Source organism: Orcinus orca, chromosome 1 (genome assembly GCF_937001465.1).
Source record: "Orcinus orca chromosome 1, mOrcOrc1.1, whole genome shotgun sequence".
Taxonomy (NCBI): domain Eukaryota; kingdom Metazoa; phylum Chordata; class Mammalia; order Artiodactyla; family Delphinidae; genus Orcinus; species Orcinus orca.
The window spans coordinates 96,354,416-96,468,845 of NC_064559.1; the positions used below are offsets into that span (position 1 = coordinate 96,354,416).

General features: G+C 43.8%; 4 protein-coding genes across 7 annotated transcripts; 2 read left to right on the plus strand and 2 right to left on the minus strand.

Annotated features, from left to right (window-relative positions):
* Positions 1-20,870: 20,870 nt before the first annotated feature.
* On the minus strand, positions 20,871-26,487 carry NHLH1 (nescient helix-loop-helix 1). The gene is made up of 2 exons (XM_004284428.3): positions 26,206-26,487; positions 20,871-23,157 (listed from the first exon to the last, which is right to left on the minus strand). Exon 2 carries the CDS (start codon positions 22,982-22,984, stop codon positions 22,583-22,585), a length of 402 nt encoding a protein of 133 aa, XP_004284476.1. The 5' UTR covers positions 22,985-23,157; positions 26,206-26,487; the 3' UTR covers positions 20,871-22,582.
* Positions 26,488-33,998: 7,511 nt separating this feature from the next.
* Positions 33,999-46,928, minus strand: NCSTN (nicastrin). Of its 2 annotated transcripts, none has more exons than XM_004284429.2 (17): positions 46,771-46,903; positions 45,430-45,534; positions 43,384-43,507; positions 42,831-42,952; positions 42,259-42,404; positions 41,356-41,506; positions 40,952-41,061; positions 40,540-40,692; positions 39,763-39,867; positions 39,502-39,579; positions 38,480-38,652; positions 36,905-37,007; positions 36,695-36,790; positions 36,301-36,388; positions 35,882-36,036; positions 35,430-35,642; positions 33,999-34,801 (listed from the first exon to the last, which is right to left on the minus strand). In XM_004284429.2, the coding sequence occupies exons 1-17, from the start codon at positions 46,853-46,855 to the stop codon at positions 34,679-34,681; spliced, it is 2,130 nt and encodes a 709-aa protein (XP_004284477.1). In that variant the 5' UTR covers positions 46,856-46,903; the 3' UTR covers positions 33,999-34,678. The 2 variants fall into 2 exon arrangements, with proteins under 2 accessions (XP_004284477.1, XP_012393961.1); XM_012538507.3 differs by lacking the exon at positions 33,999-34,801 and adding an exon at positions 34,987-35,319 and having other exon boundaries at positions 46,771-46,928.
* Positions 46,929-46,962: 34 nt separating this feature from the next.
* Positions 46,963-97,268, plus strand: COPA (COPI coat complex subunit alpha). Of its 2 annotated transcripts, none has more exons than XM_033414316.2 (33): positions 46,963-47,120; positions 49,872-49,985; positions 50,174-50,247; positions 53,974-54,054; positions 55,853-55,929; positions 56,658-56,767; positions 61,970-62,079; positions 63,429-63,528; positions 64,129-64,264; positions 64,945-65,027; positions 76,889-77,039; positions 77,978-78,044; positions 78,987-79,062; positions 80,948-81,030; positions 81,853-81,992; positions 82,557-82,642; positions 82,731-82,896; positions 88,554-88,716; positions 88,819-88,965; positions 89,735-89,924; positions 90,047-90,142; positions 91,296-91,384; positions 91,578-91,701; positions 92,572-92,661; positions 92,842-92,951; positions 93,355-93,432; positions 93,596-93,664; positions 94,226-94,362; positions 94,624-94,810; positions 94,909-95,019; positions 95,338-95,499; positions 96,161-96,355; positions 96,619-97,268. In XM_033414316.2, exons 1-33 carry the CDS (start codon positions 47,081-47,083, stop codon positions 96,676-96,678), a joined length of 3,702 nt encoding a protein of 1,233 aa, XP_033270207.1. In that variant the 5' UTR covers positions 46,963-47,080; the 3' UTR covers positions 96,679-97,268. The 2 variants fall into 2 exon arrangements, with proteins under 2 accessions (XP_033270207.1, XP_004284479.1); XM_004284431.4 differs by having other exon boundaries at positions 82,758-82,896.
* A 3,101-nt stretch (positions 97,269-100,369) lies between these two features.
* On the plus strand, positions 100,370-105,986 carry PEX19 (peroxisomal biogenesis factor 19). Of its 2 annotated transcripts, none has more exons than XM_049701846.1 (8): positions 100,370-100,519; positions 101,938-102,047; positions 102,480-102,645; positions 103,083-103,168; positions 103,382-103,543; positions 104,274-104,450; positions 104,617-104,661; positions 104,795-105,986. In XM_049701846.1, exons 1-8 carry the CDS (start codon positions 100,450-100,452, stop codon positions 104,903-104,905), a joined length of 927 nt encoding a protein of 308 aa, XP_049557803.1. In that variant the 5' UTR covers positions 100,370-100,449; the 3' UTR covers positions 104,906-105,986. The 2 variants fall into 2 exon arrangements, with proteins under 2 accessions (XP_049557803.1, XP_004284480.1); XM_004284432.3 differs by having other exon boundaries at positions 104,830-105,986.
* Positions 105,987-114,430: the final 8,444 nt, after the last annotated feature.

Genomic DNA, 114,430 nt, shown 5'->3' on the forward strand with positions numbered 1-114,430 from the left:
CTGTGACCCCGGCCCCGAAAGGTGGTCTGGGGGAAGCCTCGATTCCTGTCCTGGGCCCACCCCGCAGCCACTCCTGGGGCTGTTTTTCTCCACCCGCCTGTCGGAGACAGAGCCCCCCGACCCCGAGGGGTGGCCGTGTTCAATTCTTTAGGGCCCAGACCCGGCTACACGAAATCCAGTGCAATCTGGGACGTGGAGAGATTGAGTTTTTCCTCCCTCTAGGGCTGCGAGAAGAGAAAGTCATCCCTGATTTTAATTAGTGGCGAGAAATGCTCCCTTCTTCCCATGCATACGGGGATTTCCCTGACACAGTCGCCACCATATCCCCCGGCTTCCAAAAATAATTTAATTACTTGGTGTTCTAGCTGCGAGCGGCGACCGCTCAGTCAGTCTGGGACGCTTTCTTCATTAACACTTTTTTCCTCCCCTCTGGTTTGAGCGTTGGGATTAATTACAAAGGAAACCCTGCCCTGGGGGAGTGGGGGAAGGGAGACGACGAGGGCGCCGGGAAGTTTGGATGGCAGGGGAGAGAGGCCCTTCTCCCAGGAAACCTCCAAGTGTAAAAATGCGTTGGCCTATCGGGTCCCTAACCCCAAGCAGGCAGAGCTCTTGGCCCCAGGGTTTCACGTACACTGGAGTTGATGGCGCTACACAGGGATTGTAGGGTATCACAAGTATCCGACATAATCGGGCATTTCTGCTTTAGAGTATGCCAAGAAACCAGTTGAGTTTCATGAAGTGGGGCAATAGCTTTGAACCCACCAAGATTGACCCCCCACTATAAAAGTCTAGGCTTGTGAAAAGTACATGTACTCCTTGGAGTGAGTGAAAGCAAAAGTATTATTATAATGTCATTAGTATTGTGTGCAATGCGCACTTACCTAGAATAATAATACTTCAAAAGCACCTTTGCACACTTCACCTCTGGCAGGGCAAGGCTGTCTCAACATCTCAGCGTCTTAGGGCTTCCAGTCCTGATACCTTCTCACCCAACCCTGTGATTAAAAAGTCTCAGGGTAGGAGACTCCCAGCCTCTCTGTTCCTGACTTGTTGGGGATTTTTCTCCTCTCTGATGAAAATATTTTTTCTGAGACATAGTCTCAGACTTTTTGGTCATCCATTCTAACCTGACCAAAGATGAGAACAGAGTCATCTTCACCTGCACTGTGACCATTCCAATATGTCATTCTTTAGGTCTTAATAGAGCCTTAAGACAGACTTCCCTTCTTCACCCAAACCCTTGCCTTTCCTCATACAGTACTCTCTTCCCACATCATGGGTCAGCAAGTGACTCAGCACCAAGGCTGCATGAAATATGCAGAATCATCATTTCAGGTACCCAAGTCTCTGCATGCATTCAGGTGTTCATTTGCTTGGTGCCTATCATGTGCCGGGCGCTGGGCTGCAATGGAGGTCCTGCTTGTGTGGGGGACGTTGGCAGGAGAGCTGGGGAAGGGTAAAGGGTGGTAGAGAGGCCTTAGGGTGCTCCCAGCCCCGCCCAGAGCACACCCCCGGTGCTGGGCAGCAAGTGTGTAATTTGACACAGTGTGGGGAATGTCCTAGCTGCCACAGCCCCAGCTGACTATCCAGCAGGTTTACTGTGAACTGTGTTCACATGGTGGTAGCCTGTTTCACAGACCTCAAAAGGGCCCAAAGAATAGGAAACACTGCTTCTGATGCCAGAATTACAGATAGCTCTGTAACCTCTCCCCACCTAAAGCTTGAAACCTAAGTCAGGATGTCAACAAATGAAGCGTCAGGATTAGCAGAAATCAGGCATCAAACTGCAGTAAGCTCTGACCCTCTTTTCTCTCTCTGAGGGTGAGATTGGGGGCTTTCTGTTATATCTCTATAACAAAAACACTGGATTTCAGAGGAGAGGTCCAACATTAAATCTAATTGGTGTGGTGTGTCCCATGCAGCTATTCTCTGAACTGTCCTCCACCCTCACCCCTAGGATGGAAACCAATCTGGACTTCACACATCCTTAATTCACAGAATGAAGAAATGAATACACAAAGATGAGGCCCATGTGCCCTGGGGCCCAAGGGAACTAGCCTAATTCTTTAGGAGGGAGGAGAATGCTGAGGTGACATCCAACCAGGATTTTCCCAAAGACGCCAACCTACAGTGACAGAGGGAGGACAGGAGCCTGAAAGACAGCAGAGTGGAACAGGTTGAACTTCAAATGCACAGCCCTTGGCTTGGAGCACATGGGCAAGTTTCTTAATTTCTTCAAGCCTCGATTCCTGCATATAATATGGAACTAATAAGGTAACAGAAGGAACCCCCTCTGCATACCCATAGTGCCCCAGTCAATTCCCAATCAAACTTCCCCTCTCTGTTATATGACTTGGGGATTCCTAGTGCTTTGGGGAATCCTGATCAAGGAGGGGGGCTCCCAGCCAAAAGCCAGGGTCCTCAGTAAAATCTCTTTCAAATCCTCACCAGCTCATGGGCCCGGGGCAGCAGTGATGGAACAGGCCGACCACAGGCCTCTCAGGAGCCCTGGGAGGTTGAGTCTCCCGGGGAGATGCAAAGGGCTCAAGACATGGCAGTGGACACTCTCCAAGGGAAGGTCCCAGCTCTGAAGAATTGCCTGCTTCCCGTGCACAAGAAGCTGTTCCTTGAAGTAAGTCCCATACCAGAGTGGCAAAGGTTAGGTCTTCTAGTCTGGTGAAAAGTAGGGCCCTTTTCCAGCTCCACTGCTGAGAAAGAGGAATCCTTAGTATCTTGCTCAGACATAGAAACTTCACAGCCTACGGGATGGCCATGAAAGGTTTCCAATGTGAGTGATTAGCAATTTCACCCACCTCCCAGGTACAGGGACCCCAGTAATGAACCCCCCATGTGGGACAAGAACCACCATCTTCTTGTAACCCTGTTGATAAAACTGGGGAGAGTTCAACCTCTCAGGATAACTTGAGCTCTCTCCCCAGCACCCGCTTTCCTAGAAAGGCTGTCTCAATGCTTACAAAAGTATTCCCAGACCCAGTTTGTACTGTGAAATAACTGGATTTTTTTTCACTTTTAGTGAAAAAGGAAACAAAATAGAAAAAACAAACAAACAAAAAACCCTTAGCTGGTTAAGAACTGTAGGATGGGGCTTCCCTGGTGGCGCAGTGGTTAAGAACCCACCTGCCAATGCAGGGGATGTGGATTCAAGCCCTGGTCCGGGAAGATCCCACATGCCGCGGAGCAACTAAGCCCTTGTGCCACAACTACTGAGCCTGTGCTCTAGGGCCTGTGAGCCACAACTACTGAGCCTGACTGCCACAACTACTGAAGCCCGCGTGCCTAGAGCCCATGCTCTGCAACAAGAGAAGCCACCGCAATGAAAAGCCCGTGCACTGCAACAAAGAGCAGCCCCTGCTCAACACAACTAAAGAAAGCTTGCGTGCAGCAACAAAGACCCAATGCAGCCATAAATAAATAAATAAATAGATAAATAAATAATTTTTTAAAAATAAAAAACTTAGGGCTTCCCTGGTGGCGCAGTGGTTGAGAATCTGCCTGCTAATGCAGGGGACACGGGTTCGAGCCCTGGTCTGGGAAGATCCCACATGCCGCGGAGCAACTAGGCCCGTGAGCCACAACTACTGAGCCTGCGCGTCTGGAGCCTGTGCTCCGCAACAAGAGAGGCCGCGATAGTGAGAGGCCCGCGCACCGCGACGAAGAGTGGCCCCCGCTTGCCACAACTAGAGAAAGCCCTCGTACAGAAATGAAGACCCAACACAACCAAAAATTAAAAAAAAAAACCAAATAAATAAAATTAAAAACTTAAAAAAAATTTAAAGAAAAGAACTATAGGATGTAATAGGTTTGTTTTGAGGTGTCTCTCTCAGATAAGCTGCTGATCTCTTTGAGAACAAGGACCAAGCCTCACTCATTTCTATATGAATGGCACATAAAAGTCACTAAGTTAGGATTAGTCCCCTTCCCTTCTAACTTCCTTCACTTTCTCTATTCCTAACCTATCCCCAAACTTTACTACTCCCTATTCATCCGATCTTTATCAAGCGTGAACTTCCTCAGATCCCATCCTATTATCACCAATCTGAAAAGTCACCTACAATTAAACCAGTGGTTCTCAACCTTGACTGCAGATTTTAATCACCTGGGAAGCTCTGAAAACATACCAACACCCAGGACCCATGCCAGACTAATTAAACCAGAAACGTCCGAGTTGTGGCCCAGCTATCAGCATTTATTTTTTAAGTTACTTCAGTGATTCTAATGTGAGAACCACTAAATCAAACTCTTCTTTGATAGGCTTCCTCCTTTCTTGACACAAGGAATGCCCCCACCTCCCTTGCCTAGGACTAATCCCCCCAGGTTTCATTAGATCCTATCCTTTCCCAGCTCCATTCGTTATCCCCAGTCTCTACTGTATCTAACTTCAAACTCTTGTAGCAAAATAAAATAGCTCCCTCCACTCTGCACCCTCCTCTTGCTTCAACCCTCTCTTCTTTTCTTATCATCCAGTCTTCTCAAAAGAGTAGGTTCCTCACCACTATCCTTCATTCCTCAGCTCCTTGCAACCCAGCCATCCTCTCAATATCTTTCCTCTTCCTGACTTTGAATATCGATATTTCCCAGAATTCAGCATTTGGCCCCTTTACTTCTCACCCTACATCCTCCCCCAAAGTAATGTCATTCTCTCCCTTGCCTTCAGTCAGTGCTTACTTATTAATGCTCCTAAATCCAGATCTCTCTTCTGAACATCAGACTCAAATTTCCAGCTTCCTATTGGACATTTTATTGCCTATTCTTTTGGGTACTTTAAATATAATAGGTTTAAAGGGAACATATTATCTTCCCTCCCCCATCCCAAATCCCTTGGCTTATTCAGACCTTTCTCACTTCCAAACTTGTATCATGCCCTTCTAATCTATCTTTCTATCTGTTGCCAGTGTGATTTTTCTGAAAGAGAAATCAGACTGTCCCTCCATTGCCTAAAACAATGACTCCCCACTGTCTACAAGATGAAATCGAAACTTCTTGGCACTCTATGTAAGGACTTTGAGTCTCCCCCTCCAGCCTTATCTCCTGTTGCTCCCTGGGCATTCAAAGCCCAAACATGCAATGCGCATACGTTCTAACTAGACCCATCTACTGGTTGTTCTGCCAGCTTAGGGCTTTGTTACTGCCTCTTCCTTTCTGAGGTGTTTTCTTTGCCTGAAATCCCATCCCTGTCCTCTCTGCCTAGAAAATTTTGTACATCCTTCAAGACTCCACTGCGGTCTCCTCTCTGATTCCTCCCCAACTTTCCCAAGCAGAGTTAGATGCCCCTTTCCCCAGAGAGCCTCCTTTGTGCTCCCAGAGTTCTGCATTTTATGGCATTGTATGGTAATTTCTTATTTACATATCTGTCTGCCCAGCTGGTTCTGTGAGCTTCTGAAGTGGAAGAAACACAGTGCTTTAGGTATCTTTCTACCCTCAGAACTTGGCTCAGTGAGTGGGACACAACAGTAAATGTTTGTCTACTGAAACCTAACAGAGAAGAGACTGAGAGGAGATAAACTGGAATATTTGATGTCAAAGGAATCTTTCTGTATTTTACAGATAAGGAAACAAGGGTGGAGCAGGTAAAGCCACTGCCCCCAGATCATACAGCTGATTAGTTGGCAACACCAAAATTGGAACCTAAGTCTCCCGATTTCTTGTTCAGTAGTCTGTCAACTATATCACATTAACTGAGCATTAATTGTTTCACATGAAATAAAGATACAGGGCAGATGGAGCTTAGCTTTTTGTGGACCGGTGCTCTCTGAGACTTTGATGAAAACTATAGGCTCTCTCCAGAAAAATGCACATAGAATTTCCCATCCATTTTCAGGGGATTTAGGGAGTTAGTTGTTGAGTGAGGGATGATTGGAAGCAAGAAGGATCTAGAAATGGAGAGACCAGTGAGAAGGCTAATGCAGTAGTTGAGGAGAAAGACAGAGCAAGCAGGCTCTAAGAGTAGGGGGATAGAAAAGAAAGTTCAAATTTCAGAGGTGCCCTGCAGGTCGGATGGATAGAGTTGAGGAACAAGGAAGCATTTAAGATGACTCTTAAAAAAAAAAAAAAAGACTCAGGCTTCTGATATAGATATTAAGGAGGATAGTGATGTCACACATCAAATTAGGAGCTACTGAGGGAGAGTAGGTTTGAAGGGCAGATAATGTGTTTGATTTGACAGGCATCTTAGATGTCTGCAGGCCATCAGGGTAAGGATGTCCATAGGAAACTGGCAACAGCACAAGTACCTTCCACATCTCCTGCCACTCTTCCTCAGACCATCTGGATGATCTATTTTTCTCTGAATCAAATATATACTTTCCTGCCTCCATCCCCTTTGTCTATCCCATTCCCTCTAAATGGTGTACCTTACATTCACCATCACCCTTACCCAAATTATTTCAAGGTCCAATTCAGGTGACAGTTTCTCTGTTAAGTTATTCCTGACACCACCAATTTGACCAATTTAATCTCTCCCTTCTCTAAAATCCCAATTTTTTCTCTGAACCTCTCTTACCATATTTTATATTTTGAATTTCAGTTATTTGTGCTATTGAGAAAAAGACATTAAAAGAGAGAAAAATAAACCAAGGATAGACAGTAAAAATAAATGACAAATAGCAAGATGAAAAATGTAAACCCAGCTATATCAATAATCACATTAAATGTAAATGGTATAAACACACCAATTAAAAAGCAGCATTGATCAGATTGAATTATAAAAGTACTATCTCACTATACACTGCCTACAAGAAACCCATTTAAATATGCGAAAAGGATGGGAAAATATATGCCATGCTAACACTAATCAAAATAAAGTTGGAATGGCTATATTAATACTAGATAAAGTAGATTCCAAGGCAAAGGTATTACTAGGAATAAAGAAGGTCATTTCATAATAATAAAGAGGTCAATTCATCAGGAAGACACAACAATTCTAAACATTTATGTACCTAATAACAGAGATTCAAAGTACATGAAGCAAAAACTGAGCTCTATCAAATCCACAATTATAATCAAAAATGTCAATACCCGGGCTTCCCTGGTGGCGCAGTGGTTGAGAATCTGCCTGCTGATGCAGGGGACACGGGTTCGAGCCCTGGTCTGGGAAGACCCCACATGCCGCAGAGCAACTAGGCCCGTGAGCCACAACTACTGAGCCTGCGTGTCTGGAGCCTGTGCTCCGCAACAAGAGAGGCCGCGACAGTGAGAGGCCTGTGCACCGTGATGAAGAGTGGCCCCCTCTTGCCGCAAGTAGAGAAGGCCCTCTCACAGAAACGAAGACTCAACACAGCAAAAATAAATAAATGAATAAAATAAAAAAAAATAAATGTCAATACCCATCTCTCAACTGATAGGACAAGTAGACAGAAAATCTGTAAAGATATAAAGAACTTGACCATCACTATCAACTCACTTGACCTAATTGACATTTATAGAACATTCCACTCAACAGCAACTTAATACACATTCTTTTCAAGTGCACATGGAACATTTTCTAAGATAGAACATATTGGGCCATAAAAATAGTCTTGATAAATTTAAAAAGAATCAGATCATACAAAATATATTCCCTGGCCACAGTGGTATTAAATTATATATCAATAATAGAAAGATATACAGAATATCCCCAAATATTTAGAACGTAAATAATACAATTCTAAGTAATTCATGGATAAAAGAAGAAATGAAAGGGGAAATTAAAATTTTTGAACTGAATGAAGATAGGAACACAACATAATCAAATCTGTGGGATGTATCTAAAGCAGTATTGAAAGGGAAATTTACAGCTCTACCAGCCTATTAGTAGAAAAGAAAAAAGCCTCGAGTGAAAGATATAAGCTTCCACTTTACAAAATTAGGGGAAGAGTGCGAATTAAACCCCAAGTAAGTAAAAGAAAGGAAATAATAAAGATCAAGTAGAAATCGATGAAATAGAAAACAGAAAATTAATAGAGAAAAATCAATGAAATCAACAGCTAGTTCTCTGAGAAAGTAGGTAAAATAGATAAATCTGGCCAGACTGATCAGAAAAACAAGAAAAAAATACAAATGACTAATATCAGTAATGAGAGAGGTGACATCACTACAGATTCTAAAGATATTAAAAGGATAATAGAAAAATATTATGAACAGCTTTATGCCAATAAATTTGACAATTTAGATGAATGTAAAAATCCCATGAAAGTACCAAAATGTCAAACTCACTCAAGAAGAAATAGATAATCTGAATCACCCTATAGCTATTAAAGAAATTGAATTGAAGTATAAAAGATTCCCACAAGGAAAACACAAGGTGTAAATGGCTTTACTGGTTATTTCTACTAAATATTTTAAAAAGAAACAACACCAATTTTATACAAACTCTTCCAGAAAATTGAAGCACAGGGACTACTTCCCAAGTCATTATATAAAGCCAGTGTTTCTCTGACACCAGAATAAGACAAAGAAATTACAAGAAAACTACATATCAATATCCAGTATGAATAGTTGCAAAAAATCCTTAACAAAATTTTAGCAAATCAAATCCAACACTGTATAAAAAGGATAATACATCATGACCAAAAATGCAAGATGGACTTAACATATGAAACATTGAAAACATTTTAAAAGATTAAAAAAAGAAAAAACGAAAAGAAGGAAAACACATGGTCATCTCAATATCTATCAAAAAACATTTGACAAAAATTCAATATCAAATTCTGATTAAAAAAACTTTCAATAAATTTGGAACAGAAGGGAACTTCTTCAACCTGATAAAGGGCATCTACAAAAAACTATGGATAACATCATATGCAAAGATTGATTCTCCTAAGATGAGGAAAAAGGCAAGGATGTATGTTCTTACCACTTTTACTCAACATTATTCTGGAGGTTCAAGCAAGTGCAATAAGGAAAAAAAAAATGGTATGCAGATTAGAAAAGAAGAAGTAAAATTGTCTTTATTTAGAAACGACATAATCATCTTTCTAGAAAATTCAATGGAATATTTTTTTTAAGTTACTAGAACTAATAACTGAGTTTAGCAAGTTTTCAAGATACGAGATCAATACGCAAAAATCAATTATATTTCTACATATATTTATATTTCTACATGTATTTATATTTCTACATATATATTTCTAGCTGTATTAGTTTCCTAGAGCTGCCCATAACAAAGTATCACAAACTGGGATGGTTTAAAACAGCAGAAATGTATTCTCTCACGGTTCTGGAGGCTAGGGATCTGATATCAAGGTGTTGACAGGGCCATGTTCCCTCTGAAGGATCTAGGAGAGAATCCTTCCTTGCCTTTTTTAGCTTCTGTTGTTTTCTGGCAAGCCATGGGTTCCTTGGCTTGTAAATGCATCCCTTCAATCTCTACCTCTGCTGTCACACAGCCATCTGTTCCCTGTGGATTTTTACATCATCTTCCCTCTCTGCATGTCTGTGTCCAAATTTCCCTCTTCTTATAAAGACATCAATCATATTGGATTAAGGCCCCACCCTACTTAAGTATGACCTCATCTTAACTCTAATTACATCTGCTAAGACCCTATTTCCAAATCAGTTGACATTCATAGGTACTGGAGGTTAGAATTTTAACATATCTCTTGCAGTGGGGGGGGGGACACAATTTAACCCATAACATTAGCAATGAACACTCAAAACATTAAATTTAAAAATACCATTTATAGCATCAGAAATATAAAATATTTAAGGTAAGTGTGACAAACTATGTGCACTGAGGGACTTCCCTGGCAGTCCAGTGGTTAGGACTCTGTGCTTCCAATGCAGGGGGCGTGGGTTTGATCCCTGGTGCGGGGAACTAAGATCCCACATGCTGGGTGGAGCGGCCAGAAAAAAAAAATATGTGCACTGAAAACTACAAAACATTGCTCAGATGAATTAAAGATGACCTAAATAAATGGGAAGGTATACATTGTTCATGGATTGGAAGACTCAATATTGATAAGATTTCAATTCTACCAAAAGTGATCTAAAGATTCAATGCAATCCCAAACAAAATCTTTTCTTTTTTATAGAAATTGACAATCTGATTCTAAACATTAGATGGAAATGTAAAATACCTAGAACAGCCAAAACAACTTTGAAAAAGGAGAATAAAATTGAAAGATGTATATTATATAAATTCAAGATTTATTATAAAGCTACAGTAATCAAGACAATGTAACATATGCATAAAAAAAAGGTAAGTAAATCAATGGAACAGAATAGGGAGTTCATAAATAGATCCACATACATATGGCCAACTGATTGTTGACAAATGTGCAAAGGCAGTACAGTAGAGAAGAGATAGTCTTTTTAATATAGAACAGTTGGATATCTACATGCCCAGGAAAAGAATGTCAATCCACACCTTGCATCATACACAAAAATTAATTCAAAATTGATCACAAAACTAAATGTAAAACATAAAACTTCCAGAAGAAAACATAAGAGAAAGTCTTTGTGACCTTTGGTTAGAAAAAAATCTCTTAGATGTGACATTAAAAGCATGGTCCATAAAAGACATAAAATGATAAATTGGACTTTACCAAAATTAAGAACTTGTGCTTTCAAAAGACACTTCTAAGAGGTGAAAAGACAAGTCACAGACTGGGGGGAAGTATTTTCAAATCACGTATTTGATAAAGAACTTGTATCCAGATTATATAAAGAACTCTCAAAACTAAAAAAAAAAAAAAGTAATATATAAAAATATTGCAAAGGAAAAAATAAAATTGCTCTTTTAATTTAAAAAAAGATGGATTGTTCAATAAATGGTACTGGTATAATTAGGTAACCATTGGGAGAAAGCAAAGTTGGATTCCTACCTCATTTCTTATATCTAATGAAATGCAGATAGATCAAAGGGCCAAAGATAAACAACAACAACACCAAAACAATAATAATAATGTAACTACTAGAAGAAAGCAGCGGAGTTTCTTTTTTTATCTTCTGATCTTGGAGCAGGGAAGGCCAAGGCCCAAAATACAGAATCCAGAGAAGAAAAAAACTATAAATTTGACTAAATAAAAATGTTCTGCATGGCAAAAGAGTTAGTATCCATAATCCTATAGATTTTACAATCCTATAATCCTAGAGATACTGCAATCAATTAGAAAATTCCCAACAATCAAACAAAAAAATAAAAGAATACTTATGACTTTACCTCTACCTGAACAGCAAAATTTATAAGTTGGATAATATCAGGTGCTAGTGAGGTGGTAGGAAATAGAGATCATCACAAGCTGCCGTGTGCAAAGATGAGTTGATATGTTTTGTAGCACAATTTAGAAGTATCTCATAAAATTGAATATGTGTATAGTATCTAATCCAGTTCCATTCCTAGGCGTGTATGACAAAAATGACCCTGCAGGGACTTCCCTGGTGGTGCGATGGTTGAGAATCTGCCTGCCAATGCAGGTGACCTGGGTTCGAGCCCCGGTCCGGGAGGATCCCACATGCTGCGGAGCAACTAGGCCTGTGCGCCACAACTGCTGAGCCTGCGCTCTAGAGCCTGTGAGCCACAACTACTGAGCCCGCATGCCACAACTACTGTAGCCCGCGCCCCTGGAGCCCCTGCTCCACAACGGGGTGGGGGGCCACTGCAGTGAGAAGCCCGTGCACCGCAACAAAAAGGGTCCCCCTCTCGCCGCAACTGGAGAAAGTCAGTGCTCAGAAACAAAGACCAAACGCAGCCAAAAATAAAAAAATAAATTTATAAAAAATAATAATAATAAATGTTAAAAAAAAAATGACCCTGCAAAGGATAAATGAATTGACTTATTCAAGGATATCCATTGCAGAAAAAAACTGGGGGAGAAAAATCTTATATAATAAATACATGGTATTGATAGAATGCACATATGGTATATGCAGTTAAAAAAAGAACTAGTCAAAAAAAAAAAAAAAAAGAACTAGTTCACCATATATTGTGTTTTAAATTCCATCCATAAGAAAAGCAGAATAGAATTTTAAAACACAATGCTCAGTAGGAAGAAAAAAGAAAAGGAAAAGAAACAGACTGAGATGTACATCACAATATTGTCCTGAAATATAAAAACATGTAAAATAATGTAATGTACAGATCACGGATACATATGAGTCAATAAAGGGATGAAAGGGAGATTCAAACACATGCACTAAATAATTGAGTAGATTCCTATGGGAGGAGTGGCAAGGAAAATAGGGTCAAGGATGGGAAGAGGAAGCAACAAAAAGGGAGGCATGGACGAATTATTTACCGTGCAACAAACTGAGGAATTAACTTGATTATAGCAGTTGAACAAAAGAAGAACAAAAACATATTTGTTTTCCCTAAACTCAATTGTATTTTTTAAAAGAAAAAATATTGCATAAATTTTTTTTAAATAAACAGTTTTTTTCACTCGAGAACCAGAGAAGCTCATGAGGAGACCACCTGAGACTAGATTAAAGGAGTGCAGGTCCTGCGTGCACCCTGATCCTTATCAGCAACCCCACTCTTGAACTATTGCCATAAAACTCCTCACCAAATCCCCCCAGGTTGGGGCACACAGTTTTTCAGGGCACAAGCCTGCTGTGTCCCCCTTTGCCTGACAAAGCAATAAAGCTGTTCTTTTCTACTTCACCCAAAAATTTAAAAAAATAAAAAATAAATAAACAGTTTTTTTCAATAGGCCAATGATATGAACAGGCAATTCACAGAATAAATACAAATAAGCATATGAAATTATTATAAGCATATGAAATTATAAGCATATGAAATAATCATATGAAATTATCTAATAAACATATGAAATTATTATCATCAACCTCAAATAGGGAAAATTCAAATTAAAGAAAAATTTGATATTTCTTTTGCCCGTAAAGTTGGAAAAAATAAAAAAGAATGATAATATCCATTGCTATGAAGGGTGTGAAGAAATGTAGACTCTCATGTATGGTTGGAAATAGTGGAGGTCGATAAAGACTTTTTGGAGGGCACTTTGGAAGAATCTATCAAAATTTTAAGTGTTCATTCTCTTGAATCCAGCGGTTCCATTTCTAAGAATCTACCCTCCGAAAATGCTCACATTTGAGTGAGCAAATATATACATAAGTGCACAGATGTATGCATAGAATGATATACACTGCAGCATTATTAATAACAAAAGATTGGAATTAACCTAAATGTCCATCAGCAGGAGGATGTTATATGAATTATCATACATATGTCCTATGCAGAGGTTTAAAAAGTGAAGTTAGTCTGTATGTACAGATAAAGAAGATTTTTATAGTGTGTTGTTTAAAAAAAAGTAACAGTACATATTAAGTTAAAGTCTAATAGTAAATGTACAGATAAGATTTTTATAGTGTGTTGTTTAAAAAAAAGTAACAGTACATATTAAGTTAAAGTCTAATAATAAATGTACAATATAATTTTAAATGCATGCACCTATGTATTTATATACATTTGTAATGTAAAGTTTGGAAAGATGGTTCAGACCAAATGGTTAATACAGATTTCTTTGGGGGAAGGTTATGTAATTCATACCTACACAGTTGGTACATCTACTTTTAACTCTATGTACGTATGTTAGTATTATTTGAATTTGTTACAATAGGCATATATTACTTAGGTAATTTTTTTTAACTTGCCTTTTTAATTTTTTTAAATTTATTTTTGGCCGCGTTGGGTCTTCGTTGCTGCGCGCAGGCTTTCTCTAGTTGCAGCGAGTGGGAGCTACTCTTTGTTGAGGTGCACGGGCTTCTCATTGTGGTGGCTTCTCTTGTTGCGGAGCACAGGCTCTAGGCACTCAGACTTCAGTACTTGTGGCTCGCAGGCTCTAGAGCGCAGGCTCAGTAGTTGTGGTGCATGGGCTTAGTTGCTCTGCGGCAAGTAGGATCTTCCCAGACCAGGGACAGAACCCATGTCCCCTGCATTGGCAGGTGGATTCTTAACCACTGCGCCACCAGGGAAGTCCAGTAATTTTTTAAACGCTTTTTAAAAATGAGTAATCCTATGGCTTCCGGTGGAGTGAAAAGATAAGACACAGCTTCCAGAGGAAAATAACATATGAGAACCCCGTCTGAAATGTCAAATGGACTGGAATAGATGAATACGTATTCTCAAGGTGAATGGTAACAGGTAGATGTTGGGACAATACAGAAAACTGAAGTGGAAGATAATAAAAGCCATAATTTGTCTTAATATAACCACCATTTATTGAGCTTTGTTATGCACTGGCATGGGGCTAAGGGCTTAATATGTTATCTCTAATAAGGAAACAGATGTTTGGAGATTTCAAGTAACCCACCCAAGGCACACCAAAACCCATGTGATAGTAGGTAAATGATTTCAGTACCATTCAATGTGGGGAAGGCAATCATAGAGATGTGCATAGAAAGCTAAGGGGGAGCAGGAAGGCTATAGGAGGGTTTCCTGGAAGACGGGACATCTCTGTTGTCTTGAAGGATGAGTAGGACCTACATAGGTGAAGTAGAAGCAAAGGAACAGAAGTTAGGAACAATGTGGAACGTACCAGAGAGCTCGTTATAATGTTAGAGGACAAAGTGTGAAGGACGGAATAGCCGTCGGGGTGGAAAGACTTGCAGGAGCTGCACCATGAAGGGAATTTCGCGCCATGTTGAAGAATTTGGATTTTATTCAAGAAATAATGGGGAGCCATTAAAAGGATTTGAGTCTAGCACTGTCGTGATTAGATTTGCACTGGGGGTAGGTCACTCTGATGGCAATCTGGAGGGTGGATTTAAGGAGAGGGGGCCAAGAGGCAGGGAGACAGCTCAGCAACTGCGCTAGTCCAGGCAAAGGAAAGCAGGGGTGGCACTGGTGGAAATAAAGAAACGGTTCCAAGTCTCGTTTAGAAGGCAAAATGGATGGATGTTGATGACGGATTGGAGGTGGGAGCCAGGGCAATCGAATGCTGATGGTGCCATTTCGTCATCTGAGGAGCAACAAGGGAGAAGTCGGGATGAGGGGAGGAGAGAATAAAGAGGCCAGTTTGGGGATGTGGAGCTGGAGATTTCTGCGACACGTCCTAGCAAAGAGGTCCAACTCTTTAGTCACAAACCCAGAGAGCCAGCTTCCTTCTGGACACTCCATGGGAAGACTCCTCAACAGCTCTTGTTCAATGTGTCCTTAGTATGTCACCACTGCTGCCACCATCCCCACCACAATCCCTCACAGTTTCTCCTCCTATCTGGTCTATTTTGGAAGGCAGCGCCACTGTTCATCCAGGCTTCCCAGACAGAAACCTGGGAGTTCTCTTCTAGCCTCCCACATTTAATAAATCACCAAGTTCTGTTGAATCCACATTTAAACAGCTTTTCCTAAATCTGTCCTCTCCTCTCCATTCCCTCTGCCACTGCTTAAACAGACTGTCTTTTTCTCTCAGCTGACCTTGCAATAGCCTTCTAAAACTGTTCCCTGCACAGATCTTACCCTTGCTCATCTGTCTTCAGAACCGTCCTTAAAGTGACATTTCTAGAATGTAAACCTGACGGCATTTATCCACCCTACTCAACAATATTTATTGGTTTCCCATCATTATGTGGTGAAGGACAAGCTCCCTAGGATAACACATAAGGCCTCTCCTGCCTGGCCCCTGCTTACCTCTCCCGCCATCCTCCATCACTCTCCTGTCCCACCAGCCCCTTGTATTTTATGTCCTAACAATACCAAACTGGTTATGGTGTGCACTTGCTCACAAAGCCTCCTCAGGCCTCCATGCCTTCGTACCTACAGTGCGTTTCTACCTGGAATATTGCTGTCTCAGGTAGAGTTCCCTGGGAAAGAGATTCTTACACTCTGAGGTGTATGCCAGAGGATGCTTTCAGGAGACAATACCTGTGAGGTGTGAGAGAGGCTGTATTAAGCAGAAAGCTAAACTGAAATGCAATGGGATTGTAGAAGAGGCCTCTGGCAATCCCAGGGGGATCTCAAGCTGGGACAGCCCTTCATGGTTGTCCCTGGAATGGGGCTGTGTAGCCCCATGCACCAAGCAGCCCTTGCATGTACACTGCCCAGGGAGGGAGTGCAGCCTTAAGCAAGGCAGCTTTCCTCCTCCAAAGGCAATTCCTGGAGAGAGACTCCTTGGCTCTGAGTCAACACTCCTGCATCTGGGGAGGTGAACGCCCTGTCCAGTGAAGGAGGAAATTTGCAAAGGGGGTTCCTGACAGCACACCGCAGAATTTTCTGCAAGCACCTTCGCAGACCTGGCAAATCCCTTTCAGTCTTTGAAGCCCAGCTCAGGGTTTACCTGCTACCTCCTTCCCCAGCACTCCCTCTGAGTTCATACTGACTTCTGATCCTTGCATATGCTTTTCACCCTCAGGAAACGGATGTGTTTCCATGTCTGTCTCCCCAGTAGATACTGAGGAGAGCCTGGGCCTGTATTTCAGAACGTAGAACAGTGTCAGGCACACATTGGCTAGTTAATAAATGTATGGTGCACTGAATAAAATGGGAACGACTGGTGAAGGAGACAGCTACAAGGTTGTAAAAGGAGAAGTCTGGAGTTTAAATGCCAGTAAGGACAGCAGAGAGGTGGATGGCAAAGGGGTGCTGATCTCAGGGCTCTCCCTCTCCTCTCACTTCACTCGGGAAGCAGGTTAAACCCAAGAGTCCCAGGTTAAAGCGGAACAAGGCTCTGCTCTTGGAATGATCAAAGCAGGGCAGAAGCCAGCAAAAGTCTGTCACTTGTAAATAACCATGTGGCTGATGGAGCTGGAAGGCAGAGGTAGAACCTAGAAGGAAGGATGTCATGGTCTATATGGGAAGAGAATCTTAAGAAAGAGTAGATATATGTATATGTATAACTGGTTCACTTTGCTGCATACCTGAAACAAACACAACATTGTAAAAATCAACTATACTCCAATAAAAAGTAAAAAACAAAACAAAACAAAAAACCTAGAGGGAAGGAGAGGAAGTTAAACAGCTTCAGGTCTCTGTGCCATACCTGAAAGTTGTCACTTGGATTCCAACATGAAAAAGGGCACAAAAACAAGCACACTGATGTATGCGCGTACAGAGACCACAGAAGCAGGCAAGCACCCTCAGAGTAGAACACACACACACACACACACACACACACACACACCCTGAATGGAATGGACACAGGAAAAAATCAATCCGAAAATTATAAACCATTAATATATGTAAATGAAACACTATTTATCCCTAGACAGCAATCAACCCTCATCCACCTTCCGGAAACCTCTGACAAGAAGAGAACTTTGGATTGCAGGTCCCACCACATCTCCTTCACCCTTTGCCCCCAGTCTAGCACCATCTTCTCATTTCCCATTTCTTAGCAGCTCCCAGCCGGAGAGGGGGAAGAGTGAGAACATCTCTAATCGCGGACAGCAGGGGGCAGTGCTCCATAAGCAATAATCAGACCTGGCTTAGAGAAACTTGCTTAAGGGAGGGAACGGGGGAAGAGGAGGAGCAATAGGTCCGCCCAGCACAGCGTTCTGATCATATTCCCCCACCTAGGTCTCCCTCTTTTTCTGTTTCTTCAGCACCCACCGCGCTTTTCCTCAGCTGCTATGTCTCCATCCTCAGTTTAGCAGATTTCAGGGTTTGGCTCTACCCAACTCTCCAGAGAAGCCTGAGCTAAGGGACCCACAGCCTCTTGTCCCCTCCCACTCTATCTTGGTTTCCAAGGTGACCAGGACTCCTAAGTTTTTGGTTGGACTCTTGACTGGCACTCAGGAGCCCACGTGAGGGGCTTGATTCTAAGGCCACCTCTTGAAGGATGCATGCATCCTCACTGTGGCACAACTGGTGTGGTGGAACAAGGGCTGGATATCAGGCCCCTTCACTGCCCTGGCCTGGCACATTGTACAGTGCACAGACTGTGCAACAGTACAGGTTGGCCCTTGTACTTGCTGCCCCTGAGGTACCCTAAGCGAGAACTAATCATGCTAAGCACTGCCACAATGATCTCGTTTAACCTTCATAACACGCCTTTGAGGCAGGTCTTATTATCTTCCCCTTTTTGCAGATGAGGAAGTTGAGGCCCAGGGAGGCATGTGCTTTGCTCATTATGGCACAAAGCGCAAAAGGTAAGTATGGAGCTGGGACACATGTCCTCCAGCTTCCAGGTATGAGCTTTCTCTCTCCTCTAGCACAATGTTGCTGCTTCTGCTGCGGCCACCACACTGCCTCCCTTCTCCCCAACTCCCTCTCTGCTCTCTTCCTTCTTCTCTCTGGTGAACTAGCATTTGAGGACTAACCTTCCTGTTAGCTTCTTTCTTCTGTCCCCAATCCTTACCCAGCTGGATTTCAAGAGCTTAGGAAAGGACATAAGAAAGCAAGAAAGAGTCAGAAAGATGAAGGAAGGGGGTGGCCTAAGGGGCCTTCCAGAAAGAGGAAGAAGAGAAGGCAAAGAAGTCGGGCACTGCATTGGGAAGGAAGGAAGGTGGGTGAAATGAGGGAGAGGAGCCCTGTGCCCAGACTGGAAAGGGGCACAGGCAGGGCCTCCATTGTGTGGGCACAAAGGGGCCATATGCCTGGCAGCCTACACAGTGTGTGTGTGTGTGTGTGTGTGTGTGTGTGTGTGTGTAAGGGGAGGAGAGGGAGGAGTGGCTAAGAAGTCCCCCCCATTCCCTCAAACCCCTGGGGCCCTGCTGTCTGCTCTGTCACTGGGGGTGGGGTTTTCTGAGAAGAAGGTCAGAGGGAAGCAATTATGACAGACAGCATGGGAGGGTCAAGGCCAGCGGTAACTGGGGATGGAAGAGGGCATGGAAGGCTCGAAGGGGCATGATGGGGAGGGGCTAGAAGAGGAAGGGGTGAGGTGCCAGAGCCCCACTCGCCAGGTGCCCCCCAACCGCCCCTCCCCCACCCCACTGGCCCACTTGCTGGGGTTTGGTGGTTGTGAAATGAGGGCCCCCAGATGCATCCTCTTCTAACCTTCCGTTCCTCCCTCCTCCCTGAGTGCTAGACCCGGAGCGCTCTCTTTTACCCTCATCCAGGGACTTCTACCTCCCTGACAGTCTCCTCTCCCAGGGCCTGGTCCCCTGCTCCCTTCCCCCTCCACTCCCCACCTCCTTCTCCCATCCTGTGGAGCAGAACGGCAGCCGCAGCCGAGGCCAATTGATTATCTGAAGAAATTCGGAGCTAGCAGTAGAACAGCTGCAGCCGCCCCCTCTCACCATCCCCAGGCCCTAAGGGATCCCTGAGGGGAGGGGCCCAGTAACCCCTTCTGCTTTCCAGCGGGGCAAAGTGATGAGAGGGAGGCAGGGCGCTCAGCGGACTGAGGCTGCTGTGCGGTGGAAGGCGCAAAGCACTTGGGGCCAGGTAACCCCAGTCCGCCATCATGGGTGAGCCCCATCACCTTTGTGGACAGCATTTCACCTGCCTTTCAAACAAAAGTGTTGGATTCAGCAATTTCTGTGCTCCCCCTTTCCACCCTGGCCCCTTGTAGTCCTCAGATTCTCCGTGGTTTCTGTTCAGCCCTCCCTCTTGCCAGGTTCTGGGCAGAGTACATGTCATCTAAATCAGATGGGGAAGGGAAGATGTCAACCTCTTCCCGTATGGGAGTTCCTCCCTAAGTCTAACTCAAACCCCTCTTGCTGCTGATGTCATTCTTTGCCCATCAGAGGTGAAAACAGCACCCTTCAGAGACTGAAGGACATCTCAGCATCTTCCTCCCAGTGTTGGCATTCAGCCTTCTCAGAAGGCCTTCAGCCTTCTAAAGTTTGGATAGGATCTTCAAGTTCACCTAGCCAGGATTTCATCTAGCAGGAATGGCTCCCTGGCAGCTCTGCCTACAGTGTTTTCTTCAGCCTATTTGGACTCCTCCTCCTTGAGGCAGGCGCTTCCACTGCTGGACAGCTCCAGATGTTGCAACGCTTTTTGGAGTTAAAAATCTGTTTCCTATCACTTCCACCTACCGGTCTTTGTTCTGCCTCCTGGGACCATATAGAATGTCTGTTTTTGTTTTTTCTTTCAATATTTGAAGATGGGTATCATATTGTCCCTAAATCTATTCTTGTAAAGACACATATCCTCAGTGTTTCAACTATTCCTTCTGTGAAGTTGTTTCCAGACCTTTTGTCTTCTCGGCCGCACAACTCTGAATACTCTCTAGTTTATCAAAGTTCCTGTTAAAATAGGGAGTCCATAGAGTGTCACCTGTCAGGCTGGCTCATTTCAGAGAAGCAGAGGGGCATTGGCAGTATAGGACAAAAAGAACCTGGGTTTGAACCTTCTCTCTGTCCTTAACTAAATGTGTGACCTCGGGCAAGGTCCTTCTCCTCTCTGGGCTCTGGTTTCCTCATCTATAAATTGATTTTAGAGTCCCTTCCAGGATTCCTTTGATATTCCTTCAGCACTACTTTTTATCCCTTTCCCTATTCTTCTCTTAGTACCAGGTCCTCCACTGTGTTCTCTCGAGTATCTGAAAGTTGGGGAACACAAAATGGGCCAAGAACCGTGATTGCAAGGAATTTTGATCCAGCTCAGAGACAATAATGGGGAAGGCCATGTTTCACAGCCATGGCATGAAATGTTTCATAACCCAGCAACGTGGACCCACAGACACATGTTTAACTTGGGTTCCACTGGGACACTCAGCTCCTTCCCTGATCCATAGAGACCAGGAGCAGAAGCACAACATCAGAGGGGTCAGAAAGTTTCACTCAGTGGGTGCCAAGATGGAAGTACATGGTACTTTAGGTGGAGAGGCCTGGGACCTGTTACACCCTCCCCTGCACCTCTTTACTCTGTGACTCCTTCTCTCTTTTTTCATTTGCTCACCATAGTGAGCTCTCATGATCCCATCAGGAAAGCCTTCAAAGCTTGGGACCCTCAACGCCCACTCTATCATAACCTGCAGTCCAGCTTCCCAACCCAATTGAATAATCCACAGCTGTACCTGGTGCTAGAACGAGGTCACTTTAATTCTTCTTTTTGTATGAAATCAGAACTGCAACAGGAGGAAATCACACACAGGACACAGGACACAGACCTTTAGGGCCCACTGTTGGGGGTCTTAGGAAGAAGTGAGGGTCATGGGAGAGGGCTGGAGAGAGAAAAGGAGCAGGCAGGACTGGGGTGGGATTGTCTGGGGATGGAGGGAGCTGAAGAAGGATCCAGGAGCCCTGGAAGTGGGGGAGGGGCGCCATCCCAGAGGACTAGGGTGTCAGGACAGATGGATCCCAGGAAGGGATATGGGTGTGGTGAGCAAAAGGGATCACCACACACACCTGGAGTTACAGAAGGAGCAAGAAAGGGAAGGGAATAACTAGGGAGGAAGCAAGAGAGACCTGGCTAGGACAGCCAGGAGCTCCCTCACTCGACCCCAAAGTGCACGACTCGGCAATAAATAGTAATATTTATAAATAAATACGTAAATAAATAGATGAATAAATAAATAAATACGTAAATAAATAATATCCTTGTAGAGCTAGGAGTTTGGTGCGAGGGAGGTGGAAGCATGGGAAGTGCGGTGAGCTCATCTCTTCTACGCAGGTCCTCAGGCCCTTCATTCTGCCACGGACCCTGGGCTACTGAGCAGGGGGCGCTCAGCAACGTGGGGGTAGCGCAGAGAGCCACGAGGTGGGATGGGGTAGGGGGTTATCTTCCCTTGCTAATAAAGGCAGCTTAAGGAAGCAGAAAAAATATAATAAACAGGTCCTAGGGTCGGGAGAGCTGAGCTTTCCCAGAGGGCAACAATAGGGCATCATCCCCCCTGCATCCGAGGGAGAAATCAGTGTGGGTTTTGCACATCTTTGTGGTGGACTGGGATGGAGGAAGCAGACATGAGATTTGGCCCACTCACTGCCTGGGCCTTTTGCAGATACTCTGGGCTGATTTGGGGGACATCACCCCCTACCCCAAGATCTAGGTTCCCTTTCTCTAGCTGCACACAAAGAAGAAGAAAGTTGGGATGGTTGGGGTGGGAGGAGATAGGGAGGGGGCCAAATAGCTCAGAGAGGGCAAGGCACTCACTACCAAGTAAGATCCGAGGTCTGTATATGCTAAGCCTCAGGAACAAGATAGAAAACAGGAAGAGTTTGTCCATAATCCCCAGCTACTGAGATTCCCCTCACAGGAGTTACCTCACCATGCCCCTGCCTCCCAAGGACTAGACTGAGATGTCTAAGGAAAAGCCCACACCCTCTAACCCCAGCCTTCCCCTTTCCTGTTCCCATGCCCCCCCTCTACCATGGGCAGGAGAAGCTGCAACAGGGTGCAAACAGGATGGGAGACAGAGTCGGGGTCTGGGGAAGGGGATGTGTCTCTGAAAATTTGGATGTAGGAGTAGAAGAGGCAGCAGCCCATGAGCGAGCCAAGGGGAGATTCCAAGACTGTATACCCACCACCCAAGCAAAAACATTTCTAACCGGCTGTGTCCCAACCACAAACTGTAGAAGGTACCCACGAGAAGAGCCCTCCGGCTGCCTAGATGAGTAAAAGGAAGTCTCCTTCGACCAATCGACCAACCGGTGGGCACTCTGCCTGGGCCCAGGGCCTGTGGGTACATGCTATGCCAAGGTACAGGGACTCAGGGAGGAGAGGCCGTTCTAAGCAGTGAGCGGTGAGGAGGGACCCCAGCGAAGCCCCGGGGAGAGGAGTGAATCCAGGGCGGGAGGCAGGCAGTGTTCAGACGTCCAGCACGTGGTTCAGGTAGGAGATGTAGCAGATGGCCAGGCGCAGGATCTCAATCTTGGAAAGCTTCTTGTCGGGGGGCAGCGTGGGCAGCAGCTTGCGCAGCTCGGCGAAGGCCAGGTTGAAGGCTTCCACGCGAATTCGCTCCCGCGTGGCGTGGGCCGTGCGGTACTTGGCTGTGGCGCGCCGCCGGCGCCGCCGCTCCTCACGGCTCAGGTGCTGCAGGTCTTTCCGGCCCGGCTCTCCTGGCTCCAGGACGCGAGCCTGGCCCCCTCCCGGCCCCCCCGGCCCCGCCCCGTCAGGGCCCGCCCCGCCCCCACAGTCGCTGAAGCCTGACTCGGTCTCAGAGTGGGTGGGAGGCAGGTCCAGCTCCATGGTGTCTGAGTTGAGCATCATGATGGATGCCCCTCGCCCTGTGAGATCAGGATCCCCTCCCCACCCCTCCCTCTGGGAGCCTGAAAGCTGGTTGCGGGAGGGGCAGGAAGGGCCTGGGGTGGTGGGGTCTGCCACTGAGCTCAAGGAAGTGAGAGCCGCTTCAGGGTTCCATGGTCAGCGTTCTGGTCGGGAGCCTGGAAGAGAGAAGGGGAAATTGGTAAGGGCAGAGGGAGGAAGGAGGGGACAGCTCAGAGATGGGGAGGGGTGAGGAAGGTTTAAGATGGGCTGGGAGAGGGGGAGGTACTGTAAGCTTGGGGAAAGAACAGCAGAAACATGGGAAGGGGTGGAGGCAGTGAGGCAGGAGAGACAGGCAGGAGGCCATGGTGTCAAGGAGTAAGAGGAAAGATGGAGAGAAGGGAAGAGATCCAGAAAGTCGGCAACTCGAAAGGAGAAGAAGCAATGAGAAGGACAGGGTCAGGATAAAACTGAGCAAGAGGATTAAAGACCTAAGTGTAAGACTTAAAACTGCAGCTCCTAAAGAAAACACAGGGGGAAAACTTCATGACATTGGACTTGGCAATGATTTCTTAGATGTCACACCAGAAGCACAGGCAACAAAGGCAAACATAGACAAATGGGACTACATCAAACCTACAAACTTTTGTGCATCAAAGGACACAATTAACAGAGTGAAAAGGCAATGGGAGAAGTTATTTGCAATTCATATAGATGTAAGGGGTTAATATCCAGAATATTATAAAGGACTCCCACAGCTCAACTTCAAAAAACTAAATAACTAGATTAAAAACTGGACAAAAAGCTTGAAGACATTTCTCCAAAGATGATATATAAATGACCAGCAAACATATGAAAAGATGCTCAACATCACTAATCATCAGAGAAATGCAAATCGAAATCACAATGAGATATATATGACCTCATACCCATTCGGATGGTTACTATCAAAAAAAAAAAAAAACAAAAACCCAGAAAATAACAGGTGTTGGCAAGGGTGGAGAGAAATTGGAACCCTTTGCCCTGTTGGTGAGATTGTAAAATGGTGCAACTGCTATGGAAACAGTATGCAGCTTCCTTTAAAAATTAAAAGTAGAATTACCATATGATCTAGCAATCCCACTTCTGTGTTTATGTGTAAGGAAATTGAAATTGGGATCTTGAAGATATATCTGCACCCCCATGTTCTTTGCAGCATTATTCACAATAGCCAAGATATGGAAACAACCCAAATGTCCATCAATAGATACACAGATAAAGAAAATGTGGCATATACATACAATGGAATATTATTCAGCCTTAAAAAGGAAGAAAATCCTGTCACAATGCTACAACATAGATGAACCTTGAGGACATTATGCTAAGTGAAATAAGTCAGTCACAAAAGCATGAATATTGTATGATTCCACTAATATGATATATGTAAGTATTCATCTTCATAGAAGCAGTATGTAGAATGGTGCTTACCAGAGGCTGAGGGGAGGGTGGGGAAGGGGAGGTGTTGCTCAAAGGGTATAGAGTTTCAGATTTACAGGATGAAAAAGTTCTGGAGCTCTGTTTCACAACAATGTGAATATACTTAACACTACTGAACTGTACACTTAAAAGAGTAAATTTTATGTTATATGTTTTTATCACAATGATTTTTTTTTAATAATTAAAAAGGGGTGGGGGGGAACTGAGCGAGACTGGAGCCACAGCTGCAAGAGAGATTGGCTGTGGCTCTAAACCTTTCCCAGTCGTGAGGGGAGCATTGCAAGCCTTGGCCCTACCATCCCCTCCCTCCCAGGGCCTGTCTCCACCCTGGCTGCTTCTGTATGTGTGTGTGGAGGGGAGAGGATGATAAACACACAGATTGCCCTTTGTAGAGTGGACTGGGGCATATGGAACTCGGCACAGCTGCCCAGTTCAGTCCCTCCCAGCCCCCAAACCCCACAACAGGACCATTGCAGACACCAGATCCTACCACCCCGACCACTAGAATCAGGGGGAGGTATCTCCTCTGGTCACAATCCCCCTGCTCAGGACAGTCCCTTCCTCCAGCTCTGTCCTCAACACCCTCAACCCTTGCCATTCCCTGGCCGTTTTGGCAACTCTGCAAGGAAGATTGGGGAAAGGGAACATAATCAGCTTTCCACTCCACATCCTCCCCCAGCCCAAGGCCAGTTCAGATGTGGCGGGCAGAGATGGATAGGGGTAGCTTTTGGAGGCCACCATTTGGGGCTTGGCGAAGCTTGCTTGTCCCTGGGACCAGAGGAAATCAGGAAGAGGCAGCAGGAACATGGTCTGGGGGAAGGCTGGGGAAAGGGCTTTGCTGTGGGGGAATGTCAAGTGGGAACAGTGGGCCACTCACTGTGAGCTCAGCCGGACTAAAGTGGCAGAAACAGAAGCACAGAGGTTCCTTCGCAATCACCTTCCTCACCAGTCTGGGTTCTCCTGCCTGATGGACACCTTCACAGGGGTCAGGACTCCCCAGGCTTGCCCCGCCCCACCATGTAGAAAACAGGCTCAAATGAGTAGTCCACTAACAGTAAGCTCTGAGGTTGGGGGTGTGAGATCATCAACATCTGACAGCATGTACGCACACAGCCATAACACAAAACAGACGGGGGTGAGTGCTGAAATTTAGAACACACCGCATATTCCAGGGTCCAAAGGAACATGAGGGGATGGATGGCAATAGCGTGGGAGGCCCCAAAGTCAGCACCTCCCAGTATGTGTTTAGTGCACCAACTCCCCACCCCCATGACCCAGGAATTCAGCTATGGGGCTCTCGGCACATCTATCACAGCCCTGCCTGGTCCCCATGTTCCTTCATCCCTGATCACTTGGCCCTCCCTTCCCCTCTTCTGCTCCCAATCTGACCCCAGTCCCATTTCCACCTGGACCCACTGTCTTCCCCAGCTCCAGTCCTGGCAGCAGCTTCTATTCACCCATCAAGTCAGTCCTCACCCCAAAATCCACTTCTGGTTTCAAAGTTGCAGGTTCCGAGGATCAGAATTCCAAGCATCCAGGATAGGACTTCCTGCCCCACTTCTGCCATCCCCAACCCGACTGAGAATAGATAGGCACAAAGAGTCAAAGGGGAGAAGTGGGGAAGAGGGAGGTGCAGGGACAGAGAGAGACACAGCGTGAGAGAAAACTAGAGGCAGGCTCTGGGAGGGGACTTGAGCCAGAGAGTGGGAGGGACACGCCCACCCCTCCCCAGCCTTTGGTTCCCCCTTTACCTAGGAGGAGCCTGTGAGGGGATCCAAGCTGGCAGGACAGGGGGGCAGCGTTGACAGCCCCAGTCTCCTCTGGCTGCTCAGAGCTCATCCGTCTGCAAAGTTATTGACCAGCTTTCTAGACCTCTCCGGGGCAGCGTGGCGTGGCTGTACAGGCTCCGGGGCATAGGAGAGGGGTACACATGTTGGGGATATAGGGCCCAGGTGGAGGGGTTGAGCTTGGCTAGGTACTGGGGACACCCGCACTCACACGCACACACACACCACACGCTCACAGACACATACACACCTGAGCTGGCCCAGCCCTATGTATATATATGGAGATACACACACACACCCCCAGCTCTCCATTGGCTGGCCCAGCCCCCCCCCCTTATCAATATTAAACAGTAAGGCCAGGCAGCCATTGGCAGAGGGATCTGGGAACCCCCCTGGGAGCTGGGGGTGGGGCTGGCCCTGGGGGGGGCGAGGAGTGGGGGAGCAGGGACATCTGTTCTCCATGCATATTTCATAAGCAAGAAATGGAGAGCTGGGGAAGGGGTGGGGCTGGGGCGAGAGCCAGGGCAGGATCACAGATGAAACCCCTCAGTCTCCCACACCAGAGGCGGCAGGGACAGAGGCCCCCAGCAAGCCAGGTTTAAGTGCCATGGTCCCATTCTGAGTCCCAGCTGGGCTTTGACAGCCCCTTCCCACATCTCCTTTTCCCTGGGAAAAAGGCTCTCCAAGGTACTAACAGGGAGATCGAGAAAAGGGCAAGTGGACAGCACGAAAACGCAGAAGAGGTCCCTAGAGTCCTTGCCCTCACCAAGCTCTCATTCTTCGTAAAGCTGGTTCCCACCAGCCCCTTTGCCAGGCTGCCTGTGGCTACTGCTCAGGCCCCTGCCCTTGTCACCCTGGGACTCAATCACCCCACACCCTCTTATCCCAGCCTCCAGCCTCCCACCTACCCAATCACCAGGGGAGGAGTGGGGTCAGATTCCGGACACAGATCCTACAAGGAGTTTTTCTAGGCTGGCTGGCCCAACCTGACCCACTGGGAATTGGGGGCTCTCAGGAGGAAAGAGGTAAAGGCTAAAAGGAGCAGGATACAGGAGTGTGGGGAGAGGAGGAAGCAGGGTTGGATGGACACTGGGGGAGGAGGGCAGGGCACCCAGGCAGGCTTCAAGCATGCTGCGGCATCAAATGAGCAATAAGAAAACTAGCTGCAAAATCATATGCAAATGGACATTGATTAAGTTCACATCAATAGCTCAGCTGCGTCCAGCCTGTGTGTCCATGTGCATGCGTGTCTGAGTGTGTGTGTGTGTGTGTGTGTGTGTGTGTGTGTGTGTGTGTGTGTGTGGTGTGTGTGTGAGATACAGGCTGGCAGGAGCAGGGAGCAAGGGAAGCACAGAGGCAGTGGGCTACATTTCCGTATCTGAAGTTCTCTTCCCCACTCAGCTGTTGAATGTCTTCGTTGAACCTCTGTGAATATCGAGAAGGAACCATGGCTGGGAGGACTGCAGAGACGGCTACACTGCTACAGTGAAGAAAGCTTTGTCGGCTGTGTGACCTTGGATGAGTAACTCAACCTCTTGAGCCTCAACCTTCCTTCTCTGTAAAATGGGATTAAATATAGCTGCCGCTTAGGTTGCCACGGAGATTAAGCGAGATAATGCACGTAATGGGTCTGGACCTTAGTAGGAGCACAGTCCACCTGCAGGATTTTGGAAGCATTTGCCATTTCCCTGTTGCCGATCAACCTTTTCTGGGCTTTCTCCAGGGTAAGGCATTCCCTAAGGGGAGTCCTGTAATTCTTCCCCAAGCTCCCCCACCCCCAGGTCTGGGAGGTGCCAACTCCCACCTGGGCAGGCCCAGACAGGTGCCCAGGCGCCAGCAGATTGGCTGAGCTGGAGGGGAAAGGAGGCTTGAGGAGGGGGGCTGGGGGGCAGGGGATCAGGTGGCATCTCAGTTCTTGCATCATCATTGCCATGGTGCTGATTAAAAACCAATCTCTACCTAATGAGCCCCCAGCAACAACAATCCTACCTCCCCCACCCTCTTGCCCTCTACCTCATCCAAGAAAATTGGGAGACAGAGAGACTCAGGAGAGAGGGCCATGGAGGAGAGGAGAGATACGGAACAAATGGGAGATGGAGAAGAAGCAGAGGAAATGAAGGGGGAGACGTGGGGAGATGTCGAGACACACACAGAGAGGAACAAGATGAGAAAACAGAGTCATGAGGTTACAGACATGGGGAAGATACAGAGAAATGGGAAGACTCGTTACGGGGAGATGGAGACGTAGGGGAGACAGAGAGATAGAAGAGAGAAGATGGGAGCAGAATTGCCAGGTTGCCAAGGCTTTGTGGAAGATTCGGGGATGCAAGATACAGGGGGATAGAGACATGGGGAGAGACATGAAAAGAGGAGATGGTTAGGGAGACACAGACCTGGGTGAATTATGGATGTGGAGAAAACATGGATATTCAGGGATGGACAGGTACTGATACTGGGAGAGGGTCCTGAGGGAAGCCCCAACACAGGGTGGAGATATACAGACATGTGGGAAGCAGAGTGCAGACAGTTGTGAGGAAACAAAAAAATACTGGAGACAGGGAGACAAGGAGGGGAGACACGACAAACAGCTATAGAGATGAGGGACTGTTACTGAAATGGGGAGGCCTGGTTCCCCAAGGGTGAGACATTGAGAAAAACAGAAACAGAACCTGGAGAGACCGCAGAAGCAGAAGGGAACCTTGGTGGGGTGGAGATGGGAGAGAGAAACCAAATCCTTGCTCCCGGCCTCCCTCCTTTTAGGCAGTTCGGCTCAGATACTTCAACCCTGCAACCTCCATCCTTGAAGCACTCAGCCCAGGCTGCGCCCAGTGCAAGCTGAGGGTTGATGGTACATGGGGGTGGGAGAGTGCTCTGGGACCACCTCTGTCTGCTTCCTCTGCATCTGTCATTCCAGGGTCCTGGACTCTGGGGCCCCCAGCCCCAGTGTTCACTCAGGGATTCAGTTTTTGCACCTAGGGGGTGTAGCTAAAAAGGACATAGTGTATGATAAAGAGGAGGAGCTAAAAGCATGGCGTGCTGGGAAGAACTACTAATTCTACTGAACTTGGGGCCAGTAGACCTGCGTCCGAGTCCTGGTGACCTTGGACACATCATTAACCGTTTTCTTTCGGCTGCGCAGCCTTGTGGGATCTTAGTTCCCCAACCAGGGATCAAACCCAGCCCCTCGGCAGCAAAAGCATGAAGTCCCAACTACTGGACCACCAGGGGATCCCCTGGACCTATCATTAACCTTGACTGAACCTATTTTGTCATCTGTGAAATGGGAAAAATATTGCCTTCCTTGTAGGGCTTTTGTCCCACCGTGCATGGGAAAGTGCTAGGTACCCCAAACCCTTACATTTGTGCAGTGACTCAAAGGTGGCAAGAAATCGTCCATGCGTGTATATGAGGCATGGTGATTGAGGGAGGCTGGGGAGAGCTCTGAGGTCAACTCAGGTTGCCGGCAGCTCCAGGCCCCGCGGGGGGAGGAGAACCCTGGGAGTTGTGTTGGGGTCTTTGCTGTAAGCAGGGCAGGAAGATGCGGAGGGGGTGGGAGGATGAGTGGGGCTCTGTGGTTTATTGTTATTTTGCATTTGATAGGTGTTCAATTTTTCAGATTGTTACTCCCCATCTTTTTTCATCGCCACACTGCCTGCCTGTGAGTTAGATGGTGGGGGAGTGAGGTTGGGATGTAGGGAAGACATGGGGGCAGGGGGCCTGGTCCTTGAGGGTGGGGGCAGGGCCTGGAGGAGCTGGGAAGCCGTGGGTTTGGCAGGAGAGGGGGTGACATATGTGGGGAGCCCTGGGGACCCAACCAGGCAAGCGGCTGGCAGAAAGAGCAGACGGCATTAACCCTCACTGTGCCACACTGCGCGACCCGTCCTGGGAGTGGCCCGGGGCAGGGGTGTTATCATGTGTGTTCTGGGTCACAGGAGCTCCTGGGCAGGATCTGTTATGATCCTGGGAAGCGGTGGCTCGTCTTGGGTCTTCTTCCCTCTTTGAAGTTCCCTCCTTGTCTGCTTCCACGTGTTCTCCCTCAGTCTGTCTTTCCCTGTCTCCACCTCTCTGTGCCTCTAGGTGACAGCGGGTCTCCACAATCTGTCCCCTTCTCTGCCTCCAGCCCTGCTGGAAGCCCCTTTTCAGCGCCAGGCCCTGAGCCCTCTCTCACCCCCGGCCCCCTAGGCCTTGTCGCCTTTGTCTCCTAAGGCAGCCTCTCCTTTCTTCTCTCCTCTCTGCTCACCTCTCCCCAGCTCCAAGCCCATCCCAATCTCATTAGGCCTCCTCCGACCACTGCCCCCCCACCTCTCCTCCTCCCTCCCCCATCCATCTGTCTTCCCCGAAGCCCTCCTCTTTGTGTCCACCCATCTGTCACCACCAGCTCTGGGCCCACTCCCCCCACCCCCGCAGCACACCCGCCTGGCCTCTCTCCCCTCAGGCTCAGCTCCCTCAGAGCACTCCCAGCCTCCTTCCCTCCTTCAGCCCATCAAGGATTGCCTACTTCCACTTGCCCTTCACTCATTTATTCTTTTTCCAGATACCCTCTTTCATCTCTGTTGTTCCTTTTTCCCCTCCAGTTTCTCTAACTCTTCCTCAGTTGATGGGGGGAGAGACAAAGGACTCTAGGGTCCTGGCCCCCAGCCCCTGAGCAGCCAGCCAGCCGGAGCCAGAGGTTGGTAAGATTTACTCACAGTTGCATCATCTCCTCAAGCCTCCTGAGATGCCCCCTCCGCTCCTGTCCCATGTTCTTCTGGTTGGGAACAGGGGCTCCACCTGCCCTTCTCAACAACAGGAGTGTGCCAACCCCTCTACCTTCTGAGTGTGGGACTCAGAAAAGAATCAAAAGCTGACCTGAGGCCCACATGGACCCTGACCTTCCAAGGCTCTCTGCTTCCCAAACTCCCACCAACTCAACAACTCCCACCAAGCTTTTTTGAGGATGGGATGCTGAGTTTCAGGATGGCTTTTCTACCACATTATGCCACTACCCACAGTCTACTGTCCCCAGATTAGAGGGCAATCAGTGCCCCCAGGCCTCCCTCTCCAGTGGGAGAACTTTCTAACTACCTTCAAAAGCTCATGAATTGGCCAACCCTTCAAGCCATCCGCTGCCCTGAGGGGTTTAGGATGAAAGGGAGAAGGGAAGAGAGGCTGACTGTCAGAGCAGGGCGGGGCATCAGACAGCAGCCTCCTCTGACTCCACTTTGTGCAAATGAGAACACTGCGGCCCAGAGAGGGGAATGCCCTTTCCAAAGTCACACAGAGCATTAGAGACACTCCAGAAAATCTGGTCCTGAGCTCTTCCCACAACATGAAGCTTCTCCTTACTGGCCCCACCCAAAGCAAACCCTCCATCCTTTGAACTCGGGTAGAACCTTTTTATAGCACTGATTTTGCATGGAACATATGCTGCCTGGCCTGGTTATTTATCTCGTGTCATGTCCCATCCAGCCATCTAGACTCTGGATCCTAAGTCTCTAAGGGAAGGTGCCATATCTCATACCCTTTTACGATGCTGGGACAGAGTGCCCTGCCTGTAGTCAGGCTCCATAAATGTTTATTACCACTGTAGCTACCAGTGCAGATATAAGAGATGTTCCAGTCTCTGCTCTAATATGCTGTGTAACCTTGAGCAAGCCACGTCACTCCTCTGGGCTGTTTCCCCCATCTATCAAATGAGTTAGGCCATACACACAATTTCTCAGGGCTTATCATATGGTCCCTGGAAGAAACAAAGTCATCTTGAAAAAGGTGGAATCTTGGTACAGAACACCAGACTCTGGGTGAAAATCATCTCCTCCCAGGATGTGCCTCTGGGATGTGGGAGACAGAAAAGAGTAAACCCTTTACTCAGAGAAGCTGGGAAAGAGAAACCATCTAATAGAAAAGCCTTCGGTGCTAGTCTCGAGGGACCAGGTGTCAGAAGAGGTAGAGACAGGACAGACTGGGTCCTGGAGCAGGGTGGTCTGTTATTCAACAGTCCACGTGGGTTGGGTGGAAGAGAAGGTGCCGTGAGAACTAGCAGTGGGTAGGATTAGGGAGGGAGGGAAGCCCTGTGGGCAAAGGAGGAGCTGGAAAATGACAAATTTCAGGTGGCACAGAGGTAAGCAGGGCCTGGAGCAAGCAGGAAGAGGGAGGCTAACGAGTTAAGTCTGTGGCCCTAAGATGCTGCTAGCCAATCGCATGTGGTCTCCAGGACACAGGAGGTGGCTGGGGAGGAGTTAGACTGTGGTCTCAGAAAGAGGGCCCCAATGGGTTATCTGGGGGTCTATTGCCCCTTCCATGGAGCCTGGTCTCCTCAGGAGACATGTTTTTTGGTTTTGTAATTTCTTTTTGGGGGGGAGGGGGAGGTAGGGGTAGCATGGAAGGCAGAAGACAAGCTGGTGCTGAAGATTCCTCCCCAGGAGGAGACCGGAGGACAGAAAACCCTACATCCTGTACCCCTCTCTTGCCCACCCCATCCACTGATTTTGCCTAACTCTCTGCTTCCCTGTTCAGCCCTCTCACTGGTTCTCAGCCACTTCCTCGTTTCCAGAAGCTGCCAGCAGGATGAGGGAGCTTAGCGCTCTGTCCACTGGGAGACCTGTTGGCCGAGGGAGGCATGGAGTGGGCCCAGGCGATGGTGGCAGCTGTGCTCAACTCCCGCCAGCACAGTGCACAGCTTCTCCAGCTCAAACTGGGAGGGGTGTGGTGGAGGGGAAGCAGCGGGGTATAGTTCCACACCCCAGAATCCCAAACATGCCCCCTGAGGGAACTTGGCGGGAAACCTCGAGAAAAATCATCTCCTCTCAGCAGGATTTGAAAAGGTAGTCTAATCAGGAAACTAAGAGGAGTGCTTGGGACTCTGAAAATGGCCAGGTCTTTTCCACCTCTGCTGTCTTCGGGCACGTTGCAGACAGGCCCTTGGCCAGCAGCTAGCGGAGAAGGCTGGCTTCAGGCGCCACTCCCACCGGTTCGCGTCCCCCCTCAGTTGACTCAGCCCCTGCCCATCATCTAGCAGTTCTGCTATCCTCCAGAATTCTGCCTCTGTGAAGACCCAGGGAATGAGAGTATCTCCAAAGAGCAGAGATTCCCTTTCTAGAAGGGTCCAAAACTACCCGTTTTGGTCTACCAAACGCCCACTGACAGCACAAACCGCTTAGCGTGCCACCCAAGGGCCTTTGTGACCTGGCCCCAGCCTGCCTGCGGATCCTCACGGCTCGGGAACTCTGAACAACCTACCATTCTCAAGCGTGAGCCATGCCTTTTCTTGGCTCGATGCTTCCACACCTGGTGAGCTCTAAATCACCACCCAAGTGCCTCCTCCTCTCTGCAGCCTTTCTAAATGCCACCCCCACTGCCCTGAACCCCTCCATGTGCTACCAAAGCACTCTGGAGAGGCTGCAATTTCTCCATTTACTACACCTAGTTGTGAGTGTATGTTTCTCCCTTTAGCCCAAATGTGAGCTACTCAAGGGTCAAGGCTGCTGTGTTCCCTTCATCTCTGGACCCCAGCCCGGGCCTCAGATAAGGAGAGAAATGTCTGTCGAATACAAAGTGGGAAGAAACCGTGCTAATGTCGCTCTTGTAGAGGGAAACTGGGATTCCAGGGCTCCACAAGGAACCCTTCTGCCAGAACTTCCACTGTTGTTGACAGAGCCTTACTACTCGGGCTCTCTGGGGACTCAGAAGAGAGCATGTGAGGTTACGATTCCACGACTCCAATCTGGGATCACTGAACAAGGGGGCTCAGGAAGAATAACAGGTAATGGTACAGGACATGTGGGAGAGTCTGTTTTAATGAGACTCGTTATTTATATATTTGTATACATGTACACGTACACACACAAAAAGAAAAAAGAAAACAAAAATAGATATTACAGCTTAATAAAAATTACAACTGAGCACTGTGGGCTGGAGGTGGGATACCCACCCAGCAGCACACCCACCCTGACGTGCCATCTAAGGGCCTTGAGACGGGACAGCAGGAGGGAGACAGGAGGCTCAGCCCACAGATGGCTCCTGTCCTCCTCAGGGCTTCCTTGCACTTTGTTCCTGGCATTCACCCCTTCATGTCCTTCCTGGTCAGGAAGGGGGCGAGGGGCGGGGAGCAGAAGGAGGTATAAGGTGGGACGGAAAAACAAGAGGGATCCTGAAGAAGGGAAAGTTAGGGTAGGTAGCCAGGAGTCAAAACAGGAGCAAGAAGCTTCTATTTGTCATCCCAGGATTTGGCAGGGGTGAGGAAGAAGACACAGGGAAGGGGAGATGGGAAGGGGAAGATGGGGGCGGCAGGTAACTCGTTTCTCTCTCACTGTCTCTTTTGGGCAGTTCCACTTTATGTTAATGTCAGTCCGAGCCAGGCCCAGAGAGGTTCCAGTGACAAACTAGTGGTTTATGTCCCAGTGGGATAGATGATCTAGGAAGTGAACTGCAGAGCTGGCAGGAAAAGCTGGGGTCCTCTTCAGTAAGACACAGATCCTGGTTCCCGGGGAGCAATGAAAAGGACATCGGCTTTGGCATTGATGCAGTAGGTGACGACAAGAGAGAAGACGAGGACGCCGAAGCCCACCATCAGGGTGATAAACTGCAGGAGGGGGTGGGCAGGGAAGGAGAAAGGTGCTCTCAGAACTCAGTGTAGTTGTGGGTAACTGCTTGGGGCTGGGAGCCAGGGCACTGGAACTCCAGAGCTGGCTCCAAGCACCAAGTACTGAGCAACCATAGGCAACGTCTCCCCATTTGAAAAGAGGAGTAAAGTACCTCTGTCCTTGCTTCTGCCTTTTTTACTTAGATTTTAAGCATCCAGAAGGTAGGGCCCACGACTTTGATTCTCTTGTGGCCAATTACGTGACTGACTCACTTGTGACAGGTGCTCAGTAAGTTATTAGATTGACTCGTCCTAGCGATGGCTCGTGGACATACCGGATGGGAGTGGAGCTGCGGAAGGGCTACATAGGGTCCACAGGGGAAGGCATATCTCTTTGGGTCTCCATGGGAACATATGTCCAGAATGAACACATACGTAAACTATCAGTGAAGACAAGCTTCCTAATGGCGCATGCTGGCTGACCAGGGACAGATTTGCAGCAGGTTTTTGTGGCAAATCTGGGGCAAATGGGAGATGGAAGGGGGTAAGAGACAAGAGGCAATAAAAAGAGGTCAAATAGACCTCTGCCACCTCCCCCACGCCCCACCCTCCCCAACCCGTGTCTCACCTCCAGCTCTTTGCTGGCTATCAGAAATATCCGGGCGCGGATGTCTTTCCAGCGGCTCTCAGTCCATGTAGAGTATTCAGTAGAGCCCCACTGCTTCAATTCGAAGGCAGGGGACAAGGCCCTGGCGAGTCGTGCCGTGGAACGCACACACCGGGGACGCCGGTCTGTCTCATTGGAATTCAAAGGGCCCTGAACCCAAGCGTACTCGTACAGCTGCACAGAAGACAGGCCACAGCAAACGGGCTGACAGGATCCTCTCCCTCTCACTCCCTTTACCCTCTAGATGGTCCGTTTTTACCCAGGTTACTGCCTCTTCAATACTCAAGTTCAAAGGGCTGCAACCCTCCACCTCTCCTTCCCAATCTCTTGGGTCCAATTGGGCCTAGGAGATCCACCAACTTTCCCAAGGGACGGGGACCCTTGGGGCGCCTCCAATGTCCACTACCACTCACATCCTTGTTTTCAGTGGGGACTTTACTCGGATCCTGGCACTGCTCTCGGGTAAGGTCGATCACCTTGCCAGTCAAATTTGCCAAGGCATACTGTACAACGTAAGTGGTGTTGGTGGGGCTGGAGACGGCGATGTAATGCTGAAGAGGCCCGTCACCTGACCAGATACCACAAGGGAAGGGAGGATTTGGTGGGTGGAAGGTGGGGTGCAGATGGTCAGGGATAGGAAGAGCCCAGGGACAGGCAGGAGCCAGAGAGGAGAAAGTTAAGAGAAAAGGATCCAACAGATATCAGGAGGAAGAAAGGAAAACAGGGGGTAAAGAAAATAGGAAAAAGGAGAAAGGAAAGATTAAATCAAAATGATGACTTTTTCTCTATCCCTTCCCTTCGTTAAGGGTCCCATCGCACACCAGGTGCTTACCCAAGTAGGACCTTAGGTCCGGTCTGAGGATAGACTGGAACCACGAGTTGTTGGCTCTAACCAGGAACCCATAGAGCAGGCGGGTAACCTAGGATTGGGACAGGGAGAAGAGAGACCCCTGTGACTTGGAGCCCAAGGAAAGAATTATTAGTGGAGATCCAGTCATGGGGTAGGAACCAGACTGGCCAGACACTGGGGTTGGGGAGACGGTGGCTGGTCACAGGATGCAGATGAGGCTCACCCGAGAGCCCTCTGGGGCATCAGTGATCCTCACCTGCACATCCAGGGCCGCTGAATGCCAAGGTTTGGGAAACTAGGCAAGGGACCAGGATAAAGGATGGGGTAGCCTGCTGTGTAAACAGACAGAAAGGAGCCAGGGCCCACTTGCTCTTACCGTTTGGGGATCGGCCTGAATGGTGTCGCTGAAGTTGGTTCCTCCTGCGAGCTGGTACAGTGCACGTCCCAGCACCGTGGCCACACCTGCCAGAGCCTGTAGTAGGTGAGGAGGTGGCTGAATGGCCCAGGTTCTCTGACCTCCAACACGAACATGCTAGCCGTCTGCACTGTGTTCCCCACGCTCCCACCCAGCCTGGGTGGGTGCTACCTTGGCAGTATCTGTCACAAAGTTCAGGTCCTCTTCAGGGCTCTGCCCTTCAGGGTAGGTCACATTAATGTTCTCAGCAGTGTCGTAAATGCTCTGGTAATAGCTGCCAGGAAAGCCAGCATGAGCCTTGGCTGCACTCAGCCAGGGCCCTGCCCTTTCCTCCCTCAACTGTCCCTTCTGCAGGAACTTGGGATCTCAGTTTTCCTCATACAGGGAGGAGGGAAGAGAGAAAATCAGGATTCCACATTGAAAAGGCATAGAGAATGGCGAAGTAGGAGTGAGCGTGGGAGTGCTTAAATACAAAGACTCGCCTGACCGACAAGATAGAAAACGTAAATAAGATCACAATGCAGGAACCGTTCCTTCCTGGGAGATCTTTAAACGTAAGAGACACTTCCGTGTCATTTGGGTCGGAGATACAGGAGGGTGGCTAAGACGACTCTCAGAGAACCCTGCCATACGTTATCAGAGCAATCATATGATTGTTTCAATGTACATTCATACTGAAGGTGGCTGGGAGTAGAGGGGGACGAGCAGGTCTGTCCACAAATATGTAACACTACACTGGGTCAAGCCACCCTGATGCTCCTTGGGAAGCCCCAAGACAGATCTTAGAAGAGAAGCTAAGAGGAGAGCGCTCCCAGCCTCTACCATCACTGAATGCCTGCCCCCCACAGAATCAAGTCAGCCTCACGGCCAAGTCCAACATATGTTCAAATGATGAATCACCCCTCACCACAAAGTGATACAGAAGACAGGTTTGGAGAAGAGAGCTGACCCTATGTATCAGAACCGTCACCGCCCTAAATAAATGAGAAGGTGCTACTGGGTGGGGGCTGGAGAACCAGAGCTTATGCATTTTTACTCAGAAACTCACTTGGCCTGTTTTGAGAAGGGAAGGAAGGCTGGGGGCTTAGCAATCCAGCCTGAGTCAAGTCCCCTGTTACCCTAGGCCTCAAGTTAGGGGCAGTTTAGAGGTGCCTAGGACCAGGAGAGAGGTGATTACCAGGGCCTCATCCTTTATTGCTGGAGCCCCCTCAGCTGTAGGGACATTTTTACACCGACACTGAACCACGCGCACTTACCACATGGCAAGAACATGTTACATTTCACAGAGTATGAGTACTGTCTGCGGCACCCTTGGGCGGGCCATAGGCACCCTTGGGCGGGTCATAGAGAGCAGGGACAGCTCTCTGTGCTCCAGCCAAAGAACCTCCAACATCATTCCGCCGCGCGTTTGAGATGATGCCCTCTGCTGGCAGCCCTGGGGAACTCAGGCCCCTGGAGAGCTTTGGAGAGGTGGAACCACAAATGAGGAGGATTGTGCTAGGAAAGGGCTCAGGGTGAGGACTGTTTTCTAAGATGAAATGTCAAGTCAAACGCGGGGACCAGGTTAGATGTGAAAAAGACACTGAGCAAAGAACACAGATTGACCTGAGATTTTGGTGAGGGTCGTGTGGGGACAGGGGCGAGCAGTGATCTCTCTTGACACAGAGACATTTCTCTCTATGGACCTCTGGCTGCAGAACAGATTCTCTTTGGGAACAAAGAGGACGCAGGCTAGGTGACTCTTACTGGTTTTGGAAGACAGCAGAGTGGTCAGCAAGAACAACGCCAGAGATGTTTTGAGCTCGAAGAAATCGCTGCAGAGAAGATGGTGGGAGAGGCTGGGACCGATTCAGCCTCCTGAGGACTACAGTAGGGACGCCAGCACCGCTCTTCTCCAGGGTGGTCAGGAGCTCCTCCACCTGGGGGATGAGGGGCATTAGCTGATGGGATGCACTGGGGAGAGGAAGCAGGAAGGGTCTCTCTTAGACCTGAAACACTCTCTACTTCAAGTCCCCAATCAGTTGAGCAGCCCTAAATTCTCCTAGGTCTAAATCCTTCAAGCCTTTTGGGATCAAGGCTCTCTGAATTTTCCTGCAGCTCCCACCATCCTGTTTAACTTACGGCACAGAGAAGTAAGAGGCCTGTGGGTTCTTTTTTTTCATATTTACAGGTAAACCCCACTGTCCTCAGGACACTGTCTTATCCTCAGCTGATGTTTTACTTATTATTTGCTGTGTAGAACTGGAGGAGCAAAAACTAATACAAAACAATGCTGAATGCCACACCAGTAGCCCACTCTGTAAGGGCTGTAAGAAGCCAGAGCAGGGATGACACTGAAGCTGGCATGGCAGGAAGAGGACCTCAGGGAAAAAAACAGAGGGTCTTGAACAAGGAGTGAGGAAAGTGGAAGACAGTTTGGGTAGGGAGTCTTACACAGCCAGGATGAGGAAGGGCAGCCAGGACAGCTGGGTCCCTGGGGCAGCAGGAGAGAAAGGAGCCACTCACATCCTGTCCTTAATGGGCAGTGATAGTTCACTAGGCACCGAATGATCAGAGGACCATCCATCCCAGGGAACCAGTGACAGAAGCTGAACTCATGGTTTTTCCCGGAGAGCTGTAACAGCCGGGTGTTCACCCTTTGGCCAACACCCAACCTAAGGTCCTGTTTCACAGGCCCTGGAGGCTGGTGCGGATAGGGCCAGGGCGAGAGGGTGCCCATGTTCTGAGCTGTTGAAAGGGGAAGTGAGGGGAAGAGATGCTCAGATTACCTGGTTCTGTACAGTTTCATTTTTCTGAGACATGGGGTCTGTGTGCATCCAAAGCTCTAGTGAATTTCTTAAGGCCACCTGAGGGGAAGATGAAGAAGCAACATTTATAATTAGTCTCCCATTCTGGCCCATATCGGGGAGAAAAGAGTGGGATCAGAAGTCAAGGGAAGAGGTGGTGGCACCTGCAGTGGGTACAAGAGAACAGCAGAGGTGAAGCTTTAGGAGGTAGGAAGGAAGGGGTGGAGGATACATGCTGCACACCTGTCCCAGCTCCACGAATGAGTCAATGTTCTCTAACTGCACAGGAAACTTGCCATTTTTCATATCGTAGACCATTCTTGAGCTGCCAATGTAGTCAAAAGTTTCCTGAGGGATGGAGATGGGTGGGAAAGGGAACAGAGATTCCAAAGTGTTAGGGCAGTCTCAGTGCCTTGGGGCCAGATCATCAAAGCTGTAGTTACAAAGGTTACTGTCTGTGTCATCTCAACTGCTGTCCAGCTTAGTCATGTGACTCTGCCCTCCTCCTTACCCCAGCTCCCAGCTGTGGCTATGCCTCACATGTATGTGTCACAGGACTTCTCGAGCCCAGATGTGGGGAGAGCAGCCTAAGTGGAGGCCCAAGGCAAACATCAGCTGCTAACCGTCTGCTTTTTGCTTCTCCCCCACCTCGGCCGACTGAGCCACGGCTGCTGTTCCTTTACCCTAGGGCCAGTCTGTGGTGGCAGTGGGGAGAGGCAGGAGCCTCAGGGCTCCTGGGTGGAGGTGGCAGGGAAAGGGTCCAGAGAATGTAAAAGAATGTTTCAAATAGACCGTATCCGTAGGGGAGTGAGGGAGTTGGCAGTATACCAATTCCAGGTCAGGGTGCAAAGGCTTCCTACAGTGGGGGAATCTGAAAGGGAGACACACATAGACACATCTAGAAGCTCTCTGGTGAATAACAATTAAGTCAAGTGCTGAGATCGTCCCCAAACAATGGCCACTCCCATCTTTACCACCCGCTCCTTCCCAGCCATCCCACCCCAGCCAAAGAGCCCTCACCCCTTGGAAGAAGACAAACATGACATTGCGGGGCAGGGTGGTCACATCGGGCGCCTTCTGCAGAGCTTCAGCTGCAGCCAGCTGAGTGACGAAGGAGGCAACAGCACTTTCAGCCCCTGGGGCCACATTCCAGAAAAAGGAACGACTGTCCAGCTGGGCACGGCAGACAAGGCAGGGGAGGTACACTTTGAAAATGGAAATTCGGGACAGGCCCCAATCCCCCTCTCCTGTTCTGGCCAAGAAAATATTCATGTCCTGCGGCGATGGCTAGAACCCCAGAGTCCCACAGCCCAGATCCCTCTCTGTCTGAGGCTCCCCACTGTAGCAACTCAGACACCTCATATGCCCAAAACAGGCCTGCCTGCCCTTTCTGTGCCAGCCCCGCTCACCCTGATCAGGGGCCAACACTCACCCGGGTGGCAGCCACCACAACCTTGTCATCGGGCTCCAACGTCTCAGAGGTATTTACAGGCTTAAGCATGCTCCATACGTTGTAGTCGGACAGGGGGTCACAGACGATTTCTGAGCAGGACACAGACAGTGAGAGATCAACAGGTAAGGGAGAAGGTAGCTACAGAGAAGGCCCAGAAGACCTCTCTGTAAGTCATTTTCTGTCTCCACTCCTCCACGTTGGTTTCTCTGCCACCGTCCACTTCTGGGACAAGCTGCCTCGATTGTGTAGAACTGTTTCCACTTCTCCCACCCAGTGCTCCCTACCTGTGCCCACTCTATCTCGATAGTGGTCTCACCCACATTCCCTGGCCTGACCCCTCCTCCCCACCCCAGGGCACCCAGCTTGCCTCGGACCTGTCCTACCTGGGTTGATGCTGAAGGAGCTCTGGATGAAGCTGCGTCGCATGCAGGTGACGGTACTGATGACGGCGTGCATGTGTGAAAAGAGCTGCATGGCGCACAGTGGGAAGGCCGGTGCTGAGCCGTTCTGACTCAGGTTGTGATCGCGGTAGCACTACAAGGGGAGATGAACCCTGATGAGGCAGCTAGCTGTGGAGTCCATCCCATAACTCCCAGAAGGAGGAGGGCCCAGCTCCATTCCCACATCTGTCCCTGAGCTAAGTTGTCCTGGTACAACCACAGGAGCTATACGGTCAAAGAGAAAAACTCACCAAGAGGTGCCAAGGGGCACAGAGTCAATGACTTAGTTGGGGCAGATGAAATTACCCTATACCAACAGCCTGCCCCAATTCGGAGCTTCAGCCACTGTTCCTAATGTGATTTGCTGTAAAGAGCACCAAATTGAGAGATGAAAAATGAAATTCAAGATGTTTGCACATCAACTCACCATGTAACTTTGGACAAATCTCTTAACTGCTCTATGTATCAAAATTAGAGAACATTAGATTAGAATTAGAGAACATTAGAGCTAAAAAGAATTTCAGAAATTACTGAATTGAATCTCTCAATTTCTAGTCCAATGCTCTTTCTTACCACACTAAGGGTTCTTAACCAGGACTCTATACCTTATCTCATATTAAGTATTCTTTATGTTTTCTTCCAGTCTAAATGTTATATTTAATGCTATTAATTTCAGGCAGGAGAGAAGACAGGGGAATGTGAGAAAAATAAACCTCTTGGCTCTTCCTGGAGCAACTGTTTTTCAGAGGGTGTACTAGTAGAATAAGACTCTCTCTAAACAGGAGAAGAGCCTAAAAAATCATTCTCTTTCTAAGTGGGATTGCTAGGAGCTGGCAGAGTCATTACCTGCTTAATGACATTGGTTTCATTTTCATCTTCAAGAAGGAAGATGGGGAAACTGAAGTCTTCATAAGCCAAGCCATCGCCCAGGGGGTTCCATGCTATCTCTCTGCAGTGAGCAAACTCTGGCCCATAGGAGTTGGAGTAAACACCTGAAAGGGAGGACAGGGGATAGGATGTTGGGACACCAAGCACTCAGGGACCAGGTAAGGAAGGAGGGCTAGGATATCATAGGATTGGGACTAAGAGTTCTGAAGGAGGCGGTGACTCAAAGCAAGTATCAACCTATCACCACCTACAGTAAAACAGACACTGGTATCAGGGAGCCCTAAGCTGGGCAGTTAGGGATCTGAGCATGTGACAAAAAGGGAGGATGGAAGGTAAGCAGAAGAAAGGTGAGCAGGAGAGAGAAGGGATGAGTGGTAAAGACAAAGAAACAAATCTTCTGTTTGGGAGTCAGTTGCTCACACTATACACAGACAGACGCACACCTCTTCCCAAGCCCTCCAAGATGTGAGAGTGAAGCAACAATGAGCTTTGGGTGACAGCAGGCTCCCCTGATCCCTTGGGGCTCTTACCAAACCCATCATTGGGACACTGCACACTAGGAGAGAAGCCTGAGGCAGGACTGGGCTTGGCTAAAGACACTGCAAGACCAGCAATTCGGCTGGTTCTCCCCTTCAGCTTCTCCATCAGATTCCTGGAATAGGGTGACAATGCCATGAACAAAGGCAGGGAGGTTATCAGGCAGCCCGACATCCTGCCCCCTAGGATGGAAACAAATGGGGAGTTAGGGGAATCAACACTGTCGACTCATTTCTTGTCTTTTCGGTCTCTTAGCTTCTGAGTGAGAACCATGACCTGATCTGAACTCAGGGCTTAATCTCATCTACCCTGTCTCTGTGCACCCCTTCTTCCTCCCTGGGGTCCGTATTCAACTAGAGCTCTACTTACAAGGTCACCGAGACGATTCCTTTTAATGGCCCATCTTTTCTTCAGAGGATCACTCCACCCCCTGCCCTGATCGGACCAGGGCAGCCAAGGGAAGTTTTCACTCACAAGTGTGAGGACTGTTCACTGACACTTCCCCTCTCTGGATGCATTTCCTCAGCAGGAACACAGAGTTCTTACCTGGTAAAGAGCGTGCCCTCCAGCAGAACGACATAAGGGGGGTTAGGGCCATCGGTCAACACCCACTGTAGGTCTTCTTCCTTCTGTACTACGTGGATAACCCCTGTGTCCCCACTGACGGAAGCTGCCAGAACAGAATGGGTCAAATTAAAGCCCCCACAGCTGACCATTCTGACTTTGCTTCACTGACTCTGCAGATCATTTATCCCCCCCACAAAATGTCACAAGACATTGCGTAATGCAGCCAACTCTGGACTGTAACTGAAAGGCTGAACTACCCTGGCTCCATTTGAAGGCTACTAGGAGGGAATGGAGGACAAAAGAGGCCCGAAGTCTACTCATTAGAGACCTTGTTTGTTAAATGTCAGAAAGGCTCTACGATCTTCATTTTCTTGCCCTCTTCCCTCAACCTCATTTAGCCACATATACAAGATTCTGTAACAGCAGACACCAAAGTCTTTACACATGCATTTTCTCCATGAAATGGCAGGATCTAGATCTCAAGCTTAGAGTTCTAGCACTGAATCTTCCTTTGTGAAAACATATGTGTAGATTTCCTTGACCTCATAGCCTCCTTGGATCTCCATTCCTTTGCCCTATTTGGAAATGACTTTACTTGCTTTTGGCCAGTTTTGGGAAAGGTTAATCAAGAAGTTCAAGGAGTTCTGTAGAATAGTTTCCCAAATGATGGGCCTTGAATAGATTAGGTGTGCTGATATCGAGTCCTCTCATTGCTGGGGACCGAGGGTTTCCATAAACCCTACACTGGTCACCCCAGGCCGGGAGCAGACTCATCCATTACCCCAGGATGCTCTACAAATAACATTTTCTTTTATTTTAAACATTTGTTTATTTATTTGGTTGCACCTGGTCTCAGTTGTGGCAGGCAGGCTCGTTAGTTGCGGCATGCACGTGGGATCTAGTTCCCTGACCAGGAATCGAACCTGGGCCCCCTACATTGGGAGCTCAGAGTCTTAACCACTGCACCGCCAGGGAAGTCCCAAATAACATTTTCTATATGCTTCATGACAAAGACTGGAAGGCACCGCTCTAGAGGATGGACGATCCAGTCCAGAATGCCTTGAGTTCTATGTAGCAATACCCTCAAGTCCCTAGTGATACATGTAGAGACATCCTAGGGTCTCCCCACAAGTTTTCTCCCCACTCAAAACTGGATGTGTTACTCATAAATTGTTTTAGAGCAGTACTTCTCAACCCTGGCCACATATCAGAATCACTTTGGAGTTTTAAAAAATAGAGATGCTTGTGCTTTACCTCAGATCTACTCAATTTAAATCTCTAAAGGTGAGACCCAAGCATGTGTAATTTCAAAACACATCACATGGTCCTTTAGTAGGCATGAGAATTATGGCTCTAAACCAAGACACTGGAATACTTGTCATCAACCCGTACCACATTGACAGGGTAGCCTGTCTTGGAACACACTTACAAAACATACAGACAAATCTAAATCCTTTACTATTTCCTTTTGTAACTATTTGGTTTCTCGATGCCTTCTTCTTCAAAGAGTTCACTGCCTTAAGGAAGCCCATTTTGGTTCCAAAAAGAGCATTCAGAGTGCAGGTGATGAGTGGACTTCACAGAATAAGAGGCTTTTACTCCTTACAAAAGACTATAACTTTCTATCTAACCAACTGGGTGGTTAAGAGTCCTGGTTTAGAACTTAGACCACTGGGGCTCAAAGCCAAGCTTCATCACTTAATAGCAGAATGATCTTGGAAAAGCTATTCAACTTCACTAAGACTCAGTTTCATCATTTGTAAAATGGGGGTAATAACAGGACCTACTTATGGGGTTGCTGTGATGGTTAAATGAGATGTACATGTAAGAACCTTGTATGTAGCATTTCCTAAATGTTTGCTCTTATTAATTATCTCACCTGGTTTGACAAATGGTTCTCTATCACCTACTACCCACACCGCCTAATTTGTGTGCTACGACTCCCAAGCAGGACTTGGATTATTATACCTAGGGCACAGACTGAAATATCAATGGCCACGAACACAAATCCCAACCTCAACTCACACTGGCAGCCAATCTGATGAGTAGCGTTGAGCAGACGGACACAGGGAGCTGTTTTATTTAAGGGGATGTAGATCTTCTTCTCCACTGAGTTTCCTTCACACAAACCTGATCAGAAGATAAAAAGTATAAGAAGAAATTGAGAGACATTGGTACTAGCCTTCATCATGTCACAAATTTGTTGTATGGCTTGAGTATATCATACTTTCTAAAATGGGACTAATATCTATTCTTCTCACCTCCTGCGCACATTATTGGAACAAATAAATGCACCCAGCTATGCACCACAGAGAGTTACTACAAATCATAAAGCAACTGACATTGAAGCTAAAAGACAAAAAACTTGATTTGTCAAAGGAAAGGTATTTAACCTCAGGTGTACCTGCTTCTGGTTGCATGGACAACCACACTTCTGCTTTTCTCTTCTGTATGTACATGACTAATTAGTTAATAAATGGGTGCCAGTCTAAGAATATAGATCACAACAGCAAAAAAATCTTCTTGAGACATTTTTCCAGGGGTCTGAATGGAACTGGGAGAAAACTTATGCCAAACACACTGTCAGTTAATCTAACATCAGTAAGTCATTTGTGTGTGCCCACAGTGTGAGGCAGCTAGTTTCTCCTTTGGGGATTTTTAAAACAAACAATCTCAATTTGGGGGAAGATATCGTCGTGGTTATAAACAGGCATGTTTGTATTTTAGGGCTTGACCAACTAGAAAGCCATATACCAGAAAATAAATGGGTGTAAGCAAACACCTGTGCACATTATAAATGGCTAAAGTTTCTTGAGTCATTATTTCACGGCATAGACAGTTAAGAGAACTAATATCTTACCTTAGTTTCACTTTATTGATGGGACAAACTGAGGTGAAGTACAGGGACGCGGGTTTACAGTGGAATAACAGAGAAAGAAATAAGGCATTTACCTTCCTAAGCGCCGCAATGCACCCACAGAACCAAGCGCTTTTATCTTAAAAGTCTAAACGCACTGGGAAGAAAGCTGAACGCTAACTAACACCTGTCCTTTCTGATTGTGCGTGGGGTGGCTGGGGCCGTGGGGGAAACGAGATACCCGGACAAAGTAAGAGAAAGTGAGGCTGGAAGTCCAGGAAGAGGCCTGGAGGAGGAAATTGGTCTACACGACGTGCCGCGGGGGAGAAGGGACCTTCAGGTCCAGGCAAAGGGGGAACTTCTGTCGTGGGAACGAAAGAGAAAGAGGATTTACAGGGTGGGGGGACGGAGGGGCTGCGGGGACCAGAAGGGAGACGGCAGCGCTCGGGCCGGCCAGATCCGGAGGATTCTTCTTACAAACTGGAGCTCACGGGCGGGGTAGGTCTCACCTGCCAGTAGGACGCAGAAAGACACAAGGCGAAGGAGACTCCGACTTCCCAGGTCGGCCACATAGCCGCCGCCATCTGTGGCCATCTTGCGTCTCGGTTGAGCGGAAGCCTTGGTTCCCTCCTGGTCCGGCAGTGGCCTCTCTAGGCCAACAATGGCGTCGTCTCTGTGGCCCGGAGCTCCTGGGGCCGGAAGTTCGTGTCTGGGGAACTTCCGGGAGTCGCGGCTGGGGGACGCTGACGTGGAGGCAACCAAAGGACAGCAGGGAGTGTCAGGGCTCGGATTAACAGGTCGAAGCCGGAGATCTGAAGGATGCTAACCAAATTCGAGACCAAGAGTGCGCGGGTCAAAGGTAATGGAGATTAAAAGGGGAGAACGGAGGCTGGATGTCCGGGGCGGGCGCTGTCACCGGGGAAGAGAGAGAAGGTAGACTTAACGGGCTGAATTGGGCCCACCGTGCGAACCAGAGGAAGATGGGACCGAGGGAGGTTAGGCCTGGCGGGCGGTTCACCTGCAGTCCTGTCTTCTTTGGCGTGCCCTCGGGATTTGATTTTCCTGTAGTGGTTAACGAACCGCAGGAGGTTCCTTAGCTTCGCTTCTCTTCCCCTCCTCTCCTGGGGCCTGTGCCGCGACTTTTATTCTGCTCCCAAGGCCCTGTGACCTGTTGGTTTTTTGATGATTGTGTTGTAGAGAGTGGCCCTGGGGATCGAGTCTCGACCTCTGCTATTCGTGTCCGACTCTAGGTTTTTCAGAGACGAGCACTGGCTACCTCTCTTAAGGAGGCCTTGGGCTGCACCGTATCAACATCCAGTGCCTCCATTGGGCTCTATTGCCTACCTGGAAACAGGACATTGTTAAGTCTCAGTTTGCACAGGTTGCCGGATAAAATAGAGGATGCCTAATTGGATTTGAATTTCAGATAAAAAGCGAATAACTTTTTAGTATTGTTCACTTTTTATCTGAAATTCAAATTTAACTGGGCATCTTTATTTTTATTTCCTGAATATGACAACTCTAAAACTTGTGCATCAGTGGATGGAGGTGGAGGACAAACAACTGAAATTGCAATAGTAGTCTCTTAGAATGTTAGAATGAGAAAGGCAGAGACTTGGGGAAAAGATTTGTATCTTGAATATTTAGTAATATAAAATAAAAAAATTTTTAAATGTAGCATAGTAAAGTGGTTAGAAATTTGCTGTTTGGAGTCAGGTGGGCTTGTTTTGGAATCCTGAAACATTCGGTAACGAACTGCACGACCTTGGGCAACTTAACATTTCTAAATCTATTTCCTCATCTGTAATATGTGAATAATTAACATTCTTTTATAGAGAGAATTGAAATGAGAAACTATATGAAAGGTGACTGGCGTAGACTCAATAGCTCAGAAACTGGATGCCATTATTAATGTAAGAATAGATTCTGAGCAAATTCTAAGTCTCTTGGGAATCTTGGTTATGAAGAAGAGTACCATTAAGAATTCCTGGATGGTTGAAATGGGTCTTTATAATCCTCGAGTTTCTCTTCTGCTCCTAATTTCTTGTCGGGCAGTAGGGAAGGAAAGTCGGGGTGGGGGGGAGGATATCAAAATATTTGAGAGTAAATATCCATTAATGAGTGTTCCTGTATATAACGGGGGGGGGAATGAACAACCTAATGGAAAGTTTAGAAGAAGAAATTAAAATGTTCAATAAATAAATGAAAATACTCTTTATCTCACTAATAATGAAAGAAGTGGTCTTAGATTAGTAAAGCAAGCAAAACAACAAATAGGTGATAACATCCCATGTTGACCAATGTGTGCAAAATGGGTACCTTCAGAAACTTGGTGAGACTGTATGTTGATACAGTCTTTTTGCAATCAGATAGTATCTACCAAAATGTTAAATACACATACCCTATTCCTGAACAATCTCATTTCCAGTCTTTAGCCTAAATCAGTAATAATGCAAATAGGCTAGATTATGTGTGGAAGCATCTTCATTAGGTCCTATTTTCTGGTAGATAAAAGTTAGGAGAAAAAACTTAAATGCCCATGAGTAGAATAATTTTAAAATGTGGTGCATTTATACCTTGCAGTTATTAAAAAGAATGAGTCTACATTTATATGTACTTAAATGTAGTGAGATCCATTGTATATAGTTAAGTGAGGAAAGAAGTTTGCAGAACATTATAATGGTATCTCCATTTTCATAAAATGATATGGATTGCATTAAAAACCTGAAAGACTACAGTCCAAACTGTTAGCAGCTGTTACTTCTGTGGACTTCCATTTCCAGTCATGATGGAGTAAGACCAGGTTTATCTTCCCACCTTAAATACCTGCATAACTGAACAAAATGTGTGAAACAAAGGTTTTCAGACATTGGACAACAGGCAGTGCGAGAGTGATTCTTGAGAGAAGGGAAATAAACAAGATGAGTCCTATGATTGTTTTAGCTTACTACCTGGAAAGAGTTTCCAGGCTGCAGTACAGGGAGGGGGGAAGAGCCCCGTGGTCTCACTGAGGAGACAGAGTTTAGAGTTCAGGGAAGTCAAGACAGCTAGAAGTTGCTGGGCAAAATACTAGAGAAGAGGGAGCTGCACAGAGAACCGTAGAGTTCTGCAGGGGATCCTGTCAGGACTTTGAGTACTAATCTGCACATGCATGTGAAGAAATGACCCAAAGCCTGGGAAAGAACCACTAGAGAGGAGAAGGCAGAACAATCCCATATTGAGCTCACATACTGGCCAATACAGACCTCCTGATACTACAGGGCATGATATAGAGATTTCAAATGGGTATTGCTTTAATAGTGGTGCCAAGTTAGACCTAAGCTAAAGGCTGCTATGGACCCATCCTAACAAAACTTAAAAAGCAAGCCTCAGAAGGACCAACTAATTCCAAGTAACTGCATCCTAAACCAAAGCCCAACGGTATCTAAAGAAATATAACAAAAAATCCAGCATGTTAATACCATAAAATTCACAATGTGTGGCATCCAGTCAATGAATGTATGAACCCAGGGTCAACCTAGCTGTCCTGTTTTCTTATCAGAGTTGGCAGGAGGTGACATCGTGGGGCTTATTTAGCTCATTGGACCATTGTCTGTTTTTTTTCCCCCAGGACTCAGTTTTCACCCCAAAAGACCCTGGATCCTGACCAGTTTACACAATGGGGTCATTCAGTTATGGGACTATCGGATGTGTACCCTCATTGACAAGTTTGATGAACATGATGGTAAGATAACAGTTTCTAGGAGGAAGCTAAAAGAGATATAAATACTTATTGTCTTCTGGAGTAGTTTCAACTTTCTTTAGGATTATAGAGCATGGGAGGGATAGAACTGGAAAATTCTGAATAAGAATCACCTTAGAGACTAGGAAGCATAACTCTCTTTAACGTGTATTGCCTGCCTTCTTCCCCAGGTCCAGTACGAGGCATTGACTTCCATAAGCAGCAGCCACTGTTTGTCTCTGGAGGAGATGACTATAAGATTAAGGTATAGAGGGTCTGTCATGACTGGGAGTAAAAGACAGGCAATGTGAAGTTTGGGAATTATGGAAGGGACTAAAAACCCAGACATCTCATTCATACAGAGCTCAGGCTTTTGACATTATCCAGAGCACTTATCCAGCAGACATTTATTGAATGCTTACTGTGTAGCAGGCACTGTTTTATATTTTTGGAATTCAAAAATAAATAAGAAATGGTTTCTGCTCTGAAGAGCTTTTGTTCTAATGGAGGAGTTAAATATATAGCCAAATAATAGCGTGTACAGTTTAGTGAGTAATACAATAGAGAGATAACCAAAGTGAAATAGGGAAGGACAATGTCGGTACAAAGACAAAAAGATATGACATAGCTGGATACATTTGAGAAACTATAATTAGTTTTGTGTGGATAAAATCTGGACAAAAGGTGAGAGAAGGAGCAGAAGATGAGAAGGGCCAGATTATGGAGTATCTCTTTGTAGTGCTCAGAAGTTTAGATGTTATCATACAAAAAATAATGAGTCATTAAAGGCGTTTAAGTAGAGGAGTGACATCAGATTCACATTTTTTTGAAAAGGTTACTTGAGTGGCAGTATAGAGAAAAGAGGCAGATACCAGTTAGGAGACTCTTACAAAAGTCCATGTGGGAAATGAACAGAGCATGAGCTTAGGCAGTAACATTAAAAATGGAGAGGAGATGGGGGACTTCCCTGGTGGCACAGTGGTTAAAACTCCACGTTCCCGATGCAGGGGGCCTGGGTTCCATCTCTGGTCAGGGAAGTAGATCCCACATGCATGCCACAACTAAGGAGCCCGTGTGCTACAACTAAGGAGCTGGTTAGCCACAACTAAGGAGCCTGTGAGCTGCAACTAAGGAGCCCGTGAGCTGTAACTAAGAAGCCTGCCGGTCGCAACTAAGGAGCCCACGTGCCGCAACTAAGACATGACACAACCAAATAAATAAATAAATAGGACTTCCCTGGTGGTGCAGTGGTTAAGAATCCGCCTGCCAATGCAGGGGACACAGGTTCGAGCCCTGGTCTGGGAAGGTCCCACATGCCGCGGAGCAGCTAAACTCGTGTGCCACAACTACTGAGCCTGCGCTCTAGAGCCCACGAGCCACAATTACTGAGCCCGTGTGCCTAGAGCCTGTGCTCCACAACAAGAGAAGCCACTGCAATGAGAAGCCCATGCACCGCAACGAAGAGTAGCCCCCACTCACCACAACTAGAGGAAGCCCGCACGCAGCAGTGAAGACCCAACGCAACCATAAATAAATAAATGAATAAACAAACAAATAAATGGGAGAGGAGATGGTTGCATCTAACTGAACCAGAAAAATTTACTTCATGAAAAAAATAGTCTTCATAAGCTACCTCAGGGAGTTATAAATTATACAGAAGAACTTAGGTGACAGGCATGAAAAGTGACAGCTGCCTGTAGAGAAAAGAGGCATTAGAATTATAGGAAGGACAGTTCTTTCTGGTTTCTAGGTTTTAGGCACTGATCCCGGGGGCAGTTAGTGGAAGCTCAAATCACCTGGTAGGCCTCAAAAGCTCCTAAGGGTATCACTTACTTGTAATATTTCTAGTAGAGTGATGACCATTAAGTATTAATAATGGTTAACTTGGGTTCCTTATGATCTGTTTAAGAGAAAGACTGAGTGACATTGAAGAAAAAATTGTTTTTCCCCAAATCATTAAATTTTTGAAAAGGAGTTATCTTTCATTTGTACAAAATATCCAGATCAGTAGGGCAAATCATTAGAGACAGAAAGTTGATTAATGGTTGTCTGGAGTTTGGTGGGGGGTTGGGAGAAAATGAGGACTACTAATGGGTATAGTTTTCTTTTGGGGGTGATGAAATGTTCTAAAATTTATTGTGCTGATGGTTGAACAACTATGAATGTATTAAAAAAAACACTGAATTCTATACTTTAAATGGGTGAATTAGATGGGATTTGAGTTATATCTTAGAGCTGTTATTAAATAAAGAAATTAGCTAGCTGTTGGGTGTGTACTGCTATTATGCTGTGGTTTAAATTTATGTTTCTCTAATGAAAGTGGGATTGTCTCGAAAAGTTATGTTTATGGACCATAATATTGTTTGCTATACTCAGATAAATGTAATATTAGTGTAATCCTGATTTACAAAGAGAAAGACAGGAATTACAAATGGCCAAGGTCTAAAAACCCTATAGGTCTTTCAGAATTCACAGTGCTGGAATTTGATAGAGGACTATAAAGGAGTCAAGACAGTTTGAAGCTAGAAATATGAAAGTTTAAAATACTGAACTCTATAAGAGGAAAATAAGCTAGTTACAGGGCTTCCCTGGTGGCGCAGTGGTTGAGAGTCTGCCTGCCGATGCAGGGGACACAGGTTTGTGCCCCGGTCCAGGAAGATCCCACATGCTGCGGAGCGGCTGGGCCCGTGAGCCATGGCCGCTGAGCCTGCGCGTCCGGAGCCTGTGCTCCGCAACGGGAGAGGCCACAACAGTGAGAGGCCCACATACCGCAAAAAAAAAAAAAAAGCTAGTTACAGAATAGTATTTATGGTATGATCTAATTTTTGTGTGAAACTCAAACTCCACTGTGTACATGTATATTTATTTATAGATGACTCAACAGATGAAGGTGAAGGTACTGGAATATTTTCACTTTTCATGTTATTTACCTTTTCTCATTTCTGCTGCACATACCTTTTGAGCATGTACTAAGTGTTAGCTGCTATGTTAGGTGCTAGGGGTATAGTGTTGAGCATGATGGACAAGGACCCCACCTTTAGGGAGCTTACATTCTTTTTTGGACAATCAGACTTAAGGGTTATTCAAATTTGTTACAGGAAATGGGATTACCTTTTGTGATTTATGAAAGAAAATTTAACAGTTTTTAAGTAAAAATAGGAAAGAATAGTAACAAGCTGGCCTAGATAGATTATAAACAAGCGTTAAATGTTATAGAAGGAAAAAAAGGCATCTGACCTCTTATTTTTACATTTTTGGGAGTTTTTCTGGATGGGAAGTTTGAGCTGTTGTACACTTATGGTCCTGGTTTCAGCGTCTTCCTCAATTGTGTCCATTGATGCCTGATACTTTGGTAGTTGGCTTAATTTCTTATCTGAATATGATGTTTTTCTGCTTAGCTCAGCCTAACTGAGCAATGCAGTATTTTCCATAGTGATGAGTTAAAATATGTTTGCATGATAGATGAGTACAGACCATGAATATATGGGCATCATTTGCCATCAAGTTAGGAGTCTAACAAAAGATGATGCTATATATTATATCATTGTTTCCTTTGCAGTCATATCCATCCTACTTTGTCTTATCCTGAGCTAAGGTGATAGGTAAGCACTAAGTAAGGGATCTGTATTCAAGCGAAGAACACAATAATGCAGTAGAAAGAAGAATTTCAAGTTGAGCCTTAGATAAGCATCTTGTCTTACGTTATCAAATACAGATGGTTTCTTACCAGAAAAAAAGAAAAACCTTTCCATAATTTTATCTTTAGGTTTCCCTAGCCTTGCCCTTTTTCCCTCCCCACATTTTGTTTAGCTGACTTATATTTTCATTCATGGTCTTTTCCCCTCAAACCTTAAACAAGATTCCCTATCAAGATTCTTACCTATTTAAAAATGACAAAATATAAATCCAAACTTGTTTATTGAGAAACCTGGGCCTTATAGAGGTGCAAGACCTTATGTCCTATTCCTTAGTTGAATTTTTCTCTTCGCAGGTTTGGAATTACAAGCTTCGGCGCTGTCTCTTCACATTGCTTGGGCACTTAGACTACATCCGCACTACGTTTTTTCATCATGTAAGTAGCCATTGTGGCTCTTGTTTTAGAGCATTCTTCAGTTTCCCTGTAGGAATCTTCTACTTGCTCCTCAAGCATCCATGCTTTGATAACAGAATTATGTTATTTGTTCTTCTAGGATCTGTGAGGTGTTGACCTTTCTGCTTTGTTTCCTTCTTCAAGAGGAAGCACTCAGGGTTATATTTGAATTTAATTTAATTGGATTCAGTGGGCTTTATGAGGAAGGCATTGATTCTCTGTAGGGAAAAGCAGAGATTTGATTTTAGGTTTGCTGAGCTAGCACACAAAAGTTTGCAGGCTAATCACATGTAGGGTATTATTAAATAGTGTGTCTAGAGGAAGGTCAAGGTAAGATGCCATTTTGATGAGTTAACAAATGTTTTGAAACATTAACAATCCTGTGCTTTTATCCTAGGATTTTAGGGTCTGGTAGAGGCTATTCCTTTAGCCAAGCTTACTACCTTTCTTGATCTGTTAGGTATCACAGTAGACAGATACTGAGTTACAGATTAGAGACTCCCAACCTTTTAATCTAGTCCCAACCTGACTGGATTTCTCTATAATTATATGCTATTAGAATTCTACTATTCCTTGACTCTGAGTAAACTAAGTCTCTTGAATTAAGTAAGAAAGAATATAATGAAATAAGCAATAAATTCCTGGCTAATAATACTTTATTTCCTTTTTTAAAATTAAAAAAATTTTAGGATAGAATAGGAGACGATGAATGCTAAAATTATAGCTGAAACATTTGAGAATGAGGGCCATTCAATAAGATAATTTACTCAGAAGGAACTAATCGTCATTGCCATTCAGGGCTTGCTGAAGGCTCTTGCCTGGAACAAGTTGCCATTCAGCTGGAAAGTTATGAAAAGCTTATTTCCTTTTATTTTTTCAGTTTAATAAGTATATGTGTACCTTGTGCTTATTAAGTTCGTTGCTGAACACTGGAGATACAACTGTGACTAAGAAATACTTCCTTTTCTTAAAAAGCTTGAAGACTCTAAAAGGGCTGAATTGTTTTTACACGTTACTTTCTGCTTTGTTTACTGAGACTTGGGAATTTTTTGAGACTGGATGGTCTGACAGGGAGAAGTCAGACTTTAAAACAGTATTCCAGGGGCTTCCCTGGTGGTGCAGTGGTTAAGAATCTGCCTGCCAATACAGGGGATATGGGTTTGAGCCCTGGTCCGGGAAGATCCCACATGCCGTGGAGCAACTAAAGCCCATGTGCCACAACTACTGAGCCTGTGCTCTAGAGCCCGAGAGCCACAGCTACTGAAGCCTGCGTGCCTGGAGTCCATGCCCCGCAACAAGAGAAGCCACCATAATGAGAAGCCCGCGCACCACAAGGAAGACCCAACACAGCCAAAAATTTTTTAAAATAATAATAAATAAATAAATTTATTAAAAAACAAACAATATTATAATCTTAGGGTTAAAGAGAAGAAATCCTTTCACAAGATCTTAATTTACAAGATTATTTATAAATATAAATCATATATACATATGCACATATGTAAAAGTAAATGTAAATATGTTTTATACTATTTGCCTCTGAGAACCTATTATGTCTGGCTTCCGCTCTTAAACCTTATAGCTGAAAGTGCCGAAGCTGGGAAAAGCTGGTAGAATGGTAAGGAGGAATAGATAACTAGCCTGATAAGTCAAAATCTCTTAGAAACTAGCTGAGACGTTAGGCAACGGAATATTTCCTCCAAAGAGAGAAATGGGTTACAGCAGCCTGGAAGAACACATTTGTTTCATGTTCAAACCCTTTGTCTGGAATATTTTTCAGGAATATCCTTGGATTCTGAGTGCTTCAGATGATCAGACCATCCGAGTGTGGAACTGGCAATCTAGGACCTGTGTCTGGTAAAGCAGGAGACAGCTCAAAAAACTTTCATTTCCTAGTATTTTCATAATCAGCTTCTCTTCAGAATAATCATCTCCCTTCACTAATGGGTTATGTCCGCTGATTAATTACTGATTATATTTGTAAGACACTCTTGTGTATAAAATGATAAATACAGAAGCAATCTCATTAGTAATATATGAACCTGGATTTACTGGTCATTTCTTACCAGGCAAAGGAGGTCATATAGCTAGGCTTTTAGAACAAAATTTTTGGCTGGTTTTCAGTTCTGTTCCCGTGAAACCTGAGTCAAGATCTAGACTTCTGTCCTGCTTTGTATTTGGGTGTAGAGCTTTCCATAAGTATGTAAGGACCATTTAAAGTTATGGCCTTTAAGAGGGATACCCCACTAAAATCTAACATAGCTTCCAGTATGAATTACTAAGATTTCATTTATTTTAGTATTTTAATGCATCTTTAATCTGAGAGGAAAGCTGTACAGTCTCAGTTCTCCTGAAGTTAGTAATATGTAGATACTAAAACATTACAGGCAAGAAGAGAGCCACTCTTGGAACAGCTGACCTTGCTTATTATTATTAGTTCAGAATTGTTAGGATGACTTGCCTTTGCCTCCAAAAAAGTATAATTGGACCTGCATCTGCTCAATATGGAACATGGTATTTAGCATGTAGGAATCTGTAGATTCCTGCCTCTAATTTGGTATTGTCTTTCTTTTTTCCTCTTGCAGTGTGTTAACGGGGCACAATCATTATGTAATGTGTGCTCAGTTCCACCCCTCAGAAGACCTGGTTGTATCAGCCAGCCTGGACCAGACTGTGCGCGTTTGGGATATTTCTGGTGAGCTGCCCAAGTTCAGGGGACAACCTAGTGGTGTCTGGCGCAAAACTGCAATTGCTTAAAATAGTGAGGGTAGTTGGCTTAGAACAGGAAAACTTAGAATATTCTGTTCTCATGTAATAGTGTCTTTGATTTTGAGGGTATTAAATCTGCTTTGACGGTTCTTCGTGTTAGAGGTATTCTAAGAAAAGTGGCTGCTCTAGAAAATTCATTTTACGTTGAAGAAAATTTCACCTTTTAGTTCAGTTTTAGGGAGTATTTGATTAAGAATCGAGCTTTCCACTAAAATAAAAAAAATCTTTGACAAAAATAAATTTTGGGAGTAGATTAGTGCAGGGAAGCAGGGCTCTTGGATCCTGTGGCTTCATTTAGAAATAGGAAAATCCTTCTATTATATATCTTCTAGTGTAAGGAGCATGAGGGTTGGACCAGGGATTTTCACGTCCAGAAAACCTTTTAACTGGCAGACTTCTAGGATGAAAAATAACTTGTAGATTTTGGAGTGTTGTCATAATCCCTCCTTTCACAGTTTGTATACAGTGTCTTGATTTTGGGATAAGGATTTAAATTTTTAGTGCTTTATAGAGGAGAACTGAGAATTTAAATGCAGAGGAAGGACTGTACCTATGAGATTGACATGCTGCAAAAATGGAAGTGCTTTGTTGAGAAATGGAATAGGGAAATGAAATTCTAAACGCTATGGTTCTCTGCCCAGTTAAATTTACTTATCACTTCCTGAATTGTTTCTAGTTGTTTGTTGCCTTAGAAATTCTTAGAGATTGGGTTCTCTGAAAGGTCCATGACTAGACCACAGAACACTGTTTTCATTCTGTAAAAGGAAGGACTCCTCATAGGTCCTTGCCTGGTTCTTTGTGGTAATAAAGAAAGTTGATAACTTTTCCCAACTCCCTTGTGGCATGATGGGCTGGGGCAGTATAATACTTGCTGTTTTAACAAGCAAGATAGACAATTTGGATTCCTGGGTGTAGCATTTGAAATGTTATAATAGCAGGTGTTTAAGATTCATGTAGTATAGAGACAAGCCAAGGGGAAGATGAGGACAGTTGGAAGTAGAACCTCTGCATCATGCTGTGTTTGCAGTTTCAAAGGTTCAGAATTAGAAGGGAGTGGTATAAACAAAACTGTCTTGGAGATAGGGCAGTTGTCCTCTCTTCTGCTAGGGCTTTTGCCATTGCAGTTTTTCGTCAGACTGGCTAGGCTTTTTGAAGTACACCCAGATGTGACCAGCCATGCCAGCAGAAGGTGTTAGGTACAGGCACTGTGAGCCTGTGTCCTCTCCTCACTGCTAGTACCAGGGAGCTTACTCTTCACTCCCGCAGTAACCTAGCTATGGCTTTCCATGGTTTTTCACTGTGCACGCATTCAAAGCACCCTCTCTGTCTCAGGATATGGGAGCCTGATGGGGTTGGATCCCGGGTCATGCTGTTCCAGCTGATCAGGGGCAATTACTTAGAATAGCCTTTCCCAACTGGGGATCTGTGGGAGAATTATGTGCTACTCAAACACTTTGAGTGACTGTTTTCTCAGTTCTTCTAAGAATGGTATACAGGTAATGCCATTCTAGATCATAGAGAAGTTCATTTGTTACATGCATAGACTGGTGGTTTGGCCACTGGGGCTTAATTCTTTCATAGTGCATCGGGTTGGAGGGGCCTTATACTGCTCCACTCTTAAGAGTACTGTTTATGCCACCTGATTCTGGCAGAGCAGGTTCCCTGTGGCCTAGCTAAAGCAATTTGGGGCACTTAGGTGAATGGATTCTCTTTGGTCATCATGAAATGCCCAAGGCAAGAAATCCTTTTCTTCACTTTTGTAGGAAAACATATTTGCATCAGAATCAAAGGCCCTAAAATCAGAGAAGAGAGGGAGAGGGTCTGACCCCATTGGGTTTATGCTTGCTCTTGAATGTGTGAAGTGCATGGATTACTATATAATAACATTACAATTGCTATACCTAGCATATGTGATACTGAAATTTTATGCTAATGTTACTAATGTTAATTCTCTCTTTACCATTCTAAGTGTTTTTCTGTATTCACAACTCTCTTGATTTCCAGTAACCCTTTAACCAGAGTGGAAGGAGATGCTTTGGTATTTAACCAAGTGGAAGGAGCTTTTGGTTAGACTTACGCATTCTTTCCTTTTCTGGAAGTCAGCATACTCTTTTTAGCAGAGTTATTTTGCCTGGGTTCAAATAAATCTGAACACAGGAAGAGAAATTAGCAGTCAGCTCTGTTAGGAACCAGAGTTAATATTTCCAGTGTTTCCAGGAGGGAAAAAGTTAGTTCTGAGTCAGAGAACAAAAACCCTCAAATTTAGAGGACTGGTGAAAATTCTGATCTTTCTGAGTGACTCTCTTTGAAGGGGGACACTCTCTGAACTAAGTAAATAATAAGAAAACAGAGGTCTTAAAGGAAAACCTGTCTTCTTGATACCCCTCCCATTAGGATTAACCCACAGGGCTTAGCTTAACTTGATCTTTTGTATTAGCCTGGCAAAAAATATTTGCTTAAAAGGGAATATATTTACAACCTAGATTTAAAAGATAGGTTACTTTTTTAGCTTGAGCTTCCAGGTAAACTGACAGTGAAATTACTTTAATGTGCTTATACTTTTGCATGTCAAGCCCATATAATTCAGCCTTAATCTTTGAAATGACTACTAAAAAAGTATTAATTTGCTGCCAAATCCTGTCCTCATCCCTCTCTTTTTACTACTTCCCCTGGTTCCCACTGGGAAGTGTGCGTCAAACTGGTCCATTCTGAGTGTGTCCTCCCCTCCCTCTGGATCTGAGTAGCTGCTGTAGAAATTTTCCATCTGTCGTTCAGTCCTAGTGAGTAGCTTGTCGAAGGCTCAAATATTTCTTCTCTAAGTATCTTCACTGCCTGTCACTATTCATCTCTCTGTTTTTGCTCTTCCCCTTTTCCTGGATCATTACAAGCAAGTGCAACAAAGGCTTCCATTCTGTCATACAGCTTTCCTTTTAATGTGTTTGTTGAAGCTTATTGGAGGTGAAGTTCCTCGCAGCTGTCTGTCTTTGTATCTTCCTTTGAATCTGTTTCCTGCACCAGACTCATTAAAAAGTTGACAGATCCCATTAAAAGGATAAATGAAATAAGTGAAAGGAGACATCCCTATGATGATGTATTTTTGAAACCTTAGGAGAATGAATTTTTTTTAAAGCATTGGTTTTATTTCTTTCTACCTGTTGGCTAAATGCTTATCATGGACAGAGTACAAGATAATTAAAACTGTCATGTCCTTTTAGGCACTTGCTTCTCTAATGCTGATGTTTAGGTGCCATTGTACTAGAAGAGATACATTGTAATTTTAAAACAATGGAGATAAATACAATCATTGAACTTAAGTTTTTGTATTTTCTTACAGGTGCCAAAATTTAGGCTTAAAACTATGTAGGTTTTATTTTAAGTGATAGCTTTTATTTCCCCCCTATTACAGATATTTGTTCTTTTTACTTTATAAGTGCCAGGTAGTTTCATCTTCCTCTCCCCCCACCCCCAAATACTCCAAAAGATAGGATTTTAGTCCCAATCCTATTTTCTCTCTGTAAGCTGGTATAATTATCCCTGCTTGCCTACCTCGAAGCGTCGTTACCCAGATCAGCTTTGAAAACACAAAGTGCTTTTCACCTGTAAGGTAGTAGTGTTACTGTAATTTTGGTTCTGACTATAGCACAAAATATCAAATTTTAAAGACAGGTTGTGGTTGAGCCATAAATGTGGGCCCTATACAAATAAGACTCTCCTTATCTTGGTGTCTTTTTTGTTTTGTTTCGTCTGGTTTCTTCCTATCCTTCTATCTATCTATTTATTTTTGGCTGCGTTGGGTCTTTGTTGCTGTGTGTGGGCTTTCTCTAGTTGCAGCAAGTGGGGGCTACTCTTCGTTGCAGTGCACGGGCTTCTCATTGCAGTGGCTTCTCATTGCAGGGCACGGGCTCTAGGCGCACGGGCTTCAGTAGTTGTGGCACACGGGCTCAGTAGTTGTGGCACATGGGCTTAGTTGCTCTGCAGCATGTGGGATCCTCCTGGACCAGGGATCAAACCTGTGTCCCCTGCATTGGCAGGCGGATTCTTTTTTTTACTTTTAATTTTCTTTTAACATCTTTATGGAGTATAATTACTTTACAATGTTGTGTTAGTTTCTACTGTATAACAAAGTGAATCTGTTATATGTATACATATAGGCAGACGGATTCTTAACTACTACGCCACCAGGGAAGTCCTTTTCTGTTGTTTTTGAATTATGGGCTGATTTCTCCCTTTAGTCTCCAAAAGTTTTAATAGCAAGATACATATATTCAGATCTATAACCAGTCTTTTGAGCAAGTGTTTAAAGGGATATGACAGTTTTAATAATTTTTGTCCCATGCTCAAGAGTCAAGAAGAAGATATGAGTACACTTTTTGCACAATTTGTAGTTTTACAATATCATCCACCAAATAAGCTGTTTTATATTTGATAGTTTTAGTTTCCTTAACTCCTTTGGAACTTCCTCATGAGTTGCCTAGAAGCTTCTAGTTTGAGAAACACTGAGCTGCGTCCTCCCCAAATGACTTTTCTTTTAAAATTTTTTGAGATGATAGAAGAAAAGTTGCTATAGATTTCATGAAGTTGAAAGTAGAAATTGAATGTTTACCATTTGAGACCAAATTTCAAGAATATTGAAGAATGGAAATGGGTGTTATCTCAAGTAGACAGCTCTTGAGATGAGGTTTGTTGAAGAAATTAGCTATGTCAGAAGTTTGGATTGTCCTCCTCTGGGAAGAAGTCCTAGTAATGGGTCTGTTAAGGGAGGAGAAGAGAAGATAGTGAATGTACTTCACTATTTTGAACAGGTTTTTTTGGTTTGTTTTTTGTTTGTTTGTTTTGGCTGCACCGCACGGCACGTAGGATCTTAGTTCCCCAATCAGGGATTGAACCCGTGCCCCCTGCAGTGGGAACGTGGAGTCTTAACCACTGGACCTCCAGGGAAGTCCCTCGAACGGTTTTAGAAAGAGATACATAGAAGCTCTTGCATCTTTCTTTAGTCTCTCTAAATTTCTTTTTCCCTTCTTTTTCCTTAATGTTAGTCTATCACTGTACCTTTCTGCATTTCTGTCACTGTGCTCTTTTTGGTAACATTATGTTTACATTTTTCATCCCACTCCTTACCCCTTCAAAGGTCTAAGGAAAAAAAACTTGTCTCCTGGTGCAGTGGAGTCGGATGTGAGAGGAATAACTGGGGTTGATCTGTTTGGAACTACGGATGCAGTGGTGAAGCATGTACTGGAGGTACTTATCTCTCAGGGAAACAGTGACAATATGCCGTTCATTTATTCATTCCTTCAACAAAGACTTATGCAGGGTTTACTGAGTGCCAGGCACTATTTGAGGCACTGAAAATAGAATAGTGGGTGAGCCAACAGAGAAATGAAGCTTATGTGCTACCTGAGGGAGAGTCATGTTACCTTATAAACATGAAAGCTGGCATAAGCTCCATCACCATCCCAAAGCAGAGCCCATTGTCAAGCCTCTTGAAGGGGAAGGGGAGGATAGTTCATCAAAGTTATTGAGAACCAACCATGTGTAAATAACTTGCATGCATGGTGGGAAAATAGAAAAGCATAAGGGAAACAAACTAGATTTTAAAAAATAATCCTTACAGCTATCTACTGGTAGAGATATTATTAACCTCATTTTGCAGATGAAAAAATTGAGATTTACGGAAATTAAGTGGTTTACCAAAGTCTACACAAGTCTACTAAGTTGAAGAACTAGGCTTTGAACTTGGATCTATCTGACTCCAAACCAAGCTGCTTTTCACCGCAGAATGGTACCTCTCAAAAATACTGCTAATTTGAAACTACCTTATCTGTGATTCTGTTATGATACAGAGTATAAACTTACAAATAGGGTAAAAGATATCTTAAAATCAGCAGTTCTTAAACTTTTTGGTCTGAGGACCTTTTTATACACTTAAAAGTTATTTAGGACCCCGGAGAGTTTTTGTTTATGTGCATATCTCAATTTTTATCATATTTGAAATTAAAAGCAAGAACTCTTAAAACATGGACTATATAAGGATAAAGTCTTTTAGCCACCAAAGCAGTGACATCATCACATGTCATGTAACCTCTGGAAAACTCTGCAGTCATGAGAGAATAAGAGTGAAAGGGGCAAATAATGTTTTGGTGTTATTACGAAAATCGTTTTAGACCCTGCAGATTTCCTGAAAGGTTCTTGGAGCTCATCTAAGAGTTTCTTGAGCACACTTTGAGAATTTCTTCATTAAGTTATAAAATTGGCTTTATTCTTGAGATGCTAATAACTAGTTGGAGAAATAAAATATAAGTAGACAAGTAACAAAACAAGGTAGCATATCCCAAATGCAAATGAAGCTGAATTTGGGAGTAGAAGGATTTGGGAATTCCCATGAGAATTTGGGAATAATATTAGATAGATTGATATAGTAATTCTCATGGTCAGATCTTAGAGCAGCAGTCCCTTGAGTCTTTTCACATGAAGAGTAAAAATCAGAGACATCGTTTATAACCACTAGCATGGTCCATTGGTTTGCTTTGAGTAACAGATATAAAGAAGAACGACTTTTTTAGTTTAGAAGAACCACCTTTTTTGTACAGGGTCATGATCGTGGAGTTAACTGGGCTGCCTTCCACCCCACTATGCCCCTCATTGTATCTGGGGCAGATGACCGTCAAGTGAAGATCTGGCGCATGAACGGTGAGTGAACCAGTGACAGTATCACCATACCTAAAATATTGGCTGCTGGCCAGCAAGGTGAAGTAGCCAGGTTTTCCAGACTTAGTGACCCATTTTCCTACCTTAGGTTGTTAAGCTAATCCTGGGAGCATGACAATTGCCTTATTCCCTTTTTTTCCTTTGATGGCATCCTGATTTTGAGGAGTGTGAACATAATTAAAAATAAGAATTCATTTATTCAACAAATATTTATTGAGTACCTACTTTGTACTAACCATTGTTCAGGGTTCTGAAGATAACAGTGATGACTGAACCAGATAACATTCCTGCCCCATGAAGAGTCCATTTATTCTATAGTGGCAGCTAGTGACAGAGCAGGGTAAGGAGATAAAGAATGACAGAGAAGAGGTGTTATAATTGATAAGAGGGTGAGAATGAAATAACAAAGAAATATGTAAAGATTCAGAGTCTTAAATGAAGAAAATTGCCCTATTAGAAAGGAGTGGGTAACTTAACATTTTGTAGTAATACCTAGCATTTGGTTAGAGGATGTCATAATTTGAAATCCCAAACTTAAAGTAGTAGGGAGTTGTAGTGACCTAATTCTTCTTTGTCCTTCAGAATCAAAGGCATGGGAAGTTGATACCTGCCGGGGCCATTACAACAATGTATCTTGTGCTGTCTTCCACCCTCGCCAAGAGTTGATCCTCAGCAATTCTGAAGACAAGAGTATCAGAGTCTGGGACATGTCTAAGCGGTAAGGGGGTTACAATGGTGTGTGACCAAACCCAGGGGAAAGCTCCTTTCTCTCTCTTACTCTCTCTTTTTAAAAATTAGATTAGAATACTTTTTGTTTCTCATCATCCTCAGCATGTAGAAAAATCAAATAACATATTATGAAAACGTGAAGGGACCTAGTGTTAGCCAACATTTACAAATCTTCCATGAAATAGAAATTTCTGTGTATGTTCTTTTTCTCCTCTAAATTTAAGCAGGTTCTTCTGTAGCTACAGAAATAAGAAATATTAAATGAAAACAGTACAGTAGAAAATTATGATGAGTGGGGCGAGTTGTAATATCAAAATAGTAGAGTCAGTTTGAAGTCCTCTTTTGTTTTTTTTTTGTTTTTTTTTTTTCTTTGGTCATGCTGCACGTGGCATGTGGGATCTTAATTCCCAGACCAGGAATCAAACCCAAATCCCCTGCACTGGAAGTTTGGAATCTTAACCACTGGACCACCAGGGAAGTCCCTGAAGTCCTCTTTCTGTTCCTTGGTAGAATTTATCATGACTGTCTTTATTTAGAATATGCAGTTCACTGTCCTTGATTTAGCTTTTTAATCAGTGTGCTGGCCTACCACTTAATACTCTTGTATGTGATAGGCTGAAGTTTCCTTGGAAATTAATATTTTTCTTTGTGTACCTTTTACTTTCCTAGGACTGGGGTTCAGACCTTCCGCAGGGACCATGATCGTTTCTGGGTCCTAGCTGCCCACCCTAACCTTAACCTCTTTGCAGCAGGTAAAGGCCATTTCTTCTTTTTTCCTTTGGTTCAAGGTTTATAAGACTTGAGAGTGATTCTCCATTAGCTTTGTCTCCAGCAAGTACATAGTAGGATGACAAGGAAAAATAGAAGTCTCAGAGCCACCTAGTTGAAGCTTTTCTCCTTTTTAACTCCCTTACCTTCTTGGTATAGTGTTCTTTATCCACCAAAATTCATTTAATAATAAAGCCCATTCTCTCCCTTTTTTTTTTTCTTTTGGCCATGCCGCATGGCTTGTGGGATCTTAGTTCCCCAGCCAGGGATTGAACCTGGGCCCTTGGCGGTGAGAGCACTGAGTCCTAACCACTGGACCTCCAGGGAATTCACCTAAAGCCCATTCTCTTTGATTAGTTCCTAGGAGACTTAGAGGCTAATACTGGACACTTGAGGTTCCTAGACTGAGGAGCTAGAAGCTGAGTTTTATTCATTCGTTTAGCAAATACATACTGAGTATCAGCCCTAGTCTGGGTGCTGGTATTCTAGCAGTGCATAAAACAATGTCTCTTACTTTATAGAACTTAATTTTGAGTTATAATTAACTTAAAATATTTTATTAGTTTCACAACATAGTGATTTGATTTTTTTTTTCTTAATTTTATTTTTTTGTCTTTGGCTGTGTTGGGTCTTCGTTGCTGCACACAGGCTTTCTCTAGTTGCGACAAGTGGGGGCTGCTCTTCATCGTGGTGCGTGGGCTTCTCATTGCAGTGGCATCTCTTGTCGCGGAGCACAGGCTGTAGGCGCATGGACTTCAATAGTTGTGGCTAACGGACTCTAGAGTACGGGCTCAGTAGTTGGGGCTCACGGGCTTAGTTGCTCCACGATATGTGGGATCTTCCCGGACCAGGGCTCGAACCCGTGTCCCCTGCATTGGCAGGCAGATTCTTAACACTGTGCCACCAGGAAAGCCTGATTTGATATTTTTATACATAATGATCACTACAATAAGACCAGGCCACAACGGTGAGAGGCCCGCGTACCACCAAAAAAAAAAAAAAGTCTGTTTCTATTTTGTTTTGTTTGTACATTTGTTTTTGTGTTTTTTTGGCGGTACACGGGCCTCTCACCGTTGTGGCCTCTCCCGTTGCGGAGCACAGGCTCCGGACGCGCAGGCTCAGCGGCCATGGCTCATGGGCCCAGCCGCTCTGCGGCATGTGGGATCTTCCCGGACCGGGGCACGAACCCATGTCCCCTGCATCAGCAGGCGGACTCTCAACCACTGCGCCACCAGGGAAGCCCTGTACATTTGTTTTTCAAATTCCACATATAAGTGAAATCATACAGTAATTATTTTTCTCTGACTTATTTTGCTTAGCATAATACCCTCCATGTCCATCCATGCTGTTGCAAATGCAAGATTTCATTCTTTTTTATGGCTGAGTAATATTTCATTGTATATGTATACCACATCTTCTCTATCCATTCATCTATTGATGGACACTTAGGTTACTTCCATATCTTGGCTGTTGTAAGTAGTGCTTCAAAGAACATTGGGGTACATATATCTTTTTTTTTTTTTTTTTTTGTGGTACGCGGGCCTCTCACTGTTGTGGCCTCTCCCGTTGTAGAGCACAGGCTCCCGACGCGCAGGCTCAGCGGCCATGGCTCACGGGCCTAGCTGCACCGTGGCATGTGGGATCTTCCCAGACCAGGGCACGAACCCGTGTCCCCTGCATCGGCAGGCGGACTCTCAACCACTGCGCCACCAGGGAAGCCCCATATATCTTTTTGAATTAGTGTTTTTGTTTTCTTTTGATAAATACCCAGGAGTGGAATTGCTGGATCATATATGGTAGTTCTATTTTTAATTTTTTTGAAGAACCTCCATATTGTTTTCCATAGTGGCTACAACAATTTAAATTCCCACTAACGGTGCACAAGGGTTCCCTTTTCTCCAAAGCCATGTCAACACTTGTTTCTTGTCTTTTTTTTTGTGGTACGTGGGCCTCTCACTGTTGTGGCCTCTCCCGTTGCAGAGCGCAGGCTCAGCAGCCATGGCTCAGGGGCCCAGCCGCTCCGCGGCATGTGGGATCTTCCCGGACCAGGGCACGAACCCGTGTCCCCTGCATCGGCAGGCGGACTCTCAACCACTGCGCCACCAGGGAAGCCCTGTTTCTTGTCTTTTTGATAATAGCCATTCTGTTAGATGTGAGGTGGTATCTCATGGTTTTGATTTGCATTACTCTGATGATTAGTGATGAGAACCTTTTCATGTGCCTGTTGGCTATCTATATGTCTTCTTTGAAAAAATATCTATTCAGGTATTCTGCTTATTTTTAAATTGGCTTATTTGATTTTTGATATTGAGTTGTATGAGTTCTTTATGATTGTTTTTTTTTTTTTTTGGCCACACCACACTGCATGTGGGATCTTAGTTCTCTGACCAGGGATCGAACCTGGGCCCCCTGCAGTGGAAGTGTGGAGTCTTAACCACTGGACTGCCAGAGAAGTCCCAGTTGTATGAGTTCTTCACATTTTGGATATCAACCCCTTATCAGATATATTGTTTGCAAATATCTTCTCTCATTCAGTAGGTTGCCTTTTTGTTTTGTTGGTGGTTTCCTTTGCTGTACAAAAGCTTTTTAGTTTGATGTAGTCCCATGTGTTTATTTTCGTTTCCCTTGCCTGAGGAGACATATCCAAAAAAATATTGCTAAGACTGATGTCAAAGAGGTTACTGCCTACACTTTCTTCTAGGAGTTTTATGGTTTTAGGTCTTACATTTAAGTCTTTAATCCATTTTGCATTTATTTTTGTACATGGTTTAAGAAAGTGGTTCAGTTTGATTCTTTTATATGTAGCTATCCAGTTTTCCCAGCACCATTTATTGAAGAGACTGCCTTTTCCCTATTGTATATTTTTGCCTCTTTTGTCATAGATTAATTGACCATGTGAGCATGATTTTATTTCTGGGCTCTCTATTCTGTTCCATTGATCTATGTGTCTGTTTTCGTGCCAGTATCGTACTGTTTTGATTACTATAGATTTCTAATATAGTTTCCAGTCTGGGAGCATGATACCTCCAGTTTTGTTCTTCTTTCTAAAGAATGCCATGGTGATTTGGCAACTTTTGTGGTTCCATACAAATCTTAGGAGTATTTGTCTCGTTCTATGAAAAATACCATTGGTATTTTGATAGGGATTGCACTGAATCTGTAGGTTGCTTTGGGTAATATGGACATTTTAACAATATTGATTCTTCCAATCCATGAGCATGGTATATCTTTCCATTTATTTGTGTCATCTTCAATTTCTTTCATCAGTGTCTTATAGTTTTCAGAATACAGGTCTTTTACCTCCTTGGTTAAATTTATTCCTAGGTTTTTTATTCTTTTTTGATGCAATTGTAAATGGGATTTTTTTCTTCATTTCTCTTTCTGATATTCCAACAGATTTCTGTATATTAATTTTGTTTCCTCCAATTTTACTGAATTAATTTATTAGTTCTAATAGTTTTTTTGTGGAATCTTTTGGGCTTTCTATATAGTATTGTCATCTGCAAATAGTGACAGTTTTATTTCTTCCTTTGCAATTTAGATACCTTTTCATTTTCTTGCCTAATTACTGTGGCTAGGACTTCCAATACTATGTTGAATAGAAGTGACGAGAGTGGGTATCATTTTCTTTTTCCTGATCCTAGTGGAAAAACTTTCAGCTTTTCACCATTGAGTATGATGTTAGCTGTGTGTTTGTCACGCAGGGCCTTTATTATGTTGAGGTATTTTCCCTCTATACCCACTTTGCTGAGAGTTTTTATCATAAATGGATGTTAAATTTTGTCAAATGCTTTTTCTACATCTATCGACATGATCATATGATTTTTACCCTTCATTTTGTTAATGTGGTGTATCACATTGATTTATGGATGTTAAACCATCCTTGCATCCCTGGAATGAATTGTGCTTGACCATGGTGTATTATCCTTTTAATGTATCATTGTACTTGGTTTGCTAATATTTTGTTAAGGATTTTTGCATCTATGCTTATCAGGGATATTGGCCTATAATTTTTGGTTTCTTACGATCTTTGCCTGGTTTTGGTATCAAGGTAGTGCTGTCCTCATTAAATGAGTTTGGAAGTGTTTTTTCCTCTTCAATTTTTGGAATAATTCAAAAAGGATAGATATTAACTCTTCTTTAAATGTTGATAGAATTTACCTTTGAAGCCATCTGGACCTGGAGTTTTGTTCTTTGGGAGTTTGTTGATTACTGATTCAGTTTTGTTAGTAATTGATCTATTCAGGTTTTCTGTTTCTACATGACTCAGTCTTGGAAGATTGTATGTTTCTAGGAATTTATCCATTTAGGTTGTCTAATTTGTTGGCATATCATTGTTTGTAGTATTCTCTTACAATCAGTCCTTTGTATATCTGTGCTGTCAGTTGTTATTTCTCCTCTTTCATTTCTGATTTTATTAGAGCTCTCTTTTTTTTTTTAATGAGTCTGGCTAAAAGTTTGTAGATTTTATCTTTCAAAGAACCAACTCTTAGTTTCATTGTATTTTCTATTGTTTTTTTAGTCTCTATTTCATTTATTTCTGCTCTAATCTTTATCATTTCTTCCTTATACTCACTGAGCTTTGCTTGTTCTTCATTTTTTCTTTTTTTTTTTTAATGCGGTACACGGGCCTCTCACTGTTGTGGCCTCTCCCGTTGTGGAGCACAGGCTCCGGACGCGCAGGCTCAGCGGCCATGGCTCACGGGCCCAGCTGCTCCACGGCATGTGGGATCTTCCCGGACCAGGGCACGAACCCGTGTCCCCTGCATCGGCAGGCGGACTCTCAACCACTGCACCACCAGGGAAGCCCTGTTTTTTTTTTAAATCTACTTTTAGATTGCTTGAGATTTTTCTTGTTTCTTGGGGTAGGGCTGTATCACTATGAACTTCCTCTTAGAACTGCTTTTGCTATGTCCCATAGATGTTGAACACTTGTGTCTTCAGGTATTTTTGATTTCCTCTTTGATTTCTTTGTTGACTCATTTGTTGTTTAGTAGCATGTTGTTTAGTCTCCACATGTTTGTGTTTTTTCTAGTTTTCTTGTAGTTGATTTCTAGTTTCATACTGTTTTGGTGAAAAAAGCACTTGAAATTATTTCAGTCTTAAATTTATCAAGCCATGTTTTGTAGCCTAGCATGAGATCTGTCCTGGAGTATGTTCAATATGCACTTGAAAATAATGTATTTTGCCGCTTTTGGATGGACTGTTCTCTCTCTATTAATTCTATCTGGTCTAATGTGTCGTTTAAGGCCAGTGTTTCCTTGTTGATATGATCTGTCCATTGATGTAAGTAGGGTGTAATGTCCCCTAGTATTATTGTGTTATTGTCAATTTTTCCCTTTATTTCTATTAATATTTGCTTTATATATTTAGGTACTCCTATGTTGGGTGTATAAATGTTTGCAAATGTTATATTCTCTTGTTGGATTGACCCCTTTATCATTATGTAATGCCCTTCTTTGCCTTTTGATATGATCTTTGTTTTAAAGTTTATTTTGTCTGATATGAGTAATGTCCTAGCTTTCTTTTCTTTCACATTTGCGTGAAATATCTTTTTCCATCCCTTCACTTTCAGTCTATGTGTATCTTTAGATCTGACTTGAGTCTCTTGTAGGCAGCATATAGATAGGTCTTATTTTTTTTATCCATTCAGCCACTGTAAGTCTTTTGGTTGGTGCATTTAGTCCATTTACCTTTAAAGTAATTTTTGATAGGTATGTGCTTTTTGACATTTTGTTAATTTTTTTCTGGTTGTTTTTGTAGTTCTTCTCTGTTCCTGTCTTGTTCTCTTGGTTTCTTCCCTTGTGGTTTGATGGATTCCTTTAGTGTTACATTTGGATTTGTTTCTCTTTATTTGTTGTCTATCCATTGTAAGTTTTTGTTTGTGGTTCCCATGAATTTCATAAATATTGAACTGTGTATATATATTTGTCTATTTTAAGCTGATAGTCACTTAAGTTCAAAGGCATTGTAAAAGCACTACATTTTTACATGTACCCCATTTTATGTATTTTATTTCATAGTTTATATCTCTATTTTGTGTATACCTTAACTATTTTTTGTAATTATAGTTGATTATACTGCACCTGACCCTTTAACAACATGGAAGTTAGGGACACTGACCCTCTGTGCAGTCTAAAATGTGCATATAAGTTTACAGTTGACTCTCTGTACCTGTGGTTCCATATCTGCAGATTCAACCAGCAGTGGACTGTGTAGTATTATTGTACATATTTAGTGAAAGAGAACTGTAAGTGGACCAGTGCAGTTAAGATCCATGTTGTTTAAGGGTCAACTGTTCTCTGGTCTTTTAACTTTCATACTAGCTTTTTAAGTGGCTGATCCACTGCCTTTACTATGTATTTGCTTTTATCAGTGAGATTTTTCCTTTGATGTATTTTCTTTTTTTTTTTATCTTTTAAAATTTTTTTTAAATTTATTTTTTGCTGTGTTGAGTCTTCATTGCTGCACATGGGCTTTCTCTAGTTGCGGTGAGTGGGGGCTACTCTTCGTTGCGGTACATGGGCTGCTCATTTCGGTGGCTTCTCGTTGTGAAGCATGGGCTCTAGGTGTGCGGGCTTCAGTAGTTGTGGCACATGGGCTCAGTGATTGTGGCTCGCTGGCTCTAGAGCGTGGGCTCAGTAGTTGTGGCACACGGGCTTAGTTGCTCTGCAGCATGTGGGATCTTCCTGGACCAGGGCTTGAACCCGTGTCCCCTGCATTGGCAGGCGGATTCTTAACCACTGCACTACCAGGGAAGTCCCTCATATATTTTCTTATTTCTAGTTGTTGCCTTTTCTTTTCTGCTTAAAGGAGACCTTGACATTTCATGTAAGGCTGGTTTAGTAGTGAACTCTTTTAGTTTATGCTTGTCGGAGAGACTCTTTCTCCTTCAATTCTGAATGATAACCTTGCTGGATAGATGCTAAGTGGTAAGTCTTTTCCTCTCAGCATTTTAATGTATCCTGCCATTCCTTTCTGACCTGTAAAGTTTCTGCTGAAAAATCAGCTGAGAGTCTTATGGGGTTTTCCTTGTATGTGATTAGTTGTTTTTCTCTTGCTGCCTTTAACACATTATTGACCAGAGATGTATTAATACATCTTTCGTTACCTGAATGTTATTGACTGGAGACGTATCAATACGTTTTTAGAGAGTGATACAATTAACATCACCATGCAAAGTTGTTAGAGCTTAAAATTGATCAAGCGTTCATTATACAACTTGTCGATACCATTTGCATTTTGCTCCATTAGGTTTTTGTTCCAACCTTGTGTATATTATAAACACAAGTTTGTTACCATAAAATTTTCAAAAATGATGCATCGCAAGATTTTGAGTGAAGAAGAATTTTTCGGTGAATTTTACGCAGATACTTTCTCTGATTGTCCAAGTGACATATATACTAGTGTCTCAGAAGATGATGGTTCTTCAGAATATAGTTCTGATTCAGACAATGTGAATGTTAGACCAACAAAAAGACAAAAAAACTTAGTGATTGATTCTGATATGGAAAGTGAAAATGAAACTCATGGTGCTGGAGAATGCTCCCTTGCTTCTGCAGAAGAGTGGATTGCAGACAACATTTCATAAAAATTAGAAGACTTTACAGGTGTGTCAGGTGTAACTATTGAATGTAATAATTTGCAAAGTGTTAGTGAAATAACAGAATTAATTTTTGGTAACAACTTTTTTGAGTTGGTCGCTTCTCAAACAAACTGATATCACCAACAGAATGAAAAAGCATATAAAAAGTATGATAAGGCTTTAAAATGGACTGATGTAACCAATAGTGACATGAAGAAGTTTCTTGGATTAATAATTTTTTAAGAGGTATGAAGCTTCCTTTATTTATTTTTTGAATTTTATTTTATTTTATTTTTTTATACAGCTGGTTCTTATTAGTTATATATTTTATACATATTAGTGTATATATGTCAATCCCAATCTCCCAATTCATCCCACCACCGCTCCATCCAGCCACTTTCCCCCATTGGTGTCCATACGTTTGTTCTCTACATCTGTGTCTCTATTTCTGCCTTGCAAACCGGTTCATCTGTACTATTTTTCTAGATTCCACATATATGCGTTCATGTATGATATTTTTCTCCTTCTGACCTATTTCACTCTGTATGACAGTCTCTAGGTCCATCCACGTCTCTACAAATGACCCAATTTCATTCCTTTTTATGGCTGAGTAATATTCCATTGTGTATATGTACCACATCTTCTTTATCCACTTGTCTGTCAATGGGCGTTTAGGTTGCTTCCATGGATTAATAATTTTGATGGGACAAATAAGAAAGTCATACTGGAAAGAATATTGGCCGACTGATCCCTTACTTGAAACACCTATCTTGCCAAAGATTATGACGAGAAGAAGGTTCGAAAAAATAATGATGTTTCTTCACTTTAACAATAACTCAGAAACTCCACTTCCTGCAGACAGAGGTTCAAAAGTTAAACCTCTTTTGGATTATTTTCTACAAAAATTTCCATCGATCTGTATACCCAAACAAGAGCTATCGCTTGATGAGGCAGTGATAAAGTGGAGAGCACGACTCAGATTCAAAACCTATAATCCCAGAAAACTTACAAAATAAGTTTGGTCAGGATGGTTAACAAAAGTGAAACTGGGTATATATGCAACCTTGAGATTTACATGGGTGAAGGATAGAAACTACAAGAAACAATCTTATAACAGCCTTATCTTGGTTCGTGGCACCGTATTTACCAAGACAATTGTTACAACAGTGTGTCCACATCTGAAATACTGTTGAAAAATAAAATCAGAGTTTGTGGGACTATAAGAGAGAATCATGGCCTACCAAACCAATTAAGAGAAACGTAAAAATCTACAGAGGGAAGAAATGACATTCTTATGGACGGGAAAAGTGATTTTTCTTATATGGAAAGACAAAAGGCTAGTCTGCATGGTGACAACTATTCATTATGCCTCCATAGCATCTACAGGAAAAGAAGACAGGAGGACTGACCATCAGATGACTAAGCCCACTTGTATATTAGAGTATAATAAATCTATGAAAGGAGTTGATTGATCCAGTCAATACCTGGCAAACTGCAATATCCTCTGGAAAACTTGAAAATGGTTTAAGAAAGTGGGTTGCTATTTCAGTATTGCAGTTTATTCAATGCGTTTAAAATTTATTGTAGCCTTAATGCACAGAATAAAATGACTTACAAGCAATTTTTGTTAGCAGTAGCTAGAGAATGGGTAATTGACCATTCTGGTGAATATAGTGGTAGTCCCGCACCTGGTCCTTCTTGTGGTGTTTCTAAAAGAGCCCTCCACAAAGATCCACCTTGTCAACTATCAGGTAAAATAAAAGAACATATTCTAGAGGAAATAATACCCACATGACTAAAAAAAAATGCTGCGGGGCTTCCCTGGTGGCACAGTGGTTAAGAATCTGCCTGCCAGTGCAGGGGATACAGATTCAAGCCCTGGTCCGGGAAGATCCCACATGCCGCAGAGCAGCTAAGCCCATGCACCACAACTACTGAGCCTGCGCTCTAGAGCCCTCAAGTCACAACTACTGAACCTGCGTGCCATAACTACTGAAGCCCAAGCACCTAGAGCCTGTACTCTGCAACGAGAAGCCACCTCAATGAGAAGCCTGCACACTGCAACAAAGAGTAGCCCCCACTTGCCGCAACTAGAGAAAGCCCGTGTGCAGCAATGAAGACCCAATGCAGCCAAAAATAAATAAAATTTAAAAAAACAATGCCGCCAGAAAATGTAGAGTCTGCTCTTCCAGGGGAAAGCACAGTGAAACAGGATATATTTGTAATAGATGTTCTGTTCCCCTGCACAGAGGTGCCTGCTGTACTGCCTATCACACTCTAATGAAATATTAGAATGCTTTAGTAAGACATGTACAAAGTTTCAAAAAAATACATTAAGTGCAAAAACAGTTGTTGATAATTATACTCAAACGTGGATGTTTCAGTATTCACTTACGTAACAAATCGCTGGCCACAGGCACCAGTTTCTGCAAAAATCCCCCGGCCAATAATGGGTTAAGATTCTCTCCTTATCTTTAACTCTTGCCATTTTAATTATAATATGTCACGGTGAGGATCTCTTTGGGTTCATCTTATTTGGGAATCTCTGTGCTTCTTGGACCTGGATATCTACTTCCTTCCTCAGGTTAGGAAACTTTTCAGCCATTATTTATTCAAATATGGTTTCTGTCCCTTTCTCTCTTCTCCTTTGGGAATCCTATAATGTGAAAGTTAGTATGCTTGATGTTGTCCCAGAAGTCCCTTAACTCTCCTCATTTAAAAAAAAAATTCTTTCTTTTTGCTGTTACAATTGGGTGATTTCCACTGTTCTGTCTTACAGATTGCTCATCTGTTCTTCCATATAATCTAATCTGCTGTTGATTCCCTCTAGCATATTTTTTCTGTTTTTGTATTCTTCACTTTTGATTGGTTCTTTCTTATATTTTCTAAGTCTTTGTTGAAGTTGTCACTGAATTCTTCCATTCTTCAACCAAGTTTGGTTAGCATCCTTATGACTGTTTCTTTGAACTCTTTATCAGATAAATTACCTATCTCTGTTTCATTAGGGTTTTTTTCTGGGGCTTTATTTTGTTGTTTCTTTTGGAACATATTCCTCTGTCTCCCTTTTGTTTGACTTTTTGTTTCTATGAATTTAAGCAAAACAGCTACCTCTCCTGGTCTTTTAAGGAGTGGCCTTAACGGGTGAAAGCATTCCTGTGTAGATTGTTTGCACCTGGCAGCTTTGGCAGGCTTGCTGGGGCTGGAGTGCATCTGGGCAGGCATAGTCCCTGGGGAGTGTGGTCTCTTGGTGGAGTGCCTGGAGCTGGAGTGGGCGTGGGGCAGTCCCTGGAAAGCACTACACCTGAGGCCATGGAACTTTTATTTGTAGTGAAGGGAGGTAGACCCATAAAACAATAAATATATAAAACAATGTATGGTGAAAACTGCTTTAAAAGAAAGTTAAGCAAAAGTAAGTGGGATAGAGAGGGAAGAGTGTAGGGACTGCTGCTTTATATTGGGTGTTCAGGAAAGTGAAGGAGAATGATAAATACATTGACAGTGGGAACAGCAAATGCAAAGACCGTGATATGAGAAATGTTTAACATGTTTGAGGAACATCAGAGTGGCCAGCTGGAGCACAGTAAGGGGCTAAGTAATAGGAGGTAAGACCAAGCCAGATTGGGCATTGCCTTGTAGGCCATTAGAATTTAAGACTTTATTCTGAAAGAATGGAAAGCCATTGGAAGGTGTTGGGTAGGGAAGTGACATGATCTGATTTATGTGTGGAGTGTATACTAGGAGGACAAAGACTGAAGGTTTTTCTGAGTGATGGATAATGTTAGTAGGGAAAAGCAAAACATTTTTAAAAAACAGAACCAGAAAGGCTTTTTAAACTAGCATCCATTTGTTCAGCACTTACTTTTTATGTTTGTTATTTGATAGTGACTGGGGAAGGATGGAAATTATTGTAATTTCTCTTTTCAGGGAGCTCAGTGTATACTGGGGATGATATACCTAAACAATTACAGTGCAGAATGGTACGTGCTGTGACGGAGGTTTGTACAAAGCAGTTAGGAGAACATAGAGGAGGGTTTGTCTAATGTGGCAGTATGATAGAGTGAGTATTGGTAAATGATTTACAGGTGTTTACTTGAATAAAGATTCCAAGAATTGTGAGAATTTAGGCAAATAAAGAATGCATTTAGGTGTCTTAACTTTGTTTTTAGCATACATATACAGTAGTCATCTTTGTGTATCTCCTGTTTCCAGTTTTCTTTCTTGACTACAGCTAATTCTTCCTCCCTTTTCCCTGTGGCCCAGGCCATGATGGTGGCATGATTGTATTTAAACTGGAACGGGAACGGCCAGCCTATGCTGTTCATGGCAATATGCTTCATTATGTCAAGGACCGATTCTTACGTCAGTTGGATTTCAACAGCTCCAAAGATGTAGCTGTGATGCAGTTGCGGAGGTAAATCAGACTTGTTTCTTCCCTCCAAAGTGTCTCATCTGTTACCATGAAACAATACTCACAAACTGGAGTCTGTTCTTTTAACAACGTTTTGGATCTCATCTCCTGTCACAGATAGAATCCCCAGGAGCGTGGTGGTGGCCATGAGGCCAATGGGGGCTTCCCTGTTGACAATGCTAGAGACCCTGTGGAAAGGAAATCATATTGCCAAGCTTGCCAGGTGTCTTGAAAACCAGGGAAAGTTTCCTGGTTGAGAGTAGCCCAACTTGGTGACAGGCCTCTTTGCCTTTATTTAGCATTTTTTTTCTATACCTCTCCCTTTGCTTTTCAGCAAAATGCATGCAACTCTAAACCAGAATATATGTCTCTGGAAACTCTTAACTCTGAAGATATGATAATATCTAGGGTGCCTGGCAAAAGGAACTATCCTCTTGGAAAGCCAGATGTATCAGCATGCTGAAACATTCATGGTGGCAGGCTTTGGCATAAGGGTTTGATAACCACCCTCCAGCGTTACTACAATAAAAAAATCGGTTTGTGTTATCACTCCAAGGGACAGGAGAAACTAGCCAGAGACAAATCACATCATGTTACTCTGTGGTATCCACTGCAATTATGTGTAGGAATTTGTACCCAAGAAGAATCAATCCCACTCACTACAGTGAGTGCTAGCCATACCTTCTGTTGAATAAGTAGACTTGTACTAGGTGTGCTTTTTTAAAACTCTATGCTCAAAGCTGAAATAGGGGAGTCCCTAAGCCTTAAAGGAAGGAAGAAATAGATGCAACATTCATTTATTTTTATTTCTGATTATAAAAATGATAAGTATATCTGTAAAGATGAGGTAAGTAGGAGGTGTAGGAGTAATTCCTTTTTTCCTATTGTCATTATATCTTTTTACTAATTTCTCTGTTTTTTGTATATATATATATCTCTAGTGGTTCCAAGTTTCCAGTGTTCAACATGTCGTACAATCCAGCAGAAAATGCAGTCCTACTGTGTACAGTAAGTAAACCTCCTAGGATCTCCTCATTTCCCATAGGTCTCTTTCTCATGCCCTTAGAGGATCTCTAATGGCTTCTTTGAAACCATTTAATGGTCATTTTGAGAGAGCTGAAACAGTAAACAGAGACTCAAACCAGGTAGGCTTCAGCTGTCATAAACAAGTTAAGGGTTTGTGTACTTATATCTTTCATATGGCTAACAACTTCTAAACTTAATGGAGCATTGGGATGAATCACGCAAATCACTGAAAGTAATTTGAAAGAATGTTTGGGACTATATCCTATTCAAAGGAGATGCTTATCTTGATTCCCTCCATTTGGGTGAAAATAGTAGAGCTGATTTTGAGAAGAGTTCCTTTCAGTGGTGTTACCTTTGGGGGTCATCAAGTAGCCCTCCACATTTCTTGCCATACAATTAAAAAAAAAAAAAAGAAATGGCATTCTAATTTTAGTGCCTTCATTGCCAAGTCAGAAGAATGAAAACCTGTCTTTCCCGATATGACGTCTAGTGTCTGATCCCAGTTCTTCTTCAATATCTAACAGCCCCATATTTTCCTCCTGGCACTTTTCTTTAATGTTTTTTCTTTGATGTCTTTTTTTACCTTCAAACAGACTTTTAAGTTGATGAATAAACTCAGGTGGGGCACTGGAATATTGGGGTCTTAGTCTGTTAATTTGTGGAATAGAGAGCAGTCCTTGCTTTCATTCAAAAGATATCTACATCTTTGGAAGATAAAAGAAAAATAAGGTGACATGAATGCTGAATTCTTTGGCAACGAGCCCTATAATTTTTAGCTGTAGAAACGTTCAAATGCCTTCTGAGTGAAAGGTGTGAAAAGTATAGTTTCAGGTTGCTGTCTGTATAATGGTGCTGTTTTCTATGTCAGAGTAAACTGGTATCTTGGGTGCTCTCTTACTAACAATTCCTCCCTTTCCTCTACAGAGAGCCAGTAATTTAGAGAATAGTACCTATGACTTGTACACCATCCCCAAGGATGCCGACTCCCAGAATCCTGATGGTAGGCATTCTCTTTGTATACCCGACTCTGCTCCTAGCTTTCCTCACCCATATCATCACTCCTCTTCAAGTTTTTCACATTCTGTCCCCAGGCCATGGCCACATCACTCATGTCTGTTGGCAGGTGCTGCTGACAGTTGCATCAGAGGCAACTGTGGTGTGAAATATTCATGTTCCTTCTCCATTTTATTACTCCAGCTAGATATATATATTTTATAATTTGGTTATTAGAAACTCTCCATTTTCTCTTTCAGCACAGCATGTTATCCTAGTTTATTGTCAGCTGATGTGACTTTCACCCTGGTAGTTTCATTTATTTAAAAACATGGTTCCAATCTTGCAGTGTCTCATCCTGGGACTAGGGATTTATGCTCTCCCATCCATATCCAGATCCGATTTGCTTCCTTTTGCATGTCAGAAAGATGAGGCTGTTAACAGCCTCTCACCGCACCAGGGATCCCGGATCCAGCTGAGACCCCTGCCTACCTCTTCCATCACCACCATCCCTTTTTAGTCCTTTCTGCTAGAACTTGCTGACAAAACATTCTCAGAATAGATTTGAGTCTCACTTATGCTCCTTTTAGTGTACTCCCTCCAGTTGGTTTGTAGGTCAGAGGTTTGTTCCTCAGGTCCCCACTTTTAGTACCATACTTTCATGATATTTTAGACCGAATCAACAGATTCTGAGAAATATTTTGCTAGCTCTGTCCTATTGTGGGTGCCACTGTGTCATTATTGCTGCTAATATCATCACTCTCCTATAAGTGTGGTCATGGTGGAAAGAGAGAAAACCTGTATGTCTTTGATATCCAGAAATCAAAGTCTCCCCTATAAATTAATCAGTCAAGCCATTTCTGACCAATTTTTTTTGTTTGGTCCTGCTTACCCATCCCCTTCTTTTCCCCATCTGTTTACAATTAATAGAGTCTAAAATATTTTTGTTTTGTCTTATAACCACTTTTATTTTATCTTCTCCATTTTTTTGAGGGAGATAATAATTATTAAAGGAATAAAGGTACAGCACAGCGGAAGAGAAAGAGGAAAGGCTTGAATAGTGTGGTTCTTCGGCCCTTGGAAAATGGGAGTGTTGATTATGATAATAATTAATTTTGTAAATTGCCCGACACCCCTGGTTGTCAAGGGGTGGCCTGGCAAGGCTGGCCAGCATGTATTGTCCAGTTTTTTGCTGATACTAATAGATAAAATAGTATTTCCACGCATCCTTCTGTGTATCTCCTTTGAAGTTTCCCAGAGTGTGGAGCACCCATTCGGAATTCTAATCATCCAGTGAAATGTTTGGGAACTGAGAAACATGTTGTAACTTTGTTGAGTGAATGATTGACATTTATGGAGCATCAGCTTGGTGCTAAATACTGCCCAGCATAGAGCTGCCTGGATTTAGTTAGGAGCCCCATCCTACTCTACTAGGAGGTCTGCATTTGCATGTTAAAAGCAGCAGAGCAGCTGCGTCCTGGAGAGGGGGCTCTGTCTCTACTCCAGCTTGTTGAGATAGGAGGTCCAAGACACTCACAGGCTGCTTGCTTTGTGCCGCAGCTTGGCCAGCGAGGCCCTGCTCGTTAGCTTGATGGAATGTGCTGTCTCCCAAGATGGGGGTGGTCCTTCTGCCAGTATATGGTGTTGGCTGAAATGCAGTCACTTGGCCTAGAGAAAAGAGGCTTGGCAAGGGTGGAGGTTGGAGTTTGGAGGGAACTGGTGGGGAAAAGTCACTGACAATAGCCTCAGGTTATGGCTGAATAAGTTAGGAAGCAGCTGAACTGGCAAAGCCAACATGGCAGCCAGCAAGACTGGCAGCTTCGTGGCACCTGACTCTGTCACCTGGCAGTAGCTTACTACATGTTCCTGCCCTTTGGTTTTGCTCTTCTCAGCTCCTGAAGGGAAACGGTCCTCAGGCCTGACAGCTGTTTGGGTTGCTCGCAATCGGTTTGCTGTCCTAGATCGGATGCATTCGGTGAGTTAAGACTAAAAAGGGAAATTAATTTGGAGAGTGTGGTGGCAGTGGCCTGTGTATTGCAGAATAAAGAGCATTTTTTTTTCCCTTACTCTGCCCTGGGCAGCTGTGGTCCTCGTGTATTGGCTGCTTTCTCCTTAACTCTACCCCAAACCCCTTGGGGAAAAAAAGGCCTTAAAATTGATTTGATTGGGTGGATTATCACTGTGGCTCTGGGCTTAAGAACCAAGCTAAAGTCACTCTTGATGACACAGGAGGCAAAAAACATCAAATTTGAAATAGGTGAGCTGGGAAGTCCCTGACGGTCCAGTGGTTAGGACTTGGCACTTTCACTGCTGGGGCCCGGGTTCGATCCCTGGTCTGGGACCTAAGATCCTGCAAGCCACGTGGCAAGTCCCCACCCCCTCAACACCAAAAAAATGAAATAGGTGAGCTAGATAAGAAGTAGATCCTCTTATCCTACTACCTCTGATGGTACTTAAAATGTAATGGGTCCTAAAAAAGTTAAGCAAAGCTGTCTCAAGAAAATATTTAACAAAAATTTAAGCCTCAGAAGTGCTGTATTCTGTCCCTGGTTGGTTGAGGAATTTAGATTTTAGTTGGACTTCTCAGGATATTTCAATTGAAAAAAAAAAAAAAGCTATCAAGACCCTTGGAGAGGATCTTAGTTGGAGTGGTCTACGTAGAGTGGTGATTGAACTGGACAGACAGAAAAAAAAATACTTTGTTTATTGAAGCTAAGGAATAATTGCTGAGGGACATTGTCAGCTGGCATCATCTTACATGTATTTCTCTTAACCCCACCTTATGTACTCATTTCAGCTTCTGATCAAGAATCTGAAGAATGAGATCACCAAAAAGGTACAGGTGCCCAACTGTGATGAGATTTTTTACGCTGGCACAGGCAACCTCCTGCTTCGAGACGCAGAATCCATCACGCTCTTTGACGTACAGCAGAAGCGGTAACATGTCAGATGCCCCTAAGCAGACAGGCATATTGTGGGGGAGAGTGGAAATCTTTAGTGGGAGCTTTTCTTCCCCCAAGTGAGTTTGACCTGGGCTTAGCCACTTCTTGTGCTGTAACTCCAAGACTCTTTCTAACCACTTTTTTTCCTCTGTGATCACTCTCCATCCTGTACATACACACTAGCATTACAACAAGGGTCTTATTTGTTTTCAGAGCATTTATCTGAACAAAGAATGCTCTTGCGACTTAGAATAATAGGGACACAGAAATGAATAACATAGTTCCTGTACTTAAAGGAGCTTACAGTCCATTGGTGAAAACAGACATACACAAGTCCCTAATAATACATGGGAATGAGGGGCAGGGAGTTGAGGAAGAGGGAAGTATACAATGTGAGCCAAATGTTTAAGTCACTGAACTGTAATACAGAAAATGTTTATTTGGTATTATTTTAAGAAATTTCGGTTTACATTAATTTGGAGATGAAAAGGAGTTTAGGTCATAACCTGGAATAAGGGAATCAGGTCCGCTCATATTTGCCCTTCTCTCTCTATCCCAGGACTCTGGCATCTGTGAAGATTTCCAAGGTGAAATATGTTATCTGGTCAGCAGACATGTCCCATGTAGCACTACTGGCCAAACATGGTAAGTCTTCATTATGTCCACCCTGATTTAGAGACCAGTCCCTCCCTCCCCATCCCTGCCAGTCTACTTCACTCACCCTGTCCAGCAGAGCACTCATGTCCTTTGCCTCTTACAGCCATTGTGATCTGTAACCGCAAACTGGAGGCTCTATGTAACATTCATGAGAACATTCGTGTCAAGAGTGGGGCCTGGGATGAGAGTGGGGTATTTATCTATACCACAAGCAACCACATCAAATATGCTGTCACCACTGGGTAAGTTGATTATCTGAGATACAGAATGGGAGAAAGTGGCTTCTTAAAATCACTGTCGTGTCTCAGGAGACATACTGAAGTCCTCCTTGAACTGTCTTCATGGAAAAGCTTTGTCTGGCATATATGTGCTAGGAGCATCAAAACATTCTTTTTTCAACTCTTTTAAAATTGTGAAATATGACACAAATATAGAAAATTACATAGGTTATAAATATATGAAATAGCAAATAGTTACATAATGAACATCTGTGTAACTGCTACCCAAGTCAAGAAATAGAACATTTCTGGCACCCCAGAAGCCCTTTGCCATGTGGTCCCTATTGATCACATCCCTCTCTCTTCCTCAAAGATAACATTCTGACTTTTATGATAATTTCTTTCTTGCTTTTCTTTGCAATTTTACCACCCAGTGTGTGTCTTAAAATAATGGTTTAATTTTGCCTGGTTTTGAACTTCATGTAAATTAAATCATGCTGAATGTATTATTTCATATTTTGCTTATTTTGCTCAATATTTTGTTTGTAAGATTCATCCATGTTGTAGCTCTAGATTATTTGTTTCTGCTGTTGTATAGTATTCTATTATATAAATATGCTACAGTTTATCAGTTCTATTCTAGAGGGATAGTTGGGTGATTTCTAGGTTTTGTCTATTATAAATGATGTTCTTTTAAACATTCTTCCATGAATTCTGGTTCATATGCACATACATTTCTCTCTAGGGCAGAATTGCTAGGTCATAGAGCGTGCTTATCTTCACATTTGCTAGGTAATGTGAGAGTGATTTTACCAATTTGCATGCCAACCAGTGTTGTATAAAAGTTTCTTTGCTTGTCACACTGGCCAGCACTTGGCCTTTATCAGACTCATTTTTGTCTGGTGGATGTGCAATGTATCTTGTAATTTTACTTTGCTATTCTCTGATTCCCCAGGAGATTGGACAACTTTTTATTTAGCCATCCATCAGGATTTCCTCTTCTATGAATTCTGTTCAAGTCTTTTATCCTTTATTTAAATGAGTTATCCTTGTTCTTTTGTTATAGGAGTTCTTTATATATTTGAATATCAGTCCTTTATCAGGGCTATGTGTTGCAAATATTAATATCTCCTCCCATTCTATAGTATGTCTTTTGATTCTCTTTTGATATCTGTTAATGAACAGAAGTTCTTAGTTTAATGTAGTTGAGTTTATGAATCTTATTCTTTATGGATATCAGGTTTTGTGTCCTATTTAAGAAATCTTTGTTGACTCCAAGATAATAAAGGCATTCTTTTATATTTTCTTATGAAAACTTTATAGTTTTACCTTTTATATCTAGGTCTATAATCTACCTGAAGTTGATTTTTTTGTATGGTGTGAGGTGTCGTGAGCTCAGCTTTACTTTTTCCATAAGGACACTCAGTTTTGTACCAACATCATGTATCGAAAAACCCAGCCTTTCCCCATAGTTCTGCAGAGCCATCTTTGTGATATATGAATCACGTTTAAAAAAATGTAAGGATCTGTTTTTTGTTTTTGTTTTTTTATTTTTGGCTGCATTGGGTCTTTGTTGCTGCACGTGGGCTTTCTCTAGTTGCGGCGAGCGGGGGCTACTCTTCGTTGCAGTGCGCGGGCTTCTCATTGCAGTGGCTTCTCTTGTTGCGGAGCACAGGCTCTAGGCACGCGGGCTTCAGTTGTTGTGGCACGTGGGCTCTAGAGTGCAGGCTCAGTAGTTGTGGCACATGGGCTTAGTTGCTCTGCAGCATGTGGGATCTTCCTGGACCAGGGATTGAACCCGTGTCCCCTGCATTGGCAGGCGGATTCTTATCTACTGTGCCACCAGTGAAGTCCCAAGAATCTGTTTTTTGTGGTCTGTCTCTGATTGAATTCTACACTGTCTTAAGTATTATAGTCTTGTAAGTCTTTACAACTGGTAAAGCAGTTCCACAAATCTTACCCACTTTGTTTTACTTTTTTTTAAGTTATTAGGCTATTTTCAAATTAGTTTTGCCTTGAAAAGGCATATTTTCAAGTAATTTTTTGTCTTGAAAAAGTATAAATTTTAGATTAGCTTGTGAAATTCCATGCCAAAAACAAAAAAAGACAAACGAGAGTTCCTGGGCCCTGGTCGAGGAACTAAGATCATTTTTTTTTTTTTAAAAAGTTGATTTTTCTCTCTCTCTTTTGTTTTTAATTAATTAATTTATTTTTGGCTGCGTTGGGTCTTCGTTGCTGCATGCAGGCTTTCTCTAATTGCAGTGAGGGGGGCACTACTCTTCGTTGCAGTGCATGGGCTTCTCATTGCAGTGGCTTCTCTTGTTGAGGAACATGGGCTCTAGGCGCACGGGCTTCACTAGTTGTGGCACACAGGCTCAGTAGTTGTGGCGCACGGGCTTAGTTGCTCCATGGCACGTGGGATCTTCCCAGACCAGGGCTCGAACCTGTGTCCCCTTCATTGGCAGGGGGATTCTTAACCACTGCGCCACGAGCGAAGCCCCGGGAGCTAAGATCTTGCAAGCCTCACGGCATGGCAAAAAAAACCCAAGAAAACAGAAAGCAAAAAACCCTATTGTGATTTCAGTTGGGATTGTGAATCTGTATGTGATTTGGGGATTTTGGGTGTAATTGTTATCTTTACAATATTAAGTTTCCTAATTTGTGAACATGATATAGTAGTTCTTCATTTATGTAGGGCTTCTGAAACATCTTTAAATAAAGCTGTATAATTTTATCCATAGAGATTTTGCATTTTCTTTGGTTAGATTTATTCTTAGGCACTTGATAGTTTTTAATGCTATTTATAAATGTATAGTATCCATTTAAAAATTCAATTTTATAATTTTTCCTGATATTTAGAAATACAACTAAGTTGTTTTGGGGGTTTTTTGTTTTGTTTTGTTTTGTTTTGTTTTTTGCGGTACACAGGCCTCTCACTGCTGTGGCCTCTCCCGTTGCGGAGCACAGGCTCTGGACACGCAGGCTCAGCGGCCATGGCCCACGGGCCTAGCCGCTCCGCGGCATGTGGGATCCTCCCGAACCGGGGCATGAACCCGTGTCTCCTGCATTGGCAGGCGGACTCTCAACCACTGTGCCACCAGGGAAGCCCCATAACTAAGTTTTAAATTAATTTTATCTCAGAGACCTTGCTAGACTCTTATTAATTCTATTAATTTATTTATATTTTCTTTTCAAATACTCATAGCATCTGTAGGTAATGACACTTTTGTTTCTTCTTTCCAGCACTTATTCTTTTTTTTTTTTAGCGCTTATTCTTTTATGTATTTTTCTTGTCTTACAGCACTGACCAAGATCTCCAGCACAGTGCTGAATAAACACGGTGATAGCAAACTTTCTTGTCTTGTTCCCAATTTACAGTGTCACTTTTCAGTGTATTGGCATTATGTAAGCTTGCTGTAGATTTTTTTATAGATACTTTTTATCTACTGAGGAATTTCTTCGCTATATCTCAAATGAATATTGAATTTTTTTAAACCCCTTTTCTGCATATATTGAGGTAGTCATGCAGTTTTTCTCCTTTTGTTGATTAATGTAGTGAATTAAATTGATTTTTTTTTAAATGTTAGACCAACATTGTATTCCTTATACAAATCTGACTTGGTCATGATGTTTTACCCTCTTCAAATATTGCTTGTTTCAGTCTGCTAATATTTTGTTTAGGATTTTGCATCTTTGTATATATATGTGTGTGAGATTGCCCTGTGATTTCCCTTTTCCTTTCTGTCCTTGTCAGGCTTTGGTATTGAGGTAGTGCTAATTTCATAAAATAAGCAAAATAATATACTTTATTCATCTGTTCTCTCATTGAGTTTGTATAAGATTGGAATTAATTCTTCCTTGAATGGTAGGTAGAATTTGCCAGTGTAGTCATTCAGGCCTGGTACTTATAGGAGGATTTAAAAATATGATTCAATTAATTTTATGTAATAATTACAGGACTGTAGGAGTTTTCTGTTTCTTTTTAGTCAATTTTGGTAAATTTTACTCTTCTGGGAATTTGATCATTTAAAAACATTTATGCATATCCTCATTCTGCAAGATCTATAGTGATATCCCTTTTTGCATCCCTATTATTGCCATTTCATCCTCTTTTTTTTTTTTTTAAAGAAACTTATTTATTTTGTTTATTTATTTTTCGCTGTGTTGGGTCTTCGTTGCTGCACGCAGGCTTTCTCTAGTTGCAGCAAGTGGGGACTACTCTTTGTTGCAGTGCATGGGCTTCTCATTGCAGTAGCTTCTCTTGTTGCAGAACACGGGCTCTAGGCACACGGGCTTCAGTAGTCGCAGTGTGTGGGCTCAGTAGTTGTGGCTCGCGGGCTCTAGAGCGCAGGCTCAGTAGTCGTGGTACACGGGCTTAGTTGCTCCGCAGCATGTGGGATCTTCCTGGACCAGGGCTCAAACCCGTGTCCCCTGCATTGGCAGGCGGATTCTTAACCACTCTACCACCAGGGAAGTTCCCGTCCTTTTTTTCTTAATTAGCTTCATGAGAGGTTTATCAGTTTTACCCAGCTTTTGCCTTTATTGAACTTCTCTATTGTACTTTTGTTTTCTATTTCTTAATTTGTACTATTGACTTTATTTTTTGCTTCTAAGTACACTCTTTGTTTTAACTTTAGAAAGAACCATAAGGGCTTCCCTGGTGGCGCAGTGGTTGAGAGTCTGCCTGCCAATGCAGGGGACACGGGTTTGTGCACTGGTCCGGGAAGATCCCATGTGCCGCAGAGCGGCTGGGCCCGTGAGCCATGGCCGCCGAGCCTGCGCGTCCAGAGCCTGTGCTCCACAACAGGAGAGGCCACAACAGTGAGAGGCCCACGTACCACAAAAAAAAAAAAGAACCATACAGTTTTTGAGTTGGATGCTTACTAATTTTTAGTCTTTCTCCTAATATTAAGCATGTAGACCTCATTAATTTTCAGTCTTTCTTCTAATATAGTATATGCACTTAACACTATAAATCGTCCATCAAGTATTGTGTTAGCTATAGCCACAAGTTTTAATCTGTAAACTTTTAATTTTTATTCAGTTTAAAATATTATGTGCTGGGCTTCCCTGGTGGCACAGTGGATGGGAGTCCGCGGGTTCGTGCCCCGGTCCGGGGGGATCCCATGTGCCGCGGAGTGGCTGGGCCCGTGAGCCATGGCCACTGGGCCTGCGCATCTGGAGCCTGTGCTCTGCAGTGGGAGGGAACACAGCAGTAAGAGGCCCGTGTACCGCAAAAAAATATATATATATTATGTGCTTTGCATCATTTCTTTGTACATCAGAAGTCTTCACATCTACCTCTCTTCCACTTTCACTTATAACTTATAAGGAAGGATTTAACTGTTCATAGTGGCCTAGTGATTATATATCAGAACTTAAGATTTAACTTTTAGGTCTGGTTCTGATACCTGTGTCTGTTAGATCCTAGAGTACTAGCTTATAAAGAGAAATCATACCATCTGCCCCATCTTTTCCCACTTCATACAAGAGAATAAAATAAATTAATTTGGTTCTGCTCTTTTTTGAATCACTTCCTATCTATACTATTGTTTAAATGGCACTTGACAAAAGGGTAATGAGAAGATAAAAGGCTGGGTCCTAGGCTTGTTTTATTTCTTTACAGGCTAGATTTACTCTTACACTGACTTAAAGCTGTGCTCTCTAACTCTTATTCTTAGGGACTATGGGATCATCCGAACTCTGGATTTACCTATCTATGTCACACGGGTGAAGGGCAACAATGTATATTGCCTAGACAGAGAGTGTCGTCCTCGGGTGCTCACCATTGATCCAACTGAGTTCAAGTTCAAGCTGGCCCTGATCAACAGAAAATATGATGAGGTATGAAATGAGGAAGCATATTAGGAGTATTGAGAAGGGCAGCACTCCTTTTTTCCTATAAGTGATCTCTATTTCCTGCCCTAACCCTCCCCAAATGTCTAGGTACTACACATGGTAAGGAACGCCAAACTTGTAGGCCAGTCTATCATTGCGTATCTCCAGAAGAAGGGATATCCTGAAGTGGCACTGCACTTCGTCAAAGATGAGAAAACTCGCTTTAGTCTTGCACTGGAGTGTGGAAACATTGAGGTGAGAGAAGTATGGTTATAAGCCCCATATTGTTGTAGAGGAGGTGAGAGGGTTAGGGTGGCATTGGGAAGACATTATTCTGGGCTTGCTTCTTCAGCCAATATAATGGAATTTAGAATTTTTTTAGTTGTTAGATTGAGCTATCTTCCTGTTGCTGTTTGGCCATCTTTGCTTCTGCCCCAGCATTTCTATTGTTGTTGTCGCTCTGAGTTAGTCTGAATTCAGTAACTTTTAGAACAGAACCAAGATAGCATAGAATTTGGAAAATTTCATTATTTCCTTGACATTTGACTTGCTAACTGGCGGCTTAGATGAAGGAGTACTTATTAAATGTTGAGGCCTAGAGTCTATAGGCATTATTTTTAAATGGGGAGAAGCCTAAGGAAAATTGACTTTCTTACTTCTGAACTTCCTTCTTATTTCTTCTGAGGAGCCCCTGTGGATCTTCAAACCTGGCAAATGGGAAATATGATAGCTAAGCAAGAATTGGCCTTATGGAATCAGCAACTGCTAGAAGATGATTTTGTTGTAAAAGTAAATTTCTGAGGAGGAGGATAATGTGATGTGATTCTTCTATCCATGGATCCTAAGGGATCTTATTTGTTGATTGAATTTTCAGTACTATTAGATTGAAAACAAAGCTAGGAGGATTGAAAGTGTAAAGAGTTCCTTGGGAGATTTACTTAGAGACAGACGTTTTGACTGTAGTCCCTGGTTTTGAGTCACAATAACCTCCAACCTGTTAATTCTAACTCTGGGGATTCTTTAGATTGCTCTGGAAGCAGCCAAAGCACTGGATGACAAGAATTGCTGGGAAAAGCTGGGAGAAGTGGCCTTACTACAGGGGAACCACCAGATTGTGGAAATGTGTTATCAGCGCACCAAAAACTTTGACAAACTTTCCTTCTTGTACCTTATCACTGGCAATCTAGAGAAACTTCGCAAGATGATGAAAATTGGTGAGACCCCAGAAACTAAGGATGGGAAAAGGGGTCCTTGGGGGAAGGAAGAAGGCAAATAGAGGCAAGAGAGAACTTGAGAGAGAAGACCTAACTTGGTGTCTCTTATTGACTTGGTGCAGCTGAGATCCGAAAGGACATGAGTGGCCATTATCAGAATGCCCTCTACCTGGGAGACGTGTCAGAGCGGGTACGGATCCTGAAGAACTGTGGGCAAAGTAAGTATCCAGGACTCACTTCCTTTGGGGCCTTAGGAAGTATTTTCTCTTTATGGTGAGTTATTCATATGTAGTAGTGAGGGATTTCCCTTCATTGCACATTTTTTCAAGACTGCATGCTCCTACCATGCTCAGAGACTTTCTTCAAAGCCAAATGGAGGGACAGCCAGAAAATATAGTTTGGCTAGGCACTCTTAGGAAAATAGTTAATATCTTGGGGGAAATGGGTTTTAAAAGGTCCTGGAGCAGATACCGTAGTAAATGTGGTTGGTTGAATGCCATTAGAGTTTTATCGTTTTACTTCAAATCTGGAGGTTTCGCCCATTTATTTATTCATTTTATATTTAAGGGGTATTTTTTGAGAACCCACTGTATACCAAGCATTATACTAGCACTTGAGATACCTTAGGGAATAAGACAGGTGAAAGATGTGGTGTGGACCAAGGTGCTAGCTGTGAATGGGTGAGCAATGGTCAGATTCGGCATATATTTTAAAGGTAGAACCAACGTGATTTGTCGAAGGGGACTGGTTGGGGGGATGTGAGAGAGAGCAGACTGGGATGAGTCCAAGGTTCTTGTTAACACTGATGATAGATCTTAAGGATAAGCAACTGTTTTAGTTATTTATTGCTATATAACAAATTACCCAAAACTTAGTAGTTTAAAACAACAAATGTTGATTATCTCAGTTTGCAGCATGACTTAGCTGGGTGCCTCTGGCTCAGTGTCTCTCATGAGGCTGCAGTCAAGGTGTTGGCCAAGGCTGCAGACATTTCAAGGCTCAAGTAGGGGAGGATCCACTCCCACATTCGCTCTGTGGCTGTGGGCAGTCCTCAGGTCCTCACTGGCTATTGGCTGGGAGACCTCAGTTTTCTGCTCTGTAGTCTTTTCCATAGGGCAGTTCACAGTATGGCAGTTGGTTTCCCTTAGAGCAAATGAGGGCACCCAAGATGGAAGCCATAGTCTTTGTATCCTAATCTCAGAAGTGACATCCCATCATTTCTCCCACATACTGTTCATTAGAAGCGAGTCAATAGATCCAGCCCACACTGAAGGGAAGGACTTATGCAGGGACTTGACCAGGAGGCAGACATCAGGACACCAGTATTCACTTGGAAATGTACCTATACCACAAAGTCTGTTTTCTTAACAGAGTCGCTGGCCTATCTCACAGCTGCTACCCATGGTTTAGATGAAGAAGCTGAGAGCCTGAAGGAGACATTTGACCCAGAGAAGGAGGCAGTGAGTCTTTATTTACATAAGTATCTCTGATTACAGGATTAACTCTGAGATCTTGGGACTATTTAAACCTACAAATGTTACTCCCCACCTGGTTACCAGGAGAGGCAGAGAAACAAATGAGATCAAAGGAGGCTCCATAACCTTCCCTAGATGGTTCCTGAGAGCTGTTTGCTTTTAACCTTGTATCTTTCAGATCCCAGACATTGACCCTAATGCCAAGCTGCTTCAGCCACCTGCACCTATCATGCCATTGGATACCAATTGGCCCTTATTGACTGTATCTAAAGGGTTCTTTGAAGGCTCCATTGCCAGCAAGGGTAAGTGCCCACTTCTTCCATAGCATTTTTGTTGTGTGCTTGTTTTCTGAAAAGCTGTCCTAGAGAGTACCATTAACTATTCTATCCTTTTCCTCTCTCCTTTTTTCTGTGTGATGCCTCATGCAACACTGAGATGCCAATTAAAGTTAAAGTCTTTTAAAAACTAAATAAAAGCATTATGGCATCATTAAAATTTGGAAGATAGGAGGGAAAAAGAGAGATGTTTCTTAGTCCATGGCTCTAACAACCACTGTTAACATTTTGGTGTATTTTCTTAGATTTTTACCATATATGTAGTCATACTCTCCGTTCTGTGTTTTATCATTCATGACATACAATCTTAAGGTATAACTCAGCTACCTCAATTCTGTCACGTGGGTATACCCACTACCACTCCCACCCTTACACTCCTGTTTTCTCGGCTATGTCTACTAGTTTGTTTCTCCCAGCTGAGAGCCTAACTAGACCCTTGGGCATTTCGTGCCCAGTCCTGCTCTTTCTTCCATATCCTCTCATCTAGCCTTTGTCCTCATGCCCTGTACACACTGTAGTGGTGGTAACTTAGCAAAGATCTCAGCAAGAAATGCCAAGAGTTGGCACCAAAGGCTGGTTAGTAAGAAATTGTTTGAGGCTGTTTTTGGTAGCAGGAAGGCCAGTTGTTTTCATCTCTCTTCTATTCCCTCTCTCTGTGAAACCTATGCTAACCAGGTTAGCATAATATAGATATCAAAAAAATAAACAAAAACAGTAAGTGGACACAACATTGGCACCTGCTTCTGTAAGGATGCAACAGTTTGCCTGCAGAGGAGGCCATATCTTAGACTTAGCTGGCTGTAACCAGCTCCTCCTTTCTGTTCCTTCCCTCTGTAGGGAAGGGAGGAGCACTGGCTGCTGACATTGACATTGACACCGTTGGTACTGAGGGCTGGGGAGAGGATGCGGAGCTGCAGCTGGACGAAGGTATGCATGTTCTTCTAGGAGTGTTCTGGGCAGATGGGCTCCCTGGAGTGGGACTGGGTTGTGGGGCAGTTCTGCAGGGTGCTGGACCATAGGACCAACAAGGATCCCAGTGTTTTTCTTTCCTTTGGCTAAAATTGTGTCACTTTGAGAATCTATGTTGAGCCTGGATTTTCCTTACAGATGGGTTTGTGGAGGCTACAGAAGGTTTGGGGGATGATGCTCTTGGCAAGGGACAGGAAGAAGGAGGTGGCTGGGACGTGGAAGAAGATCTGGAGCTTCCTCCTGAGCTGGTATGTGGAATTTTCACCCTTGTAAGGTTCTCTCCATTTCTCCCTGTGGAGGCCGGTGGCCTTATCAACCCCCCAACACCTGTCCTGAGGTCCCTGAACGGGAGGGGGTCTGGATCCTCCTAGTCTGATGCTTAACTCCCATTTGAAAGAAAGAATAATAAGATTAACTAGGGTAGTGCCAGTGTCATCTTATGAAAAGGCAGCAAGCTTTTTTGCCTGATTGGCGCTTTTGGTGTATCGTTTTGTTAATGGGAAAGCTTCTCCTATTTTGAGAGTCATCTTCCACAACCACCACCCCTCTTCCCCAACAGAGGCTGGGAATAAGGTAGAATTGTGTTTAGATTTATCAAGGCAAATTGCTTGAATGGCTTAAAAAATGACTCACTCTTTATTTTTCCCCTAGGATATACCCCCTGGTGTAGCTGGTGGGGCTGAGGATGGGTTCTTTGTGCCCCCCACTAAGGGAACCAGCCCAACTCAGGTAAGCAGGGAAACAGTCCTGTAGGGATAAGTGTTTCTGAGCTGGCTATACTTGATTAATGTGTAAAGAATATCGACACTCTTCTATTACAGATATAGAGTAGGACTGTTGGGAAGAGAAAGACCAAAATTTCACTTATCTTGGGTTTTCTGTTTCTTGTTAGATCTGGTGCAATAACTCTCAGCTTCCAGTTGATCACATCCTGGCAGGCTCTTTTGAAACAGCCATGCGGGTAAGTCTTAAAGCTACCTTGGCTTTTGTTGAGTGTGCCTTGCCTACGGTCCCAGGGGGATGATTGATTCATCTTAACCAAATGGAAATTATTATACCCACAAGGGCAGAGGTGTATATTTAACGTGGAAGTCTTTGGTCTTGCCTAAGGAAACTTGCCTCATAAGGCCTTCCTCTTACGTGCTTTCAGTCTGGCTTAGTAATCTCGTAAGGTGGATTCTTCCAGCCATCTTCCACCCATTTATAGCGTGCTTTCTGGCTCACATCAGTGAAGTGAGCACCCCTTAATGAACAGGTGTAGTTTTTGAACACTAAGCCATCTGCTATCGTAGCAATAACAAAAACAACCACAACTGCAACAGCCACTAACATTCAGTGTTGACTGTGTGCCAGGCATTATCATAAATGCTTTATGGGTATTATTAAATGAGGTAGATCCTATAATTAAATATAATTTACTGATGAGGAAACAAGTACAGAGAAGTTAAGTACCTTGCCCACTGTCAACTAGTTTTTAAGTAGCAGAGCCCAAATCTTATGTTTCTTTCCTCTTGTATTCCAGCTCCTTCATGACCAAGTAGGGGTAACCCAGTTTGGCCCCTACAAGCAACTGTTCCTGCAGACCTATGCCCGAGGCCGTACCACCTATCAGGCTCTGCCCTGCCTGCCCTCCATGTATGGCTACCCTAATCGCAATTGGTAAGGTCCCTTGCTGCTGGCTTCTCTCTGTTCCAACTTAGGGTAGATATTTCAGATGGTAACCTCAGAGACAGAATTGTCCCAGAGCTGAGGTTTCCTAGTAGGAAAAGATCTTTGGCTTGGCACTCTGTCAGGTTTGGTTTACACCTGCTGCATCCATTTCCCTAGTTTCTTTCTCAGTAGGGTGTTGTGATCATGTTGCCAGAAGAAGAGGTTAAGTCCTAGTGGGCCCCTGATCATCCTGTCTTCTTCCCCTTTCAGGAAGGATGCAGGGCTGAAGAATGGTGTACCAGCTGTGGGCCTGAAGCTTAATGACCTCATCCAACGGTTGCAACTGTGCTACCAGCTCACCACAGTGGGCAAGTTTGAGGAGGCTGTGGAAAAATTCCGTTCCATTTTACTCAGTGTGCCACTTCTTGTTGTGGACAATAAACAGGAGACTGCAGAGGTAAGAGCAGTCACAGTGTCATAGTCATACTTGTCATAGTGCTGGGCACCCCCACCTTCTTGCTTCTGTACCATGACCTTCTTTTGCCCCCTCTCCAGGCTCAGCAGCTCATCACCATTTGCCGTGAGTACATTGTGGGTTTGTCCATGGAGATAGAAAGGAAGAAGCTGCCCAAAGAGTCTCTAGAACAGCAGAAGCGCATCTGTGAGGTAAGACCTCTGGGCCTCTAAGCAGTACAGAGGCGTCTTCCCTTTTACCCACTATTAGGTCTGAATTCTTTAGGTCTCAATATGGGGAGTAAGAGAAATTTGGGCCCATTTCTGTGAGGAAAGGATATATTTCTCCACCTGTCTTCCTCATCTCATCAGTCCTCCATAACTAGGAGGCAGAAGATTTCTCTGCTTTATAGCCAGTCCTGTTTTTATTTGGTTGTTTTGCTGTGTTTCTAATGCATATGTGACCCCTTATAAATGACCTATCCCAGCTTTAGCATCAGCATGGCATGTGTTCCTCCTTCTGTCCACCAGATGGCAGCCTATTTCACCCACTCAAACCTGCAGCCAGTGCACATGATCCTGGTGCTGCGTACAGCCCTCAACCTCTTCTTCAAGCTCAAGAACTTTAAGACTGCTGCCACCTTTGCTCGGCGCCTGTTGGAACTCGGGCCCAAGCCAGAGGTGGCTCAACAGGTATATGGGAACTCCTTTAGTGAGCGTAGGGGAACTAGATCTGCTCTTACGTGGAGGGAGTCGAAGACCAAGGTCCTTGTCTCTGAAACAAAGTGCTGTATAACAGCATTCAACAAAAAGAGCCAACAAAATACCATCCTCTACTTACTGGCATGGGGACCTCCTTTTGTTCCTGGAAACTGAACTAATATCTTACTCAGACATGGCACCACTGTGAGAGTGTGACCTGCAATATGGAACAGGTCCTCTGTACCTGAAAATCAACCCAGTCCTGTCCTTAAGTTCTAGATTTCCCCTCACCACCACCACTAGCCTCCATATACATGTCCCATTACTTGTGTTTTCCAAAAGTTTTCTATTTGTGCAGTGAAAGCCAGTTTTAACCCTTTCAGGGCTAACCCTGAGAATTCTCAGACTTAGTGGAGGAGTATGGGTCTAGATCCATGGAGCCACTTTGGGATAGAGAAGGAGAAAGCCTGATACAACAGGAATGGCAACTGTTACCCCTTCACATATGACCTATACAGAGGACGTGTTCTGTACTCATTCAGTACAATTGCATCTACATCAAAGAAACTACTAAACTATGGTGATGAGATCATTTGAGTTGTGGTGTGCAGCTTTCAGTCCTTGTAAATAAAATATTCCTTCACTCTTTTAGACCCGCAAAATCCTGTCTGCCTGTGAGAAGAACCCCACAGATGCCTACCAGCTCAATTATGACATGCACAACCCTTTTGACATCTGTGCTGCATCTTATCGGCCCATCTACCGTGGAAAGCCAGTGGAGAAATGTCCACTCAGTGGGGCCTGCTATTCGCCTGAGTTCAAGGGTCAGATCTGCAGGGTCACTACAGTAAGTACTGTCCTTGAGAAATACATCTAGAATTCTGTCTTGAGGGAAGGACCAACTAGCATGTTGGTCCTTTTTGTCTCCTGTATTTCCCCCTCACACCTTGAGGCAGTGACACTGGAGGAGGGTAGAACTTCCCACTGCTCCTTCCAGTCAGTAACAATAACAAACCACTCTACTGTGCTCATTGAGGTATGGAGGGAGTAGGCTTTCTAGGCTTCTCACCCTCACAAATCCCTAACTTTCTTCTATTTCTTCTTCCATAGGTGACAGAGATTGGCAAAGATGTGATTGGTTTAAGGATCAGCCCTCTGCAGTTTCGCTAAGGCCTGCTTCATGTGTGTAGGGTTAAGCACCGTGTTTTCCCGCAGACAGTTAGTCTTTATATCCTTCTAACTCCTTCTTCCTCAACTACCCTTCATATTATTGATGTTTAGCTCTCTCTACCCTAAAACCTAATGTCCTTTTCTCTTCTTCTATGGCTAATCAAAATGTCTAAACCTGACCTTTTTTTTTTTTTGCCTCTGAGGACCTCTCATCTCAAGGTAACTACAGTTGTGGTCACAATTGGCCTTGCCTTCCCAGCTTAGATCTTTCAAAGAACATTTGTGATGAACATTTGTGAAATAAATTCCTGCTATATTTATTCCTTCCCTCCCCACCACCTTTGTGTACTTTTTGTTAGAAAGGAATGAGGTGTAATAAATAAGATAGCATCTTTTACTCAGTCATAACAAGCTGTCAGCCATCCCCGTTTTCCTTGGGCATTTAAACTCCGAGGCAGATATCCTCTGTGTGGCCAGAAACTTAAAGTCTGAGAAGAAACTATTTGATTTTCCAGAAATGGACATCACTTTTTGTTGACTTGTTCTTTACAAAGATTGTTCTTGTATTTTGTTTCTCACACTAAATAAATTTCTACGAGAGTTTTGTGGCTTGCCATTTGTTTCCTGGATACTGTCATATTCCTACTTACTCCATGTAGCTGCCCCATCAAAGCAGATACCTTTCCTTCAATAATTACTTTTAATTACAAAGGTATAAATACCTATATGTTTTTTAAAGTACATATTTTTCATAGGATATAGTGAATTGCTGTGAGAATGGTAGAAAGCAAGTAGTTCCCCTATTCCATTATTGACTGCAACCTTCCATCTATTGCTAATTATAGAGTGTATTCATTGAGCACCTGCCATGTACTTGGTACTGTTCTAGATGTTTTATGTGATATATATGTGATTAATTAGTAATACATTGTATATAGTACAGCAATTACAATGGCAATACAGAATTTTGCTTGTCATGTACTAAGATTAATTCCATAGAGTGATGTACTGTGCCTTTGATTAAAATATATACTTTTTTTCATTTTAAATTCATGTTTTCAATAAACAATACATTCATATAGTTCAGAAATCAGTAAATGTAAAAAGCTATTCTGTAACATCTTCCTCCCACCTTTTTCGTCAGCCACCTAGTTCCTATCGCCTTCCCCAAAACAGGTAACTGCCATTGTTAACTTCCTTATATCCTGCCAGAGATTTTTTGATGTATAAACAAGCAGTTATGAATATGTTCTTCCCTATCCCCCTGTTATACCTAAATGGAAGCTTACTAATGATTTTAAGTTGCCTTGTTATTCATGGATATGTGAGTTATTTCCATTCTTTGGATATTATATACAGTGCTGCAATGAGCAACTTGAACATACATTGGACGGGTGTGGAAAGTGAATCTGAGGATAAACTATAAGTGTAATTCCTGCTGTCAAAGAGGGCAGGGCTTTGTATCTTTTTAGCTTTAAAAGATACTTTCTTAAACAGAATCCCCAAATTAAGCCTGCCCTCTCAAAAATTTGCATGCTATTTTCATAACACTTTCTCAAGTTATAAACATTCTTTCTGTAACCATAGGCAAGTTGATGAAAAATTTGGCAAAATGGCAAAAATTTTCTGTAAATTTAAAATAAATTATAAAATTAATTTTGCATACCAACATAAATATTCTGAACTGAGGGATATGAAAAAAGTGGACAGTCCTCATGAAGCTTATGTAATTGGGGAAACAAAATGGATACATGTGAAATAATTAAATACCAGGAAAGAATTTGAAGTTGGTTAATAAACAGTGGAGAGCCATTAAGTCCTTACTTGAGAGAGTGATATAAAGAAAATGTTGTAAAATACTGTTTTGCAACAGTGTTCACTATACGTGAAAGGTGGGAGGTGAGTAAATACTGAGATGAGGTGTTAGGCTTATCAATAGTAAAGCAAGTTTAAGAAATAGTGCAAAGGAAGAATCATGCTTATTTTCAACTCCATCTTAATTCTTTTATTTACCATCTGATGTTTTCCTTATTAACATACTGATATTACCGTATTAATGTAAAGCCAATATAAATACCTGTAATGTGTGCTTGATATAGTCATATTAGAGATTACACATGTAAGCAGTTTGGAGTTGAATGAGAAAGTTAACCTGGAATAGATGTTACAGATGTTTGGGAGAAAGAGATTAATCAGGGAAGGACCTTAGAGTCCCAAATGTAATGTTACATATTTGTAATATGAGTCCTAGAGTGGTGAAGGGTTTTGAACAAAGCAATTTAAGAGTTGGGACTGGAATTTAGGTCTTCTGACTCCACAGTGTTTTCTCCCAAATCACAGTACTTGTGCCTGGAAGAACACAGTAGGTTTTGCACAGGTATGATTTTAAAAGTCTGTGCCCTGTATGTCAAGGAAAGAGTAAGTACCTAAACTGGTGCTTGACACAAGTACTCAAGTGTGTGTTTTGGAAGCTAAGGATGAAAGTCATGATGTAACTTTTTTCATTTAGTGTGATTTCTCCCTTTTAAACTTTATGGTACTTTATCCTTACTTCTTATAAGACACTTAAACTTGTGCCATACTTACTGTGTGTATGTCTAATCCTACCTCCAGCCTAATCCCCAGTCAACTACCTTACAGCAAGGGCTGGTCCTGATTTCTCTCTCTGCCCTCCACTGTGCCCAGCATAGGATATTAAACAACAGCAGATGCCTTCCAAGGGCTGAGATAGGTTTGTCAGGCAGTTGATGCATTCTCACAGATCTGAATAGCACAATTCCAGAGGAGGGAAGGGATGTCTGGAGTTGTCTATCTGAGTGTCCTCCAACTACACTCGACTGAGTTCTGCGAAGAGAAAAGGAGATAGGTCAGGGAAGGCAGGTCTATTACCACTACATTCCAATTGCCTCCTTGCTTAGTCCAAGGTCCAAGAGTCGCTTTTTCTGCCTGATTTAATTAACCAACATTGAGTTCTAAGTTATTGGCACTGTGACAGTTTTAATGGGGTGCAGGGAAATCAGAGATATCCACTAGATTCTGCAGAGAAACATGCCTCATCAGGGCCTGGGAGAGCAAAGAGCAGCCAATGAGTGCCCAAGTTTTAGTCCCTAGCCTAGGAGCTGGGGATGCAGCAGTGAACACGACAGATGAAAATCCTTGCTATCATGGTGCTTAAATTCCAAGGGGCTTGAGAGGAGATAACGATAAATAAATAAAATATATAGTATGTCAGATAGTGGTAAGTGTTGAGAAAAATAAAGAGGAAAAGTGGATAGGAAGTGTATATGTGTGTGTGGGAGGGGTTGCAATTGTATTTAGTGAGGCCAAATAAGGCATTTCAGAGAAGATGACGTTTGAGTAAAATACTGAGGGAAGTGAGAGGAAACTAGCATGTTGGGTATGCCGTTAACTATCGTTATTGATTACACACGCACAGCTTCTGGTTGTTCGTAGGCAGTTTGTCCCAATTTGGCCTACCCACAGTTCAGGAAGAAATAATAAGCCAGGTAATGCGGGCAGTTGAAAGAAAGGAAGCCAAGCCAGTAAGAAACCTGGCAGAAGGTAACAGTAAATTCCCCTCTGTTGGTTCTACGTTCCTAGAGAAAGAGTGGAAGAAAAAAAGAAAAAGAAAAAGAATCGAAGCTTCCTGTCCCTTTAAAAATGGCGGCCCGGCACGGGCCAACAATGCCATTGGCTGCACGAGGCAGAGGGGGAGGGCGCGGGGGGTGGGGCGCAGAGTCCTGCCTCCTACGGCACGGCGGAGGTGGCAAGATGGCCGCGGCCGAGGAGGACGGTGGTGTTGGGGCTGAAGCCGACCGGGAATTGGAAGAGCTTCTGGAAAGTAAGAACCCGTAATGGGAAAGGCCCGAAGGGGGCAGGTGTAAGGATCCCTTCAGGGGGTTAGGTGAACCTGAGGTATTTGGGGCGGAGCAGGAGAGGTTCTCCAAAGGTTGGTCGGCGGCGGAGAGTCTGCGACCCCCGAGATAATCTCTGGGTCACCCTCTCCTTCGCGGCGGGAGCTGAGGAGCTCGCTTTGGGTCCCTGAGCGGCCCGGACCGTTGATCTCCTTGCTGGAGGGGAAACTAACCCAGAGGACGATGTTTCACGATCCCACTCCAAACTCCCCTTACTTTTTAGATTAGTAAGTTCTTAAAGTCTTGACTTTCTCCCCGCCGGCAGCAGCCTTCGGTCCTCGGTGGGCCGCGAACCGGACATCCACGGATCGCTTCCATTAACTCTTAGCGAGCCCGAAGTGCGTCCTTCTGTGCACTGTCCTGTTCTCCTTAACACAGAAGACACGCCTTTCCTTCTCCCAGTCCTTTCACCTTTCTCTCACCAGGCCCCTTTCCAGTTCTTTCATCATGTCAGAGCTCAAACACACTCTCTTCCCATTATTTTGAAAAACAGGGTGAGACGGCCTCTGGGGAAGACAATTCACCCTCTTAAAAGAGGGTGGCTGTACTTTCCCTCCTTAGCCCTGTTTCTTGCCCAGAGTGGGGCCGCTGCCCTCCCCTTACACTTAAGAGTCTGGCAAACAGAATGGTGGTGAGGACAGAGGCTTTTCAGGGAAGAGGTGAATATTTTTTTGTTTCTTGCTCAGTCAACAGACAGAGTGGGCAGGCGGAAAGATGAACAGAAATTGTGAGAAGTGCTAAGTGACTGTGTGAGTCTGCAGAGAGGAGGCCAGAGGGAGCTCTAAGAGCTTTGGGGAGGGAGAGTGAAACTGGAAGATAAGGGAGTTCAGTGCCCTCCTATGGAGTGTAATATGGAGTCCCTCAGTTCATACTAGTACCAGGACCCATGGGGAGCTAGGTGAAACATCTTGTGGCTTCAGCTTTCTTGCCAAAGATTATTCCCTTTAGGGTTCCAGAATGAATTCAGGGGGTTAAGGACATCTGTGTTCTCTGCTCCCCTTGGATATCTGTATGGGATTTCTAGGAGTCATTAAAGAATGGCAAGGAAGGCACTGTATAGATGGAGATGTCTCTGCAGAAGTTTTAACTCTTCTCCCAGCTCTGAGAGAGATGCTTGTTCCACCTTAAGAGATTTCTTCCCCTTTGATGACAATAAATTAGGTAATGGGGTGGGAAGTGGGAGGCTTATTGAGGGGTGCGTCAGGAAAGGGAGACTCAAAAAAAGGAGAAAATTTAGGAAAGTTGACAGTTTGAAAGATTGTCCTCTTAATGCTTTGCCCAGAAACTCCCCAGCCTTGCATCCTCATCCATCCCCGAATACACGCCGTGTTTCTTGTTTCTGAAGGTGCTCTTGATGATTTTGATAAGGCCAAACCCTCTCCAGCACCCCCTCCTACCGCCACAGCCCCTGATGCTTCGGGGTCCCAGAAGAGGTCGCCGGGAGACACTGCCAAAGTATACATTCCACCCACTTAAGGGATGGGGGGGCGGGCAGTGGGCATGCAGCTCTGAGCAGAGGGCGGGCAGGCCCCTGTAGGCCAGAGGGGAGGTGGGGGAGGTGCCTTGGCCTCACATTGCTGAGTGCTCTTGCAGGCCTCAGTCCTTGTGAAACAGGGACTTCAGATTGAGTAGAGGGATCTCAAGGAAGTTCTTTAAGAAAAGAGCAGATTTAAATGGTTGGATTGGGAGTGACACTCCATACCGTTCCCTCAGTGGCCAGATACCTTTTTGCTGCTCTTAGTAAGAGAGGTAGTCAGAATGTCCAGTGGAGGTGGGTAGGAGGGAAGCACTGCATTTCCCAGAGCCACTGCCTGTGACTTTTGTCAGAGGCCATGTGCAGTGGAGTGCCAAGTAAGAGATGCACTTAGGCCACGTTCTCCCCTGCAGGATGCCCTCTTCGCCTCCCAAGAGAAGTTTTTCCAGGAACTGTTTGACAGCGAGCTGGCTTCCCAAGCCACTGCAGAGTTCGAGAAAGCAATGAAGGAGTTGGCTGAGGAAGAGCCCCACCTGGTAGAGCAGTTCCAAAAGCTCTCAGAGGCTGCTGGGAGAGTAGGTGAGGAGGGGACCCCAGACAACTGAAAATGTCTGAGCAAACCTCCTAGGTCATTGTTGCTTGAGGACACCAAACTTTGTAAAGTTGACAGCAATTATGATACCACTGCCATGGGATGGGGGAGGAGATGGGAGGAGGCATGAGACCCTGTTTAATGAAAAGCATGAGATAAGTTGGAAAGTAACAGAAAAGATTATTAAAAAGTGACCATTTTAAAGGTCACAGTGTTAATGTGGGTGTCATTGTGGAGAACAAACTGACACACAGTTCATGTAGTTTTATGAAAATAACTATGAAGATAACCATAGAGTATTCAAAGATGTGGAGTGCTAGTGATTCCCTAATAAATGCTCCATATCCAAGCTGGTAACCAGGTCAGTCTAGGCAAGCAAACAGTTAAAATCCTAAATGACCTTGGCTCTTTTCATCTCTCCTAGGCAGTGATGCGACTTCCCAACAAGAATTCACTTCTTGCCTAAAGGAGACATTAAGTGGACTAGCCAAGAATGCCACTGACCTTCAGGTGAGGGGGAAGAGATAGGGAACCACAGGGGGCCCACTCCTAGACACTTCACCAGCAGAGTCTCAAAAGGCAGACTCTTGGGTATCATCTCAAGTCTGTCCCTGCCTGACTACTTTGCTACAGGCAAGTTTAAATAGTTCTTTCCCACCTGAAAGGTTGGTGAGCATCCCAAGAAGGTAGTATACTTGCTCACCTCCCTTCTGTCCTTTCTAGAACTCTGGCATGTCAGAAGAGGAGCTGACCAAGGCCATGGAAGGGCTGGGCATGGACGAAGGAGATGGGGAAGGGACCATCCTCCCCATCATGCAGAGTATCATGCAGAACCTCCTGTCCAAGGATGTGCTGTACCCGTCACTGAAGGAGATCACAGAAAAGGTTTGTGAACTTCTATTTATGCTTTTCCTCTTTGTTCCCCATTGTATCAGCTCCTGTGAGCTGCTTTGTCTATTTAGAGCCTGCAGAGATAGAGTAACTCAAGTGTACAGGTTCATCTATTTTTTTCTCCTTTATTTATTTGGAGGGGGAGAGTTAGGGAGGAGTTGCATCTCCAAGAGAATAAAGCTACCATACTGAGGATGTTTAAGGTAGAAGGGGAAATCCTTCAGCTCTAGTTTTCTGTAAATTGGTCTAAGTCTCTGTTGTTGTCTGATAAACCTTTCTTGCATTTCCAACTTCATTAATTTCTCCAATAAGGTTTCACTGAGGATTTACTGGCTTTATGCTGTTAACAATTTTTAAGAGTAGTTTAAATGATGGTCTCTGCCATCACAGAGCTTATAGTGTCACTGAAGAGATTTTTAAAGGTTGTTAAAACAAACAAAAAAGAAGGGATATGTGACAGAGATCATATGTGGCCCTTAAAGCCTCAAATATTTACTATCTGGCTCTTCACAGAAATGTTTACTGTCCTCTGGTGACCGTAAATGCTAGCACAGCCAGGTGATCTGATTGAAGTGAGTGCTACTTCTCATGCTGAACTCGCTGATTTAGCTTTTCCTTCTCCTATGTTCCTGTCCCCTTCATGTTTTACTCTTCCTCATATTTTATTGCCCTTACTTATTCATTGTTCACTTACTTCCTCCCCACCCATTCTCTCTTTGCTTAGTATCCAGAATGGTTGCAGACTCACCGAGAATCTCTACCTCCAGAGCAGTTTGAAAAATATCAGGAACAACACAGTGTCATGGGCAAAATATGTGAGCAGTTTGAGGCAGAAACCCCCACAGATAGTGAGGCCACTCAAAAGGCTCGTTTTGAGGTGGTGCTGGATCTCATGCAGCAGGTAAGGCCTCCTCTTGCCGTCTGCCCGCTGCTGCTATCTGCTTCCGTGTTCAGTGGAGGAGGTGTCCTGGAAGGATGCCTCCCTGCCCAGCCAAGGTGGAGGAGGGAACACAGGAGAGGCCACATAGCATGGTCTTATCTCTTGTTCCTCTTTCCTTATTTTCCAGCTACAGGATTTGGGCCATCCTCCAAAAGAGCTTGCTGGGGAGATGGTGAGTATACCTTCTCATATACTTTAATCTTAGCCCCGGTTTCCAGTATTTTGTAACCTTTAATGATTTCACCTAAGGTGATAATTGTGGCTGCTGGGGATGGACCTTCAAAAGCTCTAACTTTCTGAAATAGGAGGAGTTATCTGAGTCCCTTCATCTCTTCTCCAGCCTCCTGGCCTCAACTTTGACCTGGATGCCCTCAATCTCTCGGGCCCACCAGGTGCCAATGGCGAACAGTGTCTGATCATGTGAAACACAACATGCTTTCTTCCCTGATTCCCAGCCGTGGGGGAACGTCTGGAGTCAGCAGAACCACTGGGAGCTGAGGCAGGAGTGTCGTCTACAGGAGTGGTCTGCCCACTGCCATCTGTCATCCCACCCAAGATTGTGCCATACCAGCGGAGGCTTTTTCTCTGTCTTTTTAGGAATAAGGCCTGTTCTGCAGATCATTTCTGTGAACCCTTTCCATTGTGGTTTCTGCTGCTAGCAAAGGCCCAGCTACCTACCAGGTGAAGGAAGGTGTCCCTTTTGGGGCATGCACCTTCTTTCCTCTCCCAAAATAATGTTATACAGGGCCACACTGAGTTACTTTTGTACCCAGGGTCTTTGTGCCTTGTGTCTACTCCCTGTCTTGGACCTGGGGAGCAGGGACAGAGTCCTAGGACTCTATATTTCTATAGTTCTCTTGGGCAGCACCTGTGGGAATGAATGGGGAGAAACTTAGCCTAGGCTGGGGGTTTAGGTCTGTCACCACACCCTCTTGCCTTCAGACTGTCCTGAATTCTCTGAAGGGAAAGTAAGTGGGGGGGCTTTTGCATAAAAATGCTACTCTTTCACAGTAGGTTGAAAGAGAAGCCCTGGGATTCTCCTCTCTCCAGGTACAGAGTCCTCAATTGCCTGTTCCAGCCTGAGAACTCAAGTAGCTGCCCTGTTCTTTCTATAATGCTATGTGATCTGGGTGAACTCAGCCCTTGACCTTCCTTTACCCCCTGCCTCTCCTCTCATCTCTCTATTTTAAATACCTCTTTATTCCAACCCTTCTCTGAGCCCAAACTGTGACAAAGAAGGGCCCATCCTGTTTCCCCTCATCTAGTCCATCCACCACCCTCACTGGCCCCCCTATCTCCCTGGCAAATGTATATAATTATAGTGTCAGGTCTAGGAAATGAATTACTGTTCTTCCCCAGATACATTTTGGCTTATTTGAGACATCTGATTCCTTTGAATCCTGTTCATTGATTCAGGGAGGTAGCTTGGGAAAGGGGGGGTGGGATGCAGCCTGGGTCCTTTTTCCTGACTAATAAATATTCTGAGTGAGGGATTGAGCCTGTTTTTCATCCAAGTCTTTTCCTAATCTTCCTCAGCTTCTCTAAGCTGCCGTGTGAGGAATGTTAGCATAACATTGCATTACTGGGTTCTACCACCACTTCCCTTCCCCAGCTCAGTCTGCACCTCAGTTGGCAAAGGAGACTGAATGGCCATCTTTCCTCATTTTCTCTGAATATTTCAATTTGGGAAGCCCTTCGATTGGTATTGTATTTTAACATTTCACAGTATTATTATTAATGTTAGTAATATATTGTTAACATGTTTACTAAATTATTTTTCTTTGAGCTGACCTTGCTTTTCTCTGTGGGAACCAGTGAATCTGTAGACCTTGGCTGCCACATATTGGTGGATACTCTGATCAGACCAGCTGGCTGTCCTGGTTCAGCACTGAGAAAATAACTTCCAGAGCAAATTTGTACTTACCATTTGTGGCACTTTGAGCTCCTGACATGTCACTTTCCCTTGGATTAAGACTTTTCACCCCTTAATATCCCACACATTCTGTGGTATTGGCGAGGAAGGAAATGTTCTTAAGGCCTGAGGTTGTTTGGGAAGGTCCAGCTACTGTACCTTAAAGTACAGAAGAGCCCGGGTCTGAATCTGAGACTCCTCTCCTCTGCAAGAGATGGGAAAGTGCAGGCAGAGTTGTGATGATGGTCACAGGACGTGAATGGCCAAAATTCTCTCCTTATAACTAGCAAAAACTGGATGAGGAAAGAGAAAAAGGAGGGAAGAACGAAAGGGCCTTGCACCTTGAGCTATGTGCCAGTTTTCCTTTACACATTCTCACTTCTGCTGGCCTGGCCAGGGCTTACGCCAGGAACCTAAACAGATGCCACCTTAGTTTTGTTCCCAGGCCATTCATTTTCATTTTGATTTTGATTGAACATGAACAAATTTACCTCAGGTTACTCTCTGTTCCAAAAATACTATTTGAATTATTCTAGGACTTGTGGAAAGATGGAGCGGTCCTTCTCAAACTGTGGTAAAGGACCAGGTTTTTTGTTTTATAAGTATCCTGTCCTTTGTCCACCAATATGTGTTCCATATGTGCAGTTCACACTGTGGGCTACCCACCACACAAGTTTGACAACACCAAACTGACAGACCTCTTCCACAGGATAAGGCCACTGATGATGCATTTGGATATTATAGCAGTCAAAATGCTAGGGACTTCCCTGGCAATCCAGTGGTTAGGACTCCGAGCTTCCACTGCAGGGGTCATGGATGGGTTCGATCCCTGGTTGGGGAACTAAGATCCCGCATGCCCCATGACGCGGCCAAATAAATAAATAAATAAAAATAAAAAACAAAATGCTAAAAGGTTTCTGAACACATTTAATTTCTAACTCATTCTTGTCGCAGACTGGTGAAAAACTGTTCACAGACCAATACAAATTTCCAACCACCTGAGTAGCACTGCTCTAGGGCCCTCCTCAGTCTCTCCACAGTTGCATCAGCCAAAGGGATACATTTCTATACTTGTTCCATGTGAGGGTTGCTTCTACTGAACCTTTTCTTCAGCAAGAATGTGTCGCTATAAGGACGTTTCTAGTATTTTTCTAGCCTTCCTTTGCTGCTTAAAATAACCATCACAAAGCTTAGGTTTAAGCTGTAAAGTGTTTATGCTGCTCTCAAACTTTAAAGGAAGTGCCCCTTTGTTCCAAAATTCTGTACATTAGAAAACAAATTTGTAATTGTTTGGATGGTTTAATTAAGAATCAAGTTAGTACTGTGATAATCATGTTCCTATGATTCTGGAACATCCTGGCAGGGGCCCCATGAGGTGCTTATAATGTGCTGTTGAGATGGCTTTTTGGGAGCTTGGGAGAAACGATGGCCCACAGTAAATGAAGTAGAGATGGCAGACCATATGAAAAATGATCAAAAGGCTTAGAGGAAGTGTGCATGCAAGAATGAATGTATATTTCACTGGAAAACCCACCTGCTGACTATGTTTCTCAGGAAGGCCTCAGGAAAATTTTGTATAAAAGAAAGGCACTAATGAAGGGGTCACCAGCATGTTTGAGAAGTTAAGAAGTGGTTGTCTCTGTGGGTGGAGGCTGATGGAAGAGGATGTTTAAGAACTGGTTTCCTTGGTAGTGGTGGGGCTAATAGGATCCTAGCATTTGGCCCTGATAGCAGAGGCCAAATGGCAACACTTAACTCTCAGAAGCAGGGTGGGTGAATTTCCATAAGGGCAGCACGGTCAAGGTGGAGGTGGCTAATGGAACGTGGGTGGTCTTAGGGACCATATAGATGGACAGTCAAGTAGGGTATTGATTTACATATAATTAAGAGTGACCAAGAATGGTTGAACAGAAGGCTGAGGTCAGTAACTTCAATGAAAAGTCACAATTCCTTGCCTAGTTTATAGGCCTGAGACAGTTGTCGGACTCAATCTATCAATTGAATGCACAATTTACTTAGTTAATCATACACTAGGGAAAGAAGACTACCCAAAATTTTTGAGTTGGAAAACCAGGGATACGGGGTCTGCGTTACACTGATACCAGGGACCCAGAGCACCACCACAGTACCTCCCATTCCTGCATTCCCCCCGCCCCACCTCACCCCAATTACAGTAGGAAAATATAGGGTCAGATAATAAATGGAGTGCTTGCCTAGGTCTGTCTCACAGTGGGTCCCAAAATCCACTTTATGGTCATTTTTCCAGTTTCCCTAGATAATCAGAATGGACATATTTGGTAGTTGGCAGAGAGCCCAAGTAGAAGTCCCTGAAACTGCACCCGCACCTCTGCCAAAATAGTAAATAAAAAGTAATATTGCATTCTGGGGGAAATGGCAGCAATTCGTTACACTCTTAAAAGGGTGCAGGGATGTTGGTCCCCATCATATCCTCACTTAGTTTCACCATTCTGGTCCTTGCAAACATTGGGTGGGATGTAATGGACTACAATGGACTGCTGTAAACTTAAGCAGTTAGTAGTCCTGATTGTAGTACTGTGATGGATGTATTTTCTTTTTTTCTTACTTTTTTTTTTTGCATTGTAACTTCATAATATGATTTTATACATTTATTCTGAGAAATAGAATAGAAAAGCAGCCACTGGCAAGCAGGAGCTGTTCTGGCCCTTACAAGTAGGTCTTGATATTTTTCTGTTGAACACAACCAATTTTACATCAGACAAGCTTCATCTCTGGCCTGTGTAGTTAACGAGACACTTCACCTGCAAAGACATGTTGAGTCCACACTCAGTCTGAGAAAACATCAGCTCTCTTTCCTGGTGTCAGGACTTAAGGAAGCTCAAGTTCTTGATGTCTCATCACAGAAAGAATTCAGTGAGAGAAAGTGATAGGTAAAAAGTGGATATATTTAGAGAAACACACTTCACAGACAAGAGTGTGGGCCACCTCAGAAGGCAAGAGGCCAGATGTATTTTCTTTACTGGAGAGTGACGCAGCCTCTGATATATTATGTGGCTATTAATATGTACCATCTGGCCTTTTTTACAGAAAGTTTCCTGATCTAGTGAATATATTATTTCAATACTAATAAGGAAGAATCAGAAGCAGTTGGAATCGCAAGTGATGGGCAACAGTATATGTTCACAGTTCTTTTTTTAAAAATATTTTATTTATTTATTTGGTTGTGCTAGGTCTTAGTTGTGGCAGGCGGGCTCCTTAGTTGTGGCTTGCCAGCTCCTTAGTTGCGGCATGCATGCGGGATCTAGTTCCCCGACCAGGGATCAAACCCGGGCCCCCTGCATTGGGAGCTCGGAGTCTTAACCACTGGGCCACCAGGGAAGTCCCTATGTTCATGGTTTTGATCTAGAGCTATGTTAATTTTTCTCTCTTTCACAGTATAGTCCAAAAGGACCTGGATATTCTGTAGAATATCACATTTGTTTGCTTTATTAAGCTTATGCTACTCAGGTATTAAGGATATGCTAATCAGATCTGAGGAACAAGCAGTGTCAAGTATTCTGGATTCCTTGGTGAGACACATACACTCCAGAGGGTGAGAGAGAAATTCTTCAAAAGATGCAGGGCCCTGCCATGTTGGTTAGGTTTTTAGGTGTCCAGTGATCTGGAGCATTCTGGGACATCCTCTCTAGTAAAGGTAAGTTATTGTATCTTGTGTCTTTTACCATAAGAAAGTAGCAAAATACCTTGGTAGGCATATTCCAGTTTTGGAGGCAGCATATTTTTGAACTTGGGAATGCAAGAAAGGCCTCTACAGCAGGTCCAGCCTATGATGCAAGCAGTCCTGCTGCTTGGGCCATAAGACCCAGAAAATTCCATGGTACTAGAGGTATCTGTGGTAGGAAAATATGTGTGTGGATTCTCTGGCAATCCACAGTAGGAGAGTTCCGGCACAGACCTCTTGGGTTCTGGAGTAAGGTGATGCTTCCTGCAGTAGAGAAAGTTTTACCATTGCAAAGCATCTCCTGGCATACTGTTAGGTCCTGATAGAGATTCAGTGCCTAACCACGAAATATCAAGTGACTATGTGACCAGTTGCCCATATAAACAGCCTGTTATTGTCAGATGTTTCAAATCATAAGATTGGGTGGATACAATAGCAATACATATTAAAATGGAAATTGTACAGTTTGGAAGAAGCCCAAGCAAATTTGGCACAAGTAAGTTAAATTGAACAAAGGGCCCCGGGCCTCCATATTACCTGCATCTGTTGCACTAATACCTTTCTCTTAGCTCATGCCTATGGCAACATAAGAATTCCTTCAACCATTTGACAGAGGAGGAAAAAATCCAGGTCCGGTTTGTGGATGCTTTGTCTTGATCATGTTAGGGCAAGCCAAGTATGGACTACTGCTTCTCAACCGCCTCTTCCTGAGTGGTCCTGAAAGACAGTGATGAGGGGAAATTCTCTCAATGAGTAGGGCTTTAGGCAATTTACTTGACCATCCGCTTTGGAGAGAGTAGTGGCTGGAGGCAAGTATATACATGAACTCACAGTCAGTGGGCTGGTTGGTCAGAGGCCCAGAAGGAGCAAGATAGGAAAATGGGGTCTGGTGAAGAGCATTTGGGTGGATTTATGAGAGGGGGACTTATGAAAGTATTCACCAGAAGGGTGCTAAATTATAACTATGGATAGGATAATTTAGTTAGGAAAATTTCAGCTATCCCAGTTCTTGCACAGTGTGTTTATAAATAGAATCACCACGGTGGCAGAGGTGGAGGCTGTTTTTTGGCCTATTAACATGGACTCTTCTCTTAGCCGAGGCTGACTTAGCTCTGCTATTTCTAAATGTCCATCTTGTCAGCATCAAAGAACAATGCTGATCCCCTTGTTAAGTACCACTACTCAAGGAGAACAGCCTGCCACTTGGTGGCAAGTTGGTTACATCAAACCTTTTCCATTCTGGAAAAGACAACAGTGTATTCTGATCAGGACTGATATATATTTTGCTTTGCTTATAAGTGCCTGAGCCAGTACTACCATCCAAGGACTCAGAGATGTTTGATTTACCAGCACTGGGTCCTACATAATAATGCCTTGGAACAAGGTACCCACTTAATGGCAAAGCAGGTACAGCAACAGGCACATGACAGTGGGATCCACTGTTCCTACCAAATACCTTATCACCCAGAAGCCTCTGACCTGGTACAGTAGTGAGATGGCCTTTTGAAGGTGCATTTGTGGTGCCAGCAGGGATGGAGTGCTGTCCTTCACAATACAGTATAAACCTACATGACCATAATAGGGTGCTTTATCCCCAAGAGGTAGAATTCATGGGCTCTGCAACCAAGGGGTGGAAATAGGAGTGACCCTATTCAACATCACTTCCAGTGATCCACTTGAGGAATTTGTACTTCCTAGGAGTCCCTGCAACTTTAAATTCTGTGGGTCTGGAGGTCCTGTTTCTCAGAGTGGGGATGCTTCTACCAGGGACCGCATAAGAATCTCAATAAACTTAAAGGTATGGCTGTCATCTGGTCACTCTGGGCTCCTAATGTCAGCAAACTATCAGGCAAAGGAAGAAGTTGCCATACTGTCTGGGATAATTAACTCTGTTATGAGGAGGTAGGATTGCTGCTACATTATGAATGCAAGGAGGAATGTGTTTGATGCACATGTGATCCCTGGGTTGTCTTTTGGTCCTACTATACTCAGTTTTAACTGCGAATAAGTAAACAATTATGGCCTGATAGGGCATGATCTCCAGGGGCTCAGAACCCTCAGGGATGAAGGTCTGGATCACCCCATTAGGTAAGCCATCTAGACTAACAGAAGTTGTAGTCAAGAGGGAGATGAATCTGGAATGGGTGGCATAGAAGGAAGATGGTGAATATCATTTGCAGTTTCTGGACCAACTGCAGCAACTCGTCTTGTGTTTCCAGAAATTGTGACTAACTTGATTGCTGGAGAAACTGCGTAGAGAGAGTGAACTTAATGTACAAAGCAAATGGATCTGAGCGGTGCTAGAGGTGAACTGTAGTAGACATTGTTGGTACCCTGTCTAGATCCCCTTTACCAGGAAGTGAGTGTCAGCTGCTAATAGCTCACTGCTGCATTTTCTTGAGAATCACCCTCTGCCAACAGGACCAACTTCTGGAAACTCCTGGAAGGTTGTGCCTTCCCAGGGATAACACCACAGCCAATGGAATGATGTCAGTTTCTGCAAAGAAGTCAGATGGGATTCTGATAGGGATTGCATTATCAGTGATGATATGTAATCAGTAATTGTGTTATCAGCAAATGATACTGGGGTACAGAATTCCTTCTTGCTTTCCTCAAGGTGGGACAAATGTGCCATTTATGTGCAAAGAGTTTCCAGTGGAGGCTAAACTTATCTGCTGAACCCATATCTTTGCCTAACTTGCCCCCTCTCCTATCTTGCTTCACTCACTCTATTCCAGCTTTTACTTGAGAGCACTCCCTCAATAGACCACTTGCACAGAATTCCTTTCTTGGACTCTGCTTCTAGGGAATCCAGCCTAAGGAGAACAGTGGCGGCAACTAAGAGATTTGAGTTTGACAGAAGGTAGAGCAAAGAGCAAAGGTGAGTTCAATTTAGGAATGTTAAGGTGCCATTGGCTGGAACAGAAGGGAATATCCTCAACCTGATAAAGTGCAACTACAAAAGATCTACAGCTAACATCATACTTAAAGATCAGGAACAATACAAGGATATCAGCTCTTCTAGTGAACATTATGCCAGAGGTTTTGGCCAGGACAATTAGGCAAGAAAAAGAAATAAAAGACATTGTGATTGGAAAGGGAAAAAAAAATGAAACTGTATTTGCAGATGTCATGATATAGGAAATCCTAAGGAAGCCACTAAAAAGCTATTAGAACTAATGAGTTCAGCGAGGTTGCAGGACTTAAGTTCAATATACAGAAATCAATTATATTCCTATGCATTTGCAGTGAACAATCCAAAAGTGAGATTAAGAAAACGTCCATTCACAAAAGCATCAAAAAGAATACTTGGGGGAGGGGACTTCCCTGGTGGTCCAGTGAGTAAGACTCCACGCTCCCAATGCAGGGGGCCCTGGTTCAATCCCTGGTCAGGGAAATAGATCCCACACGCGTGCTGCAACAAAACGTTCGCATGCTGTAACAAAGAGTTCACGTGCCACAACTAATAATCCCGCATGCCACAAGGAAGATCCCACGTGCCGCAACTAAGACCCGGCGCAGCCAAAATAAACTAATTTATTAATTTTTTTTAAAAAATGGAATACTTGGGAGAGGGGGAGAATAGGAATACATTTAACAAAAGAAGTGCAAAACTATACTGTTAAAACTACAAAACATTGTTGGAAGAAGGAAGATGTAAATAAATGGAAAAACACCCCATGTTCATGGAGCACAAGACTTGCCATTGTTAAAATGTCCATACAAGTCTTCCTCGACTTATGATGGGATTACGTCCTGATAAACCCATCATAAATTGAAAATATCTTAAGCCAATACATTTAATACGCTTAACCTACCAAACATTATAGCTTAGCCTAGTCTACTTTAAACATGCTAAGAATACTTACATTAGCCTGCAGTTGGGCAAAACCAGCTAACACAAAGCCTGTTTTATAATAAGGTGCTGAATATCTCATGTAATTTATTGAATACTGTACTGAAAGTGAAAAAGAATGGTTGCAAGTGTATTGGTTGTTTACCCTCGTGATCGCGTGGCTGACTGGGAGCTGTGGCCCACTGCTGCTGCCCTGCGTCATGAGAGAGGATCATACTGCTAACCCAGGAAAAGATCAAAAGTCAAAATACAGTTTTTACTGAATGTTTAACACTTACACACCACCATAAAGTAAAAAAATTGTAAGTCAAACCATTGTCAGTTGGGGACTGTCTGTACTCCCTATCTCCATACTCAATGCAACCCTTATCAGAACCCCAGCTGAATTCTTTGTGGAAATTGACTAGCTAATCCTAAAATTCATATGGAATCACAGTGGACTCAGGATAAGAAAATAATCCTGAAAAAAGCAA

Coding starts and splice junctions, on each gene's coding strand:
- PEX19 (XM_049701846.1), top strand. CDS start 100,450: ATGGCCGCGGCCGAGGAGGACGGTGGTGTTGGGGCTGAAGCCGACCGG. Junction 102,048..102,479: donor CGCCGGGAGACACTGCCAAA/GTATACATTCCA, acceptor TCTCCCCTGCAG/GATGCCCTCTTCGCCTCCCA. Junction 104,451..104,616: donor TGCTGGATCTCATGCAGCAG/GTAAGGCCTCCT, acceptor CTTATTTTCCAG/CTACAGGATTTGGGCCATCC.
- NHLH1 (XM_004284428.3), bottom strand. CDS start 22,984: ATGATGCTCAACTCAGACACCATGGAGCTGGACCTGCCTCCCACCCAC.
- COPA (XM_033414316.2), top strand. CDS start 47,081: ATGCTAACCAAATTCGAGACCAAGAGTGCGCGGGTCAAAG. Junction 77,040..77,977: donor GCTGTGATGCAGTTGCGGAG/GTAAATCAGACT, acceptor ATATATCTCTAG/TGGTTCCAAGTTTCCAGTGT. Junction 81,031..81,852: donor TCCTAGATCGGATGCATTCG/GTGAGTTAAGAC, acceptor TACTCATTTCAG/CTTCTGATCAAGAATCTGAA.
- NCSTN (XM_004284429.2), bottom strand. CDS start 46,855: ATGGCCACAGATGGCGGCGGCTATGTGGCCGACCTGGGAAGTCGGAGT. Junction 37,008..38,479: donor TCTGCTGTCTTCCAAAACCA/GTAAGAGTCACC, acceptor CTTTCCTGGCAG/CTATTACCAGAGCATTTACG. Junction 34,802..35,429: donor TAGCCAGCAAAGAGCTGGAG/GTGAGACACGGG, acceptor CCCCTCCTGCAG/TTTATCACCCTGATGGTGGG.